The sequence below is a fragment of the Artibeus jamaicensis genome, unplaced genomic scaffold (assembly GCF_021234435.1).
Source record: "Artibeus jamaicensis isolate MK-2021 breed Jamaican fruit bat unplaced genomic scaffold, CSHL_Jam_final contig_685, whole genome shotgun sequence".
Classification (NCBI taxonomy): Eukaryota; Metazoa; Chordata; class Mammalia; order Chiroptera; family Phyllostomidae; genus Artibeus; species Artibeus jamaicensis.
In genome coordinates this window covers 34,094,240-34,233,006 of record NW_026521924.1, presented here as the reverse complement: position 1 = coordinate 34,233,006, position 138,767 = coordinate 34,094,240, and the positions used below count along the sequence as shown (strand labels likewise).

Sequence of the window (138,767 nt, the reverse complement as noted above, 5' to 3'; positions counted from 1 at the left end):
TCGGAGAGGCCTTTCCAGATCCTTCCCAGGCTGCTCCTCCTCAGGCGAATGTTCAGCAGCCACGGAGTGTCCTCCCTGAGCAGTTCCACGCAAGGGGCCCCTCGGACCCCTGAGGGTGGGTCAGTAGCGCTGAGCATCGGCTGGTGGTCCTCAAACCCTCATGGAATGAGCAGCTTCCAGCTTGGCAGATAGAACAGGAAAGCTGACGGGACCCTTCACGGTACCAGTAGTAACACCTAGACATGGAACTGAATTGTAAATACCGACAGGACCGGAAAGAGTCGCGGTCACTCTGCACAGAGAGAAAAACCGAGAGGTTCAGAATGCATCAGAAGAGCTCATTCTTTCAATAATTCTGTCCTATAGCAATGCTGTCGAGAGTCATGTGATTTCCCCATTTTGTAAGTTTGCATTTTTAGCAAGTTTTCTGAACGCATGAAAATACAGATTATTTTTTCCATTTGAGTGGCTTTCTTCTCACAGCCATCAGAAATAAGAGTGGGAAAAGACTAAATAAAACCAACTTGAAACCCTGGCTGGTGTAGCTCAGTGGGTTGAGCGCAGGCCTGCGAACCAGAATATCGCGGTTCGATTCCCAGTCAGGGCACATGCCTGGGTTGCAGGCCAGTTCCCAGCAGGGGACACAGGAGAGGCAACCATACACTGATATTTCTCTCCCTCTCTCCTTCCCTTCCCCTCTAAAGATAAATAAATAAAATCTTTTTAAAAAAACACACTTGATTTCATCCTCATTAAATGAATCACCTTTGTATATACTCTATGAATAAAAGAATGAGTTCTTATTCGTGATTTCGAGTAAGTTATATTTTATCAAAGGGGTATTTAAATGCAGCGTGTGGTTTTATTTTCGTAACGTGGTGTTTCTTGTGAGCATATTTCCTCCGAGTCCATTCAAAAGCCACGAAACTTGGTTGTGTCCCTATAACTGCCTCCATAGTATCTCAACCTAAGAGGTTTAAGTCTTTGAGCAGTTTGGAGCCGAACTCGTTTGTCCAGCCTGATATATTCGGCTTTTTGTCACGAGATGCTGTTTCGTGGGCCGTAGTTTGCTCAAGAACACAAACGAGGCCGTGTGAGAGGTTTGCCCTGGTTATGGCGGGTTCTGCGGGGGGACGGATCCTGACTTTTCATTCCTCTTTTCCTTATATCGCCTGTGCATTTTTTCATTAACACAAATTCTCTTAATACATGCTAGTTAGGAGATATTCGGAGATACAGATGAGAAAGGAATTAAGTCAGCCACAACCACGTAATCCCCCGAGATCGACCTCCCTGGTGGTCAGCGCTCTTGGCATTTTTGTCTATTGTCAGAATATACATGTAATTTTCAGCAAGTACAACAGCGTGTTCTTACAGCCACCATGTACTTGTCTGTTTTTACATTTTTTCCGCTAAATAAATGGTGCACATTTCCCCTCTGCTCATAAGATATTCTTCTCCACCAGTATTTTTTTTTTTACTGAGCGAACATTCATGTAACAAAGTGTAACCATTAACCATTGTCAGGTGAGAGATTCATGGCCTTTAGTATATTCACGATGCGTACAACCGCCACCTCTGTCTCATTCCAGAGCACCTCCCTCCCGCACACGGGCGCCCTGGGTCCTCTCAGCAGCGTCTGCTCTGTCCCCGGCTCCTCCCAGCCTCTGACTGCCTCCGCTCTGTTCCTGCCCCTGCGGAAGCCCCTGTTCCAGAGGGTTCATCTAAAGAGCATCGGACCGCATGTGACCCTCGGCTCTTTCACTCAGCGTGATATGTTTGCGGTTCGGCCATGTGGTAGTATGTCTGTGTCGGAACTCTGTTCCTTTTCACGGCTGAGTAATATTCCGCCGCGTGGGTAGACCCCAGTCCTTTACGCCTCCGTCAGCGGATGGCTGTTTGGGTCGTTTCCACCTAGTGGTCACTGTGGACTGTGCAGCTGCGAACGTCCACCAGGTCTTAGTAGCCAAGTCCCTGTTTTCGCTTCTTCGGGAGGCTTGCCTAGGAGGGGAACTATTGGGCTATGCGATACTCCTTTCTTTAATGTTTCGAAGAACCGCCAAACTCTTTTTCACACTGGCTGACCCATTTTACTCTCCCGCCAACAGTATCTGAGGATTCCAGTGTTTTCTTCCCGGTGAAACGTGTCATTTTCTGACCTTCCGACCATGGCCAGCCTGCTGTGTCTGGTGTGGCCTCTCCGTGTGGCCGTGGTCGGCGCGTCCGTGGTCCACAGTGACTGTGTGGCCATCTCTCCTCATGCTCCGACAGTGGGCTACTTACTCACAGTGCCCCGTTCTTATAGACAGTGATGTCCTGAATATCTTCCTAGCACAACCTTCACTGAATTCATCATGATGTCTTGGACGCATGCTGCAAAAAGTGAATTTGTTGGGGCAGAAAGACAGCAAAGGCTCTGGACGTGTACCGACAAATCACCTTCAAGAAATATTGATCCAGCTGATACTTCCAACCATACCTGACCTCCTTCCGGGAAGCTACTCACTCCCACCAAAATACCAAACAGGCTTTTACCCAAAACCGTGACCTGCGGCGTTACGACCTGTCAGGTACTAAGCTGATGTAAATCTTTGTCATTTGTTTTTACTTGTGGTTTTTTCTTCTTTTCTTTTCTTTCCATTGTTGTTGTTGTTGCTGCTTAAAAAGACAAAAATAGGGTGCTTTAAAAGGGTCTGAGAGATTCAGCACTTTCGAGATTGTCCTTGGCAAGCCCGTCACCGAGGCAGCTCAGCCGGCTGGAGTGACACCCCCCTGCTTTGATTAAACGTAAAACCAGGGGTGGCGTTTGCACGGTCGGATTCCCCTCCTTGAAATTGAATGGCTCATATTCTGCACAGATAACGCCTGTGGCCCCCGTGACGCCGGCTTCCTGAACCTTTCGTTGAAGGCGGACGGCTTCTGCACTTGCCATCGCGGGGCCGCGGAATCACTTCTTCGGTGGCCATCTGATTCTCCTCCGTGGGATGTAAAGTAAAATTATTCACCGAGCTGATGGTTCATCTCGCTGTTCACCAAATAAAGGTCATGTTAGGCCCCTGGCAAGTCCTATGCGTGATCAGGAATTCACAAAAAAAAATAGTTTATGGGCGAGATAAACAGCGGCTTCCATTTCATGAGTATCTGTTCTCGTCATTTCTGGGAAATTATGAATAAATTACACAGCAGGAATTTGAATGTACCCACTTCTAGAAAGACTTAATAAGGGTGAATTGGTGGCATTTCTCCTTCCCAGCGTGTTATTTTGACATAATGGCTTTCCATGTTTCCAGGGCATGCTTCGCAGTGTGTACAGCAAAAGTAACACCAGACCCAATTTTTTTTTACAGGAAAAGGTAATTACAGCTTGAGGAGGGTGCAGAGGTCTCGCGTCAGCGGGACTATTTGGGGACATTAAAATAACTAATTCGTGAAGGCTGGGAGGAAGTGGAAGGTATTAAAGAGAGGAACACCAATCCTAGATGCATGGCTCTGACCATCACTATTATCATAACGAACAAATCCTGTCTGTTCTGGAGAGAGAACTCTTGACTTAGTGCAAGAAAAACACAATAACTCATTAGTCACCCACACACACACACACACACACGCACACACACACACTCTAAGGAGCCCAGGGAACAGTCGGGGCTGACTGTTAGCTCAGAATGCCACCAGGTAGAGACACCACATTCCGCTGAAATTTGAGAAAACTGATTATACAGTTCATCACTCTCAACCACAGGGGCCTCATTAATAACCCTCCAGTTAATAACTAATTTTCTGCTTTGGATTCTAAAACACTTCTCTCTTTATTAATACAGAGATAAAGGACTCCGAGTTCTTCACACTTTGTCTCTATTAAACACTGCAAGTTTCTGGTACTGTACGTCGTTAATGTGGCATTTCTCACTTTGATTATACAGTAACCTAATGTTTCTGCTCACAAGAACCATTTAGATTTTCTTCTAGATAAATGCACTTAGAAAAGGCTCTTTAAATGTATTTAGGAAAGACTCCTAGGTTTCTGAAGAGTTTGTTCAACCTGTTTTAAAAACTAATGGTTAACAAAATCTCAATTTTTCCCCCTCTCTTGCTTCCTCCCCGGCACCCCCCCTTCTTCCTCCCCCTACTCTCTCCTTTCTGATAATACCCTTTGTATCTGGGTGAAATTCCCCACCGTGAGGTCCCTGCCTCCCAGAAGAGAGCAGGGCTGGAGGCAGAAGCACCGCCTCCCCACGTCCCGGCCGCCAGGGTGTGGACACACTGCTGGGCTCAGCCAGTGGACGTTCCTCTCTGTGACTTTGAAATTCACGGAGAGCCCCTAAAACAGGTGCACACACAGGTTATTCCGCAGGGTGGCGGCAGAGGGCGGAGCCCAGGGGTGGCCCTGCGGGGGCACAGACCACAGGTGCACCTGGGAGACCCAGCCAGACCCCCCTGAAATGTGCTCTTGCTGTCTTAGTTCTCTGCTCCGGCACGTCCCGCTCACGTCCCAAGCTTCTCATGGGTCTTTCGACCCTACTGATATCCTCCCAATAAATCCCTGTCCTCGGCAGCCCCAGAATCCAGTTCTGTTGCTGGGACTCAGAACTCTTGATCTCTTGGCTTACACTGGAAATACAAATCTTGGGCTTGTCACCGACGGAGTCTATTAATAGAGAATACATTTGAAACCAAATTCAGTCACTACTTGTTGAAGGCATCAGTCGGAGGAATGAAAACAGGCCGAAGGCATGGCCGTGCTTTTCTTCTTTGGACCCAAAGTCTGGGGAAGGCACGTCCATCTGATGACACCACAGGGCAGCTGACTCGCAGTCCTGGGAGAAAGGGGGCCACAGCCCTTCCCGATGGACCCAGAAGGGCTCCGTGGAGGAGAGGGGGCCCGCGCCGGGCCCCAGGGCCCTGGCTTTGTCAGAGAGCGTCACCGCCTGATCTTGTCGAGGGCAGTGACGGGCTGAGTGCCAGCAGAGAAGGTAGAGCAGAGACGCCAAAATCCGATGTCACCACGTGAAGAGTGAAGCCCTTCTGGTCACTGAAAGGCATCGCCAGGGGTGCGTTAGAGGTGTTTCCTGTGGGTTTAAAGGTCGCCCACCTCCGACTGGGCTGATGGCAGATTGGACCGCTGACCCCTTCTTCCCGCCTGCATGAACTTGACCCCACCACTCTCAGAAGCCCCCCACACCTGAGCATTCTGTGTTCATGAGTGACAGGCTCAATAAAGAAATCAAAAGCATAAGTGAAAGAATCAGAAAGGTAAAGCGCACAAGTTTGAGTTTATTTATGACGGCCCTATACTCTTGGACCATTAGATAGTTAAAATAGTGAAAACGAGTAAAAGAGCAAGATGAAAATGAAGCCGTTCCTTTACCTTCATTTTCTATAGAAAAATCAGGGGATATTTGCAAATTGCTACCATGGGCCACGAGGAGGTATTCAATAATCTCTTAAAATTAAATACTCTGTATTTAAAATTCATTTGCTTGGAAAAACCTGAGATTTCTTTTGTATGGATATTTTTAAAAGGAAAATTTTCGGTGTTTGCTTTAAAGAAATGCGCCCCCCACCACCACCAACTGAGAGCATTGGGTGTGCAACTCCAGACACCGAGGACATGGGCGGGGGCCGGAAGACAGGGGGCCCCTTGCCATTGTCACAGAGACCTGCGCCCCAGCCAGGGGTCTCCTCCAGCTGCCCACGTTACAAATGGCAAAGCCAGGGCTCAGAAGGTGAAGGGAACCCTGGCCAGCATGGCTCAGTGGGTCAGAGCATTGCCCCGCAAAGTAAAAGGTCAGCGGTTCGGGAATCCACCCCGTTCAGTCCCAGGTGGAGGCACATGCAAGGGGCAAACGATCACTGTTTCTCTCTCACATTGATGTCTCTCTCCTTCCCAGGAGGACAGCCCACGTGAATGGTTGGAACACAGCACGGGAATAAGAGCCAACCCGTGAACCTTCCCCGGGTAAATCCACTCCTCTCTCTGCTCTCCTATACGTGAGGACAGAGGCAAAGAGCCCTCCGTCTGTCTCTGACGCTTTCTCCTTCGAAGATGGGCTGCCGATGCGAAATCTCCATCTTGGAACAGGGACCTGAACCGGAGGGGAGCTGACTGTTCACAAAGGCTTTATAAATTACTAAGTGTGAATCACTCTTAATTACTTAGGGCTCCGCTTCTCTGTTCTGAAACCCTCTCATTGAAAAGACACCGAAGTGAAGCATCCATTGTGTGATCCTCGCCGCCAAAGGACAAATAACCCCGGTGTTTTCATTCCGAGATGTTGACATTTTTAAGAAATACAGTATTCTTAAATTATCCCAAATGTCTTGAATGTACTTGGAGAATAAATGAGGCCATTTTCAAAATTACAGGAGAATAAAGAGTCCCACTTTTTCATTAGAGCTTGACAATAGAACTGCATTTAAAAAGATGTTTAAATGTACCCTGTAGCATTCTGTCAAAGTTAGGAAGGTAGTTCCGGTGTGTGGCTTCCAGTCGGGGTTAGGTAACTTGGTGATTTATTCTGGGGCAGCGTGCTTGTTTCAGTGATTGATAACTCGATCGTCGGTGATTGGTGATGGTCAAGACAGCTCTCCACATTGAATGCATACATTGGGACAATTTTTGTCATTATGGAAACTCTATTTGAAACTCCCTTGTCAGTGCTATTATGAGTCAGCCAAGTTGGATACTTTGTTTCAACAAGTGCTGTGAGTCATTTGAAATTATGTATCATTCATAAGCAGAAAACTTTTTAAATTGTTGTAACCCACCTACCTGTGACATTTTGATTCTCTATAGAGTGGGAAAAAAACAGTATACATTGTAATTTGGTGTCTATTTTTCAGGTAATTGACTTAATAAGTTGAAATGAAATCATGTGCCACCCATTTTGCATAAGAGACGTAGAATTAAGCAGTAAGTTTCTGAGAGTGGCATCAAAGTTCAGCCTGGTAATTCTGAAAGTTGGGTGTTTTTTTTCCTCCTTGGTGTTTAAAAGCTGGGAGAATATCTGGCAAGTTTCCCTCTCTGGGAAGTGCTACTGAGTCGATCAGAATTAAGTGCATTTCGAATCCATACTGGATTTTAAGTACATATTTAGAGGATGCATCATGGAGAAGATGCGTGCAGCCTGGGGGCCGGGGGGCTACTGTGTGTCAGACAATGGAGTGGACATTTCATGGGACCCTTCATTTCAGTGCATTTCAAGCTTTTTAACAAGACAGATTGACACCCTGCTTCGCCAAAACCTCATTGGTTTGGATTCTTATCTTTTAAGGATTCACGGGCTCAAATAATGATGCCTTCTAGGCAGAGGCATGAGGGAAAGAAGAGCATTTTCTCCGCAGACTATTCCTAAACTGTTTCTGCAGGGTGGGAAGGTGCACACTATACTTGCATTCACTCTGCATCACTAAGTGCCATGTTTACAGTTAGTGTCTCTATGGTGTCGTTGTCACCAACTCGTGAGATCCGTCCCAGGCTTCTTACTGTCCATAACTTAAGGAATGAATGGCGGACCTTCATGCTTGCCCGTTTGCAAACGTGCGCTGTCTCCCTGGCCTAAGTGTTGCATTTTCGAGGCTCATCTGTCCCCGCCCCCGTGCGGGGTCCCCTTTCTCACCGACCTCCTCGAGAAAGACATTTGAACAGCGACCCCGTGCACCCCACAGCCTGCTGTGAGATTCCACTGGTGCCCTGTTTTCTTCAAGGCAGCCATGCAAAGCCACGGAGAAGACTGGGTCCTGCATGACCAAAACGTAAAAAAGTCCTCAAAGTCTGAAAACATCCTGTTTGGAAGAAGCTACTTAGTGAAATCAGAGAAAAAGACATTATTCTTCGGTTGGGTCAGGAAACACTCATGAAGCATTGTTCTGTCCTGGGACCGCTGCCAGGCCCGGCCAGACGTGAACCCGTGGGGACACCCCACACTGTCCGGGAGGAAGAGTGGGGTTGGGAGCTGGCAGACCTTGCGGTGATTAGCTGCGTGACCTTTTGCCTGCACTTTGTTGAAGTCTCTAAACTGGAAGAGCGGTGATGGTAACCGAGCTCCAGAGCCAGTAATACCTTCGTGCGGTATTGTTTAAAATAAAAACGAATGCACAGGAGAAGTCGTGGTGCACAGAAACACCACTATTTTAAATACGGGAGGGATATGGCTGGGTTTTCTTACAGCCGCAGGGTCCAGCCTGGCTCTGGCCTGCCACCCATCGACTGAACTGGCCGAGCCGGTCAGGTGTGAGCCGGAGTTGCTGGTGGCCATTTTTGCCACACTGTGAAGGCCGAGTAAGAATGAGACTAACAGTGACCAGGACAGAACTGAGCCATGCTCCAGTCCCCCGTCCTGCTTCAGCCGGCGTGGGCTGCCTTTCGGTCTCTCCTAGTCTGGAGCCAGGGACGGCTCAGCAGGGCAGCGGGGTGCCCAGGGCCTGCCGCTCCCATCTGACAAGTCGGGAGCCCTTTCTCATTGCCTTGGATGCCCCCCAAACTTTCCTGGACTTTATCAGTTTTCTCCTTTATTCTCTCTTCCTGAATCAACATGGAATGCAGCACCCTCCCAACCCACTCCACCTCCAACCTGCCCCCCGCCCATGGAGAGGACCCAAGAGGTCTTTACAGTGGCCCCCAACCGTTCTTGGGAATCGTGACCTCATTAAATGTGGCTCCTTTGTAATGACCTTGTGTCTTCTGCTTCCTCTGTGGTTGGAAATGCATATCCCCTTTACATTATGTGATAAATTAGTTCTATGGATCAGCCGTGGCAGGAAGCAGGCAGCTGTTCATCATATTTTCTGTGAGAAATGAGTTCTGAGTCCCAAAACCTCATAAATAACCTTTGAGGATATGGCCCATTTGTGTTTGGGGGACTTCCCATACATTCCGGCACTGCCGATTTTTATTTTGTCAGGCATCCATCCCACTGTCGTGAATTCACCTCATCAGCAGGATTGAGCCCAGTTGCTCAAAGCACAAGCCACTGGACACGGCTCAGCTCCCGCCCTCAGGAAACCGGGGGACCAGCCAGGAGCTTGACCCCCAGAGCCCGCTCCCAGGGCAGTGGGCTCTGGGCAGCTGCCCCCCGCACCCCCCTCCAGCAGACCACAGGCAATCCTGCAGCTGCCCCCTTCCCGTCGCCCCCACCACACCCCTCCTGAACGGTGCAGCTGAATTAACATCCCTTTCTCCCTGTGGTTTCTGGATGCTGCAAGAACTGGTTGCTGCGAGCATTGGCTGGGCGGCTACACCTTTCCGTCCATTTAGCCCTCAACTATATCATTTTCTGATCTTTGCAAGCAGGCTAAAAACAAATTCCATAAATTCACTGAGGTCAAAGTCTATGTTTCCGTGTATATTTTTCCCCCATAGCACCAGAATTAGAACTGGGCATCTAGAAGGTTCTCTGTAAATCTTCCCTGTGATTATGAATTGGAGCCTGTTGTTTTTTTTTAAACGATAGTCATGCTTTGAAGCGAAGCATGACTGAACATGTATAAATCACATCATTTACAGCAGGATCCCAAAGCCCCATTGTTGAAGTGAATAATAACCCCTGGGCTTATCTTTCATGCACATTGAGACGTTCAAATTGCCTTCCATTAACAGCTTATACCTGTGTGGAACGCATGGCTTTCATGGATGACACAGGCGGTTTATAAACTGTGAATAACTGATTGGGCCGCACAGACCAGGAGGAGCGATCGTCCGGCCACGAGGGTGATTTGTTTACATCAAATGTCCTAACTGGAACCTCTTTGGAAAGCAGGTTTGGCTCCCAAAACAAAACAGGTTTTGAAAGAGACCCCCCAACACTTATTTCCTTGTTCTATTATTTGGGTCCGAAAGGGACCAGCTGAAAGTCCCCAGTAGCCTAAGATTCTGCTCAGCACATCCACTGGGGACAAGTTGGTAGAAAGAAAATCACAGTCGTTCTTGCTCGCTCTTTGAAGAGAAAGCCTCTTTGCAAAAATGATAATTCTGAATAGGAGGCTCAGTGAAGTTGGTTCGGGTGGGAGGGTAGCTGACAGTTCTTGATTCATTTGTTATTGGGAAAAATAAGGAGCGTGTCATATGCGGGGAGCTGGGGAGTGAGCAGAGGGCAGGGGGCCATGGCTGAGCGGGGCGTCGCTGGTCACCACACTGGGGCCCGTGGCACTCCCGGGGTCACTCCCAGGGACCCAAGAGGAGAGGGAGGGAACGGCATTTGCAGAAATGAAGAAGCCAGTGATGTGAAGAGGACCCGAGCGCCTTGCAGTGGAGAACGTTTTCCACGGGTCTGTGGGTCTGCTGGGGCTCCCGTAGGCAAGCTTGAGAAGCTGAACCCCACTGACTCCCAGTTCTTGGGCTTGGACCCCAGTTCTGGGGTCCAAGGTGTGGGCAGGGCGGTGCTCCCTCTGAAGGCCTTAGGGAAGGGTCTGCCCAGCTGCCCCTGCTGGGCTGGCGGTCATTGGCATTCCTTGGCTTGTTCTAGAAGCCTCATTCCCGGCTCTGGCTTCGTCTTCATAAAGCTTCCCGTGTGTGTGTGTGTGTGTGTGTGTGTGTGTGTGTGTGTGTCCCCAAGGTTCCCCTTATTATAAGGACACACTGGCCTAGGGCTTGCCCAAATGACCTCCTCCCCACTGGGTCACCCACAAAAACCCTCTCTAACCCCTTTCTAAATCGTCCGTCCCCTCCTAATTGCCCACAATTAGGGGCATTGGTAACTTTCTCCCCAAAGGATTTCTGGGCCCTGAGACGTGCAGCTGATTGGGAATCGGGAACGGAGAACAGTGTCGGTGGAACAATTCGGAGGCGGCACTGCGGCCTCCAGCAGCCCGTCAACCGTGGAGAACGGAGACTCGGTTGGAAGAAGCTCCGAGGGCTCAGAAAATTGAAACGCTGTTGAAAACCAAGGAGGTAAATAGATACCCAGCCCCAGTCCGTACCTGCCCCTGAAATGCCATTCCCAGACCCCCGTGTCTGGGACGAGCAGGAAGCTGACACCAGTCAGGGAATGGCCACCAGAAGTCTTTCACGTGACAATTTTGCTTTGCAAGTTTGACATCCTGGCTGAGTCTCCAGTGAAAGCGATGAGTTTCCTTCCTTCTGGGGCGTCAGGGGTGAGAGATGGAGGCAGCCCCCGTCTGCGGTCCAGTCTGGGCCGAGCACGGAGAGTGAGTCAGATTGTCACGCACTGGTACCCTCAGCCTCGGCCCCGCCTCCCACTTGTGAGGACAGTTAGGAGAAGGGTGGCCGACTTGGGTGGCAGCCTGGACTGCAGGTAAGCATGTTAACACACCTGTGTGAACGGACCCACCCGGACGGCTCACTGTCTGGCATCCTGCCGAGACCGGAGATGAGCCCCCCGCAGCATCCCAGTAAAACGTCCTGATCGCGGTCATCTCACGTCAGCCTCAGGGTTTCTAGCCAACGTCCTCCTGTTCCTTTTGTAGCCGATTTCAGTACCTCCGGGAGACCATCGGGGCCCTGAACTACAATTCTCAGCAAGTGAAACGTGAGATTGAGCAATGCGGCATTTTGAAAGGAATGGATAGAGATTAGATGCTTTGGGCAGTTTCACATGCAGATAAAAATATCTCCTGAGAAATGTGTTTTCTTGGTCTTTCCTTGTTGAGGTATGACTTACAGAGAGGAGAGTGCCCAGATCCTAAAGGGACAGTCACACAAACCCTTCCTGACATCATTCCTCAGGTGGGGAGCAGGACCCGGAGGGCCACATGACCCCTGACCCCAGACCGTGCCGGGGACCACAGCCAGAGTGCTGTAAGCTTTTTGATATATTCTCGTTCGTTTTAAAAAACTACATTTTTTCCATCCACTTGGCCCACATTTGTCTCTGTTTTCTTGAGCCTGGTAATCATTATTTTTGAAGAATTCTTTGGCTCACTCCAATATCTGGACGACCTCTGTGTCTTTTTCTATGGGGTCTTGGATCTACTTGCTTAGTGGCTGTGCTTCTTGTCCCTCTTGATGTCAGGTGATCTTTAATTATGTGCCTGACATTGTAAACAGCACATTGCAGTTTCTGGATTAGCTTATCTTCTTCTAAAGTATGTCTTTTAAAACATTCCCAATTAACATTTTGTCATTGCGAAGGTGAAAGCATTGTTCTACCGTCCAATCGAGATATTTAACTCATTTATCCTGAGCCCGTCTCCTTATAACTTATCCTTTAGCAATATGAAGAGTTGAAATGTTTCATCCGATCCATAAAATTAATTGTTCAGAATAGCTGGGGGGGGAATGCAAGGCTGTTCTTACAAGTATCTCGTTTTTAAACTCTTCTAAGTCATTGCAGACTCCAAATTGGTTCAACATAATAATGGCCTATTTATTATACATCTGTGCTCCTGAATCCTTTCAGAAGGAAAGAGCTCTGACCGCCTCTTCCTCAGGGTGGCTCAGAATGTGACTTCCCTAGAAGCCACGAGATTTCACGTGAAAATGCAATTATCTCTTTCACCCCTCCCTAGACCATTACACATTAAGTTGGTGGTAATTAGAGAACTGGGGTCAGAATGTCCAGTTACATAGTCAGATTCTTTGCCACTCTTAATACCCACATAAATTTTCTTTAAAAATATTTAATGCAACCGAAAGTCTTTTGTGGTCCACACTCGTATCCTTTTGCAGTACTGGATGTATTTGAACCACTCTGTGGCTGGATTTTTTTTCTGAAACAACTTATGAGGCTTTATCGACATAAATTGTTGCCATTCTACTCGACAGCACAAAATGATACTCTGGTCAACCCTCCTTGCAACCCGTGCTAAGTGCAATGGGGAAAAAGAAACCATGGTCGTCTATGGTGTGCCTTTGCCAATGTAACACTGAAGTCTCCATTGACGCTTTGTCATGTGGATGAAATGTACATGAAACATACCAGGAAAAATGATGTGTGCGACCCTCAGCTCCCAATTTATGGCAAGGGCTTGGTGAGATATAACGACAAACAGCAGAAACTGAAATTAGCTTGTTTGTTCTTGTTACTGAGTTGCTTCAAATTACTTTTTTTTTAAAGTAGGCTCTCCAGCTTCCTGTACTATTTATCATTTTAAAAAATTAGAGCTAATTTTATAAAAAGACTAAGATTAAAGACTATACTTTGAAGAAGTGCAGTATTTAATTGTTGGCCTTGCTTGGTTCTTATAAATAGAACATTTTTATTCTGGAGGCGAATCCTATTTTTACACTTATTACCGCAAGCGTGTGAATCACCAAAAGAAAACAAAAAAAAAACCCACCAATTTCCGCAGGTGATTATTTTTATTATTAATATTACAGAATTAGTTTGAATTTAGAACTACTGATGTGATCCGAATAGTTATTTGGTATTTATTAAATGTCAGCTGTGTGTCCAGCTTTGGGAATGTTTAAATATGATTTTTGTGATTATACGCTTGCCTGGAATCAGTCACTAAAGAATTTAATCACCTCATCATAGAGATGTCACGAAGACTTTCCGGGAAGGTGACATTTGGAGCACTTAACTAATATATTTCTATTTTCCATCCAAAGAGAAAAACAATTAAATTCATTAAAGTGGGTCCTGCGTCAGGCAGGTTGTACTTGGCACATATGAATGAGGCAGCCTGGACAGTCCAGGCCAGTGTCTTATGCAACAGAAAGCACACCTCACTCAGGTCCACCTTTCTCGGCCCTTCACTCCCACAGCTCCCGCAAAGCGACAGGATCCATCATCCGGACCCAGAACTGATACCCGGCGGCCCTGAGTTACTTCCAGTGAGGACCCACCAGAGACGTGTTATGTGTCCCAAAGCAGGGAACAGGCTCCCCACAGGCCCAGGTTACTGCCCTGGGAGAGGGGCTAGTGACCAGGAACAGGGACCAGGTGCCCTGGCCAGTCACTGTCCCCAGCAATGTTCAGCAGTTGCCTTGTTCGGAAGCTGGGCAGGCCTCCCCCGACAGTTCTGATGAGTTTCTGAATCCTTAGAGCACGTGGGAGTCTCTTCTGTGAGGCCACTTTTGCTCATCCTCAGGCCGACTGTGAATTACTTTCCAGGAGGCAATATCGGCCTCCACCCTCCATTAAGCACCCCCCACCCCAATCCGTGGAATCATTCTGAGGCGCAGAGGAACCTCGCTATTTTTAAAGACTGGCTCAGGGCCTGGCGTCAGGACTCCCCGACCTGCGTACATCTGCCAGGAGCCAGGAGCCCTTCCATCCTCGCCCTCCTCCTCCTCCTCACCCCCCCTTGCCTCCGTGACTCATCCTGCTTCCTGGAGCAGCCACTCCACACCCACACGGGCCGCGCTCCGGCAGGCTTTGTGCCTGCCTCCTGTCTCAGGAGAGGTGAGGATGGGCTGAAGCAGTTTAGGAGACCGTGTCGAGGAAGGAAGATAAGATGGCCCAGCCAACACTCCAGATAAATTACCCACGGAAAAGAAAACAGTGTGAAATTGCAGAAGATGTCAGAGTCTGTGGCCTGGGAGTTAGGAGAGCTGTGAGTGAGAGGAATAGAGACATGTGGGTTCGGAGTTTGGAGGGAAGCAAAGGGAAGGAGGAAGGCAGGGAAAAAAAGACAAGCAGAGGCTCCCCGTTTGCAGATGGCTTCTTGGAGGGTCCTCTCTCTGCCCAGGCCCACTCTGGAGAGGGCGGCCTCCACAGCCCCGTTACCAGCCTGACGGTTCCACGTGGCCTTGTTTATCCTGCACTTGAGCTTGACGTGGGGCTGGCGGTGGTGTGAGATCTGTGCCTATGCATATTGCATGTAATCATTCTAAGTAATTTGCTTCCATTTGAGGCTTTTAGTGTAAAAGGAGGCAAAAGTCTCCTCCTATTGTTTGCCTTGGAAAATCTGTCAGCTTCTGAACTCCCTCTTATCAGGGGCTCGAGCTTCTCTGCTGGCTTCCTACGTTCCGACATTTTACCTTCCTGCTGGGGACCCAGGGGCGTCTTTATGCAAAATAATATCTTCTGTTAATTCTCCGTCCACCCTCACTCTTGTTCCCCTGGAAAAAAATCACTTGTTTTTAATCGTTCTACACTTTGATTGATGTGCATAGAGGTTATGCACGTGTAAATTTACTCTTCATAAGTTACAGATTAAAAAATTAAAGAAAATTGCCTGCTTTTTCTCTCTACGCAGCAGCCATTTTCTTTCTCACCGTGATTGTCCTTTTATTGCTAACACGGTATTTTCCGATCGTGAACGGGATTTTTGAAATTCACCCAGAGTCCCCCTCCCCACCTTAACAAAAAGTGTGTTTCTCACTGCCTGCTTTCCCCTCGGACGCACACGTAGTTGTCATTCTGGAGTATATGTGGTTTTGTATGGCGTGTTCGTTGCCCTTGTCCTATTACCCCAAACACTTTTCTGTCTTTCATGATCCCCCTAATTTACCATTTGAATAGCTGCAGAGTCTTCTGCTGAGTAATTACAACGCCACTTGCTCAGTCGCTCCTCCTGTGCGGGCCATTTAGGTGACTTCAGATTATTCCTTTAAGCCAATGACCCTCCTGGAAACATGTCCGCATGTGTCCTGCCAGCCCGCCAGCAGACGGGGCGTGAAGTTGAATCTTCTGTCTGTGCCGAGAGCCCAGAGAGGGCGCGCAGACGTGAAGTTTCCTGCAAGGGACACCGATTGTGCTCCCCCCCAGACAGGCAGAACCACAAATGAATGCCAGCATGTCTGTCCTCGTGGACGCATCTGGCATGAGTGCCCTAGGACGAGCTCGTCCTCAGACTCAGCTCTGGTTGGGCACAGGATGCTGGGCCGGGCTTGCCTGGCTCACACCAAGGTGGCCAGCGCCGACCTATAGTTGCAGCACCCTGGAACCACTGGACCCTGGTGGTTGAATGAACGACCGAATGAATGCATGCATGCAATATCTGATTTCGATATTGCAACATGCTTGTGAGAGAGGTGTTATAATCCCCATGTTACAGATAAGAAAACCAAAGCCCGTGAACACAGGTCCAAAGCACCTTTTCAGTTTATATGAGCAAGATTGAGTTTGAGCCTCTCTGGAACCCACTGAGGAACTCAGCCCAAGAACTCGGCAAAGGAGGCCCCTGAGGAGTGGGGGGAAATTGAACAACTTTCCTGGGGATTAAAATCAGGGCTCCAACCTACAATGCCCAGCTCAACAATCATTACCCTCTTTATGCATTCCTACTTCCGTCTGCTGTTTTCTAAGATGTGGGATGGTGGAGGAAAAAAGGAGAGACGTTGTCCTCATTCTGTTTTTAATGTTGCCGACATGGTCCTTTCGCTTCTGTTCAAAGGGAAGTTACCGCCAGTAACACACTCAGTCGCCGGTGTGACTGCAGCCATCTCAGCACCTACGCGTCATCTCACTGACCGTTTCTGCCGCTGTGAACTGTCTTCAGGGCCCCTGACACCACTTTACTTAGCGTTTCGTTGTCCTTTTCTTTCTTAGCTTTTTTGAATTCATGGGAAAGCCCAACATTTTCCCATCTGTTTGTTTAATCTCTGTTCTTTTGTACGTTGTCTACTCAGGAACTTTACCTCTTTCTTTATTGGACTTCCCATTTCATTGGTATATATTGAAGTGGCTTCTTCTTTAAATACTAACCCTTTGTCATATTTCATTCCCACCTTTTCCCCCCCAAACACTTGTGTCCTTCCTGATTTTCCTCATTTTTGTTTTTAAAAGTGGCGTACCTATAGTCAAGTGTTTGGTTCAGTCCTTAGAAAGTTGTATCGCTCTTCCAAATATCTGGTTAGAATCAAGTACCTGATGTCTGAAGAACTAATCCATCTGAAGTTCAATGTATTAGAACACGGAGATCTAACATGAGTGTCCCAATTCCCTAATTTAAGCCACAGCTGGACTATCGTCGCAGCCACCCGTCCGATGGCCCCTGGCAGGAATGACCAGCATCTGTTCTTACGCCCCAACCAGGCGGCTGTTAACATCTCAGACGGCATCATCCTGACAGTGAGCCAATGGCGGACTGTCTGTAAATTACTCATCCTTTCGTCATGGTTTTGTGACACTTTCTCACATGGTCACGCTTTTCATATCAATGGATTTATCTCCAGCTATTTTTCTGTTCTATTGATTGATTTCTCTATGCCACTTAGATAACCTTTTTTTGTTTGGATGGGTTTTTCTTTGTTTTGTTTCAGTTTGGTTTTGTCATTGTTTTCATTCTTTTTTGGTGGGGGGTCAGTTTTGTTTCTTTTTTCCTTTTTAGTTCCTCTTTATCTTTCTTTTTTTTTTGGTACCCTTTGGAATTATTGTAGGTGTACAGCATAATTTTACAACTGGCATGATAGAATTAAACCTTTGAGGGGGCAGGGCCCATAAAGAAAATTTATTTACTTTTGCAAATTTTACAAAAACACACGGTCACGAGAACACATTGCTAGAACTGCTCCCAAGACACCGGGGCGGTCCGCACGGTGAGGACAGAGAAGCTGAAGCTTTGATGGCATCACGGGAAATCGCCCTGCCCGGCTTGTTTATATTTTCCGATGGCCATTCTCTCCTAAGGGGTACTGTAACTACTCACTCGGGCTGTTCCCATGTGTTTGCTCTGCTTAACATCTGGACTGGAGGAGCCTCCTCGTCCCTAGAATATTTATTGTCTCCTAGAACGCAGCCCTGCTCCACGCTGTTTCCTCCTCCGTCGGACTTCCCAGGAGGTTTTGCGTTGTTTTTCAGGCACCGTCCCTTGTTCATTCCCCACAAACCTATCATTAATGTTCTTGCTATAATTTCTTTCTTGATATAATTAAATGAAAGGTTAACCCTAGTACCTAAGAATGCTATTGAGTTCAGACATTTCTTCTACATCTCGCACGGTTTTGTAGTACATGTACACTTTCACCTGAAATTCAGTATTTTGTCTCTATAGGCCTGGTATGCACTCTTCTTATGTCTGAATTTTGGTTCTTAGTTTATTAAACGTACATCCCAAAACAGCATTAAATTAGGGCAGCATTTAATTTCATTTGAAGAAATGTTTCTAGGTTTTTCCATTGTCTCTTGATTTAGAAAATGTTTCTCATAATATATTAATAAAGTATACTTCTAGTCTTCAAAAAAAATAATGTATAGTATAGTAATGTAATGTATAGTATAGGAATGTAATGTATAGGAACATGTGTTGAATTCTTTCAAATTAATTTTGAGTATCTATGGAAATGACCGTATAGAGATTTTTATTTAATTTATTAATGTGATATGAGACTTTGTGATTGAACCGTCCTTGCATTTCAGGGGTACATTTTATTTTGCAAGGCCATGCTCTTTGGATGGGTTTTATTTAGGATTTTCCCATCCATCTTCATGACATTGACTAGTTGTCTGGGGAGTTCATCCTTATCAGAGAGGTGTCAAGTGTTTCTCTGGGAGGAGCACACTTTGTAACATAGTGTAACCTATTTCTTTACACATTTTTAAAATTCGCTCTGATACAGAGTCTTTTTACTGAAATTGGAATAGTTCATTGATGACTTCTGATTTCTTTCTTCCATCGATCTCTAAAGATTTTCTTTGTCTTACAGCAATTTTAGGAATTTTTTATTTTTTAATGAAATTATCCATTTCTTTCAGAATTGCAAATGCAGTGGCACACTTGTAGATATTTCTTCTTATACTTTTTATTACAATAAAGTTTCTATCTCTTTTCTAATTTCTGTTTTTATATGTTTTGGAGTTTTTCTTGCATAGCTCTCAGAACTTCGTCTATGTTGTTAAAAATTCAAGAAATCAGCATTTGCTCTTTTGTATTTTAATGTATTCTTTCCAATTTATGACTTTATTATTTTATTTCTTATATTGTGCTTTTTGCTTCACTAAGATATTAGGTTAAATAATTTATTTACTTTATTTTTTAATTTTAACAATAAAACATTTAAGGCTTTCATTGATATTTTCTCTAAGTTTTATTTTGATATGTGTGTTAGTATTAGTACTTTCTAAGTTGTCTTATTGAGTTCTTGATTTTCGTCACTGTCCCAGTTGTTCTTTAGAAGATTATTTTAAAATATCAGAGTAAATTGAAATTTTGTTTGCTTATTCTTAAGCCTTTTAATGTCAACTTTTAATCGTATTTTGGTTAGAATGGAGCCTATGAAAGCTCTGATGAAGTTTATTTATTTAATGTTATGGAAACTAGCCAGTGACAAAAGTTTGTAAGCTCCCTTAAGTAATTCTAAAGAAACTACATCTCATTTATAAACTACAGGATTTTGTCTGTTTTACTTGCCATGGTTTGGATGATAAGGAATTTAATAGTCCTGTGTAACTGAATTTTTTGTTAGTTTTTACTTGAAGCTATTCCATTCTTTGCTTTGTGTGTTTTATCGCTGTGTTATTTGGTGCATATAAGTTCACAATTGTGATATCTTAAGTATGTATTGTTCACCTCTGTGTAACTACCCCCTTATTTCACTTACTATGTTCTGTCTGGAGTTAATTGATGTGATTATTGCAACCTTTCTTTTCCTACACTTATCGCCACTGCTATATCCTTGTAGAAACATCATCGTAGGCTGTCTCTGTGGCTTTTATAAGTATGTGATTCTCAGACAGCACAATGCTGAAATGCCTTTTATAATCCCTTTCGAACCTCATAGTCTTTCAGTTCCACGTGGTGTTTTTCTTATCTGAGCGTCATTCTCTTTTCCTTTGACGAAAGGTTTAACACTATTCACTGAATTCAATTTGCCTCCCTGATCATGTTTGGAGCTGAAGCCTTCCTTTGCCTTGAGCCACTTTGTGGACGTTTCACAGAAACCGAGAGGGAGAAGACCCTGCTGCTGCCTGTGCCGTCACCCCCAAAAGGACACAGCGTCGCCTGATGAGGTTTAGACACCCCCAAGTTGCCAGACTCCCCCCTGTGCGCACACAGATTGCTCTCTGTTCCTGTTCAGCATGTGCTCTCTCGAATTCCGTAACTGTTCATTGGTCTTCTAGCAAATGCCGATTCCCATTTCTCCGGTGTCTTCATCTCAAGGCTTTACCACTCCAGGACCGTATTGTTGCTATCGTCTTCCATTTTTAAACACACCTTTCAAGTTTCTTTTTATACCGAAACTACTGTATACAAACCTCATTTTACTTTTCCCTCAACTCTTCTATACGGCTCTAATTTGGGGTGCTTTTTTGGGGGAAATTTCAATAAATCATAGCATCATATTAGTTCTGTTTCGTGGGGTAACTTGAGATAATAATATCCCAATAGCAAATTCTTTCTTTCTAATGAATGCTTTATGAGGTGTCCCTCCTCTTAAGATTACTATTATTCTGGTTCTAGTTATAGTATTAGTGCCCACATGGACGATTGAAATATCACCACCATTTTTTAGTACTTTCTCCCCTATTCTGATGGGAAATTTGTCCCGTGTAAGTAATAAGCACAATTTAAACTCTTCTTTATATAACACATTTTTTTAAATGGTGCACTTACTTTTAACAACTAAAAATAAGTAGCCATATTAAATTAACACTTGTTAAAACTCAAGTGTGTAACTCATGGATTTGAGGCATTGTTCACCTACTAGTGGTGTGTGTGGAAGTAAGAAGTGAAAAATTATTGTGGTTTTTGAGCAAAAAGAGGGACACCGAGGAACTAGTAAACAGGATTTTAAAACCATAGATTAATAAATACGCGTTATTCTTCATTATTATCAGAATTTCCAGCATTGGTGCACCCCCTGCTGACTGAAGCCCAGATAAGTCTGTTTTAAAATATCATTTAATGCATGCCATAAAAATAAATCGATCACATTACTTAGGAAGAGTCTTGATTAATTTTCTCCCTCAGAAACTTCGCTGGGTCTTCATTTGGCTATGGCGTAACACGACCCAACGACATGGAGCTCAAAGCCACTCAACCTCTGAAAGAAATCTGTGTGCTTCTTAACTAACACGTTTACTAAGCACCTACTAGGAATTTGGGCAGATGTAAAGAGGACCAACACCGAATTCCCACACCTTCCATTCTCACGAGGAAAATGGACAATGACACTAGAGCTTCTGGAACTCTCCCCCTCCCTCCACATGACTCACGTCACCCTTGACAGAGCAAACTACAGTGTCCAAATGGGCCACACTGAACTTTCACAGACCCCTCACATCCCCCAGGGGCTCCCCAACCTCCCTTAGCTCTCCCTCCTTCCCCTTTCCTCTCCTTCAAAGACTACTTCTGTCCCTTCCTGACGTGACCCAACCAGTAAACCGCCTTTGGGACCTTGAAGTTTTTCCAGTGTTACTTTGTTGCAAACAATTCTGCCATGTGGATCTTAGCCCCAAGTTGTGACCCCTTTGTTACATCAGATACCCAAATCGAATCACACAGACTGAGAGGGATGTGCAAGGCCCCCAACAGATGCTGCTAAATTGCTCTCCAGAAAGATTGTATCAATGTATACTTTCAGCAGAAGTGTCTGAAAGTGCCTCGTGCACCAACTCTGAATACGATCTATGTTTTAATCATTGCTAATTGAACAGACCAAAGTGGTGTGCTGTTTTCATTTGAATTTGTTGGCTCACCAGTACAGCTGAGTGTGTTTTTTGTCTCATGTCCATTAACCATTTACCCTTTTCCTACAGATTGTCTGTTAATGATATTTTTATTTTCTAAAGTGGTTTAGTGGGGTTTTAATTGTTTAAATGTCTTCTTATATATAAAGAAAATTAACTCAATCCATCATATTTGTGGCAAATGGCTTCATATATTTTCTTTTTAATCTTGTTTTGGTGTTTTCTACATTTATGAGTCAGTGCAATTTATGAAGCTGAACCTGTATAAGTAATTAGATTTTTAATATTTATCTCTCTAGTTAATCTAGAATGGATTTGGGAATACAGCCTGAGATAATACAATTTTCCATTTTTTTCCAAATGCTTAATGAACTGCCCCAGAACCATTTATATCCTAACCTACCCTTTCCCCTTGATTTGAAATGCCGGTTTAAATCAAATGCTAAACTATCATACACGCTAAGGTGAATTCGAAGGCTATTTATTTCTTTCCACCCATGTTTGCTCAGTATCATACTATGCTAGCTACTATCGCTGGATAAGGTGGTAATACCAAGTTTTCTCTTTGCCTTTTCAAAATTTCCTTGGTTATTCTCACCTCTTTATTCTTCACAATAAATATTAGAATCTCTTTGTGAAGTTCCAAGAGCATCCAATTGAGATTTTGGTTGGAATTTCATTAAACTAATTTGGGAAGCAATGACGGCGTTAAGCATTCGATTGCCCTACCCAGGAGCATCTTCCTGTGGTCCAGTCCCCTGTTACATTCATCTGAAAAATGTTATGGTTCTCTTCACATAGATCCTACACACCTCTTGTTAAGGTTTCTTCCCAGGTATTTATATTTGGGATTATTTTTTATGAAATTTGTCCATGATTGCTTATCAGGGATCATTGTTGATCCGAAAGAAAGCCATTGACTTTTGTATTTTCCAGTTTATTTTAAAGAACACTTAAAAGATTTTATATTAGCATTTTAAATAAATCACAATTACCCAAAGTGTGTTTTTAATAGATGCACCACCAATATTCCATGCTGGTTGATCCTGTTAAGCACGTCAATATATAGCTGAATGTATTTGTGCCAAGACACCAGTTGGCTGATATAAGTATTTGCTAAAGCTATTTGAGGGTCCGTGGTCTTATTTGGAGATCCAGTTGATGCCCTATGAAGAAATGAAAAGCCACAGAAATGACCTCGTACCACAGCCTTTCTCTATATTATTATTCTCCAGGGACAGACCAGTCACAGGAGGAAGAAGCCTGGATTTGTAGACTGCACAGCATTCAAAAGATCATCAACCCACCTTGGCTGGTGTGGCTCAGTGGATTGAGCGCTGGCCTGAAAACCGGAAGGTCGCTGGTTCGATTCCCAATCAGGGCACATTCCTGGGTTGGGCCAGGTCCCCCCCCAGTAGAGGGCTTGAAAGAGGCAACTGATTGACATTTCTCTCATACATCAATAATCCCAGATTCCTCTGGCCCCCAGGCTCCACCCACGCTGAGTGGGGGGGTTGGTTTGCTTCCCAGTCTCACGTGGCTGCGTTGACTGTGGGCCTCATGGAAACACCTTGTGGCCAATTTCTGACACCATGGGGGGCATCCAGACGTGTGCGGAGCCATTTCTCAGTTGGGGAGCAGCTGTGGAGATGGAGAGGGCACGCTCCTTGGTTTGGTTTGGTTTTGTTCATTTTGCCTGGTTCTCTTCGGCAGGAGGCCTGAGAGCCCTTGGGGGGAGCGCTCTCCTGTCCACACCCCTGGGTCGTCTTTTCCTGCCCACCGCGACACTCAGGTATGTAAAGGTGTCTCCACAGAGCAGCGGGGCCGGCCACCCAGGGTCCTCTCTCCCATGAACTGACCGAATCAGCCAGTTAGGGAAACAGGCTCCCAGGTAAGCGGAGGAAGGGTTCCCCGCCGGGCGCACAGGCGCCGGTGGTCCACTACTGTGGGCTCCCCAGGCCACGGGGAAGGACCCCTGGACGTTCCCCGCGGCGCCACACTCAAGAGCCTCCTGCCTGCGTGCTAAGCTGCTCTGTGTGCCCCACGGTATCACGCCGTTCTCTGTACGTGGGGCTGGATGACAGAATCGTGTATTTTTTTAAAGGGCCACGTGAGTCTCTCCATGATGGTCCATGACCAGCAACCGACTTTCCATTTACCCTTCCGACCGTTTGTGCTTGTCTGTGACATAATTTCTTAAACGTCCATAACGCATGTCAGGCTTCTGCCGAATGGCCTTCTTCAGAAGACCGTGCTAAGGCAAAGAGCTGACCCTCCCCAAATCCTAGGACTAGAGCCCAGCAAGCATTCCCGCGCCCCCACCGCCACACGCAGCGGCGCGGCCCGTCCACCTCCTTACGGGAGGGGTCAGGGAGGCCTGGCAGGTCTCCCGCCGAGATGCTGAGCATCTGGGTCCTGCTGGGGCCGGCCAGGCCCCCTAGAACCTGGGGAACCAGCAAACACGCCACATGACCCAAGTTCCAGGTGGTGGCCGCACACCCACCCCGCCCCCTGGGCCCACACCACGTCGGGTGGGGAGAGGTGCTGCAGGCCCGGCTGCCACTCTGCTTCCACGTTTTTGCCGTGAACAGAAGCGATCGTCCCTCCTTCCTCTTGTCCCAAGATGTTGCCCTGGCAAATGAGAGAACATATGTGCAAGGAGCAGCTTTGGGAAGGACCAGGTATCCATGGATCCCAGGATCCTCCGCGCACCGCTCACTGAATGGGGCGCACCCCAGGGCCTTGAAAGAGGGGACAGCTGGGCCTCTGAAACGTCAGGCAGCTGAATGCTCTCGGGAAGTGGACGCGGCTCGCAACCACCCTCTCCCTCGGTGTTCACCGCTGCTGGCCACCGAGGTGTTACATCCAAAAGGTCACCGAGATAAAGTCGTGCCAGAGTTGACCACCCAAAAAGGAGCTGTCTGAACAGGTCCCAGGCAACTAACTAGGCAGCTGCATTTGTCATCCCCTGTCCCCAAAGTCCCCCGTGGATGAGGGTCGAGGAAAGGGAGCCCTTCCGAGGCCTGCTCTGTTCCTGGTTTGGTCTGTTGGCCTCCAGCCAGGAGAGAGCTCATTCTTCTCCAGCAAAATGGAAGAGACTGCCAAGCCTCACAGAGAGCAGAGAGCCAGGCCCTGTTTCCCTCTTATAAACTTCATGATGCGTCTCAGAAAAGGGGTGAAGCTCGGGGCAGAGTGTCACCTTCCCCTCTCAGTGTCCGGTGTGGTCATAGAGACCAAAAAAACACATGAACAAATGTGAACCGGGGGATTACAGAACTGTTCATCTTGGGGCACGTGGGCAAGGATGACATTTTTATTGTCCTGGTGAGAATCTGCGGCCAGCTTTTATACCTCTGTGCCCGAGAGTGTGTGCGAGGGAGCCGTTCACAGCAAAAGCTTTTAGCATGGAGAGAAAGTGGAGCTAATTTCGATATGGACTGCCTCTTATAGGAAGGCTGCTAATAAGACAAATTGATTTAGCTTTAAGAAATTACCCTTAATTTCTCAGGATAAGGAATTACTGGAATAGCCAAAGTCCTCTCCCCAGAGAAGAGATTCATTTCTGATGCCAGGAATTCAGGGATAACTGGGTTAGATACTTAGGTAAACAGAAAAACGAGACGGGGGAGATCAAGTAAATTGGAAATTCTGGACAATTACTCGAAATCTTCCATCACTAATGGGAACAAAATTGAATTTGACTAGAGGTACTTGTTAAATTAGAAGTAACATGAGATTCCTGCAACGGGAGGTCCCCTCTGCAGAAAGGAGCAGGAGGGCTCTGAGCAACCCCGGCTTCCTGGTCCCTCCTTCCCCGGCTGGTACAGCAGCCCAGAGAGGAGAATCCGTGGGGTGTTTCCGTCCGGGTCAGGTCCCTCCTCTCTGGCTCATCCTGCGGCCACGCAGACTCTGGCTCTCCACTTGGTGAGGGTTACCTGGTTCTCCCCTGGTGCACAGAGTCACCAGGGGCTCCCTGACATGCTTCAGATCTCCTCCTCTCCTTCTGCCTCAGCCCTGGCTGCTTCTCACCCGAAGTCCTTATGAATCTTTCTCCTAGCCGATCTTCCTATGTAGTCCCAGCTCTTGCGGTCTAAAAAAAAAAAACCTCTCATTTTTGCTGCAATCGGTGGCCAATAGGCCCACTGAATCTACTTAAAATGAACACCAAAATTTCATAGTAAACAATGAAAAACAAAAATTGTGGCTGAGACTTCATCCTGATCAATAAAATACAAAATGATGATAGTAAGTATATTCACACACACACACACATATATAATATATACATATGCATGTTTGTAGTGATGCATATATATTGACATGTTTATATAGTATGAGAGAGAGATATGCAATATATATATACTCACACACAAAACTCAGGTTACACTGTAACTCGGTGCAACTTCTGATTACCTCAAATGAACCAAGTGCTTGGTTTTTGCCATCATTTTCCCCACCAAACTGTCAAAAGCATTACACAATATGTTTGGATTTTGCAGTCCAAAGGTCTTTGACAGAGAACTGGGCAGAAACATTCAAGGACCTGATGGGTCTGGCAGGGGGTCTCTCCCATGCTTAGATATTCAGTCTCTGACTCCGGACGACCCCCTGAGGAAATCGCCCTGTTTGAGAACTGCTGGTGCAGCGTCAGTTGCTTGGGGGTAGGGATGGCCTGGAATAGGTGATCGTGGCTGTTTGCTGAATGAAAAAAAATGAAGAGAACAGAGGCAAAAAGGTCAGAAAGGAGAAAGAATACGTTCTCTGAATCCAGAAGAAGTACAGGGAGTGTCAGTGAGAATACAAGACTCTTTAAGGAGCCGAGGAAGAAAGTTGAATTCCGCAGTGAATTCAGAGATAAAGGTCACTGCTGAGAGGTTCGGAGGAAAGGCTGGGTTTGGAGTTTGAAGACGGTGGGTGAGAGTCAAAAGCAGCCACAAAGCTGGGGAATAGAGCCCACAGTCAGACATGTCCGCTACTAGAATCCAAAAGGTGGCAGGCATCTTACTGTTTTCCATTCACAGTCCTTAGCATATATCAGGAAAAAAATACTGATTTTCTGTGGACAGAAAAAGTTTTATTTAAAGTGTATTTGTAAGAAACTGATCTAAAAAGGTTAAGTAATAATAGAACGGGCAGTAGCAAGTTGCATGTCGATTTTGGACCAAATGCCGAAAAAAAAGGGGGAGGCGGGGCCCCGGCTGACGCAGGAGCTCAGGGCTTGCTGCGCTTCTCCTGCGAGGCCTGATCCTGGTCGCACTCACTGGGGCCCTCTGCCCCTGGTGCTGCCGAGTGTGACCTCACTTGCCAACCCCTGGTCTCCCCACTTCCGCCAAAGGTTTCCCTGTGGTTCAGGGAGATGCTCCGCCCACTGTCCCGCACACAAGGGCCGCAGGTCAGTCTACACACCTAGACTCATTCTAAATATCTTCTAGCTACTCCTTGATTGGATTTTGGCTCCTCAGCCAGATGCAAAGGTCCTCGCAGGTAGGAGCCACCCCTGCATTCTTCCCTCTGTGTCCCCAGGAAAGGGCGTGGAGATCTGGGGAACGTGAGTCATCCCAAGAACAAGGGCCACCAGAGCCAGTCACCTACTCAATTCCCAGTTAATGACCTGATAATGACTTCCCCCTTCCTGTGGGAGGGATTTCAGTGATACGGATGTGTTGGCATCTAAAAACCATTCATTCGATTCCTTTGGGTGTTTCCAAATGAGTCTCTAGGAGATAATGTAGGTAAAGGTCTTGCTCTCCAAGTTCAAGTACCAGGTGATAGTGTATCCACTTGGGGACACCCGGAAAAGATGCTCAGGGCCTAGATCTCCACCGCTCGGTGCCCCCACCTCCATTCCCCCGGATCCAGGAAGTAAAATGGACTGATAGAGTATGGATGGAAGAGAGATGTCATTTAATTTCCGTGACTTAAAAACAAAAAAACAAATCTTGAAGTGGGGTGGGGGCGTGAGGGAGGAGGAACAGGCAGAATAACATTCTTCACAATAAACAGAAGGGGATTCCCGGGTGGTGCAGGCTTCTGGGAGGCCCAGGAATAGCAGGTACAGGCTGTTCTGTGCTCGTGGTTTCTGAACCGGGGTTTTAACACCCAGCAATATGAACTTCGAGTCTTACTCAAGGCTGAAGCGTGATCAGCAAGCCTTAAAGCATCACCTCACCCATCACCACCAAGAATTCACTCTAAATACTGTAGGGTTTAGTGGACAGACCTCCTGGCCCTGGTCACAGGATAAGCCCTCCCTCCCCTGGGCCCCCTCCAGCCCCACCACAGCCCACAACCTTGCACCCTCAACAGAAAACCCGACCTTTTAAAAGATGGCTATGGAGGAAAATCTTTACATCTGGTTACTTAGAAGCTAGTGAGAGGCACTGCCTCATTTTCTTAGCTCATTTGTTAAAAACAAAAGGCAGGTAAATTTGGGAAGGAGGATACTTTTGAAAAAGTGGTGGAAGTTCTTTATATAGAAAGAAACAGGAAAAAATACATTAGGAAGGAAATAATATGGTTGGGTAGTTGCTAAGTGCCATTTGTGGTGCCTAGGACTTAAAAAACAAAACTCGTCTGTGGATGTAAACCCACGCCACCCATTCCCTCCTGCCCCCTCACGTTTTAGTCATTCACTCATTTATGCAACAAATTAGTATTATGTAGGTACATTATTATGTAGGGATCATCGAACAAGTCTGACGAGAGCCTCACCCTCCAAGGCTGACAGTCTTGTCGAAGTTGAACAGATAAACTAGATGCTTTGAGTAATTCACTCATCCCACAAATAATGATTGATTATTCTGTTTTTCAATAAGTAATCATTGAGCCTTTATTATAGGCAAGGTACTGAGAATCATTTCTCAGCAAGACAGACAAGATCCTTGCCCTCAAGGGCTTAAATTGAGTGGCACTTAAACAGATAAACAAGATGACCTCTGAGAGTGCTAAGTGCTAAGAAAAAGACAAGTGGATGTTGTGATGGAGGAACTAGGTGTTGGGGGATCTGCTGGGGAAGGGTGACAGAGGGAGGCCTCCCTGTGGGCGACATCTGACTTAAACCCAGGCCTGTGAAGCTCTCCCAGCCGTCCATCCGGCTTCCTTGCTTCCTACCTACACCCCTCATTCGGGCATAAATCATACTGTCTGATGTTAGCTTCTCTTTGTCTGTCTCTCATCCAGGGGTCGTCATCTCTGGGAGGGAAGGTGGATCAAGCACAGAGCTGAACGACTAGCGAGCTGGATGACTTTGGAGCCCCTAAAGCCCGGGATGAGAGGAGGTAGGAGCAGTTTTTACTGGGGCACCACGAACATCTGCCCGAGTGAACACTGCAGGCACTGTCCCTGTAATCGCACTGACTGCAGCTGTCAGCAGGCCTAGCAACGCAAAGTGCGCTTGGACGGGGCGGGCATGCACCGAGCAGGGAGGCGAGGCAGGGGCAACCGGGTACACGCTGGGCCTGGCCCAACTCCGCACAGAGGTCAGCTCTCCCCGCGACGCCCGCGAGGGGGCGGGCCAGCGGCCGCGTGCCGCGCCTGCGCAGCACAACGCCCGAGCCGGCAGCGCCAGACGCTGCCCCCGGAACTGCGCCGACGCGGTGCGCCCGGCGCTAAGGGGCGGGGTTTTGTTGCGCCGCGCGCAAGTCTGGGGCCAAATCCGGGCTGGGATAGGGCGCAGGCTAGTGCGTCGGGACGTCCCCGGCGTCGGGCCCGACGGCGCGTGCGTGCTTCGGGGTGGGCCGGGTGCCTAGGGGGCGGGGCGGGGGCCTGTGTGGCCTCTTTGCCTTTTTGCGCCGCCCGGACACCGCGCAGGCCGCCGGCACCATGAAAATCTGGACTTCGGAGCACGTCTTTGAGTACGTTTGGAGCGTGAGGCTGGCTGGTGGGCGCCGCGGGGCAACTGTGGTGCGAAGGAGGGCGGGTGGGACCTGGAGTGGTGGCGAGGTCGAGGTGCCCCTCAGGAAGCTTCCAGACGTCGGGCCTAGTTGGGGAGCTGAGCCTGGGCCCCACGAGGTTCTGGGGCTTTGGCGCCGTCCTGCGCTCCGGGAATGGGTCCCCAGGGGACAGGGCCCCGACCTCCAAGCCCAGCCAACGCCCCGGCCGGTAGGGGGCCAGAGGCGGGGAGTTTGTGGCCTGTCCCCTGGGGTAGTGGGAGTGTCGTGGAGCACGAGGTCCTGGACGACATTCGTGGTGGGAGCGGCCCCTCGTTGGCTCCCCGGGACTTCCGGGACCCGCGGGGTGCGGACCTGAGCATCCCAGAGTAAGTGTGGGCGTTGTCGAGCGCCCCGCCACCTTTTGGGTGGAGGCCCTTACCTCGGAATGTGACTGGTGAGGGCAGGCGACCAGGAAGCGAAACTCCGGCAGCTCTTTGCCTTGAGGAACAGAGAGCCTTGGAAGGGGAGTTCAAGGTTCACCACTGGCTCCAACGGACCGTGTGTCCTCGGGTCACCCGTTTCCACCTGCGACGTGGAGGGCCATGGCCTCAGAAGCCATGCTCAGTGACATCTCTGGCTTAGCACAAATGTGTAGTGGTTGAAGTGAGTGGGCCGCGAGCCAATTGGATGTTGGGAATTGAATTCCCTTCTGGGTCTGTGATGCCATGTGCAGAAGAACTACCCCTGTGATGGGGTCTGTCGTTGCCTAAATAGTTCATCAGTCGCCTTGGTGCTCCTGACTAATTCCTGTTCCTCCCGGATGTGGAATGCCACCCTCTTCCTAGGTGGACCTGATTTATTTATACGTGCATCCATTTCTGAGCTGTCTGTCCTCTTCCCCTGATCTTGTTCTGGCGACCACACCGGTTTAACTTCCATAGCTTTGTCATGTGTTTTAGTCTAACCACTCGATTTTAAAAGAAGTCGTAAGCTTTTTACCAACATGGTGATCTGGACACATTCAAGAGTCCACTGGGTCCCGGAAAGTGCAGGAGATTAGAATCACAGGGAGGCTTTCTTCCTAGTCTATTGTGGCCCTGGGGGAGGGGATCCTAAATTTGTGAGGTGGTCTGCAGCTGGGTCCCATGTCAGCTGTTGGGTTCCAGGTGGTTTCTTCCTTGTGATCCACTCTCATTGCTGGCACTGCTGTCCTGTGGACATTCTCCTCTGTCTTCCCTAACACTGTGCCCTGGCTCGGCCCCAGCCCCTGCCCCATCTCCGCTCTCTCTGCCCTTTTTTCTTCAACCTTTGGCCCTCCTCTTCCCCTTCAGTGCAAGCGTTCAGTGAGGTTCTGTTGCTGGCCTTGTCTAGCATTTTGTCAGTGGTTCGTGATCTTTTCCTTTTTCTCTTTTTGTCACAGACTTCCCTGAGATTTGAGGAAAGCTCTGGGACCCCTGTCCCAGAGGTAGACATTTTCAGATAAAAGCTGTCCATGTCCTGGCGAAGAAGTCCCAGTCCCAACGCTCCCCAGATAACCGGGGTCCCAGCTGATATGTACACACTTAGGGCACTGGGATCTGTACCTCGGGCTCCAACCTGTCTCTGAACTTCAAATCCTTACTACCCGGTCCTATCAGATCTCTACTCAATGTCCCGGGGCTCTTCGGCCTCAGCGTAGCCGAAGTGGAGGTCTCTGCCTCCCCTCAGAAGTCTTAAACACCTCCCTCTCTGCCCCATCTTAAAGCCGTTACTGCCCGACAGAGACATCTAAGTCATTCTGGGGCTTTCTCGTGCTGGTCTGCACACGTCCTCCCGAGGCCTGGTGTGTGGTTAGCATCCAGTCGAAGCCACATGGTGACTCCTTCGGCGGCTCTGCGTGCCCGGGGCCTTGCTCCAGGCTCTGCCACGTGGGTTGGCAGGGAGTCGCTGCCTCGGCGGGGTTAACAGTGTCTCCCGCCTCATGTCCTAGTGCGCTGGCCGGCGCGGTCAGTCGGCCACCAGCAGGCTCTCCAGGCTGCCCTTCGTCCCTGTCTCGGTGTCGTCCAGTGTAAGGTCCTGTCACCGAATTGCACCGATACAGTTCAGGTTAACTGCAGGGAGACCGTCCGTCCTACTAGGCCTCCTGTGTAACGTTTGAGCTCGTTTCATTTCACGAAGAGTCTTAGTTGAAGCCAAGTCGTCTTAGTTGAAGCCAAGTCGACAGCAGCTCTGAGAGAAGGACGCGATCACAAATGTGGCATAATTTCACTTTTTGAGGGGAGGGGGCAGCGCTAGGTGCCAGGAAGCCCGCTGACCATGGAGAGCAACCCCATGGAAATGGAAAAGGGCCCGTTCGCTTCTCTCTCGGATAGTTTCCCTGGGAACATCCAGTGCCCAGTGGGACACTCCTGTTCGGAGGGACTGTTCAGGGTAGTGAAGCCATTTCGCTTGTGTGCCTGCGTTGACTGCTGGAGAAAAGCCTGAGATTAAAACCAGAATGAGGCTTGTTTGTATAACATTGTAGCAAAAATGGAGGCATTACCCCTGCAAAAATGGAGGCATTACCCCTGCGATCACTGTTGTCCAGGGCTCTGGGATGTGAATGGCGTTGAGATTTCCTTCTGTCGACACGCGGCAGTTGTCAAGCTCTGTTCTCTGAACAGTTGTCTCCTGCCCTATGCCGTGTGGTTAACAGGAGCGCTTTTGAGAAGGACGCCTTTGCGCAGCGTCTCATTCGCAGGAGTGCAGGTGAACCAACTCGCGGTGCGCGTTGGAGTGACCCCGGCACGTGTGCCGTTCGGGAGAGCGCGCTGCTGCAAGTTTCGTTTCCGTCCTAGAAAATAAGCAAATGCTCATTATATGAAGGAAGGATATTAGAAAATAGTGTATCGGGAGCATCTTAAAGACATTTTATTTTACTGAGTGATCTTTTCAAAACAAATCGACATCATTCCTTAGAGCAAAGCAATGGGTAAAGAATGGAGGGGGTCCCTGTTACTACCTTGATACAGAGAAAAATAAATTTTCAATGCGATATTTAATGTTTGAATCTCTAATCATTGTACGAATTTACAGTGCATATAAGTTACTGTACTTGTGTTACTTTATAGCTTCACAGAATTAGGATCAGACGAAAGAATGAGTGGTATAATAACATGTTTGCTTTAAGTACATTTGTATGAATTGGGGCCTCAGAAGAGAGTTACGTGTGGATGTGGGTGATGGGGAAGGTTGTTTAGGAAACCGTCCTGTGGCGCTCCGTGGCTCTTTCCGTTTTTATAGAAATTCATTGTACATGTGACCTGTACGCGGAAACACACAGATGTGTGAATGTAGACGGAGCCCTCGAAATCATCGTTCACTCAGTGCGTCAGAAAGTAGTTCTCCCTAGGTAAACTGGGTTGTGAAGAATCATTTGACCGGTTGTAAAGCTGGCCTCGTTTGTACGTCCGTGGCTGAGTGTGTGTTCGTGCTCTCTGTGGCAGCCACCCCTGGGAGACCGTGACAACGGCTGCCATGCAGAAGTACCCGAACCCCATGAACCCGAGCGTGGTTGGAGTGGACGTGTTGGACAGACACGTGGATCCTTCTGGAAAGCTGCACAGCCACAGGCTTCTCAGCACAGAGTGGGGCCTGCCTTCCATTGTGAAATCTGTAAGTGCGCTTTATTCCTGCAGAAATGTGACTGCTGGAGAGAAGTTTCTAAGCTGAATTATAATTTCAAATAGGTGGTGGGAGCAGACTCTGAATGTCATTTTTGCATCAGTTCAAATTGTATTATAATAAACTCGAGTTATGAGTGTATAATGAGTTGGAAATATTATTACAGTCTTCATGAAGGCACCTGTAAAACTTCTGAGGAAGCCAGCTAATGCTCGGTAATCTGGAAGGAGCTGGCTTCTACCTTCCCTGCTCTCGCCAGCACCTTATACCAGCAGTGGGATTTGGAACCAGGGGCCTGGGGGGTTGTCAGCGGACAGTCTTGTGGCCAGCAGGGGTGTGTGCCCGTGAAGGGATTGGCGTGCTCTTGGACTTGGCTGTTGCCACATCTGTTCTGAGGCCTGGTACTCCTCCCCCTACGTTTAAAAACATAACTCTCTTCAGTACAATTAAACGGGCTTTAGTGATTCAGTTTTTAACCAGCAGGAAACTGGAATGCCAGTTTAGAGTGGGGGAGAACTCTGGTGTGGTGAGTGGACCCAGTTGGCAGTAGAGGCTCTCTTTCTAGAAGGTTGGTCCACTCAGAAAACTGAAGTGCACAGTTTCCAACAGGAGGGCCCCGTGCACTTCCTTTGGACGGGCCACGGCATCAGGCAGTGAGAGCGCAGCGTGGGCAGGACGGGGGGCTGGCTTGGGGGTGGAGCACAGAGGCACTGGTACTCTTGACCTCCTCGTTCCAGATGCCCTGGTTCCCCAGACTCCCCACATCCCACATTTCAGACACAGTGCTTCCTGGCCACAATGTGGGCTCAGCGTCCTGCCTTTGCCGCAGCCGGCTCTGGTGGGCTGCCTGGGTGGGGGCACGGGGGAGGCGTTGTGTGGGGTCCCAGCTCTCCCTGGAGTGTGAGCTCTTACTGCTCTCACATGGGCCTCCTTTCTGCCCTCCATCTGATGGCTCATGTTTCTTGATTTTCACAAAACAGACTTTTTATTCAAGGCTTTAACACTTTTACTTTCAAGTAAAATATTGATATGCTTGTTAAGAAATCCTTTCTCCTCTTCTGGTTACTAATTGTGGATGTTTTTATAGCTTATTGGTGCGGCGAGAACCAAAACATATGTGCAAGAACATTCTGTAGTTGATCCTGTAGAGAAAACAATGGAGCTTCAGTCCACTAATGTAAGTCTCGGCTTCCTTTTGTTTCTGCTGTGCACTGTTTGGCTCACGTTTTTGTGTAGCTCTGCGGTGGGGTTAGGAAATCGGCGTCTGATGCGGGTTGGCCTCACCCCTACTCCTTCTGGGGACAGCAGCTACCATGACAGGCTTGGATGCTGTGCGTGTCATTGCTCTCGTGACACTTGTTCAAGTTTATTATTTCTTAATGAAAGTAAGCAGTGAATAGTGAAATTTAAATGCTTATTTACACAGTAGTATCAAAGTGGTTTATTTGTCGTTTTGTATATTTAGCTAGCAAGATTTAGGATTGTAAATTAATTTTGAAAATGTTTTTCATCTTGGTTCCCAAAATGATTTGTTGTTTTCTCTTTAATTTCTATAGATTTCATTTACAAATATGGTTTCAGTAGATGAGAGACTTATATATAAACCACATCCTCAGAACCCAGAAAAGTAAGTAAAAAAAGTTTTAACAAACTTATTTTACAGATGTTTTCATTCTCTTCCCAAATATTTCTTCAGAACATGAAAGTGAGGTCATTCTGAAGCTGTGTGAATGTGCTTTGTTCCAGGACTGTCTTGACTCAAGAAGCCATCATCTCTGTGAAGGGAGTCAGCCTCAGCAGCTACCTGGAAGGGCTGATGGCAAATACGATCTCTTCAAATGCTAACAAGGTACGTGGGACTGCCTCGGCCTGGTGCTGTTATTCCCGGGCTCCGTTCTCGGGAGAGCTTAGCGCTGAACCTGTGTTTGTCCTCACCCGCTGGCCGTCTGGGATGCAGTGAGAACCCACAGGTGGCCGCCTGGTGGGCTCTGGGGCCCGGCGTGCCCTGGTGTTCGTGCCCAAGCTCTAACTCTTACAGCCTTTCGACCTTGGGCCATTAAGTTAACCCTTCTGTGCCTCAGCTTACCACCCGTGAAGTGGAGACCGACTGCCCATCCTGCAGGGTCAGGCTCAAGAGCAGTGAGATAGCAGAAGGTATGAAGCCCAGGGCCCAGCGCGTGGGACGAGCTCGGTGATGTGCCGCCACGTGTCATTATTTAAAGCCTTGGCTTTGGCCATCATCGTCCCCTGTCCCAGGTCCATTGTTGACATTTTTTTCCTAGTTTCCCTGCCCCATGTAGCGGTGTAACACAACAGATAGATAGACAGACAGACAGATAGACATGCTGTATACATAAAAAAGAGTTGTTCCCCACTACCACCTAGCTAATTTCTGCCCCACTGAGAACATACGATTTACAACTAAGTTTAGACAAAAGGATACCTAGCGCACTGTTTTCTGACACATTTAGTGTAATCATTCTGCAGTCAGAAGATACTCACAGACGCCTTCTCTGTGCCAGGTAGAGTGCTAGGCTAGACTGGAGACTCAGCGGGAAGGACAGACATGTGGCCCTGCCCTTGTGGAGCTAAGGAAGGCACCACTAATCGCACAGCATATCGTTAGGAAGGAAAGGTACAGAAAGGTACGAGAGTGCTTCCGAGTGTCCACGGAGTGGCGTGTCTGCCGAGTGTGGAGTGAGGGTGGGTGGGGTGTGAGGGAAGTGCAAGAAGCGTTTCAGACAGGACCTGAGTGTGCAAGGCCCCAAGACAGGGACAGTGAAATGCTGCCTTTTCTTTTCTCCCAGGAACTGCACCGAGTGCCAGGAGAGGGTGGTCCAAGGGGCCAGGGCCAGAGCTTTCCGGGTGTGGGCTAAGTCTTTAGTTCAGACCTTGTATAGGATTTCGGTTTAAAATATGGACATAACAGAAAAAAGGGGCTTGTCCTCACCTCCAAAAGGGGGACTGCTCTAATCACTGTCATTTCATTAGAGACTCTTGGAAACATCTTTTGCACACAATATAAAAATCAGTTTGTAGATCAAGCCATTTATTTGTTCAAGGCATTTGATACTCAGTGAATAACATTAGGAAGAAGAGGCAAAGACAAAAACCACCGACCCTGGGGAGACTTAGTTGTACTTGGCAATGCTCCTGGCTGCTTCCTGATGTGCTGCTCATTCGATGCCTGCCTCTGCTCTCATTCGGTGACAGTAAGTGTGTTGGATTTTTTTTAAGGGCCGAGAAGCAATGGAGTGGGTGATACACAAACTAAATGCCGAGATTGAGGAACTGGCGGCTTCGGCCAGAGGCAGCATGAGGACCCCGATGGTGGCGGCAGCGTTGGCAGAGAAATGACGAAAGTTGGTGGGCAACACCCAGTTCTCCGGATCTCAACTAGCTGGCATTATATTTATTCATTATTTAAAAAATACAACTAAAGGAAAAAATATAGCTATATTTTAGGTAGAATTTTTTTAATAAGCTGAAGAAAGCCTGTGTGACTCCATAAAAACAGAGACACAGGATTTCTGAATAAAAGGGGACATCTGAAATTGTTAGTGTTCTGTGGGATGACTGGTCTTGAAGATTCCGGTATTTACATGAAAATTTAAGTTCTTGTAAAGTGCTTGGAAATTGGTGTTAGCTTATTAAGTCTCCTCCTTGTGGATTCAGAGCTTTGCACGCGCCGGAGCTCTACCGGGCTCTGCACCAGCCCCAGAACAAAGCAGAGCCGCCTCGAAACAGACCCAGTTATGCCTCTGTGGTCACCTCCAGGAGGGGTCTTGTGTTCAAGGGGAAAGTGGGATAGTTTTAAAAGAGATACTAAATCTGTATAAAATAACTTGCTCTGCTATAAACCACCATTAAACATCAGTGTTTTAATTTGGCACTTAAATGACATTTTCAGAGTGAAAATTACCACTCAAGTAAAACCCCAACAAAAGTAGGGTTTTGTTCTATTAAAGAGTACTGCATTGATTTGTCAAAGTTTTGTGACTTCGTGAAGTCATTCCCTTCCTTGGATTTGCACTTCATGAGTTAGTGTCTGTGTCGTGGGCTGGTTATGTTAACTGAAAAAATAAAGTCATTACCAGAATTTTGCAGCACTCCAAACTTAAACAGAAGAACAGCTGTTCACATCTTTTAGCATTTCACATTTGCCTAACTTATAAATTGCCATGTGTCAAAATCAAGGTTCTGTAATTGCTAAAGCATGGTATGTCAGGTTATTTGAATATAATTACTTTTTGAAGTAATTGTGACCGCAAAACATCTTTTTTACAGGAGGAGCTGTACATCATTTGAAATTACTCAAATGGTGTCTTGATCTGAGGCATAAATCCCAGTCTTAATGTTTAGAATGACACCTGACACCGTGCCACTGCAGGGGCTGCGGGCGGTGGGGGGAAGAAGAGCACAGTGGGGGGGGTGGCATTGACCTCGCGAACCGCAGCATGGCCTGCCTTGCGGCTTCGCTTCTTGAGGAATCCTCATTCAGGTGCCAAAGGCCAGCCGCACTCTGAAAACCATCAGTGAATGTATTTCATTCGGTGTTTTGTAGCAGTTAATTATCAACCAGTAAAAATATCTTTCATATTTGCAATTGTTGCTTAGAGAGTATTTTTGTTAAAAGGTGATTAGCTCTTGCCTTTATTTTACAATGCTTAATGTGATAAACTTCTAGTCAGGTTCCCTATAAAAAGAAACCAAGTAACATGTACATAAACCACAGAAATAGTATACCAAACTATGGAAAAGTTAGTGATTCTCTACTTAAAATATTAGCTTAGGACTTCTTAGGGCATTTGTAAAAACAAGTGAAATTCAATAACATATTTTATTATTTTTTTGTAACCAGAGATGGTTTTTACAGTTGAAATAACTTTTCAGCTAAACAGAACATTGCTAAATACTGATACTTAATTAAAAAGTTGCCTTGTTTAATTTCTGTAAATTATACTTGTTCTTAGAAAAGTGTAACGAATGCCCAGATGATAAAAAGATTTAACAAACTTTATTTTGTTTGATTTTTTGACTCTGATCGAATGATAACATTCTCTAAAGGTTTTTTGTTTTCTGCGTAGTCAGTTACTCCTTTTAGTTAATACCTGGTGGTTTGTGGCTTTGCCAGGTACATGCACAGTAAGCATGTACCTGTGAGAGGGCTTGGGCCGGAGTGTCTTCATCTGCTAGATACTAAAATTGGATCTTACACAAATTAAGAACCTTTCTGATTAATAAAAACTTCCTTTTAACTATGTTTTTTTAAATTACCATCTTATAAGATTTTACTTATTTTTAGAGAGAGGGGAAGGGAGGGAAAAAGAGAGAAACACTACCTCTCATATGGCCCCAATCAGGGACCTCATTTGCAACCCAGGTATTGTTACAGGGTACAGCCGGGGGGTGGGGCAAAAAGGGATTTGGAATGGGGTCTGGCACTCAGGGTGTCTAGGAAATCTTGGAGAGACATATAAGATGTCCTCACCCTTTCCCCCCACAGGTGTGAGTTGGGGGAAGGGACACATGGAACAAGAACATGCAGGGCTGTTTTGTACAGCCACAGCCTTGCAGCTAATCCATGGCCTGGTCATTTAACATACCTATAGGCTTTGCTGGGTCACTTGGATATGTTAAATAGCTGTGGCCATGCTTGGAGCTAGGGGGATGGAAGTCACTCCCACCCCCACGATGTAACTGGGGGTGCAGGTCCCCCGAGTTACAGCACCTGCATGGGAGCTTGGAAAGCATTGGCTCCAGGACATGGGGTCATATCTGCCCAGACTCATGATGGCAGCCCAGTAAACTTGGAATAATACAGGAATGCTGGCAGGTATAACTGATTGTAGGAGGGGGTACAGAGGAAGATTGGCATGGGGATTTAAACCCAGCCATTGTGGAGAGAGCCATGTGCTTTGGGCAGAGTGCAGACCCCCTCTTGGCTTTCCAAGAAGAGAGAGAACTACAAGGCTTAGCCAGAGTAGGGAACCCCCGCAGCCATGTAAGGAGAAAGAGAGTGCCACTCGACTTGGCCAGAGTGAGGATCCCCTCTTGGCTTGGCCAGGGTTTGAGCTGAGTGCAGACTCCCGCAGCTTTGGTAGAAGAGAACCATGAGGCTTTGGGCATTCCCTTTGGCCACCTGGCCTGGGAAGCAGGAGAGGCTCTGCCTGGAAAACAGGTACAAAGAACTCGTGCCAGTAGACTATGAGAAGGTGCCACATGGCTTTGGGTTAATTAGAGATCCTGCCTGGAAGGTGACACAGCGGACAGTGGTGGGAGCCTGGATCCTAGACTTTTGCCTGAGTTAAGGTACCCTCAAATTAGGGCAGGAGGAGAAGGGTGCATCTGCGGATATCCTAAAGGACTTTGATAATTTTAATGAAGACGTTAGGTTACTACTTTGTATAGCATTAAGTAAACATATCCTTTCCTTTTCACAAATTTCAGGCATTGAGAGATGTCTTTCCAAGAGGGCTGTGGACATAACGAACCTTGGCCCCTACTAATTCTATAATAGTTTCTTTCCTAACCAGGAATTGAACCCTTTGGTTTGACCTTTTGGTTTGAAGGCTAATTATTATCTTTTTTAATGTGAAAAGCAAAGTGAACACTTTCCCCCCACTAAGAACACACTTAATTGCCCTGGGCTCTAACCCAGCTCTGTTGCTGAGTTGAGGAACCTTCCCAAAACTTGATGCGCCTACGCAAAAGTTCCCATGTCCCCTGGAGGTCTCCCAACCCCAGGCTGATTCCCTGTGTTTGTATCCCCAGCCTCCCCGGCCCTTCAAAGGGCCACGGGCCCTGGCACGCAGCACATGGTTCTAAGGCCTTGGAAGATGTTAAGCCCGTTCCCTAGTTAACTGCAACTCTGGTGTCCTCAACGCCACATCAGGACCCCATTGGGTGCTCCGCGACACCAGCTTCAATTGTGGCTTCGCGACTCGGGGACCTAAAGCCACGCGGACTCAAGTTCCCTCCAGTACCTCTCTCTCTCTTGCCCCTCTCGCGGTGTCCCAGCACTATATGGGTACACACTTGCCCGGCCGGCACCCCGGGATTGGCACGTGCGGTCCGAGCTGCGCGCCCCCATTGGCTCTCGGCGTTGTCGGGGGAGTTCCGCGATGGGGCAGTAGGGGCTGTCCGATTGGGCCGGGCGGGGCCGAGGCGACAGGATTGGCAGGTCCGAAGTCCCGCCTCTTCCGCTTCTCAAGCCTGACCTTCCGGCAGCTGGGTCAAGCGTTGAGCCGACATTGACTCGTCCTCGCGATTCGGTCCGACAAGCCCACTCTCGAGACATCATGGTGGCCTACTGGCGACAGGCTGGACTCAGGTAGGCCCAGGCCTCGGGAGGGGCGCAGGAGGGAGAACGCAGGGCGGCCCGGGGTCGGAGGTCACGAGGGCGCGGCGGGGGTCGGCAAGCGAGCGCGCCAAGATGGCGGCCGTGCGGGTGGGGAGGCAGAGCTGAGCCAGGGGTGCAGGCGCGCTCGTGGGTGCTGTGCGCGCGAGACCCTGCCTGCCTGCCTGCCTCGGGGTGCAGATTTGCACCTGGCGCGACGCCGCTGAAGCCGTGAGAGTACACCCGCGACACTGTCCCAGAGAGAGCGTTTCTTAGGCCCAGGGCCTTTGCCCTTTTCCTGACACTCCATTGTAAAAGTGACAAGTGATGTAACACTTGGGAATTACAAGGACTGGGGAGAGTTCTCCCGAGGTGACCACTGTCAGCGTCGTCCGATATTTTCAGCGTCACAATGGGGCCATTCGTAAGGGTGCACAGTTTTGATTTCATTTTGCACTAACTCCTGTTGCTCTTACCTGCAGAGAGCCCTGCACACAGGTGGTCGTGGCTCATGGAAGCACAAATGCGGCACCCACTAGAGGACATAGCATCTAGTGTAACAGAAAAGACATCAGTTTAGGTTTCTCTGTTCCCTGTCACACCTTTTACCCAGTCGAGAGGGTATAGTGTCTTGCTCCAGGTGCCACGCCTTCTTACCTGCCTGAGCAAAGGGGCACCTTCTAGTGGAGGCCTGGAAGACACCTGAGCAACCCAGTGTTCCCAGCTTGTGAGGTCACGCAACGCTTTGCAGCATTGGGAGGAGAATAGTTCCAGGAGCGGGTTCCATTTATTAAGCACCTGCTGTGTGAGGGACGCGGTGACGCATGATCTTCACCCTTTGTCTCTCCTCCCACCCACTTGGTGGGGCAAGTATAATTATCCATCTATTTATTCTGTTGTTTCTCTGGGTAAATAAACAAGCTGAAAAGATTGAACAGTCTGAAGGTCACCCAAACAGTAAAAGTGGAAGCATTGGAACACCTACTTTTGGCCAAAAAAAACCCCCAAACCTGAAACATGAAAAAATAGACTGCAGCCCCCTTCCTGTTTTCAAAAAGTATAAAAAGTGAGTTGCCATCTTCTGGAAAATAAGATGTTGATGGGAGTCCATCCACCAAAGAGGAAGCAGGCTGTTAGGTATTTTGCTAGAATTGATGATGTTCTCAGAGGATGTTCCAGTTTAGTTTGGAAACATTGATGAGGAGGTATTTTTAATGGCAGAATCCAGTGTTCTTGGGAAAACCTTTAAATACTTAATCAGAGAAAGAACTCTCCATTCAAAATACTTTTTTTTCTTTTTAAATTATATATACTTATAAGGATAATACAAGAAGTTTTAAGTAGAGAAACGAGAGAATCCCTCCTGTTACAGGCCCCAATAACACTTTGGTCTATTTTCTTCCTGTCCTGCAGGGTTTTTTAAAACTATCTATGTGGGTTTTTTTAGTTTAAATTAATATGCATTAAAGAGGAAAAGTAGTATAAAGTAGAAAAACCAAAGACCACCCACCCTAACACCAAGATTCTGGTACATTTCTTCCTATTCGTCTTTTTCTTTGTGCAGATTCTTTTGGCATTAAGTCATTTCTAAATCCAGTTCTACAATAATGTACCATCAAACCAGAATTTAAAATATAGGGATTATCCCTGGCTGGTGTGTCTCAGTGGACTGAGGCCTGACCTGTGAAGCAAAGTGCCACTAGTTGGATTCCCAGTCAGGGCACTGGCCTGGGTTGTAGGTGGGCCAGGTCCCCATTTTGGGGTGCATGACAGGCAACCACACATTGAGGTTTCTCCCTCTTCCTCCCTTTCACTTTCTCTAGAGAAATTAATAAATAAAATCTAAAATATATTATTTAAAAACCAGTTGCACAACCAGTCTGGCTGGATCATTGTAATGAAATGCACATCGTCTCTTGTTTTCTCCCAGTTACATCCGATACTCCCAGATCTGTGCGAAGGCAGTGAGGGATGCGCTGAAAACGGAATTCAGGGCGAGTGCTGAGAAGACTTCCGGCAGCAGCGTTAAAATTGTGAAAGTGAAGAAGGAATAATGTGTAAGTTCTGACTGATTTGGAGGAGTTGCATCTTAATTATTTAAAGTACAGAAAAAAATCTGAAGTACTTTTAGTGTTGGGTTTGGGGCACTATGTGGTCAGTCGGTCCACGGAGCAGTGAGTGGGGTAATCACCTGAAGCACGCGGGGTATGCAAGCCCTGGGGCATGATCAGAGGGCGCCGTTTGGGGCCCTGACAAGCAGAAGTAATCGGCGCATTGATTTTCAGCTCATTTAGCAGTGCCTGATTAGAGAGCCATCTTACTTTAATGAAACTGGTTTCACTTGCACAAAGTCAGATAATTGGGAGGATAAACTCTCATTTTCGTAATTGCTGTTGGAGTTACATAACAGTTCGGGAGCATGAAAAATGACAGTTCTTTGTGGTTTTGTTTCCCCCACACCTGCCAGTGTTCTCACAAATCACCCCCTGAATGGAAGGGCTGCAGGTACGGGCCAGGGTCCTGCCGTGTGTCATGCAGCAGCATCCACGGGACCCTGCAGTGAGAGCCGCCGGGCTGAGTGCACCAGGCTCCCTGAGCACACGGCCCTCTCTCACTTGCAAGGGTGCCGGCAACCTAGAGTGACCTTCTGTACTGTGTGAGACCGTCACCGAGACTACAGTGCTCCAAACTGCTGAAGTGATTTGATCTCCAAATCACCTTTTGACAGTTATTTCAAAGATAAGGCAAATTACCAGAGAGATGTTTTTCAGATTTACTTTTCTTGCTTTGCTTTTTAACAAGCTTCAGACCTGCAGTAGCAGAGAAACGTAATAAATATTAATCCTTTGGCAGCTTGTGCTTATGAGCAATTTTACTTATTGGAACTGTCTCCCCTAAGCACTTTTCATTTTCATTTTGAATTAGTAAATATTTTATTATGAGTCTGGAAATGCGGTGTTTTGAATTCAGTCCTATTTCTAGGGGCTCTGTCTAATCTCTTAACTCTGAGTGATGGGGCCCGCTTCCGGGGCGGGTTGTTTGGTCTGCAGCGAGGGGCTGACGGAGACCAGCCCAGCCCTTCTCTGCAGCACCGGCTCCTGTGCCCTGTGATCGCCCCAGGCCCTGTGATCGCCGCTGGCTCCGTCAGCGAAGTGCTGAGCACTCTCCACGTGCCTCTGCTTGGCCCCTACCCTGGCAGCACAGGGGGATTTTAGTGTCTTTAAAGGCTGAGAAGTTGCTTTATTGCTAGGCGAGTGTTTGGTTTCATTTAGCGGGGAAACAAGGGCCTGTTCAGCTGAGGCCCTGCTGGGAGCCCATGTTCTTCACCGGCTGACTGAGTGAAAGCCACTTAGATAATTCATTGTAGAGACGTTCTCTTCCCCATTCACGTTGGGTTTTTGAGAAAACAGCGGACTAGCAACTTTTGCATTTTCTTTTTTCCTCCTAGACCCTGGTTAAAGCTTGAACACTGCTCTGTTTTCGAGGTGAAGATGTGTGGGCACGAGCTGTGGCAGACGGAAGGCAGCCTTGCTCCGTGGGGGGGACACCTGTCCCTGGATAGGTGGACGGTGCCAATAAACTGAAGTGCGGTCACTCGTGCTGGCGGTGGTGGCTTCCTTCGCGCCTCCTCCTTTCTGATGGGGGCTCTGGCGGCTGTGGGTGGTGAACCGGGGTCCTTAGGTGAGAGACGTGGCTTCAGTGTCTAGTGACCAAAGAGACCCAGGAAACCGTTTGAAATGTCTCAACCAGAAAGTTCTCTTTTCCACCACGTGAGCTGGCTAAGTCAGGCTCGTCATTGGGCCCTCGTTGCCCCTTATCTTTGAGTTGCAGAAGCCGAGTGAGAGCCGCTTGTCCCCTGGTGTGGCCCTGCGCAGGCGGCGGTCCCCGAGGCGGCGCTGCTTGGCCAGTAGGCTAAGTGAGAGTGATTACTAAACCCTTGATCAGAGGGGAAATACTGAATTGGGTATTCCTTTCTTCCTGCACACTTAAAACCCGTGGAGAAAAACTGTTATCGTTGGGATTGAAGCCCTGGAAGCCGCTCGTGGTATTGGGTAGATGAGTCTTCATCACCCTGGGCGTCGCTCACAGGGAGCGAGGCAGAGCCGTCCCATAACTGCTGCTCGAGTTGACGGCCGAGCTGCGGTTAAAATCCGAGGATCCTGACTGCCGTCCGGGGCCTGGGTTGCACGGAGACGTGGCGTTTGCGAGGTGATGCGTTCGGTCATTAAGCATTCGAGGGTGAGGGGTTGTTGCAAGTGTTTCGTTTTATCTTTGAAACTTGGAAGCACTTGGCTGAGTAGAGCCCCACTGCAAAGTAAGCTACTTGATTTTAACTCTTTTCAGAGAGTAGAGAAATAAATTTGAACAGGAAATTTTGAAACACTGTTCAGCCTGTGCACCAGGCCCAGTCCCAGTTCTCACCATGGTACTTAAGCTAATAGTCATTTGTCACGACCACTTAGCAGTGCTAAGGAGCCCAGAAAATGTCTTTGTTCTGTGCTCACAGAGACGACTTCCTGCCCCTGGGACACTTGACCTGTGGGTTTTATTGAATTCTCCCACAGGGCCTGCCAGGAGAAGCGGCAGAGTGATGGGGAGGGGCCGGCGCCAGACAGCCAGCTTCAGTGGCACTTGGCCTGGGGGTGTCGCCCGCCGTTCTGAAGTCCAGGCCCCGGGATGGTCAGGAGTTCCACAGTCACAGAAGTCGGAGAATCACCGGGCCGAGGGGCCTTTTTGAGAACCTGAGTGACCAAATGGCAAAGGGCTGAATAGTAATTAGAAATCATTTAGTAAGGGGCCAGATGTGAGACTTAGGGACCAGGCTTGTGACCTGGCAAGGATGACAGGAACCGAATAAGAAAGACATTCATTGCCAGCAAAAAGTTCCCGAGGCTCTTTCTCTAATTAAAAAGTGCCCTGAAATGACACCCGATGAGAAAACCTCTGCACCCTGCTCCGCTGGCAGGACTGTCCCGACCACCTGGACCCTGGTCAGGCCTGCTCGGGGTGCTCAGTCACTCGTCTGGGTGGCCAGGGGCTGTCGCGAACCCTTGGTTCTTGCAGAGTGCTCGGCCTGACTTGAAGGCACCGAGCAGGCTCTACAAGTCTGACTTCGCTGCGTCCATCTCTGAGAGACCAGTGTCCCCGTAGTAACCACACCACTAAAGAAATCGGCCCCTCAGACCCAGAGTTGATGGGTTCTTTTTGGTGTCTAGATTTGGGGTTTTGTTTTTTTTCTTAACTATTTCTACCATACGAAAGAGGAGGCTGGTGAGATGCACTTCGAAATCTTTCAACTAAATCAGTCTGGCTGATTAGACTCCGAGAAAAGGAATATTATTTAGTCTGAAATAAAGCAATTGGGCCATTTAAAATTGAGTTTCTTTGTAGTTTAATGATTACTACGGAGCAAACAAAAATCTTTATAGTAATGTAAGTCAGAACTTTCTTCCTTTTTTTTTCTGGCGACTCTCCCCCTGCACTTCCTTCCTTGCCCAGAGAACTGTACGTGAACGTATAAGCGTACAACTATATAGGGATCTGGGGTTAATTGTTCCCTTTATTAACTGGCACTGTAGCACGGACGCTTCTGTTCCTTAATCTTCTTGGTCAACAAACCTCACAGCGGAAGCAGTCCGACCAGGGCGGCCCTAGCTCATCCCGTCACAGCCCCACAGTGTCCCGTAGCCTGGGCCCCTCGGGACGCACTCAGCCGTTACCTACTCTGAACACTCCTTTCTCAGCGGAAGGAGTAGCGGTGCAGTAAACACACGTGCGCACCGGTTCTTGTGAACTTTCGTATTTTAAGAACCTGTTGTAGTCGGACTCTCACCAAAGTCTGTTTTTGAAGTAGATGTTAGCAGGCTGCATCCAAAGTCCCTGGAACAGTTCACGCCGCCACCAGCGGTCGATGCGAGTTTCCTGGACATTTCTGTTGACGACAAGTGTTAAGCTTCTTGATCATCTTTCCTGGTCGGAAGGAAAGCGTGAGTTCACATTGTTTTCTACATATTTGGTCTCTCGGATCTTGACTTTTCTGCAAGTTGCCTATTTATATCTTTTTGCACGTTTTCCTATTAGATTATTTTTAATTTTTGTATAAATTTGTAAGAGGTCTCTCTATATTCTTTTAAATACATTCTATTGATTATGCTGTTACACTTGTCCCATTCCCCCCCCCCGCCCTGCACACCCCCTCCCACCAGCATTCCCCCCTTTAGTTCACATCCATGGGTTGTACATATAAGTTCTTCTTACATGTACGGGCTTCTACATACATATAAGTGACTTCTGCATTTCCTGCACTACTCTTGCCCTCCCCCTGTCTATCTACTACCCATCATCTATGCTGCTTATTCCCTGTACCTTTTCTCCATCACTCCCCTGTTGCTAACCCTCCACGTGATCTCCATTTCTGTGATTCTGTTCCTGTTCTAGTTGTTCGCTTAGTTTGTTTTTGTTTCCATTTTAGGTTTGGTTATTAATAACTGTGAGTTTGTTGTCATTTTACTGTTCATATGTTTTATCTTTTTCTTAGATAAGCCCCTTTAACATTTCATGTAAGAAGGGCTTGGTGATGATGAACTCCTTGAATTTGATTTTATCTGAGAAGCACTTTATTTGCCCTTCCATTCTAAATGAAAGCTTTGCTGGATAGAGCAATCTTGGATGCAGGTTCTTGCCTTTCATGACTTGGAATACTTCTTTCCAGCCCCTTCTTGCCTGTAAGGTCTCTTTTGAGAAATCAGTTGACAGTCTGATGGGGACTCCTTTGTAGGTGACTGTCCCCTTATCTCTTGCTGCTTCTAGGATTCTCTCCTTCATTTTAATCTTGGCTAATGTAATGATGATGTGCCTTGGTGTGTTCCTTCTTGCGTCTACCTTCTTTGGGACTCTGAGCTTCCTGGATTTCCTGGAAGTCTACTGCCTTTGCCAGATTGGGGAAGTTCTCCTTTATTATTTTTTCAGATGAGTTTTCAATTTCTCGCTCCTCCTCCTCTCTTTCTGGCAACCCTATAATTCAGATGTTGGAAAGTTTAAAGATGTCCTAGAGATTCCTAAGCCTCTCCTCATTTTTTAAAAATTTATTCTGTTCAGGTTGGATGTTTCTTTCTTCCTTCTGCTCCACACCATTGGTTTGAGTCCCAGTTTCCTTCCCATCACTGTTACCTCCCTGTACACTTTTCTTTATTTCACTTTTCATAGCCTTCACTTTTTTCTCTATTTTGTGACCATACTCAACCAATTCTGTGAGCATCCTGATGACCAGTGTTTTGAACTGTGCATCCCATAGGTTGACTAACTCTTTGTCACTTAGTTGTATTTTTTTCTGGAGCTTTGATCTGTTCTTTCATTTGGGCCATTTTTTAAGGTTTTTATTTATTTTAGAGAGGGGAAGGGAGAGGAACATCAGTGTGTGGCTGCCTCTTGCACACCTGCTACCCAGTACCTGGCCTGCAGTCCAGGCATGTGCCTGGGCTGAGGATTGAACTGGTGACCCTTTGGTTCACAAGCTGGCACTCAAGCCAGTGAACCACACCAGCCAGGGCTGTTTGCCTTTTTAGATTTGAGAAGGAAAATACTAGAGGAAGTGTGTGTATACATTCTTATATAATCACAGGGCGTAAGTCTTCTCAGCATCTAAGGAAGTTAGGGACTTCAAAGTAAGAATGTACAGGTGCAGTTTCTTATTAACTTACTCTTTTTAGTGATTCTTGAAGCACAAGTAGAAAGTGTTTAAAACTTTTTTGTTTCATTCTGTAAATAGAGGCCACGATGCCCACAGCAACACGTGACTGTTCTGGCAGTTTTAGTCCTTTCCCCCGATGCATGCAGGAAAAGGGAAGTTTCTCAGAATGCGCTCCTTCATCCACCTGCCCGCTGCCTTATTATTGCAGATCAGGGAAGCTGGTCGGAGACAAGGCCCTGGGTGCCCAGCTAGTCAGTGTTCCCTGCAGTCAGTGTTCCCTGCAGTGAGTACTCCTTGCAGTGAGGGTCGCAGCACCCTCCCCTTCCGCCGTCCCTGGGCAAAGCAGGGCGGAGCCCAGCGGTAACTGCGAGGGCCCCGGCCGCCTGTCGGGATAGGTGAGCTGTAAGGAAGGGCTGTGGGCGGCTTCACTGCCCTGTGTTGCACTGTGTCCCATGGTGCTGGGAACAGATTAAAACCTCGTGGTGGTTTAAAGCTGTGTCATCGCGCCGACACGTGTGGCAGTGTCTGCAAACTCAGTACAGCGAAAGCTCCCTAATGAGTGGCATCCTCCGTGATGCACAAGGACACTGCAGTGGCCGCCACTCACTTGCTCTCTGTGAGTGGGAGGCAGTGACCCCGTGGGAGGGGCCAACCAAGAGGTGGGTAGGTGAGGTTCCAGGGCCCGCACGAGTGAGACACTGAGCACGCCAAATGGGCCACTCGGAACTCAGAGGGGACGACTGGACGGCTGGGCTTCACCTGTCCGTTTGGTCTCGGGTTGGGGCCTTGTCAGTGAGGGGAGGGCGGCACTTCCCCTCCCCCGCCCTCGTGGGCACTGCCTCACCTCGCTGGTGGCTACCCCCATGCCAGCCAGTCGCCTGGCTTTTCTAGAAGCCAGCGAGCACCAGAAAGGTCTGATGCTGAGCAGTCCCGGTGGTCCAGGCCCTGATCAGGAGTCCAGGCAGTCTCAGCGCTGCCGCCCACGAGGCGACGCCCTCCCCCGCAGGCACTACCCTCCGCCTGCCCAGCCCCACACTCCGCAAACACCCGGTACACATCTGCAAGCCAGGGGGTGCTTTGCCACAAATTCTCTTTACTGTTAGAAGGCGTGCGTACATTGTGCACCAGACGCAAGCGCCCGCAGAGGGCCCTCGTGCCTACCAGCGGGTCCCACCCGTGGCCCCACGTCCCAGGGGAGCAGGAGCGGCCAGGCGGGTTGGGGGGCTGAGCCGTGAGCAGAGCGGGCGTGGGGCAGCCGCTGGACACAGCTGCGTGCGGAGAGACTGTGTCTGTGCCTGCGCCCCGGTTAACCATCCGTGTTTCCTGCTCCCAAGTCGGCCTCGCCCACGACCTCCTCATCTTCCTCCCGAGCCCCTTCGGCATCTTGAAACTGCTGGTACTCGGACACCAGGTCGTGGACGTTGCCCTCGGCCTCCACGAACTCGCCGACGTCCATGCCCTCGCCGGTGTACCAGTGCACGAAGGCCTTCCTGCGGAACATGGCCGAGAAGTGCTCCGACACCCGCGTGAACAGCTCCTGGATGGCCGTGTTGTTGCCGATGAACGTGGCCGCCATGTTCAGCCCCCGGGGCGGGATGTCGCAGACGGCCACCTTGACGTTGTTGGGGATCCACTCCACAAAGCTGCTGCTGTCCCTGGTCTGCACGGTGAGCAGCTGCTCGTCCACCTCCTTGGTGGACATCTTGCCCCGGAAGATGCAGGCCACCGTCAGGTAGCGGCCGCGCCGGGGGTCGCAGGCGGCCATGGTGTTGCGGGCGTCGAACATCTGCTGGGTGAGCTCGGCCACCGAGAGGGCCCGGTACTGCTGGCTGCCCTGCGCCGTGAGCGGCGCGAAGCCGGGCATGAAGAAGTGCAGGCGCGGGAAGGGCACCATGTTCACGGCCAGCTTGCGCAGGTCGGCGTTGAGCTGGCCCGGGAACCGCAGGGAGGTGGTGATGCCGCTCATGGTCAGCGACACCAGGTGGTTGAGGTCGCCGTAGGCGGGCGTGGGCAGCCGCAGCGTGCGGAGGCAGATGTCGTAGAGTGCCTCGTTGTCGATGCAGAAGCAGGCGTCGGCGTTCTGGATCAGCTGGTGGGCCGAGAGCACGGCGTTGTAGGGCTCCACCACCGTGTCCGACACCTTGGGCGAGGGCATGACGCTGAAGGAGTTGAGGATGCGGTCGGGGTACTCCTCCCGGATCTTGTTCAGCAGCAGTGTGCCCAGGCCCGAGCCCGTGCCCCCGCCCAGCGAGTGCACCAGCTGGAAGCCCTGCAGGCAGTCGCAGGCCTCGCTCTCCGCCCGCACCACGTCCAGCACGCTCTCCAGCAGCTCCGCGCCCTCCGTGTAGTGGCCCTTGGCCCAGTTGTTGCCGGCCCCGGAGTTACCTGCGGCAGACGGGCCGCGGTCACGGTGCGCCCCTGGGGGTGGAGGGAGCGGGACATCCCCGGGAGGCGGGAAGACCTACCGTGGACGAAGCTGTCGGGCTGGAAGAGGGCTCCCAGCCTGCTGGACCGGATGCTGTCCATCGTCCCCGGTTCCAGGTCCACCAAGACGGCTCGGGGCACGTACTTCCTCCCTGCGTGGAAAAACAGGGAGTCAGCAAGCCGTTGTTTTGCTGCAAGTTAATGTTCCATCAAGATAGAACCTTGTGGCCTGGGGCCTAAAAGAAAAGGGGCAAAAGGTGTCTTCGGTAGAAAGAGACTGAGATTACATCCTGACCCTGCAAATTTGTAAGACGCCCTAGAAATTCTTTCTTCGTTACTCGGCGGTGCTGTGTGGCGAGTGACAGTCTGTTCCGGTTGGAAACGCTTCTGGTTTTCATTTAAAAACCAAAAAAGGGCGGTCGGTGCTTACTGCTCGCGTTGAGACGCGCGCCCCCTTTCGGCGGCTTCTTTGAACAGGGCCTGGGGTCCCATCACTCGGGATTCTGCCGCCCCGCCTGCACATCGCTCCCGTGACCGATTGTGGTCCCCCCACCCCCACCCCCCACCCCCAGGGACTGGTGGCCGCTGTCCGCCCGGGCGCGGCCTCCTACCGTGGGCCTCGTTGTAGTACACGCTGATCCTCTCCAGCTGCAAGGCGCAGTCCCCGCCGTAGCTGCCCACCGCGTCGATCCCGTGCTCCTCGCCAATCACCTCCCAGAACTGAAAGCAGACGAGGGTGCTCCGTGTGCAGACAGACCCCCGAGAAAGGCCGCTTGGGCTCCAGCGAGCCCCCAGGTGGAGCAGGAAGGTGGGCGGAGGCCTGTTTTCCGGGGTCTGCGAGATCTTCCCTCCCCCGACGCGCCGTCCGTGCTTTTCATCCGTGTTCTCCCCAAGGCGCCACTCCCTTGCTGCCCCTGCCGCCCACTGCTCTGAGGACAGTGGTCTGCACCCCCACCGACACCCCGAGCTCCTAAAGGGCACTGGCCACGCACGCCGATACGCGGGACTTGGCTCCTGTTAAACCCAGACTTGCGCACACCGAGCGGTTGGTTCAGATTAGAACTTCCCGTCAGACGACGTATCTGTCACCCCTCCCTGCGGTGCCTCAAGCAGGTCGAGTCTGGGCTCCGGCGTGGAGACAGGCCGGACCCTTAGCTTCACCGCGCTATCTCATTTCACTGTGGACGTGGTTTCCTGCAGCTCACCCAGACCGCGGGACCGGGACCCCCACGCCCAGGGCAGGCCGCGTGCATTTGGGGGATCCGCTGTGCGCGCAATTCAGAACCACACGCAGCTTGTTCTCTGGTAGCTGTTTCGGACACACCACCCTTCCAGCCACGTGCACAGTGTTTATTGTCAATAACAGAGCTACGTGCCAGGCTCTGGGGCCGGAAACAATTACTCAGCTGCTTTTCACCGCCCTGGAAGCACATAGGCCCGTGCAATGAAAATACGTTCATTTACGTTAAAGTCCTCCAGGGCTTTTTCCTGTGACGGTTTGTAAATGCTGGTTCTGCTCCAGCCGTGGTCTTATTTACAGTAAATTGTCAGCCCTGTTTGAGAGTGTGAAAGAATACGTGAATATAAGTTTTGCAGCACCACAAATTAAATGTAACTAGTTCAAGTTCTTAGGGCCCTGAACAGGAAGTAGCTCCCGGGGCCTAACCATTAGCCCACACCGCTCTGCAGTGAAAGCTGAGACCCAGTCAACCTGGAGCCCTGCCCCTCCCCGCTGTCCGCGTTATCTCCCAACTTCAGAGCTGGGGAGCTCAGGCCTCCCACCTCCCTGTGCGTCTTAGTTCGGGAGGCCATCACTGGCATGGAGGGGGCGGCCTCCCTCCCAGCGGCACTGTGCTCTGCCCCAGGAGTCCCCCTGCATGGAAGGACCGGGTTTTGCATCCTTCAGGAGGACAGCCAGAAGTGGGAAAAGACCCCAGTGCCAGTGGGTGGAGCCGCGGGCACACTGGTCCGTCTGCCCCTTGGGATGTCATTACTCAGCCTCAAGACAGGACGGAAACTCTGACACCTGTTACGGCTGGAGGAGCCTGGAGAACATCGAGCGCAGTGACATGAGCCAGGCACCGAAGGACAAATTCTGTAGATGCCACTTACGTGAGGGGCCCAGAGGGGTCGCATGGATAGAGACAGAGTAGGAAGGGGGTGCCAGGCGCCAAGGGAAGAAGAATGGGGAGCAGGTTTAGGGGGGCAGTTTCAGTTCCGCCGGGTACCCCGAGTGATAAACTCTGAAATGGTTAAGATGGTAAATCTCATGCTTTGTTTTGCCACAGTTTTTTTTTAAATTAAAAGATAGTTTTAATACACTTCATACTTGTAAAATTCATTTTAAAATAGCAATGAGAACAATGAGATACCGTAGCATTGGTCGTCTTAAAATGAGGGTTGGAGCCCCAACGCGGCGAAGTCGTGGGTTCGATCCCCAGTCAGAGCACATACAATGAACGCATAAGTAAGTGGGACAACAAATGGATGTTTCTCTCCTCTGCTCTCTTCTCCTCTCTCTCTTTTTCTCTCTCCCTCTCTCTCTCTAAAATCAAGAACTAAAACTCCTTAAAGATTAGGCTTGGAGGCATTGAGTCCTATTCATCAGTTTTCTTAGCGTTAGCCAAACTAACTGGGTCCTTTGTGGAGAAAGTTAAGGGGGCAGGAGAAAACGCGTGTATATTCCAGAGGGAGTATTTTAATTCTCTTTGCTGCCATGCACAAAACTTCTGGGTTCACCTCTTTTCTTTTGTATTGCACATTCAATGGAATAGTACGCACTTGATCTTTTCTAGCCTTATAACATAAATTTTGGAGAAAAGGGAAAAGATAGCTTACTGATAGGGCATCAAAAGTTACCTGACAAACTTGGGAAAAGCTGGAGACAAGTTACTGTTTGAAGTTATGAAATGTTTTCATTGCTGCAGACGATGAAGTAAAAATGGTCAATGTGTGGATCATACACCTGGGACTCCATGGATTAAACTAACCCTGTAAGTCTTTGCTATTTCCTGTGTCTTTTTAATTAAAGGCATTAGTAATCAAATACCCAATAACCACACGAAGTCAGCTCAGCTCACGGAGGCAGTGTCTTGGTCGGTGGCGCCTGGGGGCCACCGCGGAGCTGGCGTGGGAAAGGCAAGTCTCCTTACCTTGGCTCCGATCTGGTTGCCGCACTGGCCGATCTGAATGTGCACGATTTCTCGCATCTTGCTTGCGCCCAAGTGCAAGGTCTTCACGGAACCCGCAGACTCAGGGACAGCCTCCTTCACCGCGTGAGCCCAGCACCACTCTGGCCCGGGCAGCGGTGGGGTGGCTGACCCAGCCGCCCTGCCAGGGGGCCCAAGGGCGTGTCCAGCCCCGAGGCCCAGCCCCCAGCCTTCTGCGCTCTTCCTAGTGAAGGCCGTGGTTTCTCTCTCCCGACACTGAAGATTGCCTGGTCATTTCCTAGAGTTCAGGGCCAAAGGCTGCCTTTGTGCTGTGTCTGGAGATCCAGCCCAAGGTATGGGCCTGCGGTGAGAGTTAGGCGCCTGTAGTGACAACTGAGCCGAGGCTCCCAGCTTCCTGGGGTGACTGGAACCACCTCCCCAGAGCCGCCCCGTCCACGCCAGTTGTACTACTGGAAATCCTTTTGTCGAAACTTGACAAATGAGACCACACGTGATGTCCCAGAGCCTGAAGTGACTTCACAACAGCCACACAACCAGCACGGCATCTTCCCCGCACCCTCAATAAGAACCCACCGTGGCTCCCATGGTCTCTGCCACACCTCCGAAGGAGTGGTCCTGAAGCCACCGGTGGCACAGGGTGACTTCGCAGGGCCTTCCTGGATGGGAGGGCGTGTCCACCAGGACCATGGGCCCATGGCCTGCACCCTGTTCGCTCCCTTCTTCCAGCCTCCTCCCTGCACACTGCTCGGTCCCTGTCCCGAGCAGCCTTCTGTCCAGGCCCGGGCCTGCCCGTCCCCCCAGCGCCCTCCCTGGCCCCGTTCTCTGTTGTCCCCTTCGCTCTTGTTCCCCTGTCCGGTGGACTCAGGGCTCGCCATCTGTTTCCTGGGGTCTCCGAGAGCCACATGGACTCGCAACCGCGTGTCCCTAAGGCCCAGCCCGAGGGCTCCGCCCAGGGGGACACAGAGGCGGAAACCCACTTGGCCAGGTCCTTGGCTTGCTTCCCTGGACTCCCAGCAAACCCCCTGCAAAACCAGGCCCAGGCCCCGCCACCCGCTCCCCACGGCCAGCCCCGCCCAGCAGCACCGAGCTCCAGAGGCTCAGAGCCCCGACACGTGGGCAGCCACCCTCAGCAAGCACCCCCTCCCTGACGCCTCTGCAGCATCTGCCCGGCACCCCAAGGCCAAGGTGGACCCCCATTCACTGAGCAGCCACCGACAGGGACCTGCCGTATGTCGGGCACGCCCATTGGGAGCTGGGGTTCCGGAACGGAGCAGACAGCTGGGGTCAGTCTGCCCTCCCTGCCTCTGACCAGATGGGTGACATCAGCGGCGGGGTCTGTCCTGCCTCCCAAGCCCCATCCTGACCCTCAGCTCCTAAACCCGGTGCCCTTTCTCTGAGCCTGGGGAGGCTCAAGACGTGAGGTCAGTGGTGCGGGCAGGAAGGTCACTAACGGCGGACTTCTGGGGGGAATAGTGTCTACTCGCTCCCAGAGGCATCCGTCCACAGGATGGAGGAGCCCGGCTGGGTCTGAAGGGAAAGGACTTTGTCCCCAGGGCCCACGCCAGCACTGCCAAGGTCCACCGCTGTCCGGCAGAGCACTGTGGGACCCTGGGTGGGGTCCCGGCTGGGGAGAACGTGCTGTGAAGGGCAGGGCTAGGACAGCGACACATCCGGGACACACCTGGGTTGCGTGATAACACTGTATCGACCTTAGAGTTCCCTCCCTCGCTGCACAGGATCTGGCCGGCTTCTGCGAATGCAAATCCTCTTTTCAGGAGATACTGTGGCGCCACCAGGGCTGCAACTTAGTGGCCAACGTTTAGGCAACCCAGTAGCAATGTGGTTCAAGGGAAGAGGTAAGCCGGTGTGGCCGAGCGTTGACAACCGGTAACAACTGGGCGTCCCCACCACCGTGGCACAGGGTTAGTGCTCTGCTAACACTTCTCAAGCTTGGAATTTCTACCCAAATCGGCAGGACACAGGCCTCGCAGACAAGGCCTCACCGCTGCTTCTGGTTCAAACCCTGCCACCCCCAACGGTGAAGAGTATAAATTCAAGACGAAAAAATTCACAGGTGCCTAGCAGTACTTTTCACAAAGTAGAAGCCCCCCCCCCACCCTTCCCTCCATTCCCCATCCTGGCCTCCCTAGCTCACCCCCCCCCACTACTCATCTAACTCCCACATAGCCCCGGGGCAGCTCCCCAGTCGCCTGCCCTCCTGGGGCTCTGTGACCTTCCCTGTGACCTTCCTCAAAGCCCATGGGTCACAGACGCCCCTTCCCTCGCCCCCGCACCTCACATCTAGTGTTTGCTAATTACTTCTAGGCCTGCCTTATCTCCCCCGGCCCGGGAGCTACCGCTCTTGTCCCCTCTGAGTGCCCCAACGGGCAGGTTGGGGACAGGGCCTCAGCAAATGTTTGCCCAGCAGGCACACACCTGGCAGGTGTGGGGGCCATGCTGAGCACGGCAGGTGTTCCTCACAGGCGGTGATGTATGTATTCCACGTGTGTCCTCGTGGAGGGCGGGGCCTTTCCACCATCCCGAAGAGGTGGTCTCCGCCAAAAGTGCACACTGTTCTCAGAGGCAGGCACGTCGGCAGAGGTCTGTCGTTGCAGTAGCCACAGCTGTCCCTGGGGAGGGGGGGAGGGCGTTAGATCCTCCTGGGCTCAGAGCAGGGCTCTGTGGCCGCCCGCCCCGCAGCGCATCCCCATTTGCTCAGGGAGCGGAAGCCAGGTCTCCAGACGAGGGCTTCACAGGTTTTCCTGTCAATGGGGCAGTTGGCAAAAGGGCAAAGAGAGGCCCCCGTTTGCACTGATTCGCAGCCCCACGGGCAGTGTTTGTCCAGCTGAGTCGCTGCCGCTGTGGGGGCGGGGCAGCGGGTGAGGGCAGATGCCACCTCCTCCCTGAACCTGCGTTTTCTCGGTGGCGGCTCAGGGTGACAGGCCCAGGTTTGCTGCGAGGACTGCGCGCCTTCGCAGGCCACATTTCCAAGGCTGCTTCGCGAGGACTAGAAGTTGTGGTTCACTGTACCTAGATGGTACCCTCCTTTTCCAGGGAGTGAGCGCCTACCATGCGCCACACTGAGCTCGTCATGGGCACAGGGGGCTGGCTATCTGAGTTGGAGGGTCTGGGTAGAGGGCCGTGGGCGGCCACGCACAGGTCTGAGAGGTGCCCACTGTCTGCGTCCCTTTGTCCTGGTGGAGGCGGCTGTGTCCCCGAGGAGAAGGCTGCCCTCGGACGGCCTGGTCAGTAAAGCCAGTGCAGTGGTGAGTACACAGTACCTTCTCGGACCGACAGTAGTGGCCCTTTCCTGGGACACAGGTGAGCCATGCAGCTCTGTGATGGAGGACAGTCCTTTTGTCCCCTGCAGAAGGGCCATGGCAACAGCCAGTGTGCAGTGACTGAGCTGGAGCTCAGAGCTTCAGAGTGTCAGAGGCCAGGGGGCAGGGCGCAGGAGCAAAAGCATCCCTGAGCACACACGGTAGGTGACACCACCACACAACGACCGTGCCCACTGCCTGAGACACTGACAGAACCAAGGAGGCCCTCAGCTGAAACACACTCTCCTCCGGCCTCCAACAGGGTTCAGGAGGAGACGCCATGGCAGCCGGCCTTTTCCTGGATGTCACTTGGGTCTATTATGGGAACAGAAGTAAGATGATAAGAAAAGCCAAGTGTCATCCAGAATCCCCAAATCGCCTGCGTCCAGACTTCCCCCGGGAGCTGTCCCCCAGGACGCAGAAGGGGCGCCCCCACCTCCATTTGACAAATGAAATGTAATTAGGAAAAAACCAGCACCCAGAGAATCCACGGATTCGTCCGCCCCGATCTCCCCCTTTGCGTACATGGAAGGTCCTTGGATAACTCAGAGAAGGCTGTTGAGTTACAGTGTTTGCCTGTGGTTCAGAAGCAGAAGTTTTTCCAAACGTCTTAGCAAGAAAGTGACATCCGAGGAGGAGCCATTATGAGTGACTCAGCGGGTGTGGGCACATCACCAGATGAACCGAGCTCCACTTTCCGTCCTCTGCTGCGGCGTGCTCTCCTACTTGTGGAAGAAAGTTCTGGGAAGAAGAAGGAGTTGTGAGAGAAGAGGAGCCAGGAGAGCATGGCTGTGTCTCCCTAAGTCCGGTTGCCTGGCTCTGTGGAGTTTGAGACCTTGTTCCCGAGCCGAAATGCCCCTTCCTACCTGCGTCACGGTGCCCCTCCGGCCCCCCAGCCCAGGCAGTGGAAGCCCTCAGCTGTCCCCTCCGCACAGTGAGAATGGGAGGGCTGGGCCGGGGCGTCTCTGATGTGCAGGAGGAGACACGCACTTGCCCCCACCGACCCCCGAGACTCTGAAGAGCCATTAACCCCCCCCTCCTGGGGCTCCCACCTCCCCCCGAGCTGCAGTGGTTCTGAGGAGAGACATCCTGTGGCAGAAACAGATACGCACAATAGGGTCAGCCCCCTGAAGCCGACGTCAGACAAAAGTAGGTGTATTCTTCAAGCCTGTGTTTGTCTAAGAAACCTGCGCTGTGCGCGTCTCAGAAATCCATTCGCTTATCCAAGAAACATCGGCCAGGGGCTCTCTGGGGGCTCGAGGGGCCTCGGGGAAGTGACGAGTGTGGGCCTACACTCCGGGGACTCAGAGACAGCTCTGGTCCCCTTTCTACAGGACTCCACCAAGTTCTCTGCCACCTGGTTCAGGAACCCGAGGCTCAGAGAGCAAGTCGGCTCCCTTGAGCGCCGGGGTGGGGCGCGGCCAGAGACGGGCCAGGTCCCCGGGTCCTGCATGAGGTGTTGAGGGGCAGCGGCTGCTCGCCTCACCTTTCTCCTGACCCCTGGCCGGTGCCCGAGTCCTGCCCCTGGGACTCAGCATCCATTGCTGTCACCGCCACCATCTCTCCAGAGGCATCACCACCAGCTGTCCCATCTGTGACCACAGTAGCTCCCACCTGACCTCACTCTTGCCTCCTTCCATTTTACCTCTCCGTGGCCACCAAAGGGATTTTTTTAAATTTTATTTATTGACTTTAGAGAGAGAGGAATGGGGTGAGGGATTGGGGGGGCGGGGCAGGGCGGGGAGAGACAGAGAAACATTGATTTTGTTGCTCCTCTCATTTACTGGTTCGTTGGTTGATTCTTGCCCGTGCCCTGACCGGAGATCAACTCTCAACCTCAGAGTGACAGGACGACACCCCAACCAACCAAGCCACCGGCCAGGGCCCCCTCTCCACCCCCGCCCGAGGCATCTTAAGGGCATAAATCAGATCTCGCCTGCCGCCCTTTGGGAAACTAGCTGCCACCAGGGTAAAACCACCCCCTCTCACCACAGCTGATGTGTGGTTCAGATCCCCGACAGAAAGTGCCAGTGAGGGGCAGGGAGAGGGAGCGGACAGTGTCTGGGGCGCACGCGGCAGCAGAGGCCTGCGCCAGGAGGTCCCGCCAGCCTGCAGACGCCGCCGCAGCCATGCTCCTGGCTCCCGGAGCTCCTGCTGGTCGAGCCCCACCTGCTTGCGGCCACCTGGCTGGCCACCTGGCTCCCCACTGGGCTCCCCCAGCTGAGCACGCCTACCTGGCACTTCTGCACCTTGAGAACTCGGCACGGTCTCTGCCTTCTGCCCGGTCCAGCCCTTTCCATGGCTCCGTCCTCATTATTCAACCCCCACTCCCCGGGGAGCAAGGAGAAGACTCCAGAGCCAACCCCCCAGGCCCGGGCTCTGGCTCCCCCGTGTTCTCTGCGTGCGGGCACTTTCTACTTCCTTTGGAGTGCTTGCTTCCCTGCACCACCGTTCCCTGCTGTGAGCTCCTCACAGACTCATTTCCACTGTTACCCCCAGGGCTGACCTTGCAGTTCGGGGGGGGGGGGGGCAGGGAGGGGGCCACCACTCTCTGCTGACTGTCCAACTTCAGAAAGGCCCTGCATTCGAGCAAGTGAATGACCCTCGGAAGGAGTCCGTGGGGCAGCTCCCGGGTGGGCTGTGTGTTGCGGGCCAGGCTGTGACCAGCACATTCTGAACAGATGCTGACGGGACCCCCAGGAGGCACGTTGCTTCCGGAGCCAGGGTGTGTAGCCAGGAGAGGGTGTGCCGACCAGGGCCTTTGGGGACGGCGGCAGGATTGATCTCACCTCTGACCCCTCCAAATCAGGAGGCCTCCGCTGCAAAGGCTCTGGGATTCAGGCTGAGCGTAGACCTCACGGACACGTGGACACGGGGGATCCCCGCAGGGAGCGAGAAAGCCAAGGTGCCCTGCGGAGCCAGGCCTGCCCACACTGCCAGCCTCCCTCCCGACAAGGGCAGTGTCCAGGAAGTGGCCAAGCTCAGGAATGTGGAATTATGGGAAGAGCCCGCAGCCAGTGGGGGCCAGACGACAGGCCATGAAGGAAGAGGGAAGGGGGCTTCCGGGGCAATTCCACAGAGACAAAGCCTCACGCTGTTCGTGTTCTTCTTCAGGTTGGGAGGAGATGGGCCAGCCCTTGCCCATCCAGAAAGTCTGTGTTTTCTTTACTGGGATGAGGGGAGAATCAACCTTATCTTTAGAAATAATTGGTTTTTGTGTTGTGGCCTTGGAACACATGTGCCAGACTTTATGGGGAGAAGGGGGCAGGGACTAGATGCCAACCCGTCACCAGGAGCCTCATGCTAAGTACAGGTCTCCTGACCACTCCGGAGCCTCAGCCTTCCCACCTGTAAAATGGGGAGATAGCATGCAACCCACTTCATAGGGTTGTGGTAACATCCAAAGAAGACAGATGCTCCCCAATCTGGAGAATGCTCAAGAATGTCATCATCTCTGCCCTTAAGTGTTATGGGGGACCAGGTGTGACTCAGGTACATCAGGAGGAAAAACTCAGGGCACAAGTTTGGCTTCCAGAGAGAGGACTTTGTAGTGGTTTCAGGAGACTCCAGGTCTCAAGCCGTGATGGGACCGGGGGCGGGGGGGGCGCCCACAGTGTAGGAGGAGCGGCTGGAGCCCAGCCCAGGCAGGAGGGCCTTGGAGGGCGGTGGGGGGGCCCTGCCGGAGTCCCCCTGATCTGGGCTGGGGGGAACATGCGTCAGAACCAGGCGTCCTCACAGGACCAGCTCCCAGGTTCCCAAGGGCCTGAGGCTGCTGTTCAGGCGCATTTATTTGCTTTAAGGAGAGACAGACAGGCCACCGGGGCGGCCAGTCCAGCAGGTTCTTCGGCCCCCTTTCTCTTCCTGAGGCCCAGTGGCCCTTTCTTCGAGTGTATCTGCGTGCTGTGGTCCCAGAGCTCCTGGACCCGAGGCCACCCCAGATTGTGCCTGGGCTCTGGCTGCCAGCTGCAGGCTCCAGGGTGGCTTGACCTGGCCCGAGGCCACACCCTGTCAGAGAGCTCAGCAGCCACTGATCACAGCTAAGCTCACGTGTGAAGGAAGGGCCCTGGGTCCGAGTGTCTGACCCACTGCGAGGGCTAAAGAGGCAGGACATGTCACCCGGACCTCAGTCGCTCACTGACTTGAAAGCTGTGGTTTCAGGTACCTGGACCCAACCCGCTCCGGGTCCTCCTGCCCGATTTCCCATCACCTTCTGAGTCTGACCCGCTCCTGACCCAGGGAAGGCCAGGTGGGCTGCAGCTCCTGGACTCTGGGTGCTCTGGAAGTCCTATATGCATAGGACTTCCTATAGCAGCCTGAATCTGTCCCCACCCCTCCCTCTGGGTAACCTGCCTTCCCTGGGGCTGCAGGACCCTCCGTCTGACCCTTGCCTGCCACCCAGGTCTCTGCAGGAGGCCGTGTGATCGGCCAGGCCTGCCACAGAATTCGTAAGGCCACAGCGAGACGCCAAGCTGGGGCCCTCAGGGCCCAGGGCCCTGTGTGGGGGCAGGTCACCTGCTAATCACCACGGAGTGACAGAGTGATGTAAGGGTTACCAGGAACTGACTTTCCAAGAAGAGGAAGAGCAGGTCGAGGATGGAGCTCATGTCTCTGCTTTAGCTGAGCCGCGGCTTTTCAGGAGCAGGGAGGGAAACTTCTGGATGGACCAAGCATTGGCCGGGCTTTCTCTGAGGCCCCCTGCTGCCCAACAGGGGTCCCGCCCTGCTGGGGGTCCAGGGTCACCCCAGCACTTCCAAGGGTGGCCATGGAAATCACGGGAAGCCCAGGAGACAGAATCGTTCTGATTTCTGATCTGCTGGGCAGGGCCCAGGGACAGGGGCTAGTGCCCACCCAGAAGCGGGAGAGCAGCGCTGCTTCAGTGAGGACCCCGGCCACCCGCCAAGGCCTGCGGAGGCCCCTTTCCTGCAGCCGTCCTCCCCAGCTGTGCCTTAAAGGCCAGGGGCCCTCACTCCTCCTTTCAGTTCCCTATTTCGCAGCGAGGCGCTGTGTTGGCAGGAGCCCACCCAGCCTCTCTGGGGGCCAGATCGCAGAACTGAAGGCGCTGTGCCCCGTGACTTCCCCTGGGGGCCTGGCCTTCCGCCTCTGCGGCCTGACCAGCTCTCCCCAGAAGGCCTGGGCCTTTGGGAAGTGGGGTTCAGAAAGGCCTCTGAAAACCTGACAATGATGTATGTGCTCAGTGAAGACACCGAGCCACATGACTGGTGGCCAGTGGCCGGGTACGACCCGGGGTCTGGCTCTGAGCCCAGTGCGTGACCCCAGCTCAGGCCCCGCCCCCAACCCGGGGTGCGCGAGCTTTTGGCCCGGGGCAGACTCTGCTGAGGCTGCAGGGCGGGGCGGAGCCGGGGTCAAAGGGGGCAGAAGAGGGCGCCCCGCCCCCGGGGTGTGTCCGGGCACCCGCGCCACCACCTCAAGGGCCGGGCGGGGCCAGGGCCAGAGCGCGAGGCCGGGCGAGGCGCGGGCAGAGGGTCCGGGAGTGGGACTGGAATCGGGACCCAGAGCAGGACAGGAGTGGAAGCCATGGTGTCGTCTGGGTCGGCGAGGCCGCCGCAGCCGCTGCTGCTGCTGCTGCTGCTGGTGCTGCTGGCGGGTGCGGCGCGGGCCGCCCTCCACTTCCGCCCGGGCCAGAGCTGCTACCGGCCCCTGCGCGGGGACCAGCTGTCCAACCTGGGGCGCAGGTCGGCGCCGGCTTGGGGGGCTGGCCCATCCCCGGGGCCTCCCGTGCACCCCTGCCTCTTGGGGACCCTGCCACCTCCTTGGGCCGCCCTGCCTCCCTTGACCTTTGAGGGCCAGATCCAGTTTTGGGGCTTTCTCTTTCCTTTCACATCCAAGGGAGCCTGGTATTTGGGGGGCTGGACACGTGTGAAATGGGCTCACGTGGATGGAGCACCCACTTGCCCTCCCTCTCATTTGGGGGATGAGGCGGGGGCCCTCAGGAGTCCTGTCTGTGCCCCAGGCCCAGAAGCCCCCCGCACTGACTCTGTTGGTGGTGGCCTCTCCACAGGACGTACCCACGACCTCACGAGTACCTGTCCCCGCTGGATCTGCCCAAGAGCTGGGACTGGCGCAACGTGAATGGGGTCAACTACGCCAGTATCACCAGGAACCAGCACATCCCCCAGTACTGCGGCTCCTGCTGGGCCCACGGCAGCACCAGCGCCATGGCGGGTAGGTGGGGTCCCGCGGCCCCTCCACTGTGGGCCAGGGAGGCCTCTCCAGGCTGCCCCCTTGTCCACAAAGGGTGGCCACAGCCCAGGGTCCGGGACCTGTCCATGCTAGGACTCAGCCTGCGCCGGAGGTCTGAGCCCTCAGACCCAGGAGAGCTGGCCTGTGCCTGCTGCTGCCCCACCCCCCACCCCGCCTGTGAGGGGCCAAGGTGACGCTGGCAGGGGGCTGTCTGCACTGGGCAGGGTGGGCCTGCCTGGGACCTGCGGGTGGCGGGCATCACCAGGACAGGAAGCCAGTGACAAGTGGGTCGCAGGTGCCTTCTCCATCCCCAAGCTTGTGGCCCCAGCCTTTTGGGATGGAGCCAAAATGCAAACTCAGGGGTGGCAGTGAAGCCACTTTCAGCCCCAGTTAACAGTGGGGGTGACCTCCTGGCCTGGGCTTGGGGCATCAAGCGAGGCTGGTCCCCTGTTCTCATCCGGGCTGTAGCTGTCGACCAGGGTGGAAGGCTGCCGACCAGGGTGGGAGGTCAACCATTTGAGGAGGCAGCAGAGACACCAGCCTGCAGCTTTACTCAGGCCCAGGCCGCCCACCTGGTGGCACGTGAGAGGGGCTCCTCGTCCTCAGAGGCAGTCCGGGGTTCCAGGGACCTGCCTCGCACTGGAAGTCCCTTGGAGGAGGGACTCTCCCACTGGGAAGCTGCCCGAGGGGGCTGGGGACACTGTCTCCTCCCTGACTTGGGGAGCTGACCAGGCAGGCCAGGTTCCAGAGTGGCATCTGGTGGGGTCTCCCTGGTGGCCATGCCCCATCTTTTTTGGGGGACTGGTGAGAAGACCCCTGGGTGCTTCAGTGGACACCCGAGCCCTCAGGAAGGAGGAGGAAGGGGGCAAGGAGGCTGAGACTCCCGGTGAAGGTGCGGGAATCCCCAGGGGAGCAGGGGAGGCCAGGAGATCGGTGGACAGCAGGCGGTTTGGCCCAGGCAGGCGCCTTGAGTGAGTGGCCTCAAGGCAGAGGGTCCGGCCAGGCAGGATGGAACCTCGCCCTTCCTCCTGGCCCTCTGGCCCTGGGCGGAGGAAGTGAAAGGGCCTGTGTAGGGGAGGGGAGGGGGCCCTGCCCCCAGGGAAGGGGCCTGGTGAAGCCTGGAAGGAGCTCAGATAGGGAGTCACATGCCCAGATTTGCATTTGTGAAAGGCTGGTGGTGCAGGGGAGCTCTCTGGGCCCCTGTCACTTCTCAGCTGGGTCAAGCAGGGAATTTCTCTCCTGGGCAGAGGACCACTTCTCCCGCTTTCTCCTCGAATCTCTAACACCCCCCCCAGCGGGGTTCTTCTTCCTCTTTCACTGACAAAAGGGGACTTCCAGGGGCACCAGGCCCAGCTGCCACCCCACGCAGCTGGCCATAGTTTCTGCCTTCCCTCCACTTCCTGGCACATGAGTCCTTAGCACATGGGTCCCTGGGCTTGGACTCAGCCAACCCTGGAATCAGATGAGCAGGGGTGTGACCCCAGACCACCTCCAGCCACCACCCACTTGTCCAAGGAGAGATGTCTGCAGTCCCAGCTCCCTCTTCTCCAGTCTCGGGTCCACTGCAGCCTCGCTCTACAAACACCAACCCTGCCCAAGTCCCCAGCAAGAGTCTGCCATGCAGCACGTCCCGTGGGCAGCCCGGGCCCCGCCTCCTGGGCTGGGGCTTCATCGCCTCTCCTTGTAACCCTCGCAGCACTCGCTCACCCCCTTCTGCGCTCCCAGGGCTCCTTATTCTGCAAGGTCACTAGTGAAGGTCAGGTTCCCCAGGACTGAGCCTTGGCTCCACTCGACCCTCCACCTGAACTCCAGCTTTACACCCAGCTGCCCACTCCACTCTCCCTCCCGCTTGGCCACCTCAAACCTCACACATTCAGACCTGAGTGACCCCCTCACCCCTGTGCACGAAAGAAGGCCCTGACCTCTAGAGAGCGTTACTGGCTTTATTTGAGCCCAAACTGCAGTTCCTGGGAAGCGAGATCTCCAATGCCCTGAGGACAGTTAGTTTTACAGCTTCTTTCAGGTGTTTGGAATTTGGGAGGGCCCTGCAGAGGATTCCAGGGAGGTGAGACTGCAGGTCAGGATTCTGTTACCTGAGGGTTAAAGGGTCTGAAGAGGGCATTGCAAAGGTCCCTTAATAAGGGACATGGCCCTTATTGAGGCAAAGAGCAAGACTTAACTCAAAACCTGTTACATCCCTGGGGCTGTGTGCCCGCCATGACCTGCCCAGCTGGGACTTTATGATGAGCTCACCCCGTGAGGCTGTTTTCCACAGAACCCCTTTTTTATCCACACCCCCAAACCCTGTCTTCTTGGTGCTCCCCAGCTGAGCTCGCTCAGTGAAAACATCACCCTTCCCCTCACTCACCTCCCCAAAGGCTGAGGTTGCGCCCCAATCTCTCTGTTCCATTCCCCTCTTCGATCCTTCAGCAAACCTGGTCGATCCAAAATACCTTGCAGACTCATCTGCTTCTTTTTATTTTTTAATTTTTATTTATTGCATTTAGGGAAAGAGTAAAGGAGAGAGAGAGACAGAGATGCCAATTTGGTGTTCCCCCCGCTTACGCGTTCACTGGTTCATTTCTTGTATGTACCTTGACCAGGGATCGAACTTGCATCTTGGTGTGTGAGGATGACGCTCTAACCAGCTGAGCCACCCGGCCGGGGCATTTGCTCTGCTTCTTTCCACCCCCCAGCCTGAAGCACCCTTTCCCCGCACCCTCGAGCGGTACCTGGCCTGGTCCCAGAGCTGCTGGACTGGTCTCCCCGCTGTCTGGTCACAGACAGCAGACTGAGCCTGGTCAGAGCCAGGTCGGGTCATGTTTCTGTTCTGCTTGAAACCCTCTAAGATTTCATACAGAGAAAAGACAAACTCCTTCCTGCACCTGCCGGAGCTCCCTATTCTGTGCAGAGACCCCAGGTGGAGGTTGGGGGGTGCTTCTCAGGCCAGGACCCTGCTCCCCAGACCCTCTCTCCCAGGGGTGGCGCCCCTGGGAGGTCCTCGGCCACCCTCTGTACATGTAGCCGCCCCTGCCCAGGACTCTGCCGCCTGTTTTCCTGGAATCTGCACCCTTCGTGCTTGCACACTGATTGTCCTTTGTCCCCCACCCCACAGACCTCATTGGCCAGAAGCTTTTGTCTGGAGGAGGGGCAGGGCTGCCCAGGGGGTCTCCAAGCCCAGCTGCTCGCTGCAGTGGCTTCTGGGGGGTGGGTATAGTAGACTGAAAGGAGGCCCCGAGGGAGTACCTGGCGAGTGTGGCTGTGAAGTCCCCCTTGGGACACAGAAAGCCAGCCCTGGGGATTGGGGCAGGATGGCTGGCTGCGGGGCCTGGACCTGGGGCGGGAAGGAAGCAGGTCTGTGGGCCCCAGGTGGCCACGGTGACCACCTGTAGTGGTCCCTGGCTGCCTGCTGTGGACTGTGGGCCCGCCCCAGGTGGTAAGGGTGTCCACGCTGACTGGGTCCTGAGCGGCCAGCCAGGATCCTCCCTCTGCACCCCCAGCCCCACGACCCAGGCCCCGCCAGCAGTGGGCACAGTTCCCTCGGGGGCAGGGTCCCCGCCAGCCTCCCCGAGGGAGCTGGTGGGCCTGCTGGCGCCCTGCCGGGGCGTCCTGGGCTGCACACGATCGAGGAGGTGCCCGCCTGTCTGTGCCCCTCAGCAGGCACCTGCACCCACAGCTCACAGCCAGGCTTGGCCCTTCCATGGGGGGGATGAGCAAATGGGGCAGTGGCAGGGGCGACCGCCCTGCAGAGTGGGCGGGCTGGGTGCTGACTCCCCTGGGTGCCGCCTGGCAGATCGGATCAACATCAAGAGGAAGGGGGCGTGGCCCTCCACCGTCCTGTCGGTGCAGCACGTCCTGGACTGCGCGGAGGCCGGCTCCTGCGAGGGCGGCAACGACATGGAGGTCTGGGCCTACGCGCACAAGCACGGCATCCCCGACGAGACCTGCAACAACTACCAGGCCAAGGACCAGGGTAGGCCCCGCCGCCCCCTTCCAGGGAGAGGGCCGCCCGGGCCCGGTGCTGGGGGAGGTCTGGACCCTGTAGGTTTGGGGGAGCAGGGAGCTGGAGCCCTGAGTTCTTGTTAAGGCCACCTGTGGAGGTGTCCTTGTGGCCAGGGCTGGCCATGGTCTGGGGTTCTGATATGTTGGCTTCTTGGTGGTTTCATGGGCCTTTGTAAGAGGGGCACAGATGGCAGTTACCCAGTCAGTTTTCTGGGATCGGGGTGCCCGGCCGGAAGGACATGAGTGGGGGTCCTGGTTCCCGCCTCTCGGCCCTGGCCAGAGTACACTCAGGTGAGTCTGGAGCCCAGGGGCCCCGCATGGACTGCAGCCCTACGCTGGCCCGGAATCCCTGAGGTTGGCACATTCCTTTCAGGCTGCTGCCCTTGGAAATTAAAGAAAAGGTCCAAAGCCCAAGCCCGTAATTGGCAGTTTTAAGCCACCTGCCTCTGGGGCTCCCTCGAGGTTGGCGCAGAGAGCAGGGGGCCTATTCCAGGCTCTGCGAGACCGGCCGGAGGTGGGGGGGGGGGCAGGGGCTTTCCCTCCCCGCCCTCTCCTCCGCAAGGGAACGCCAGCCCCTGGGCCCTCTGGAATACACAACGGGCCCAGCCTCGAAGAATTCCCACAGACTGCTGGCGCGAGTCTGGTTCAAGTGAATGCAGCAGGGGTCAGAGAGCCCAAGAGAGGGGCAGGTGGAGGGAGGAGGAATGACCGCTAGGAACCAGGAATCAGGCCAGTCCTGGGGCCTTACCCTGCCCCGCTCAGCCCTGAGCTGGTCTCCTCTGGCCTCAGCGGCCCCTCGAACCCACCAGCGGGCGGGACGGGTCCATGGAGCTCAGAAGGAACCTGTTTGCATTGAACAGGCTGGCCTATGTATCAGCGAGTGTGGCCACACGTCTCGGCACTTTCCAGTTGTGCTGGGCATTTGGTGACAGTGGTGTCATTTTAACCTTCCAGGGGTCAGTGCCCTGGCGAAGGATCCGGGTTGCACCAGCAGGCCAGGGTCTGGGGGAGTGCAGGGAATGGGGGTCTGGGGTCTTCCGGAGCTGAGGGCTGCATTTTATTAAAAAGCCTAACTCTTGATATCACCTCAAAGCAGAAATAGTCAGAAAATGCTATTTTTTTCCAAATGATTGGCCTGTTCACTAGCCAGCAATGGAGTCGTCTTAAGAGCTAATCATTTCATTACACTCTATCTTCCTCAGCTGTGGAGGGCTGGGAAAGGGTCCTTCTGGGCCCTCTTTCTCCCCTCTCTGGGCCTTTAGAAGAAAAACAGCTGCCTTTTGAGTGCCTACTATGCTCTAATTAACCACCTCTCTGCACCAAGGCCCAGGGAAGGGCTTTTCCCGGCTCCTTTGCAGCTGCAGGAGCAGGCGATTAAACAGCAAACTGCATCTGACAGAGGGGTGGTGCCTGGTACCAGCGCTAGTCCGGGAGCCGGGCAGAGGGGGTCTGCGTGCTCGGCTCCATGCGGGGGCGGGGCTCACGCAGACTCAGCACCCCCTGCCCTCGTCCCGCAGAGTGCAACAAGTTCAACCAGTGCGGCACGTGCACAGAGTTCAAGGAGTGCCAGCCCATCCAGAACTACACCCTCTGGAGGGTGGGCGACCATGGCTCCGTCTCCGGGCGGGAGAAGATGATGGCGGAGATCTACGCCAACGGCCCCATCAGGTGGGCCTCCGGGCCATGTCCACCCTGCGCCCGGCCCACTTATCCCCACGCTCGACACACAGCTTTCCCTGGAGGTTTCTCCCCATGGGAAGGTGGCCGGACCCGTGGGCCCCTGAGTGGGGGGTGGGGGGTGGAAAGGCCCCCGGGCCATGGCAGGGGCGCAGGGGCAGGACCCCCGGCAGACTCCCCCAGCCTGTGTCTCCTGGGTTGGATTTACTCTCCGATTGGCGCTGAAAGTGCGGGCTCTTTGCGTGCCCCCAGCTGCGGCATCATGGCGACGGAGCAGATGGTCCGGTACACGGGGGGCATCTATGCGGAGTACCAGGAGCAGAGCTACATCAACCACGTCGTTTCCGTGGCGGGGTGGGGTGTCAGCGACGGGACCGAGTACTGGATCGTGCGGAACTCGTGGGGTGAACCCTGGGTAAGGCGATCCCAGCCCCCGCGCACGCCGATGGGTCTGTGGGTTCTGTGGCTAGAAGTGGGGCCAGGGCAAGCACCGGGGACACGGGGTCAGAGCACCGAGCAGAGTGGGGCCGTCGCTGCCCTGCGCTGGCAGGGTGTTCGGGGGCATGCTCTCAGCCAGGTGCCAGGACAGCCGCCTGCTCCTCCCTGACCCCCAGGGTGACAACCAAACCTTTCCTGGAGGGAAACAGCCTCGAGGGGACTCGCCTTGGAAATTTCAGTTTAGCAACTTTATTCCTGCACGGCCGTCCCGGTCTTCCTCCTGCCAGGCTCAGCTCTGCTCAGGAACCCCGGCCGTGTGTTCAAAAACACTTTGGATTTGGGTCACGGATCCGGGGAGGTGAATGAGGGCCAGAATTTTAATTTCTAAGACATAGTAGGGCTCATTAATGGTTTACAACATCATGTTCATTATTATGAACTGGGGGGGTGATTAATGTCGAGGTAGTGAAAGGCCAGTATTTGGTGTTAAATGACTGCAAATGGGGATGTTAATGGGCAGTTAAGTCATCTGGTCCAAAGCAGCCACATTCTGGTCACAAGGATGGGCTTCTGGCGTGCTGGGCATGTTCACCAAGAGAAATAGTTCACACAGGGTGTTTGCAGGCGGGGGTCCTGTGCAGGAAAGGGAGGGGCAGCGGGTGGTGGAGCCTGCGCTGGTGCCCAGGTGAGGGGGGGTCTGCATGCTGGGAGGCAGGGAGGGGCAGGGTGCTGACCAGCTGACGGAGCTCCCCTCCCGCAGGGCGAGCGGGGCTGGATGAGGATCGTGACCAGCACCTACAAGGACGGGAAGGGGGCGGACTACAACCTCGCCATCGAGGACGCCTGCACGTTCGGGGACCCCATCGTCTAAGGCAGGCGTCTGGGACGCGCAGGTCTCCTGGGAATGTCGTGAACGGAGACCAGAGGACCCTCGGCCCTGGGTTGTTCCCAGCCCTGGGCTGGCGCTGCTGTGACCTGGAGGGACTGAGGGCGGGGACGCCAGGAACCCGCCCAGAGGCGCGTCTTGGACTGCGCGGAGGACCGTCTGCCCGCCCGAGATGTGATCGAGACACATTGAATGCGAGTTCTCCATTCTCTTCAATGGATGCACTTTCTTTGGTATTTTCGCTTTGGCAACTGTGGTCTATAAAGTGTCATTTATCGCCAGTTCTTTTGTCACCTTGCATGTAATAGGAGTGGGGAGGCAGGGGGGCGGGGCAGTTTCAAGTCGCCCCAGTGATGAACACACACGGGACTTGAGGGAGATCGGCGCCCGGGCCTCCTTCCCACACAGAACAACACGGCACCGGACTAGGGTCAACCCAGCGTAAGGGCTTTATTTGTTCTTGGAAAATTAAAACAATTACATAAAACCTCCACCAGTCAGGTTCTCCTGAGAAAACTTGAGTCCTCTTTGCACGCGGTTTGCTGGCCTGTCTCAGCCCCCTCCGAGCAGGGGTACGAGCCCACCCATGTGGGGGACGAGTCCTGCGAATGGGCTTGACGAGGAGAGGGGCCGCTCAGAGCAGCAGAGCTCACGTGTCTCGCTGCTGTGTCCCTTTTCAAACGCCACCGACTCCACCCAGGCCGCAGTCCCAGGGGCCGATGGAGCCCCTCTGGTCTGGGAAGGGCTCGCCCGCCCCTGGTCTGGAATGTTCCACTTCAGCTCTGGAGGATGCTGCGGGTCAGTTCACCAGGATGAAGTTGGACTTGCAGTGAGCTTTGACAGACGGGAGAAAGGCAGTCACGGTTAGCCACAGGCAGTCACACAGCAACATTCGTCCCTGCAGCAGAGGCACGCACGCCCACCCTACCTATGAACTCCGCCACGGGGTCGTGTTCACCCTCGGTTTTAATGGTGCCTGCGATGCTGTCGTTTTCCAAGATGGGGAGGAAGAGCTGCACGAAGTCAGAGGTGTACGGAGGGGCTATGACGTCCAGCACCTGTGCGGGGAGAACAGCGGGCCACTCCTCCGGCACGCCTGTGAGCGGCGTCCGGCCGCGGGCGGATGAAATGCCAGTGGGTCTGGAGAAAACTGCCGTCCCTCCCCACCCCCGCGTCTTGCCCCCTGGTGACAAGGGCCGTCTCCCACATTCAACGCCCACCCAGATGGCCCCGCAGGCAGGAGGTGCCGGGTGAACCAGCATCTGCCCCCTCAACCAGCACGGTTGTCAGAGCGCGCCGTTCTCGGGGTGCGGTACGGACCCTGCGGACGAACCAAAACGGGCACTACCGGTGTCAACAGCATGAGGCGTGAAACAGGCGGTGGGCTGCTGACCTCAGTCACGAAGTAGCGGATGAGGGAAATGTCCGTGTCCAGCTTCTCCAGACACTTCCGGATGTAACTGACCACAGGAAGCACGTAGCCCCGACTCAGCAGGTGGACCATCCTGTCCAGCAGGGTCTTCTTCAACTCAAGCTACGAGGGTGGACATGGAGGTCAGGCGGGCCCCCCACGTGGCGGCACGCAGCCCCGCCCTGCTCACCTGCTCCATCACGTCCAGCTGGGAGTGCTCGGTCTCGAAGAGCTTCACGAGCAGCTGTAGGACCTGGGGGTGCAGCAGCTGGTGGCAGGTGCTGATCTGCAAACAGGCGGGAGGCAGCCCCGCTGAGCGCCAGGCCCAGGTCCCGGCTCCTCCTCCGCACACCGACTGACAGTCATGGTCACCACCCCCCACAGCTTCTCCCAGCAGTCCCAACAGTGGTGGCCCTCCCATGCAGCCCACGACCGGCGGCTTCTGAGCCGTCTCTTGTCCTTTAGGGGCCACCTGATTAAAAACAGACATCTACACAGTGATGAAATGAGTTCCCTAAAAGGAAAACCCATGTTTAGGCTAAAGTAACCAGCCCCAAGGAGAACATCTTCTGAACGCACTGAACTGGAGTGCCAGCAACTCAGACACGGGCAGGACAAGGCGGGGGCCCGGTGTGGCAGGTCCCCAAGCGACGCTGCGCTCAGCGCCATTTCCCTGTGACATGAATGGGAGCTGCAGGCACTCAGCCCTGGTCCGGTCCATGTGCATGGACCCATGGTTGGCCCCGCTCCGCTCCGGTAACGTCACAGCACCTGCAGGTGGCGGGTGTGGAGCGGGGACCCACTGCCCGCCATGTGCGGCCCTCCAGCCCCTACCTCGTCCAGCAGTGCCAGGTGCACCGGGGTGTGGTCCGTCTGCAGCTGGAAGTACCGCGGCTCTGACACGGTCCAGTCCACCCACTTCAGCACACCCATCGCCACCACCGGGAACCTGCCGGTGATAAGGCACAATGCCGCCTTTCAGCGATGTTGTCCAAAAACAATCACCAAAACCAAACAAAGGTTTAAAAGACGGACAAGCTCAATCCACCCCATCCATTCTCTTCGACACACTCGGAAAGGCTCATGCGGCCACCAGTGGCTCTCAGGTTCCCAGCCCCGGCTCCTAGTGGCACAGCGTGACCACCACCTGCGGGCAGCCGGGGCCGGACAGCGCTCAAGCTACGTGCTGTTCAGCAAAGCCTCTCCTTGTCCCAACATAGCAGGTTATCGGGGAGGGTCAGGTGCCCAGAGAACCCCTCTGACAGCTTCCCTGGTGAGCTCTTACTGACGTGGCTGGCATAACTGTTGGTCTAGCTTTTACTGGAAACATCAACAGACCCAGCTCTCCGAGTCACTTTCGAAGTTCCGGCTGGTGTTCCAGCCACTGGTCTGATCTGCAAACAGACCTGTCTGTCCGTCCAGCTGCCCCTGACATCACTCGGGCTGCTCTCGCAGTCTGAGGTTCCCTGTCTGTGCTCCAATAAGGAAACTTAGTGAGCCGCGTGAGTATTTCCGGAGGGCCAGACTCCGATGGGTCAGAGCCGCCGCGCCCCGCCCACCTGATGCACTGGTAGAGCGTGCTCAGCTCTGCCACCAGCTCCGAGGCGCCCTTGTTCTCGTTGCAGCACAGGTTGTGCACGGTCTCCACTGCCTTCGACGTGGACTTCAGCTCGTCCTTGTTGATGCTCACTCGCTTGTTCTGCAAGCACACGCCCCGGCAGTGAGCCCGCCTGCCTGGTGGCTCGGGGGGCCTCGTGTGGGCCACGCTCTGTGCAGACCCCTCCCTGCTCTGAAGTCAGCAGTCCGCCTACTGGTCCCCCTCCCCAGTCACACCACAGAGACAGACCCTGGTGACCAAGGAGGCCAGGGTTTGTCTCAGAGCACTGGTCTGTCTCAGGCGTCACAGGGCTAGGGAACAGATCCCATCCTTCGGTCCCACAAGCTGAGAGGGTGGGTGGCTTGTGCCCCAGAGTGGCCCTGCACCCTCAGGAGCGACAGCACCTTCTTCCAGGCCTCCACCACGCTGGCGGCGTAGGCCAGGATGTGGATGTACTTGTGCTTGTGGTCCTGGTTGATCCTGGCCCCGGGCTTGAACAGCGACTGCATGAACAGGTCCAGGAAAGCGGGCACCCGGATCTGCAGACATGCAACTCGTTGAGAAGGGACTCGGGAGAGGGAAGGCAGGTAAGTCCGCACGTGCTCATGGCGAAGGGGGCACCATGCTGTGCTCCGCAGGTGCCTGGGGCCCGCAGGCTCCCTGTGGGAGGGAGCAGCCCCGGAGAGGCCCGGGCGTGTTTTGACAGGATTCGCACTCACTGACTTGGGAGAATTAAGAGACGCACAGGCTCTCCACAGTCACCCTTCCCGTGGGGTGTCCGCTTCACCACCAACGTGCAAAGCAACTTACCAGTTCCACGGGGGGCGGGTCCATGCTGGTGAACATCTTGAACAGGACCGTGATGTCGGCCGGGTTCAGGGCCCCTTTGGACAGCATCGCCCCCAGGGCCTGGCAGGCCCGCGGGTAGGAGGCGGCCGTGCCAAGTGCCAGCGTGATCTGACTGGCGTCGTGGCCTCTGCGTGAGAACCAGCACAGGCCTGCCGTCGGGCGGCTGGGGCCCATCGTCGGCACCCTCCCTCCCCCCTCCCCCCTCTTCCCTCGTCGGCCGCTCAGACTTGCTGGGACGCCTGGTTTCCCACTGCTGCCTCTCAGGGGTGCGCTGACCCGCCGACCCAGGAACACGGCACTGGGAGCCCCGAGAGCAGGTCCCAGTGCAGAGCCCTTCTCTTTCTAGAGGGGGCCACGCCTTTGAACTACCTTGTTGGACTCCACTGGTAGAAAATAACGACAGTAAGAGCCGATTTTGTTCTACAGTATGGACTACAATTTAACGATTACCAAATAACTATTTCAAAACTATCGTTAACTGTGATCGATAAATCCCGGGTTATGAAAACAGAGGTCCGTGAGCCCAGGAGGTTGGGCGACCGTGGAGCACTTCACAAACACTTCAGGAAGCAAGTTCTGTACGTGCTTCCAGCTCGCTATGCAAAGGGCCGTCTGCCTACATGTCCCAATAAGGGGCCCAGGGTCCCGTAGGGACCCAGCGGGATGGGGTGAGCCCGGACGCCGCCTCACTTCTCTTGGGCGAAGCGCTGCACCTCCTGGGCGACCCTGCGCACGGCGGATCCCCCCTGCTCCTCCTGGGCCAGCACGGACATCATGGCCTGGGCGAACAGGTAGGTGTGCTCCCCGTGGCACGCCATCTTCTGGAACACGGCAAGGGTGAGGGTCACGAGCAGCAAGGACAGTGCCGAGGAGCGAGCCAGACCCGCTCCGCACTCCTGCAGGAAGCTGGGGCCCGGGCAGGGCAGCAGGGCCGGCACCCTCGGAAGGGAAGGAGCGCCTCGTATCTGACGACACATGACCCGACCACCTCCTTCCGACCGGAGACAGACGAAGAGCTTACAGCAAACTCCGGAAGGTTCTTCTCCAGGTTCTCCTCGCCCCCGTCCAGGATGGTGGCCAGAGAGGTACGGAGCACTCGGGAGAACACCTCCAGCTGCTGGCAGGCGGTGGACACGCTGGTGATCTCCCCTTGGTAGCCGGCGTCAGAAATGAGCTGCGACGGGGAAACAGGAGCCAGACGGTGTCAGTGAGGAGTGACCACGCCTGTCCTAGAAAGCCGGCTGCCGCCGGGGTCCTTGGTCACACACAGCGAGCAAGCACTGGTCTCTCTCAGGCGTCACGCCTGCCCTCTCTCTGATCCCAGCTTCGCCTCTCAGAGGTTTGTGGCCCCACTAACTCCCAGCTCCGTGTGTCTGTGTGGGTGACAAAGGAGACAGGCCAGACACCCCTAACACAATGGACTCCAGAAACCTGTTCTGCCAGACCCTGGCAGCAGCGGACACGGTGATCGGAAAACACGGACACCCCCTACACGCTCTCCTTTCTCCACGTGAGACTCACTAACGTAAGGAGGTGAAGGCCTTTCCCAGAAAAGCAAATACGACCTCCCGAAGGACAAAGACCACCCACGCCGACAGAGCAAAACAGCCCTTGCTTGTCAACGCCTTTGTCCTTCCTCCAACTCTCGCCCTCTCCCCACCTTGACAGTGAAGTTGAGCATCAGACAGTCCGGGTGGGCTTCAGCCAGCTTGTAGAAGAGGTCTCGCCAGGTGGTGTGCGCGATCATCTGCTCCAGCCAGGCCGGGGTCTGCCAATGACAAAGCAACGGCCAGGGAAGAAGCCCCGCTCCAGCAGAAGTGAAGGTCACATCCAAACAATGACAGGGCACCCCAGCTGAGGAGCAGGGCCCTGGGAGTGCCCGGATGTGGCCCCTCGGTCCCAGAGCTGCTGATGCCACCAGGCAGCTGAGGGGCAGGCCCCTGGGAGACCCGACTCCAAGCAGGACATGCCGAGGCACTTCCCGGAGACTTCCGAGAGGCTCATGGAAGCATACGCACAGTGGGGCAGCATCCCACGCACTGTGACCCTGTGCTAAACCAGCTGCGTGTGTGCACCCAGAGGGAAAGACACCTTAAACGGCATGGGTGTTGTGTCCCTCACCCCGTGGGGCCTCCCCACTCTCCCACCAAGCGGCTGCCAGAGCTGGGGCTGTGCTCTGACTCCCCTCAACCAGCCTCGCGCCACGGCTGGGCTCCCCTCCAGCTGCTCCGGCCCGACTGAGGGGCCAGCTCAGAGGGAACGTGGGCTCCAATGGCAGGTGACCACGGCTTGTGAAGACATCGCGGTGACATCACCAACACTTTCTGACCACTGCAGTACTGTCTGGGACTCCGGCTGCCCACCGTCCTTCTCTCCTTCTTGTCTTCCAGGGCCAGACCCATGTCACGGCCCTGCGAGCCCCCTCCGGCCGCCAACCCCCCCACTGGTCCGTCCTCCAGAGTCCCCTGCACCAACCCAGGCCCGGCACCCGTTTCTCTGAGGCCGTGGAGATGCACGAAGAGGCCGCACCTGATTTCGGGTGGGACGGGCGGTGTGAGTCCGCTGTCCCTTCCCTGGAGCGCAGCACCCGGTGCCTCTCCTCTGGAGACCGAGTGCGGCGCTGACTCAGTGCGCCTTCCGCCTCACACCCTGGTTCCCTCCCCGCTCTCACATTTCCTGTGGGACACGCGGTGCCCCACCGCACACGTGCAGTCGGCAGAAGGCCCCAGGAGCCGGTATTATTAGGGAAAGAAGAGCCCTCACCTCTCCTTCTTCAGTGAAGATGGAATCCGCTTTGCGGGGGTCGAAATGTTTGATCAGCAAACTCTTCAGGTGATTTTCCACCGTCTCCTGCACCTGCACGGGCTCAACGCCTGAAAGACAGCGGCCGCCCCTCAGTGCGCCGCCCCGCCTGGGAAGCAGCGTGGGGTCCGAAGTCTGCAGGGAGCCACCATCACCTGAGGAGTCTGCGCCCTTACAAATGTCTGTGTTAATCAGAGCCAACAGTAAGGACCGAAGGAGCGCAGAGCAGAATACACAGGGACGCTGTGCCCTTGTCTATATGGGCAGGAGAACATCTTCAAAACCTCACTAAGGATGAGGACAAGCGACCCAAGCAGACAGGACAGAAAGGCACACCCTCCACAGGACAGAGGGCAGGTGCCAGCCAGGAGAAGCGTGTGTGTCCACTCACGGTGGCGGCAATGAATGGACGTACTCAGTGATGTCACCTGCACCCAGCTCAGTGACTTACGATCAGGCTCTGCTGTGACGTTAGCTAAAGGCCACAGTCACGCTCAGACCTCCAGGGGCCACCCTTCGCTGCTTGCTGCAGTGCCCCTCTCGGAAATGGCACTCGGAGCACGGCCACCCTCCCTGTGCCCCAGCAGCTCCAGGAGCAGCCGTCTGCAGCCCTGCGTCCGCGGTCAGAGACAAGGACAGAGTGGATGGAGATAGCTAAGAAGTGCGGTTTGACTACTGGAGTCTTCAGACAAAGCCGCTTTCCAATTTATCAGCATTACAACGACCCCAAGAGCTTTAAGGATGGGGGGAGGTGATCAGCCAGGACAGGGCCCCCCTCGAAAAAGCACCTGTCTGAATGAGCCACTCGGCCAACAGGTTGACGGTCTGGGCCACAGCGGTGTAGTTCTCCGACAGGAGCTGGATGACGTTCTCCGGAGACCCTCCTGCCTGGAAATACCTGGACCAGGTAACAGACACGCTCTTACACCCACTGCACAGAGACAGGCAGGGGGACGGGTGACCACGGGGAGGTCGGTGAGGAGGAGGACAGGCCACTGAGATGTCTGCAGTGTGGGGGGACCCAAGACGCCGTCTGCTCTCACGCCACACCTCCCTTACTCGTCCTTGTCCCTCTGCGGGCCCGCCGCCCCCTCCCCCACTCGGGAGCCCAGACCCACCTCTTCAGCGTGTTGAAGATGGAGGGCTCCATGATGTAGTCCCGCGTGGAGAACGTGCGCAGGCACTCCTGCTGGACCTCCGCATCGTCCTCGCCCTCCGCGTACTCGTCCTCCTGCTGCTGGGGACACCGCGGGCTGGGTCATTGTCTGCAGCCGCAAACATCCTGCAATCTCGCTTCGTAAATCTCTGTGACACTGTCCTTTCAAAAGTGCCCCACCTGCGTCATCAGTGGGACTCCCGAGAACCTCAGGCAGCCGCTGGACAGTGACACATGGCTCAGAAAGTGGAACCTGTGGCCACACCAAGTGGGCTGCCCTGTGCTTCCACAGGGGACCTTGCCCCGAAGTCACACGGACTACCTCGTTTGCGGGAACCCCTCCCTGTGAACCCCCTGTGGCTGTGTGGAAGATCCATGGGCTCATTTTTGGAAGAGCCAGGCACAGTAAGAGTGTGCCTTACATTCAGTAAGAGTTCAGTAGTCGTTAGCTATCATTGCTTTACTATTATTACTACTACTATGATTATTTTGTATGTGCCATTTCACGCTTTCCAAGTGAGGCCATGCAGTGATTCTCGAGGGCACGCGCCGCCCATCTGCTGTCAGAAAGGGAAGGCACTGACCTGCCTTCCAACAGGCAGGCCTGCTGCACCCCAGCCCCGCCCTGCACGGAGCCCTCCGTGGGCCGTCAGGGACCCGTGAAGGGGGGGTGGCAGGGCCAACAGCCCACGGTCGGTCCAGCTCCCCTGCTTCTGAACACTCACGATGCCCTGAGCACTGTGCGCATCATCAGGGACAGGGAAGTAGAAGACAGGGTATGTCTCTCCCCCTGGGGGTTCATGAACTATTAGCAAAGACCAGCCTTCCTGCACCCAACCCAGCAGCTGTGGCCCAGGGCCATATCTAGCTATCTAGCCAGTCCTCCTCCTGTTTTTGTAAATAAAATTTGACTGGAACAACACTCCCTTTCTTTTTTAATCCTCGCCTGAGGATATGTTTATTGATGTGAGACAAACATTGGTTGGTTGCACCCTGTACACACCTGGACTAAGGACTGAACCCACAACCCAGCTATGTGCCCTGACTAGGGACCAAACCTGCAAACTTTTGGTGTATGGGATGACACTCCAACCAAGCTACCTGGCCAGGGCAACACCCCCATTTTCTAAAAACAGTCACTGTGGCTGCTTTCCCCCTACAACAGCAGAGCCTAAAATATTTACCCTCAGGCCTTTAGAGACATTTGCCTGCCTTTGAGGCCCGGGACCCTCTCTGAGACGGTACTGGACGGGGGCCTGAACAAGGCTGTGAAGGGGGCCGGGTTCGCCTGGAGGCCCCTGTGCATGCCTTAGCCTTGGGCTTCTACCTAGCACTCCTGCCCTCTTCATCTGTCTTCTCTTGGGCAGTGCCATCTCCCTGCCCATCAATCTCGAATTAAGTCTGGGTCCACTGATGGATGGATGGACAACCACCTCACTCCCTCTCCAGACTCAAGTAAACTACTCATGCTCATTTCCATTCAGACTGTGCCCCCCACCCAATACTCCCAACTCATTCCATCCAAAACCTACCTTGACTTTTCCCTCTAACCAGGGTTGTCCAACTCACGGCCCTGGGGCCACATGTGGCCCAGAATGGCGGTAAATGTGGCCCAACCCAAAATCATAAATTTACTTAAAACATCATGAGATTTCTTGTGATTACACGTTGCAATGTATTTAATGGTGGCCCAGAGACGCGGAAAGGTTGGGTACCCCTGCAAACATCTTCTCCCTGCAGCCCGTATTTCAGTAGAAGATTGCACATCCACCGGCTACCCCAAACCCACGAGCTCTGGCACCCCACTCCATTTCTCCTCCCTCACTGCGCCTTCCCATTGTGGGTCCCTGGGGCCCCTCTCACCATCTCTCCCTCCTTCGCTGATGTAAGCCTGGCTCAGCCTCCTCTGGCTTTCCATTGGGATGTCACCACAGTCCTCTGCATAAGCCACCAACCTGACATCTCCCTCTTGCTCAGAAGAAACACCTAAGCCCTTGCGTGTCCATGACCTCCCAGGTGCTCACCTGGCCAACCTCACCTCTCGCCACACCCATGGCCACACGGAGCTGTTGGCATTTCAGATGCTTTCAGCTCCTACCATGTGACACCCGTGGATGTGGGCCCCAGTGAACAAGATGTGGGTCACCCAAAATGGTCCTACCACAAACTTCCAAATCCCGGCTCGTGTCAAACCCCGGTCCCCTTTCTTGATGTTCGGTCCCTGCTCCAGGCAGTCACAGTTAAGGTGACCGTGGAGGGGGCATCTGGTCCACGCCAACCATCATGGGTGCCCCAGGAGCATCGTGAGTAAAGCTCTCAGGGCCTGGGTGTTGACCAGCTCCGCCAGGCCTCTCGCAAAGGTGCGGGCCCACCGCGGGGAGCTCAGTCTACCCATACAGTCCCGGCCTAGTCGTTCCTGGGCATGCCCCCGTCTATTGGTCTTGGACTCAAAAGCGCCCTGGGGCACACACGCGCTGCGGCACTCTGGGGAGCGTGCTCCCACACCACCTGGTCACCAACTTCGTGTTATCTGGACTACATGGCTGACCGTCGGTTGGGTACACTGACAATAGAGACAAGGGGCCTGGGGTCACTGTGCCTAGCAGCGAGCCCAGCCCCAGGCGAGGCCAGCGGGTCGCCCCGCGCCGCAGCTGGGTGCCGCCCCTCGTCGCCACGCCCGCACGTCGCCAGTGCCGAGCGGGGCCCCGACGCCGAGTGCGTGACCCCGGCAGGCAGGGGGCGAGGGGCGGGCCCCACCGGCTGGGGCTGGCAGATGACGGGCTGCGGGGTGCGTTGTACTAGCATCACATGGTGACCGCGGGGCCGCGGCGGCGGGGGCGGGTCCACCTGGTGCCTCTCACCTGGCCGCCGTCAGCTTCGTCGCCCCATTCTGCCGCGCTCCCAAAGTAGTCCTCGTCCATGATGGCGCCCGGCGCGGCGCCCGCCATTCCGTCCGGCGAGCAAGCGCGCGAGCAAGGCGCATGCGCACGGCCTAGCGGGAGCGCGCGCGCGTCCCCGCGGCTCGATTCCCGCGGCCGCGCGCCTCAGCAGGAGGCTGGGACAAGGCAGGGCCAGAAGGAAGGGGCGGGACCAGGAGGAAGGGCGGGGCAAAGGGAACTGCCCGAGGCAAGTTGATCCAGGTGCCCAGGGCCTTGTCGGAGTTGGGCGGGGTGCGGGCCGCGGGAACTTCCTGTATTGACCCAGGAGCACAGCCTGGCCAGAAGTTTTGAACTAGACTTGTGTGTGTCCTGGGTTCCCGTCCTTTCTCCTGCTTCCCTGCGACCTCCAGCCCTGAGAGCATCAGTTTCCTCATCAGACAGCTGGCCACCTACCAGGTCTGACTTACCATTGTCTAGCGCCCATGAATGTGTTTTACTTTTTTTTAATCAGAAGAAACATAACTTACAACAATGAGTGCAGCCTGGATCGTATTAGTATATGTATAACTGATATAAAGAACTAATGGAGAATAATGTATAGTTTAACTATTCCTTCATGAAGGGAAGGGCCCAGGGCCCACCTGGTGCAGTAGCTGCTGAGTATAACTGAGGTGTTGCTTTTTAAGCCTGTAGCACAGCGGCGCCCCCTGCCCTGGGGGGAAACTACATTTTGCTGAGGGAACAGGATGGGGGGAATAAATACAATAGTGAGGAAGGCTAGTGTTCTGAGATAACAGGAGAGCGACTTCGGGCAATCAGAGAAGGCTTCTCTGGGGCACACGACAAAGGGAGTCCAGCAAGCTGTGACCCACAGAGAACATTTTAGGAGAACAGAGCTGCTTGCCACTTGTCCTTGGAAGCCAAAGACCATCGAGACTGGTCCCTGGCTGGCCAGGGAGAAGCCCAGATGAAGTGGATGAGGCAGACAAGTCCAGAACCTGGTGGGGAGGTAGGTTTTAACTGAGGGCTTTTAGAAAGGAGTTAGAGCCCTGAGCATGAGTGTGCTCGGTAAGTATTGATTACTGTGACAGAGGAGAAACGATTGGGGGTTTGGTTTTGCTTGCTTTGAGAGAGTGGCAGGACCCTATCTGAGTGTGTGATGCCGTGTCCCATAGCTGGTGGAAGCCTTACGTCCAGGAGCCTGGAGACGGGAAAGGACGTTAGGCCTTCGTGAAAGTTAACTAACTGTTCTGAGCAGGGCAGCTGAGATGGAGGTTCAGTCCAGAGAATGAGGCAGTCTTAGTGGGGGCGGGGCCCACAGCGACCCAGGAGGATGCTGAGAGTTGCAGCCTGCGTCCGGGGACAGTACACCACAGAGCTGGGAAGCCCAGGAGGAGGGCAGGTTTCTGCAGGGGACCATCATGAGTTCAGACAGGGACGCACAGAGCTGCAGGTGCCGTCGGGACCCCCCTTTGGAGATGTCTTGCAGCGAGCTGGAGGTGGAAGTCTGAGACCCCAGATTTGATGCCTGAGTTCCAGCTTCCATTCACGGAATGAAAGTGTGTTAAGTTAATGAATGCCTCTGCTGAAGGCTCGTTTCAGGGTTCGTTTTCACGTACGTTCTGAAATGTTGCAAAGAATGGATGCCTGTTAAACTCCTACCTCCTCTCCTCTTGGATTTTCTTTTTTAAAATAGTGCCTGAATTGAAGGCAAATTAATATATGTATAACTAATTGCTTCTATTGAGGCAGGGATTATGTAACTCACCTCTCCCTCGATGAAAAGGTTACTCATTAAATGAATTAACAAACAACCCCTAATGAAAACATTACCTTGGGTAAGTCGAAATGATTTAGTATAAATGTGTCCATAGGTCTCATCTCCTGAGCTATTGTTGACTTGGTTTTGAAAAGCCTATCTAAAATGTCCAAATTACCTTGTGTTACTTTAACATAAATACTCTAAAATCATTTTAAAATGCTTCCCTGTTTAAGGCAAATTTTGGTGGAAAATTTCCATAGAAGCGAGAAGTTGGTTTCACCCCTGCCCCCCCAATTTGAGGAGCATTTCCACAGTGTGCCTTCTGGGGGGCCTGTGCTGGGCGGAGCTAGAAATCACGGACATGGGTTAGTGACAACGTCAGAAAGGAGAAAAGCCGTCACTTGGGATAGGAAGAGTGCAGAGGGGACGGGCCTGCACACCTGGAGCGTGAAGGGGTACCTTTCTAGGGAAATGACATTTAGGCTGAGACTTTGGGCTTGAACCTGGAGTACAAGGAGAACAGGCACAGGAGAGCAAATACAGGTGACAGAGAGACAAAGTGGCCCGAGTGCGGACCTGAAAAGGAGGGAGAGAGAACGGCCAGAGCCGATGACCTCATCACGTGCAGGAGGCTTGGCCTTCGTCCCTGTGGTCCCGGTAGCCACTGAGAGCCTTTAAACACTAGAGGGGCAGGGTTTTGAGGAGGGCATCCTGGCCACCCCGGAGCGAGGATCCAAAGGGAGCAAAGCAGAGGGTGTCAGGCCAGTGGGGACGCTGGTGACCAGATGTCCAGGTGAGACTGGCTGGTGACCGAGATGAAGGCAGGCCTGAGGATGAAGCGAGCACACTCGGGAAAGGCTCAGGAGGCCGGAAGACCGGGTCCGAAGGGTCTCACCTGCTGAGTGCGTAACAAACCCCGAGGGTATTTAAGTCTTCATCTTCTTTCCCCATGTCCACGCACCCCCCTCCCCTGAGCTCTTCATGCCACTGAACAGTGCCCGCCAAGGCCAGCCTTTTTGCCACATTCAAAGAGCACCTCTGACTTCATTCTAACTGATCTCTCACATTGGCACGGACAGCCCTGACCCTCCCCAAACACGCTCCCCTCTCCGCCTCGGCAGCACCGCACCCTCCTGATCTGTCTCCTTCTCTGGCGTCTTCCCCTGTCACCTCTGTGCACGTTCTCCAAGTATTTCCATTCCCCAGAACCTGGGCTGGGAGTCTTCGCCACGTCCCCTCTTTTCCTAACGGGTCTCATCCTTCTTGCATCTGCAAAGCCGCCGCTAGGCCGAGAACTCTCAACTCTCTCTAACCCTTGTGCCTTCTCTCATCTCTGGACGTGTGTATCTAAGTGACCTAGTTTCCCCTTGACCTCACCACTGGGTTTCCCTGTGGACATCTCAGCATCTCTGTGAGGGCCCAACGAGGTCTTTCTGCAGGGAACGGGGCCGCCAGCTCCGCAGTTCCCAGTCCCCAAAGGCACTGCCTGGGTCAGTTCTGCGTTAAAACTGTGCCTCCAGCCCTGTCTGGTGTTGCTCAGTGGATTGAGCGAGGGCCTGCGAACCAGACAATCGTGGTTCGATTCCCAGTCAGGGCACATGCCTGGGTTGCACACCAGTTCCCTGCAGGCCAGTTCCCAGCAGGGGAGGCACAAAAGGCAACCATACATTGATGTTCCTCTCCCTCTCTCCTTCCCTTCCCCTCTAAAGATAAATAAATAAAATATTAAAAAAAAACAAAACAAAACGGTGCCTCTGTCTCTCCATGTCTCTCACCTCCGTTGGGTTTCTCTGCCCAGGTGTCCACTAGGTCTCACCTGGTCAACTGCGAGAGCCTCGAGCTAACCTGACCGCACCCATCCTTGCTCTCCAAACATCCACAAAGTTTTGCCTTTTTAAATTTTCCTAATTCACTTTATCAGAAAGAAAACCACCAAAGATTGCAAAACTCCCCCTGGTTTTTGCTATAATTTTGTCCCTATGATACAAGTAAACTGGACAGACATTTATGGAACTTCTAGATGGAAGGGGAAACGAGGGACCGAGGCGAGTCTGGCCTGTGCTGCAGATCCAGCCAACCATCTAAATCCCTGAAACGTGTAGAGAAGGATGGTGTGCTGTCAGACGTTACTGAGAACGCTCTGGAAACCCAGGGGAGGGCGATTTGATTTCCCGCCGAGACAGTGAGGGACTGTGTCTGGGAAAAAATGGCTTTTTGAGTAAACACCCAGAAGGGAGGCAGCGTTCGAGCAGGTTGAAATCCGAGAAAAGGGCATTTAGGGAGAAGGAACGAGAAGCAAGGACATTTGGGGAACACGAAATGGCTCGGTTCAGTCGACCCCGAGGAAAGGGTCAAGGGCCATAAGAGAGAAACCTGAAAAGCAGCGTGAAATCTTGGGGTGTCTGGGATGGCGGGCTGACGATGGTGTTAGCCTCCTGCTCTGTAGGGACAGGCAATGGGGAACTTTGAAAAGTCCGAGCAGGAGACACCCACGGACAGTTTTACTGTGATGAGAATAACCCAGCAGCTGTGCATAGGGCGATTTAGAGGCTGTGCAGTTCCCATCCCGAAATTTCTGTTCTGCTGCTCCCAAGGGTTTTACTACCTGCCTTGACAAGAGTAGGGTTTACGCGTGAGACATCACAGGCCTGGCCATAAAAATAGGCTGTGACTTCCATTGTGTCCCACTGTCTCCTGGATCACTTGCTTCGGAGGAAGACAGACGCCAAGACATTGGCGACCCTACCGAAGAAAGCACGCGGTGGGAGCTGAGTCCCAGGGCGGCCGAGGAAGTGCGGCCGGACTCCCGGTGAAGCCCGGCTGACATCACACAGGCGACCTCATGCAAGACCGGGAAGCAGAACCTCTCAGCCAAGATGCTTTCAAATTTCTGCCCAACAGAAGCCAGGAGATAATAGATATGTGTTATTTTAAGCCGATAAGTTTGGAGTAATTTTTTTTTTTCAGCAATAATTAACTTACACAAGTTTCAAGACTGTTCTTTCAAAACGTTAATCGGATTAGGTCCCTCCGCTGTCTGATACCCTCAGGGGCTTCCCCATTTCAACTGGGAAAAAAAATCCAACATTTACTTCTATGGAGCCTGGTGACTGAGTGAGCTCCACAAATCCGGCCCCCAAAAGCTGGACAAAACTCAAAAATAGCCGCTGCAGCCCCCTGGAAATAAAGACACACAATGAGCTGAGAGGTGTTTGTCAATGGCAGTCACTAAACTTCCGGTGGGAACATTGTGGGTCTGGGACACTGTCCCTTGTGTGGCTCCTGTTCTTAAAAGTGACTGGGGAGATGCCCTTAACGTCTGACTTCTTGCAGGAGACCAGGGAGACCAAAGGCAGGAGAGTGACCTGCTCAGAGCGGGGGAACCAAACAAATTGTCCTGCAAGACTGTACCCAGCAGATACAAGACACGAAGGGAAATAAGCACACGTTCAGGTAAACTGAGTTAGACCGAAAGGATCTGTTGCTAGCGCACCTGCCTCACAAGAGATACTCAAGGAAGTTCCTGAAGTTGAAATTAACACTAGACAGTAACATGAATGCACGAGAAGAAATGAAGATGACCAGAAATGGTAAATACAGAAATTCTATAGATAAGTTCTATCTCTTCCTTGCCTTTTAAAAATATATAACTTGGGTGAGGGTGAAGGAGGGTATAAGGGGGGATAAATGGTGATGGATGGAGACCATCTATAGTTATGTAATTATAATTACCAATTATATATATAATTGGACAAAATAATTGCACCACTGCATGATTGGGTGTTATAGCCAAAAGTATGGGGGAGAAAAAAATGAGACATATCGGAGCAAAGTTTCTATATTTTGTTGAAATTAAATTAGTATTATTCTGAAGCAGATTGTGCTAAATTAAGGTGCATTTTATGATCCTGAGAGCTATTGCTGATAAAATAACTAAAAAAAAAAATAGTAAAAAGACCAATAGATAAAGTCAAAGGGGCCCATGAAAACATATTTAACATAAAATAAGGCAGTAAAGGAGAACAAGAGAGATGTAAACAAACAGAAAACATACCGAAGGGGACAGGCACAAATCCCGACATGTCAGGAATGTCATGAAATGTGACTTCCTCCAAGACAGATTGTCAGACTGGATGACAAGGCGAGACTCGCTGGGGCTCACTGCAGGCCGCCTGAAGAGACGCATCACGGCTGCGAATACACACGGGGTGGAAGCAAAGGGGCAGGAAGAAGTTCTCCGTGCAAACAGTAACCATAAGAGCTGGGGTTTCTATACGAGCGTCAGACAAATAGACTGGGAGGCGTGAAAGCCAATCATAATGGTAAACGGGCCAAACGTGAGGCAGACGACAGCAAGGGCAAGTGTACGGGCGCGTATCGACCTCTGTCGGCTAACCCACAGTCGGTGAAGGAGAGGGAGAGGCTGACCGACGCCAGAGGAGAAATGGACAAATCCTCAGTAAGGGCTGGTAGCTCACATCAACCGTTACTAAGTAGCAGGGCCAAAAAGTCAGCAAGGGTAGGATTGCAAAATGGTGCAACAGTTATGGGAGACAGTGTAATGGGTCCTTGAAAATTAAAAACATGGTTACTACAGGATTCCACTTCTGTGTATAGACCCGAGAGAACCGCAAACAGGGTTTCAGGCTGTTTGTACACCAACGCTCATCACAGCCCTGGTCACTCACCGTAGTCAACGGGCAGAAGGAGCCCAAATGCCCATCGCTGGACCAGTGGATGAACAGGTGGTCCGTCCATACGGTGGAATGTTCCTCGGCCTTCAAAACGAAGGGAATCCTGTCCCCTGCTACAACCCAGAGGGGCGCTGAAGACATCACGTTAAGTGAAACAAGCCAGTCACCAAAAGACACACGCTGTGTGGGAGTATTCCACTCACAGGAGGTGTCCAGGTAACGAAATCTATGGCAACCAAAAGGAGAATCATGGTTGCCAGGAGCTAAGGAGAGGGGAGGACGGGGATTATAGTTTCATAGTGTGAGGCTTCGGTTTTGCAACGTGAAAAAGTCCCGGGGCTCTGTATCGTAACATACTTACTGCATACTTAACACTACTGAACTACACACTTAAACACACGGTTAAGGTGGGAATTTTGTGTCATGTGTTTTAACCACAATAAAAAAAACCAACGAGGATTTGGAAAAGTTGCACGACACTACCAACCGACCTGACCCGACACTTACCCAAAACACCCAGAGGCTGGAGGAGACACACTCTTTCCGAGAGCACGGGAAGAAACGTTTTTCATAAATGAGATTCAGAACTTTACCGATGAAAATGATACAAAATACATTCTCTGGTCACATCTGTATTAAAGTGGACCTCACGGCAGAAAGAGATCTAGGAAATTTTCGAAAGTAAGCAGCACCTCTTTTTTTTAATTAATTTATTTTAATTGTTGTTCAAGTACAGTTTTCTTGGCTCCCATTGCAGCCCACCCCCCCAGTGTTCCCCACCTCCCTCCCATTTCCACCCCCCTTAGTTTTTGTCCGTGTGTCCTTTATGCTGGTCCCTTGAACCTTTCTTCCCCTTTTCCCCCTGAACTTCCGGGTCAAAGAAGAAAGCCATGACAAGAGCAGAAACACTTCAAAGAGAATTAAAACAAAAATGACAACATAAGGCAGGGCGTGAGTTGTCACTGAGGCTGGGCTTAAAGAGAAGTTTATAGCTGCACGGGCCTGTATTGGAAAAGAAAAGGTCTCAAATCAATAACCTAAGCTCCCGGTTCAAGACATTAGAAAAAGAACAGACTAAACCAAATCCAGCAACAGATAGAAAGGACTGTAGCCCTTTGTTGACCAAATGGAATGGTGATATACAGCCTGCATGTCAGTAAGCGTGACCGTCAAAAGCTCCTAAATTTACATCTCCACCATTCAAAAAATTGTCCAGCTGAAAATCGCAATGTCATGGTGTTAAGTCCAATTCTCTGAGTTGGAGACTTTGATAACTGCCTGGATGAAGTGTGTGCATCCCCAAATCAAGGAGATGTGGCTTGGCCGTGGCCAGGGAGCTCAGCTGGCTAGAGCATCTTCCAGATATGCCAAGGTTGTGGGTTCGATCGCCGGTGAGGGCACGTACAAGAATCAACCAGTGAATGCATAGATGAATGGAACAACAAATCAGTCTCTCTCTCTCTCACACACGCACACACACACACACAAATCAATCAATAAATAATTTTTTTAAATGTGGCCTGGAGCAAGAGGGCTATCACATCATGCAAAATGGCTGCCAGAGGTTTTGTCATGAATGGGTACCAGATCTTGCTAGACTTGTTCCTGCCTCTATTGCTGAGGTCCTGTGATCCTTCTTTTCATAGCCTGTCGATGGGATGGATCACATTAGTTGATTTTTGAATGCGAACCAGCTTCGCACACCCGCGTTGAATCTCACTTGGTGGCGGCACACAGTTCATTTTGAATTTCAATGGGCTGATGTTTTGTTGGATCTCTGTTCCTGGGAGATATCCGCCTGCAGTTTTCTAACATCTTCTGGTTTGGTCTTAGGGCAACCCTGGCCTCGCAGAATGAGTTTTAGGAAGTATTTCGTCTGCTCTGTCCTCTGAAATAGGCGGTAGAGATTTGGTATCATTTCTCTCTTAAAGATGTAGTAGAACTCACCAGTGCACTCCCTTGGATTGTCGCTTTCTGTCAGGGAAGGTTATTCTTGTTGATTCAATTTTTCAAATAGATACAGGGCCACTCAGGCTGTCTCTTCTCTCGGAGTTTCGGCAGACCGTGTTGCTCAAGGCGTTGGTACGTTTCCTCCAGGTTATTACGAGTGTGTAGGCAGAGCTGTTCACGGTATTCCTTTACCACGTTTTTTACTTCCTTTATCATAGTATTAGTTCTCATGGCATCCTAGTGATGTCTTCTCTTTTTTTCCTGATACTAGTCATTTGCATTTTCTCTTTTTTTTCCTACTTAGGCCGGCTAAAGGCCTGTCCCTCTTATTAATCTTTTCCAATGATCAACTTTTGGTTTTGTTGGGTTTTCTCTGTTTATTTCCTGTTTTCAATTTCACTGACTTCCGCACTGATTTTTGCAATGTTTCTTCTTCCTCTGGATTGAATTTCTCCTTCTTTATCTGGTTCCCGAAGTTGACGCTCAGACGATGGATATTGGATCTTTCTTCTCTTCAAAGAAACGTATCTGATGTTAGAAACCTTCCTGGAAGCTCTGCCTTGACCACATCCCACAAACTCGGAAAACTCGTATTTTCATTCCATTCAAAATATTTTAAAACTTCTCTTGCAAGTTTTTTGTCCCACGTATTCTTTAGAAGTTTGTTTTCTAATCTCCACATGTTTGGGGATTTTCCAGCTCTCTTTCTGTTAATAATTTCTATTTTAATTCCGTTGTGGCCTGAGAGAAGACATTGTATGATTTTTTATTTTATTTTTTAACGTCCACTGCACGGCCCAGAATGTGGCTTGTTTTGCAGCTGGCGCATTGCTTTTTATCTTTTTCCTGCACGACACCAAAGATGTCCTTCCGGGCGCTTCTCGCTTGCGTGACTTCTGAGAAGCTGACCGTGTCCTTGTCTTTGCTTCTCCGGAGGGAAGGTGGTTTCGCCCCTGGCTTCTCTCAACATTGCTCTTTACCTTTGGTTTTCTCAGGTTCAAGTACGACGTGCCCGGGTTCATGTTTTCGGCATTCATCCTGTCTGGCGTGGTCCGACCTTCCTGTGCCTGCGACCTGGTGTCTCCCATTAATCTGAGGAAATGCTTCGTTATGATGGTTCCCAGTGTGTTTTGGGTTCCTTTTGCCCCTCGCTTGTCCTCCTGGCGTTCCCATCACAGGTACGTCACAGCTTGCGTGGCTGTCTCTCAGTGCGTGGCTGTTGTGTTTCATTTTGGTTTGGTTTTCCCTGCTGTTTTCTTTGTCTCTGCTTTTCCATTTGGGGAGTTTCTGTTGCCACGTGTCCGAGCTCGGAGACCCTTTCCTGCGTCACCACGGCCAGGCCAGCATCTGGGCCTCGGAGATACCGAGGCTTGGCTTCCGAAGCAAGTGGGAGTGATCTTGCTGGTGGGGGGTGTGGCCTCCAATTTGTAAATAAAGAAGTAAATAAATAACAAAACAAAAAACCCCACCATGTTTGAAATGTAACAACATGAGGTCTGCCTGTACTCATGAGTCCATCGAAGGCATTCTTCATTTTAGTGTTTTTTTTTAATCTCCACCATTTTTCTGTTCTTTCTGAGAATTCCCGTCTCGCTCTACATTGCCCCGTGTTCTTGCGTGCGTGTGCTTTTTCCATTCAGTCTGTGAGCTGGTCCGTCCTGGTTTTCAAAGCCCGGGTCTGGTCAGTCCGGCCTCCCTGCCATCTCTGCGTCTGGTCCTGGAGCTCACCGTCTCTTTAACTTGTATTTTTTGCCTTTTAGTATGCCTTTCAGGGCTTTGTTTTGTTTTTTTAAGATTTTATTTATTTTTAAAGAGAGGGGAAGGGAGGAAGGAGAGAAACATGGGTGTGAGAGAGAAGCATCCATGGGCTGCCTCTTGCCTGAAACCCAGGCTTGTGCCTGGACTGGGAATCCAACCTGGGACCATTCTGTTCGCAGGACGATGCCCAGCCCACTGAGCCACGCCAGCAGGGCCCTGCCTTTGAGTGTTTTGTTAGGAGATGGACATGCTGTACTGGTCACGGAACTGCAGTCGATGTGCCTTGGGTAACACTGCAGAGTGTGGGGAGGGCGAGGCTTCCCCTGTCCTGATTTACTCTCAGTCCTTCGGTGAGCCTGGGCCAGGGACCACCCCGTGGGTGGGATGGGGTGGCCAGGGGCCTGGAGTTGGGTGTCTCTCCCCTCCCAGTGGGAAGCTTGGAGCCCCGTGGAGCTGGGTGTTTTCCTCCCCACCCCCAGGTTGTGCCTGATTAGACCCTGGCAGGGGAGGCCGTGTGGCTCAGCGGTTTCTCCGGAGGGCGGGCCTTGAGTCCAGGGCGTCAGCCTGTGGAAAACCAGGACCTGCCTCTCTCCTGCCTGGAAGCCAGAGGGCACTTTGCTCAGATGCTCCTGGGGAGGCCCTGGTGACGCTCCCGGAGGCCAAAGTACAGAGGCGAGGGGTCCTCCTACCCCTGGTCTCCTCCCGAGTTTTTACCCCTCAGAAGCGTCTACACTGAGGCTGCAGCAGCAGCCCCGGTGGGAGGGTTGGCGTTGGATGGCCCTGCCCCACGCTGGCCCCTGGGGCGGTGTCCGTGCCAGGAGTTTGTCCTGTATCAGCCTGTGTGTCTGTCTAACGCTACCTCGGGGGGTGGGTGCAGCCATCTAAGAATCGTCGATACTTCAGTTCAGTTTTTTCCCTGCTTGATGGGGTGGTGACTTCTAAGGACCTCCCATGCTAGACTGGACACCCATTTTTATTTGCAAACTGTATTTTGTACTTTTCATGTGCATTTTATTATTTTTTTTTACTTATTAATTTAGGGCACGAGAAACAGCAATTTTGTTGTCCCATGTATTGGTGCAGGCATTGGTTGATGTACGTGCCCTGACCGGGGATCGAACTCACAACCTAGGTGCAGTGGGACGATGCTCTCACTGACTGAGCTGTCCGGCCAGGGCCTCACATACACTTTAGAATCAGCTTGTCTAATTTTACAAAAGTCCTCCTAGGATTTGGTAGATATTTCACTGAACTTATAGGTAGAATTTACCTCTGGATAACACTGAGTACCACCCCCCCCCCCCCAAAAAAAAAAAAACAGGCTCCTTCCCCAGTTCCTTAGGCCCAGCGGCTCCCTTCCGTGGCTCTTTGGTATTTTTCCGCACGCAGGTCTGGTAGTGTTTTGCTAGATGTTAGCCTACGAGTTTCAGGATCTTTAGTGCCCTTTTCAGTGGCACTTGAACATTCTGATTTTGTGAAGGTTCGTGGCCGGTGTCTAGAAATTTAATTGATTGACTTGGCCCTGTTGTGCTGAGATCTGGCCTAGTGCATCTGTTAGTTCCGGAAGCTTTGAAAGCAGAATCGCTTGCGTTTTCTATGTAGATGATCGTGTCAGGCACAGATCGAGAATTTCATTGTTTATCCCAAGTCTGTTGGACTTTTATTTCTTGTTCCTACACTGGCGAGGGCCCCCGGTCCATGGAAGCGGTGAGAGTGGACGTCCTTGCATTGTTCTTTCTCTTCTCTGTAACATGAGTGTCTTTGATATTTTAAGAGAAATGACACATTTGAAAGTAAACTTTTAACAAATACAGAAATATATTTTTGTGTTTCATTCTTGATTTTAGAGAAAGCCTTCAGTTTTTCAGTTAAATATAATGTGAGTTGACAGGTTTTTGTTAATTGCCCTTGATACCGTATTTTGCCATGTATAACATGCACGTTCTTGCCCAAATTTTGAGGATAAAATAAGCATGTGCATTATACACGGGTAGTACTAATTCCATATTTATATAAATATTTTTAATTCTTTTTTTATGCTTATGCATTAAAAGTATAACTCTAGAAAGCAGTAACAATATCCATATGCAAAATAATACCCTTTATAATATAAAAGACAAGTATCAGAATATAAATAAATAAACAGTTAATTAAATTTAAAAGTTAAAACAAAAGATTTTTTTCCTGAAAGTTTGGGCCCAAACACAGGTGAGCATTCCACACAGTACAATACCATTCCTAGTGTGGGGGACGTTTTCATCTGGCTCAATGTCCGATTGTGTCAGATGCTTTTAAATTTTTCTTTTTTGCTTGTATGGAGAGGTTCATAAGAGTTTTGGGGTGTTCTTTGCTCTATTAATTTGTATTCATTGATTCTGGAATATTGAACCAATTTTGCATTCCTCAGTTAATCTGCACTTTCTGGGGATGTGTTATTTTTTTCTGCATTGCAGAACTCAGTTTGCTACTATGTTATCTCTCATTTTTGTGTCTGTGTTCGTGAGGGATGGGGGTCTGAGGGTTCTCTTTTCTTGTCATGTTTATTTGAGGTTTTGGTATGGGGCAGTTACCTCAAAAATGAGTTCGGAAATGATTCCTTTCCTTCTATGTTCTGGGAGATTTTGTGAGAATTTGTATTATTTCTTCCATCCGTGTTTGGCGGAACTCACCTACCCCTGAAGTGTGGAATTTTGAAGTTTTTGTTTTTGTTTCAAATGAATGCAGTTTCTGTGTTAGATTAGACGCGGGTGTAGCTGATCACCTCGTTCCTCTTTACGGAGCTTAGGAAGTGTGTGTCTTCCAAAGGATGTGTCCATTTCATTTGCTTTGTCGAATGTCTAGCTATATGTTTAAAATATTGGTTTATCCTTCTAATGCCTCGGATCTACAGTGTGAGCGCGCTCAGTCTTGCTCAGCCTGCCAGCCGATATCCTCAGTTTGGGGATTTTTCCTAATCAGGCTAGAGGTTCCCAACTTCCACTGATCTCTCTGAGGACCCGCCCTCTGGTTTATCTGTTTCTCTCGTGTCCTTTCTGTTTTCGGTGTCCCCATCCCGCCTTTATCTCCAGTATTTGCTTCTTTCTGCTTACTTTGGGTTAAGTTACTCTCTTCTTCAAGGTGGTAGCTAGGTCACTGGTTGGAGACCTTTCTTCTGTCCCGAGGTAAGTTTTTCATGCTATCATCTTTTCTCTAAGTGAGTTTTTAGCTTTACCCTACAGCTTTGATGAGTTGAGTTGAAACATTGTCATTCAATTCGAAGTATCTTTAATCGCCCTCTGTGACTTTCCCTTGACCCATGGGCTACGTAGAAGGGTGTAATTTAATTTCCGAACGTTTGAGGGTATTCCGGATGGCTTTTGTTCCTGGTTTCCAGTTTAATTCCTTTGTGGTCAGAAAACATGCTGCATCTTGTTCCAGTTCTTTCAGATTGGCGGAGGCGTGCTCTGATCCCAGAATGCGGCCTCGTCCCGGGAGCAGGCCACGAGGACCTGAAACAGAGTGCGTTCTGCCCTGTGAAGCTCTCAGTCAGGGCCACTTGGCTTTCTTCATTCAAACTCCATTTCAGTCCGCTTTTCTGCGTCTTGCCCCTGAATGTCCCTGCCCTTAAGGAAGTATAACTGGCCCGGTCATTTGCCCAGTCCCGTGGCCACAGGGGCAAGGTCCTCTGACTGGCCCCGCTTGAGCGTCACATGACTGGTGTCGGGGATGACTGCTCCCCAGAGGCATTGGGGGTGCTGGCCAGGCACCGCTCGGCTGTCGTGCGTCTGTGCACACTCGTAATTCCCATCTGTTCAGCGTTTAAAACTCCCCCATGTGTAGCTCCTAAACGACTCCGAAATCTGACTTCTTTCGCAGGTGAAGATAATGCAAAAGCCACATCCAGCCAGGTCACCGTTGGTGGCAGGTTGTCCGGGTGGGCCACCTCCGGTGTCGCAGCGTGCCTGAGTGTTATTCCTCCTGCTTCCGGAACCAGTGCGCTAGATGAACAAACGCACTCCTACCCACCAGGGACACCTGGGTGCAGAACCGCCTCAGACTAATCCTCAGGGCAGCTGTTCGTCCTGGTGGCTCCTGACACGTCACGGCTGCTGAGCAGGGAGCTGTGCATACCAGGCAGGTGATGGGACCAACCCGGGCCTCCCGTGAGCAAGGACTTTGAGGAAAGGCTGTAAAGGAAGGAAAGAAGAAAACACGCAGGCCTGTGCCAAGTCACAAGCGCGCACCAGTCTGGAGGCACTGGGCCGGTTCCCTCCCACGGGGAGAAGGCGCTGCTGAAGTTTGCACTGAACTGATGCCACCCGGGCCACACGGGGGCTGTGGCACCGGCGAGAGTGCCCTAGGAACCCCCAGTGGACCTCCTTGGTGCCTTGGTGGGGGTGAGTCGGGTGCCGGCTGCTGCTGAGAAACTCTGTTGTGACCCTGAGAAGGGTCGCAATGGCCGTCACTCCACTCATCTCCTGTCCGCAGTCCTGCCTCCGGTGGCACATGAAGCCATGCTGAGACCCCAGTAAGGAGCATTGGCTCGGAAGGAGTATCCCCCAGACCAAAGGGCCGGGCGGGGGCGGTGTCCCGGGCATGCTTCTCCTTGGGGAAGATGAGGAAGAAGAGTTATAATGCGCCTTGGGCTGAGATAGTCTGGAGGCCATCTGACATCACCTTAGTCTAGTCCATGACCTGGGGCCAAGGGAGTGACCCAGCACGAAGAGTTAGAGAAAAGGGTTGACGTTCTTGGGTCTTGACTTTGTGGACTTTCTTCCAGGGTGCCCATTGTCATGAGACCTGGACTGACTTTACTAAGAAAAGATGGGGGTGGGGGGCGGGGCCTGGCCGGGTAGCTCAGTGGGTTAGAAAGTGGTTCTCATACACCACCGTTGCCAGTTTGATCTCCAGTCAAGGCACAGACGAGAATCATGAATGGCCAGCTGGTGCGGCTCAGGGGATGGAGCCCTGGCCTGTGAATCCAAAGGCCGCCGGTTTGATCCCCAGTCAGGGCACATGCCTGGGTTGTGGGCCCAGTACCTGGTTGGGAACATGCGAGAGGCAACCAATCGACATCTCTTGCATGATGTTCCTCTCCCTGTCTTTCTCCCTCCCTTCCCCTCTCTCTAAAAATAAATAAGTAAAAGCTTTTTAAAAAATCAATGAATGAATGTATTAATAAGTGGAACAGCAAATGGATATTTCTCTCTCCCTTCCTGTGTCTCTCTAAAAAAATTCAGTAAAAATCAGTACAAATGAAAACAGGAGGGGCATCATTTGTCACTTTCACTCTGTCCCCTTCTCCGATGAAATGCTGTTGTGTGGGTGGACCGCGTCCGGTTTGTCCGGTCACCGGCTGGTGGACATCCGAGTCGTCTCCACTTTTTGGCCGTGATGACTAACGCCGCTGCTGTGAGCGTCCGTGTACAAATTTGTGCGTGAACACGTTTCTGTTCCCGTCGGGCATGGCCCTGGGAGCGGAACTGCTGAGTCGCCAGGCAGTAACTGTCTTTAGGCTTTTTCAGGAACACTAGTCTGACCCCAACACGGCCGCACCAGCTTCTGTTGCCATGAGCGATGCGTGAGGTTGCAGCCCTGCCCACCTGGCCAACACTTGCTACTGTCCACTTTTGATGAGAGCCGTGCTAGTTGGTACAAAGTGGGGTGTACTACCTTCTAGGTCAACATGAACGGGAGGCGTGTCTGCGAGCGTTTGCTTATTGTACAGAGCAGCCCTGGGACACTGCAGGAGAATCTAGCAGCCCCGGCTGCCCCTGGGGCGGGGGGCTGGGGGCTGCTGGCCGGCGTAGAGGGAGACTTCCTAGTCTCTGTACGGCACTACTACACTTTAGAGCATGTGGAAGTATCAGCTGTAAAGTCGTCTGAACTGAAACACAAGTTAAAAACCATACGTGCTGACTCATAGCCAGAGCTGGCACCTGTGGACAGAATCTGGCCTGCCACCCGCTCTGGTGTGGCCTGTGAGCTAAGTCATTCTTGCGTTTTTAAACATTTGAGGGGGGAAAAAACAATAAAATGAGTCTTTCATAGCACATGAAAATTATCTGAAACTCAAATTTCAGAGCCCCCAGTAGACGTTTGTGGGGACACAGGCAATGCTTATGCTTATTTTCAGTGGGTGTCGTCCTGCTCCTGTGGCAAAGGGGAGTGTGGAGGGACGCTCTCGTCACTGTCCCTGCCTCTGGAAGCATGGCAGAGTGCACTTAGTCATAACTCAGTGCTATTTGGGGTGTCACAGAATAGTGCCATAGTGTGAATTTAGAAAAAATGACCAGCGATGCCCTTGATGTCAAAACAAGAAAAGAAGAGGAAGGTGGAGTGCAGATGCCGCATTCACAGTGTGCAGGGCAGGGCGTTGTTGAACCACGTGGCGGGTGGCATGTTTGTTAGGCAGCGGCGTTGCGGCTGCCGCAGAGTGCCTGGGGCGCCCACAGTACCAGACCGAGCTGTCCTTGAAAGAGCCCCAAATTGCAGGAAAGTGATAATCAGAAAAATGAGAAAATTTCAAACCATATCTCATGACAGACATCTTCACATGAATAAAAAATGAGAAAGTATTGGTTACCAAGTCCTGGCTGGTGTGGCTCAGTGGATTGAGCACCGGCCTATAAAGCAAAGGGTCCCCGGCTCGATTCCCAGCCAGGGCACATGCCTGGGTTGCAGGCCAGGTCTGCAGCTGGGGCATGCGAGAGGCAACCAATCGGTTTCTCTCCATCTCCTTCTCCTTTCTCTAAAAAATAAATAAAAATAAAATATATTTTTAAAAAAAAAAGAATTGGCTACCAAAATAAGTAATCAAGTGGCTGTCGGGTTACCCAAGAAAGAAAGGCATGTGTAAGCGCCAACTTAATTAAATGGTGTTTGATTGCAGAAGCAGAGTACATGTGTCCAGGAAAAAAAAATATTGAAGAACACTAGCCTCGCATTGAGAATTGTTGCTTGAAGAATTTCGGGCTTTGAGAGCAATAACAATTTATAACCAGGGCAGCCGTGACCACTCAGCCCTTGCTTATTCTTGTAAGTTAGCAGTGACCGAAGATTGGTCTCTACGACCCGTCCGCACTGAACAACTACGGGTGAGAGTATTTCCGAAGAAGGTGATACCTTTTTGCAGAATAAAGTCTTTAATTCCTTTGCAAAATGGTAATAGGATGCTAATGAGATTAGAATGGGGGTACGGATGGTAATAATAAGAGGAACGGGACCCTAACTGGCCACGGTTGGGGGTACTTGAGGATGAACACAGGACTTTGAAGACGGGGCAGGAAAGAGGAAGGAACGTGCCTGGCCTGCCCACCCGGGCGTTCGGGAGCCGGCAGCTGGGAGAGGAAGTTTCCGGGAAGCATTCCCTCTCACGGGGGATCCCGGGCCCCTCTTCACCCCTGATGAGTTCACGAGTGCAGACAGTGGACTTCAGTTGTGCTTTTAACAAAAAGAAAGCAAGACACCAGGTTCTTCCTGAGGGAAGTAAGGCGGCAACGCCCACGAGGCCATCTGGCCATGGGCGCCCAACCTGGGTCTGAGGGGGCCTCCAGGCCCAGCGCCAAGTTCACGAGAAATAGGACGGAGGACCGTGTTAGACGGCAGCAAAATCCAAGCGGGAGGAAATAATCGTCTCAGGGAACTAAAAAGGGAGATGGATGAGGGACCCACGTGCTCAAAAGAACTTGGGAGTCACATCCAGGGATCTTGGTTTTGGGCCTTTAGTTGTTGTTTTTCGAGCAGTTTTAGGTGAGCAGCCAACTGAGTGGAAGCTTCGCAGGTTTCCTCTCCCCCTCGACCCCCCGCACACGTGTGGTGATCTGTCATCCACGCCTCTCGCCAGGTGGTACCTTCGTTACCACCGATGAACCTACGAGGCATGTCACTATCACCCAGAGTCCAGACTTGACACTGCCGTTCACCCTCGGTGTGGCACGTCATACTCACAACGGCATCACCACATCCAAGGTCTCCTTGGTTTTCTCCTACGTCACCTCCTAGGAGTTTCATTCTTCTGAGTTTTCCACTGTGGTCTGCGATCCCTTTTGAGTTCGTTTTTGTGAAGGAGGCCGTGTCTGTATCTGGGTTCCTTTTCTGCAGGGGGGTGTCCAGGTGTTTCTGAACCATTGGTTGAACAGGCTGAATTCTCGCGACTGAATCACCTTCACTCATTGTTAGAGATCAGTTTGCTCTGTGGACGTGGGCCTGGTTCAGTGCCGTTCCGTGGGCCCGGCAGTCGGTCTTTTGCCGATACCCCCCCATCTCGATCGCAGGAGCTTTATGTAAGTCTTGAAGTAGGGCAGCGCCGGTCCCTCAACTTTGTTCTTCTCTTTCAATACTGTGTTGGCCATTCTGGGTCTTTTGCCTCTCTGTGCAAATTTTAGAATAGGTCCGTTGATAACACCAAGACAATTTGGGGGGCTTTGACTGGGATAGCAGTAAATCTGTAGATCCATTTGGGGGGAACTGGCAACCTGACGGTATCGAGTCCTCCGCCTCAGGAATGCGAACTCTCTGCATTTATGTAGTTCTTCGTTGGGTCCGATCACCAGACTATTGTCCTCGGGTCGACCTCCTATGTCGATTTATGCCTAAGCATTTCACTGCTGGGGAATTAATGTAAACGGTGCTGTGCTTTTAAAAAATCCGATTCCACTCGTCACTGGGTCATTGCTGGTGTCCAGAAGAGCAATTTAATTTTGTATTTTAAATTGGTAGCTTGTAAACTGGCTATAACTGCTCATGAGCTCTGGTGGGATTTTTTTTTTTGTCAATTTTTGGATTTCGTACATAGATGGCCTTGTTATCTGCGAACAAAGACAATTTTGTGTCTGTCTTCCTTAATCTGCATACCTTTTTACTTCCTTTTCTTGCCTTACTGCATTTGCTAGAAATTCCAGTACATGTCAGGAAGCAGAGGCAAGAGGGGACGCCCTTCTCTCACACTTGACCTTCCAGAGAAAGCTTTGAGTTTCTCCCCATTAAGTAAGAGGTCAGCTGTGGGCTTTTTGTAGATATTATTTCATTTTTTAAATTAATTTTGTTATTGCATTTTTTCCACTACCGTTTATCCCCCATACCCTCTTCCACCACCTCCTGCTAATGTTCTTTACCAGTTGAGGGAGTCCCTCTCCATTTCTAGTTTACTAAGATTTCTATCATTTACCAGTGTTGGATTTTGACAAATACTTTTTCTGCGTCTGTTGATTGGTCATGTGGCTTTTTTTTTTTTTCATTTTTAGCCTGTGGATGTGACGGGTCGCACCGATCTTCAGATGAGGGGCCAGCTTCCCTTGTGCACCTGGGACGCATCCCACTGGCTCACGGTATATAATTCCTTTCATACATCGTTGGATTCAGTGGGCTAATGTTTTGTCATAGATTTTTGCCTCTGTGTTTATGAGAGAGACTGATCTGTAGTTTTTGTAACGTCTTTGATTTGTTGTACAGTAATGCTGGCATCGTGGGATGAATGTGGACGTATTTCCTCTACTTCTGTCCTCTGAGAGACCGCAGGGAATCGGTGTCATTTGTTCTGTAAAGGGTTTGGTGGAATTTCCCAGCGAACCTATCTCAGACTGCTGCCTTCTGATTTGGAAAGTTGTTAATTATTGATTCAGTAGCTTTAATATATGGGGCAAAGGTAGGTTTACAGTTGTCGTATGGAAAATAATACAATAGCTAATAATAACACAAGAATAAACTCTGTGCTTCACGTACTCACAACTACAAGCCCACTTTGGCCCCCCCATGTGTAGGCCCATTTAGGTGGTCTCTGTGTGTTCTTGTGTGAGTTTTGGTCGATTGTATCTTTCTGGGAAATGATCCATTTCATGTAGATTATCACATTTCTGGGCCAAGAGTTCGTACTATGCCTTTAATATCCTTTTAATCCCTTTACAGTCTGTAGTGATGGCCCTTCTTTTATTTCTGACATTAGTAATGTATATCCTCTCTCTCTTTTTCTCAGCGTAGCTAAGGCTTATCAATTTTATTCATGTTTCCAAAGAATCAGCATTGGGTTCATAATTTTCTCTAATGATTTCCTGTTTTCAATGTTATTGATATCTGCTCAGATTTCTATTGTTTATTTTCTTTCGCTCCCCTTAATTTTTTCTTTTTCCATTTTCCTCAGGTGGAAGCTAAGATGAGGGGCGTTAGATCTCCCCTCTTTTCTAATATATGGATTCAGTGCTGTGAATTTCAGTGCTGTTGCTATTGGTTGAAATATTCCTGAAATTCACAGCTTTGGCTGCATCCCAGCAATTTTGACAAGTTATTTTCATTTTCATGTATTACTCAAAGTGTTATCAGTTTTCCTGCGATTTCTTCTTAGACCCATGTGTCATTAGAATGGTGTGGTTTAATCTCTATGCATTTGGGGATCTTCCCATTCATCTTTCTGCTTTTGATTTCTGGTCTAATTCCTTTGGGTTCCGAGAGGAGACATTGTACGGCTTCTATTCTTTTACATTTGCGAAGGTGTGTTTCTGTGGCCCAGAAAGTGTTCCATGTGAGCGAATGTTTCTTGCGAGCTTGGGGAGAATGTGTGCTCTTCTGAGGCTGGGTGATGCAGTCTGCAGATGTCAACGGTATCCAGGCAACCGACGGCGCCCTCGAGTTTGACTCCGCCCTTTCTGATTCTCCTTCTGCCTGCCCAGGTGACCCCTTCTCAGAGAGAGGCACCGAATTCTCCAATGGGATAGTAAACACAAGTTTCTCCTTGCACGTCTACCAGTGTTTGCCCCAAGTGGCCTGACACTCCGTCATCCAGCGCATGCACACGACGGGTCGTCTGCTCCTCTGGGAGGACTGACCCCTTTGTCATTGTGACCCCTGGTGACATGTCTTAGCTTTTCGAAGCCGGCGCCATCTGGAATTAGTATAGCGCCTCCTGCTTCCTTTTCATGAGCGTCAGGATGGTATATTTTTCTCCATCCATTTCCTTTTGAACTATGCGCGTCTTGTAAATGGGTTTCTTGTAGACAGTGTACAGCTGGGCCTTCCCGCACCCTCTGACAGTGTCTGCTTTCCGTGACACGGGTGTTCAAAGGGAAGGTTCACGGGGCTGAAGCGATGCTCAGTGTATTTCTTACTTTTTTTACTTACTGCCCCTTGTTCTTGGTTCCTCTTTTCGTCTTTCACTCTTTCTGCCCCTGGTGGACTGAACTGAGTATTTCATAGGATTCATGTTCTTTTTCCTCGGCGTTATCACTTGCTCTTTTTTGGACTGTTTTCAGTCGATATCCCAGTCTGCCCTACACAGTGAGGACCAGTCCAAGTGCACTTTCGCATCCCCTCGCACCACTCCAGGTGGTGCCGTGGGGGACCGCTCCCAGCCCCTCCCCCGTCCCTCGCGAAGCTGCTGGCACCCACTCGTTCATGCAGAGTCACACGTAAGCGTGTGTGTACACATGGGCGTACACAATCCACACATTGCTGTCGTTGCTGCTTTGAGCAAAATATGTTAGATTTATTGAGAATGCGAAAAATAAAAGGTTTTGCTTTGTGGTCACTACCTCACCTCAGTGCTCTGTCTTCCTGCCTTTATGCAGATCTGAGTCTCCGGCCCAGGTTATTTTCCTTCCCGGTCAAGGTCTTCTTCTAACATTTCTTGCGAGGGGAGTCTCCTGGCAACAAATTCCCTCAGTTTGTATTTGTCCGAGGAGACCTTGATTTCTCCGTCACTTTTGAAAACTGACTTCACAGGCACCAAACTGTAGGTTGGTGGGGTTTTGTCTCTCAACACTTTAAGTATTTCACGCCGCTCTGTTCTCGATGAGATGGTTTTCAAGGGGCGTCGAGTGTAACTCTTACCTTCGTGCTCCTGTGGCTAAGGTGTTGTCCTCCTCTGGCTTTTCTTTCTTTTCTTCAGGATTTTATTCCTCTTTGATTTCCTGTAGTTTAAAAATGATATGCCTAGATGTAGGTGGGGTTTTGTTTTTCAATGTTTTGTTTTGCAGTTTTCCTGCTTGGCGTTAGCTTCCTAGACAAGTGGATTGAGGCCGGCCTTAACTCAGAGAGATTCTCTGTCCTTACCGTTTTAAGTATTTCCTCCGCTTCTCTCCCTCTCCCACTTCTGGGCTCCCACCTGCCGCACCTGCCGTAACTGCCCTGAGTCCTTAGCTGTTCTGGGGGGAGGGGGACTGCGGTCCTTCTTCTCTCTGCTTCTCCGTTTTTGAGGATTCCATCGGCATAGCCTGTGGCTCAGAGACTCCACCCTCAGCCGCGCCCAGCCTGCAGACAAGCCCATGGAAGGCATTCCTCGTTTCTGTGTCTGTTACAGCATTTGTTGCTGTTGTTGTTTTAGTTCGTTCTTACGAGTCCCGTCTCTGTTCACATCACCCATCTGTTCTTGCATGCTGTCTGTTTTATCCATCAGAGGCCTTAGCATATTTTCCTGGTTGTTTTAAATGCCTGGTCTGAGCGTTCTGGCGTCCTTGTCACATCCGATTCTAATGCTTGGCCCGTCTCGTCCAGTCGGTAGTTCTTCCCTTCGGCAACTCTTGTGTTTTTTCCTTGGTAGCCAGACACCGGGTGCTGGGAAAGGGAACCGCGGTCAGCGGGCCTCAGAGACGTGGTGGTGAGGTGTGCGGGAGGGAGGCAGCTGCAGTCCTGAGGTCGGGCCCAGTCCCCAGCGAGCCTGGGCCTCTGAGCTGGCAGCGTCACCCGTGTTTCTCCGTCATTTCCTCCCCCTTGGGTGGGACGGGGGTCCTAGTGGGGCTGGAGTTGGGTGTGTCCCTTCCCAGGTCACTGGGTCCGACTCCGGTAACTAGTGTCCTTGGCAGCACACTTCGTCTGACCCGAGTCCTTCTGGGGTATTTCCAGAAGGGCCTCTTTCTCCTCCCCCTCCTTTGAGGGGGGTTGGCTCAAAGGTTGACTGTGGCCCTGGCTGGTGTGGCTCAGTGGATTGAGCACCAGCCTGTGAACCAAAGTCACGGCGACCTCCCTCCTCCTCTAGCGTCACTTTCCCGCTGCATCCAGTGGTCCTTCTCTTGCCGATGCCGGGTGACCACGGCCCAGCCGTGCCCCTTCCACGCCTTTAGGGCCCCGATCTGGCTGGATCTAAGGGTGTGTCGCCCCTACGTCTGGGTGGCTCAGTCCTGCGGCATGGAAAGCCACAGCGGGAGAACCTAACTTCCTAGAAATTCCTAATCACTGGCGTCCACCAACCATCTTAGTGTGCTGCTTGTTCTTTCTGGTCAGCACACTCTTCCTCTCTCTGCAAATCTCTCTCAAACGTTCTATTTCCCTCCCGAACCCCTGGACCTCCCCGCTGCCCACCCCGGTCGCCTTCTCCTGCAGCAAGAGTGTGGAGCCAGCTCCCACCACTGAAGGAGGGTCCTTGTCGGCCTGCGGTCCCTCCACACCCCCGCCTCCCCTTCCGAGGCATTAGAACAGGAAGCCATCCCTGCCCACTCGCACCCGTGCTCAGACATCTCCCCACTCAGCCTCCTCGGAACTGTCCCCCGTCCCCTGTGTACTCGACACCTCTTTCTCCAATGGGTCGTTCCTTCTCCTCCCTGTTGCAACACCCACGTTGCTTCCACCTTGAAAAGTAACATGAAAGAAAGACCCCTTTCCTCAATCTAACCTCCTCTGTTCCACACCCCACTTTCCTTCTCTCCTGCACAAACCCCTCATGACTTATTATCAACCGTCCAGGGACCCCGGCTGCCTGGAAAAATCACCCCAGACTTAGTCACATTTATTGATCTAGTGGTTCCCTTGGGTCAGGAATTCGGACAGAGCAAGTGGGGATGCTCCCACCTATTCCACCACACCTGGGCTGCAGCTGGTTGTCCCCAAAGCTGGGGCTGGTGTCACGGGAAGCCTTCTTTGCTGTCGTAAGTGGGGGATCCCTGTCAGCTGGCAGGGGGCAGGGGGGGGTGGCGGGGGACTCTCCAGGTGGTCTCTTTGTGGACCACAGCGGGCCTCTTCCCGGCATGGCTGCTGCTGGGTGCCGAGGCACTAAAACACAGCAGCAGGGGGGGTCCATTTCTTAGAGGCACAAAGTAGGGGGGTAGTCACCAGGGCCTGAGGAGAGGGGACAGTGGGGGCTGGTGTTTGATGGGGACAGAGTTTTGCAAGTTGAAAATAATCCTGGAGGTTAGTAATGTGAAAGCACTTAACATTATTGGAATAGACACTCAGAAATGGTTGAAGGGTAAATTTGTGTGTGTGTTTTACCACAGCGGGGGCGGGGGGAGCTGTGTGTTTCTGGGCCCTTTTTTACAACCCGTCTCACAAGCAACAGACCGTCCATCCTGCAGTTCTCTGTCAATCAGAGGAGTGACAAGAGCACCCAGGTTCAAGAGTTTGGGAACAGACACCCCCCAAAGTGAGAGACAAGGTTCTGGAAGAGGGTGTGGACCCGAAACGATGCCCATCTGTAAAAATGTCGTCTTTCACGCAAACTCCCCACTTCCTGCGTCCTCAGAAGCCACACCCCCCTGCTCTCTCCTGGCTTTCTTTTCTCTCTCTCTCTTTCTTTCTTTTTCTTTTTGGCTTTTGTTTCTTAACTGCTCTCGTGAAAGGTGCAAGCATTTTCCATGTTGACGAAGCAAATATGTTTTTGTTTTACTTTGCTCTGATATATATGGACATGTTCAAACACATTCAAAAGTTGAGAGAACAGCAACACAAACCACCCATCTCCATCAATTACCAATCTTTGCAAATCTTGTCGCACTGATCCCCCCTTTTGATAATTTGGTCAAAAATCCCAAATTGAGCCCCAGTGGCCCTGGACAGAAGTGACCACTCCGCCTGGCTTGCTCAGTTTCCTCAAGGGCCCCGAGCGGCATCTTCAGTAGCCACCGAGTGCCCAGTTACTGTTGGCCAAGTGAACAAACGAAGATCACTTTGGACACCCAGGGCCAAGAGTCTTCTCAAAAGGTGAGACTGATTTACACTCCAAACAACCACACCTGAAGCCGCAGTCTTCCTACTGGGGACAGGCGATCTTTTAAATATTTTATTATTCACATGTCTCGTACTGTTATTGTCCGTCCTCGGCCGTTCTTTCCTGAATGGTTCGTGCACGCCATCTCGGACTCCGCTGAAACGCACCCCCCCACCCCGCTCTTCATCTCTAAGGGCCCTTTGGCACATGTGGGGGGCGCCAGCTCGTTGTCTGCCCACTGGGGTTACGGAATCTTTCCCCACAATATCTTGTTAGTTTCCCGCTCTTTCTTCTGGAGATTCTGCTTGTTTGCTGTGTTTTTGTGCTATAGAAGTTTAATACGCATACGCCTTTTTCTGTAAGTGCCCGGTTTTACTGCCCTGGTTAAAAAGGCACTTACCAGCCCCTAGTTTCTTCAGTCACCAGTATTTAATCTCAGCTCTTTTGTGGTCTTCCCCGCCGCCCCCAAGTCCTTGTCCATATAGGGTACATATTGAGGTAAGGAAGGAGGCGGAGTTCTGGCCCGTGCCTGGCATCGCTGGGTTCTACCTGGCCAGCAGGTCTCTGGCCTGCTGGTAAGAGCCTCTCTTTCCTATGGGGCATCCTCTTACTGGGATCCCAAATGGGGTGAGCCCATCCATCGCCCATACCAGTCCATGTCTGGCCAATCAGACTACTCCATTTCTCTGACTACAGTGATTGGGTCAGAAAGGAGCATGTGATCTCAGTTGGACCAATCAGAATTCTTCCAAGAATTTTTTTCTCTCACGGGATGAGGAAAGCAGCCCTTTTTCCAGCTGGAGTTGCTGAGGTGCGATGTGTGTGCTTGCGGTGGGAGCCCCGGTGCCCACGTTGGAGAGAGCGGGCTGGAGACATGGGGAGAGAACCGGAGACCTGATGACGCTGCCCGAGATCCAGCTCTCCCTCCTACCGGACTTCTGAATTACTGTAACCAACACGTTTCCTTTTTAAAAATCAGTGTCACTTGCGAGGACATAATCCTGATGGATGCATGACCTTATTTTTTTACATTAAACACTAAGCCAGGGGCCATCTATTACTTTGTCTGCTGAACAAAAACAAAACCAAAAACCTCTGCCCCTCCCTGCAAACCCTGCTCCCCAGTAATTCGGGGAAAGCTTTTTCTTCTGCCCCAGACCTGAGGTGTGAACAGGGGCTGGCCTTCCCCAGGCCCCACCTTCCCGGGCACCTTTGGTTGGCCCAGGAATGGCTCCCCATTCGAGTCTGGCCTGTCTTCCTTTCTTGAGATTCCCCCACCCCCACCCCCTGCCAAGAACTGAGAGATAAGACAGAATCCATTTAAATAATACATCACTTTTCTGAGAGAGCAGGAACATATTCATATTGTTTAATATCCTGTGAAAATCTCTAACAGGAAACTCTTGAAAATCAAGTAGAAAATTATAAGAACTCTATTAGCAAAAAAAAAAAAGGGAAAAGATATGAACACGCGCTTTCTAGTGGAGGGAAGCTGAAAGGCCAAGGAGCGGTGAAGAGACCCTTAAACTTCTCAGAAATCAGAGCACTGCCGTCTAGAACGGGAGCCGCGCTCATTCGGCACCTACTTGACTGGCAACACTTAAAACACTGGCGATTGCCAACCATTGGGAGACAAGGGGGTCGCCGCGCCCTCCTGCCTGCGCAGCCCCCGAGCGCCCTTCCGGAGAGACATCTGGAAGGGCTTGATGTGTGGAACTAAAAAACGGGCCCTGCAGCCCCGATATCGCACTGCTGGGTGTGCGGCCAGAGGGGTGGTCACGCGTGCAGGTACCGCCCTCTCACCAGGTGTGGGGTGGCCCGGAGGGGCGGGCTGGCCCACGGACGTCCCAGTGCTTTCCCTCCCCGCAGGCCCACGGTGACCCCGACCTCCCCCGACACTTAAAGCTAGGTGGGACCGTGTGGCACACACCTCGCCCCGAAAGGGTTTGAACCATTGTGATCTGGGCGGAGTTTCTTACTGCAGCGGAATCCACCCCCTCTGAGTGACACAGCGGCCACCTGTAGGCACCGGGAGGCACAAATGGGCACCTGCGCAGCCTCATGAATAGACCTTAAAATCAGTGCTGGGCAGCGGAAAATGTCCATTGCGGTCCACAGCATGATATCATGTATGTCCATTAAAAAGCAATGTGCCCCACACCTTTTTCATGGTTTTCCAAGGACACACACACCCCACAGAGGGTACTCGAGCACACGGGAGCTGCAGCCGAGCGCGGAAATGCAGCGGAAGGGGAGACAGTCCACCGGATGGGAGGCACCTGGCCCAGGCCAGTGCCGGTCTGGCCGCAGCTAGGGACCCTCTCCGACTCAGCGCTCTTCTCCTGAGTCCAAGTAGGGGAAAGAAGAGGCCCCCCAGCCCCCATCTCTTCCCTGGAGGCATCCAGAGATGGGGGCCTGCTGCAGGCCTAGGCATTGGTAAACAAGTCTGTATTCCTGCTCTCCCCACACGCGGCCCCCCAAAGCCCACGCAGATTGTTTGCTGCCTGTTTCGCGGGCCGATCCGGACGGCCAGGTTGGGAGGTCTGCGGCTTGGGCAGCGGTCCCGTGTCTTCCCCACTTTCGTAAGACGTTTCACATTGGGTGTCAGTTACACACACCAAATGAATGCTGACCAAACATTCAAATGCCTCTTCCATCGCAGGTTGCATTTCCATATCCTTGGACTCCTCTCTGGCCTTCCTGTTGGGTTTCAATGCTCGGTTCACACTGTGTTGTCAACATGTCGGGTACGGTTTCGGTCTGGTAGGGCGCGTGCCCAGTCAGCAGCCTTTGTTTCCAGAATCTCATTTGCTAGTCTTCTGGATGGCCGTCTGTCTTTGTGGGTGAACTGTAATACAACTTTGCCACATGAAAGACATCGGGACGGTCTGAGGCCATGTTAAACTTGGAGGTCACCTTACCGAGAACCAACATTGTTGACACGGAGCCCTCCAGACCAAGAACAAGGGGTGACCACTCGTTTATTCAAGTTGCCTTCCAGTCAAGTTGCTATCTCAGTCAAGTTACAGTTCTATGTGTAATAAAACTCTGTGTTCTATGTTCTGTCTGTTTGTAGGTATAATCTTCCTTTTTTAAACAAAGATTTTTATTTGTTTATTTTGAGAGAGAAGGGAAGGGGAGGAGAAAGAGAGGGAGAGACACATTGATGTGAGAGAGGCATCAACCTGGCCCACAACCCAGGCCTGTGCCCTGGCCAGGAATTGAACCAGCGACCCTTAACTTTGTAGGAAGACACTCAACCCACTGAGCCGCACAGGCCGGGGCTGTAGGTGTGCATTTAGCCACTGGGTGACTTCTATTGCTGGGTCTGTCATTTTCCTGGGTGCAAGTGTAACCAAGTGGCGGCCAGGGAACCCAGTATAGAGACTCAGCAGTCTGCAAAGGGACCCCACCCGGGGAAGCGGGTGGGACCGAGGACCCTGCCTGCCCTCCCTGGCCTGTGGGTGCCCCTGCTCTGTCCTCGGGGCTCCCTGCTCACCTGCTCACCGGCCCCACCTCCCGTCCTGGCGCCCGCGCCCTGGCTCCACTCTGTGGGTCCTCCGTGCCCACCACCCCCTGGCCGCTCCCCAGGTGGCCCTCCTCGCCTGCCCAGGGGGAGACATCCGAGGCTTCGCCACCCCTGTCTGGGACCAGCCTGCAGCTACTCGGCGTCTGCACCACCTGCTCCTCCCGCCTTCAGGCACCTGTCCTTTGGATTTTTCAATTATAGACGGACAGACACGCACACGCACATATGCCCATATAACTCTGGGCCCTCAGCAGAGCAGTGTCTGTCCCCTGTCCAGGGGGTCAGGCCGAGCGGGTCTCTGAGGCCCCGCAGAGCAGAGGGCGCAGGGGTAGGGCCGGGGTGGGGGTTCTGCACCGGAGCAGGGCTGGGCGACTCCGCCCTGCCCGCTGCCCCCCATCTCAGGCACAGGGCTCCCTGGACTGGGTTTCAGCCTGGATGAAGGGTGGGATTTAAAAATAGTGTAAGAAAGCCCTGGCTGATGTAGCTCAGTGGATTGAGCACGGGCCTGCGAACCAAAAGATTGCGGTTCGATTCCCAGTCAGGGCACATGCCTGGGTTGCAGGCCAGTTCCCAGCAGGGGATGCATGAGAGGCAACTATACATTGATATTTCTCTCCCTCTCTCCTTCCCTTCCCCTCTAAAGATAAATAAATAAAATCTTAAAAACTGGAAAGGTATCCTTACTTTAAAAAAAATAGTGTAAGATAATAGAAATTGTACATTATCTAATGTGAAATAGCATTTCCCATTATGCACATGTAATTATAATAGGATGCAAATGTAGTAATAATGCAACAGTAACCTATATTAATCTATCATAAAACGCAATGTGGTGGAGTGTGATAAAGTAGATCTAATTTAGTGTGTAATGTATCACCTTATACACATATAATTACAATATAAAATATGTTATAAATGGGGTAATATAAACTACAACACAGTATTAATCTTGAAAATAAAATTTATAATGTACCACAGTACAGTATTAGTTGTATATAATTGAACATGTAATATTTCACATGCATGTAATTACAAACTGTACTGTAACAGTATATGCAATACAGTAATTATTATTAAAATCTAGAATGTCGTCCAACCTGACACCAACGGATTTAAAGCCTCTTTGGATTATGAAGAGAAAGGACATGTGTTGCCCTGGCCCCGAGCTCGGTGGGTGTGAGTTTTACGCCAGAGTTTGTGGGGCAGCGAGGGGCTGTCCCGTTCGGGGCTCGGGTGGGCACCCCGCCGGGCCACCGCTGTTTCTGTGGTTACATGGCATGTGAGCAGCAGATGCTGGGAGGGCGCCTGGCGCTCTGAGGTCCAGCTGACGCGACAGTGCTCCGGGTGGCTGTCCTCTGGGGCTTTCCTGAGTCTCGGAGCCCATTGCCCACCAGTCATGACGTCATCACCTGCTTGCTCATGATGTGAATTCCAATGATTTTTCTTCTTCTTTTTTTTTTGTGCAAAACTGCACTGGAAGTGTAACATGAACTTCAGAGGGAAGTTAATTAGTTGTGAGGACAGTGGGCCCCGTTTTTGTCGTTTCTGGCTCAAGAATGGTAAGAACACTGCTGGCCGTGGGACCTGCGCACACAGACAGGCACCTTGAGGAAGGGCCCAGGGCTTAGAAAACCACCCGGAGGGGGCCCTGTGTGTCAGGGGCCTTTTCTGTCCCCACGGAGCTGCTGAGGGTGCCGCACCTGTACCCCATTAACGTGGGAACTGTGCTGGCGCCTTCTGGGTGTTCCTGCTCCGGGCCCGGCTCACTCCCTCTTAGCACGGTCGGGATGCTGTTTGCTGCGGTGCAGGTCCTCACTAACTTCGCGGAGAAGTCTCTCAAGAACCAGGGCCAGGATGAAAAGCATCAACATCACGTTAGGAAGAACCAGATAAGCAAGAGGCACTGATCTGTGTTAATCTATCAGCAAATCTACTAGCTCACGAGATAGACCTGCCTGTAGCTAAGCAGGCCTGACACGGCAGTGTAGCAATAGGGCCATAAACTCTTTGTAATTCAGTGTGGTTGCTCGCCTTACACCTGTGTCATTGGAATGCACGAAATGTGTCACAAATATCAGTATGCAGTGATATAAAATGTAATACCATTTTAATAACCTATAAAATAAATGGATGTATAATGTATGCTCTTTTTAACATATATAAAATGCCCAACATGCCGACATTCTTTTAAATGTTACCACGTTGCTGAACCAGCTTTGACAAGCCCGAAGCTGCAGTGAAATGCAGAAGAAAGTTTGTCAGAATTGCTCGCTTTGAGAGCATGGACAGGAACGGCTCTCCGACCTCCTTTGAACTTGGACCCCGACCATGTGGGTGTGGGGGTGGGAAGATGCTCTGAAGTGCACCTGCAGGAGCCGTTGTCTGCCTCCGATGTGTGAGCTCATTCCACGTCCCAGTTTAAAATAAAACTGCTGATAGGTAGAGATGCCGTGCTTCCTCACACAACCAAGTTTAGAGACAACTAAATATTAGCAACAGAAAACACAGCCAGAACACAGAAAATTGAACTTTTCAGAAGTCTGATAACAATAAATTCTTCAGCCTGACCGGTAAGAGGGGGGAAACCAGCAGCTGGAGGAGCGGGGTTGCACAGGAAACCTCAGTCAGATGGACTCAGGCGCGGAATCCAGGCGCAGGGTTGGACCTGGTGGGCAACTCAGCGAGCGACCGCGGGGAAACAGCGAGGGAGCAGGGCTGCGGGTTGACTGTGGTCGCGCATCCGTGTGTGGATAGACAAGCGAGGGAGGGGCGATTGGACGGGAGCCAGCAGGCCCCAGTGGTGAGCAGCAGCAGAAGGCGCCGCCATTTCCCCGCTCTGACCCCGCCTCCACATACAGCGTCATAACCCAGCGACCTAAGTGGCCCTGCCCTGGTGAACCACCTGAGGTTCTGCTCCTCACCCAGTGGCGCAAAACAGCAGAGGGGGCCGCCATTTCCCTGCTCTGACCACGCCCCCACATACAGTGTCACAACCCAGCGACCGGGGAGTCCAAGGCTCCCCTCCTCGTACTTAACAGGCGTGAACAGACCAAAAATGGCTCAAGAAGATCTCAAAGCCCCAAAGCCTATAAATCTAAGTGATGAAGAAATAGCAAAACTCTCAGATGCACAGTTTAAAACACTGGTGATCAGGATCCTCACAGAACTGGTTGATTATAGCCACAAATTAGACAAACATATGAAGGTGAAACTAATTGAAATGAATGGAATTACACAGGAAATCAATAGCAATGAAAAGAAAACTGGGTCTCAAATCAATGGAGTGGACCAGAAGAAAGCAAATGGCCAAACAGAAAAGAGTGAAGAAGCAAGAATTCAAAAAAATGAGGAGAGTCTTAGGAACCTCCAGGACATCTTTAAACACTCCAACATCCGAATTATAGGGGTACCAGAAGGGGGAAAGGAACAGCCACCAGTGGAAAACTTATTTGAACAAATAATAAAGGAGAATGTCCCCAATCTGGCAAAGGAAATAGACTTCCAGGAAATCCAGGAAGCTCAGAGAGTCCCAAAGAAGTTGGACCCAAGAAGGAACACACCAAGGAACATCATCATTACATTAGCCAAGATTAAAATGAAGGAGAGAATCCTAGAAGCAGCAAGAGCTAAGGGGACAGTCACCTACAAAGGAGTCCCCATCAGACTGTCAGCGGATTTCTCAAAAGAGACCTTACAGGCAAGAAGGGGCTGGAAAGAGGTATTCCAAGTCATGAAACCCAAAGACCTACAACCAAGATTGCTCTACCCAGCAAAGCTTTCATTTAGAATGGAAGGGCAGAGAAAGTGCTTCTCAGATAAGATCAAATTCAAGGAGTTCATCATCACCAAGTCCTTATTATATGAAATGGTAAAGGGACTTATCTAAGAAAAAGAAGTTAAAAAAAACATGAACAGTGAAAAGAAAGCAAACTCACAGTTATTAACAACCACACTTTTTGTTTTAACAAAAGCAAACTAAAAGGACAGCTAGAGCAGAAGTGGAAACATAGAAATGAAGATCTCAAGGAGGGTTAGCAACAGGGGAGTGGGAGGAGGAGAAGGGGGGAGAAGGTACAGAAAATAAGTAGCATAGATAGTAGATAGAAAATAGATGGGGGGGCAAGAATAGTATGGGAAATACAGAATCTAAAGAACTTGAGACACATGGTCATAAACTAAAGGGGGGTAATGGTGGGGATGGGGGGTAGGGTGGAGGGGAATGAAGGGGGGGAATAGAACAACTGTAATGGCATAATCAATAAAAATAAATAATTAATTTAAAAAATAATAAAATACCTGGCTGGTGTAGCTCAGTGGATTGAGCGCAGGCCTGCGAACCAGACAATTGTGGTTCGATTCCCAGTCAGGGCACATGCCTGGGTTGCAGGCCGGTTCCCTGCAGGCCAGTTCCCAGCAGGGGACCCACGAAAGGCAACCATACATTGATGTTTCTCTCCCTCTCTCCTTCCCTTCCCCTCTAAAGATAAATAAATAAAATCTTAAAAAATAATAAAAAAACCAGTTTTTAAAATAAAATAAAACTGCTAATGAAAAGAGAAAAGTAAGTGCCTTGCTTTGAAAGTTCAGTTTTTATTGGACACACGTCCGTGCGAGACAAATCCTTTCCTTTTTTTGTAGCAAAAGAAAATACACGACCGAGTTTGTACTTTACACCCTGGGAAGGTTTGTGGAGGGGACCTTCATGGCGCGGACGCAGGCTGTCCCCGACACGCACCAGGGCCCTACCTGCTTTCTCCACTCCTGTTCTGCTTGAGAAAGCGAAAGCCTCACCAGGTGTCCCACCTTTTGGCGTCTCGGCGCCACACCGGAAGAAGCAGAGTTGTCTTGGGTCCCGGAGTTAAATACATTGCGACATGTAATCACAAAGAAAATCTCATAACGTTTTAAGTAAGTTTACCAGTTGGTGTCAGGCCGAATTCAGAGCCACCCTGAGCCATAGGTGGCCCGTGGGCCGAGGGCCGGGCGCCCCCGCTGGGCAAAGGATAAGCTACTCCTACAACTTCAATTTACCACCGAAACCATCATGCGAATATTCACATCTCTCTATGGTAATGGAAGGGCTTATTTTACAGTTGTGGAGGGAGACCATTACGGAATTCTATTTGGGGTAATTTCTCAACCGGCTGCACAGTGAGCTATAATTTTGGGGTTAAAGGTTTAATGCTGTCGTTTTTTGATTTAACCTGTTACCTACTCAGCTTTCGATTTCCAGTTACGGACTAAGGAAAGGCCCCTTCTCATTTGTGAAATGCGTCCTCCCCACATTGCACTCTTGTTCCCAGAGACAAATGACAGTTTTTCTAGCTGTTCAAGTGAAATAATTCTCTCCTGGGGAAAGGCAAGAAAACTGGAGTTTTTCCTTGAGACCGTCCACCCCGGCATTCCGGCGTCGCTCCCCGCTTTGCCCGGTTTTGGGCAGGAGCCTTTGTTTCTTTGATCCACAGCGTTTTATGGCCGATCTGTGTGGGATCTGACGCTAAAGGTGTGTTTGGTCTGAGGTCGAGGGGAGCCTCGCGGCACCCGACCGCCCCCGCGGAACTGCACTGAGACTCCTCCAACCCCAGGGCGCTGCGGGGCGGAGAGGCCTTGTGCACAGGTCGCGGGGCCACTGGGTCGGGAAGACAGAGCAGAGGGAGAAATACCGCACCCCCGCAGACCCACCCAATGCAGTGGGATTCGCAGCAGACACGTGGTGAGCACTGTGAAATCCCAGAGCCCTGGCCCGCTGTCACGCATTGATGGGTCCTCACTTCGCAGCCGTCTGTGAAATTCCGAAGCAGGGACCGGAGACCTGGGAGTCGGCGATGGGAAGGTGCAGGCGCAGGCTTTGCTCCCGGCACCTCTGCCACCCCAGCCCTGTGGGCCCTGTTCCGTTTCCCCAAGTCCCTGTTCACTGAAACCCAGCGGAAGGGGACTCCTTCCTCTGAGGGGCCCTGGCTTTGAGTTCCGGGACCACGGTACTTTTCTCTTCCATTATTTCTCCCCTCTTAGAAAAGGAAAAGAACCAGTTCTCATCTCTAGCTCATGGATCCCTATTTCCAGTGGCTGATCTCGATTATCCCCAACCTTCCACTTCATCTTTCTTTTCAAAAGATTTTATTTATTTTTAGAAAGGGGAAGGGAAGGAGAAAGAGAGAAATATCAATGTGTGGTTGACCTCTCCAGGGCCCCCTACTGGGGACCTGGCCTGCAACCCAGGCATGTGCCCTGACTGGGAATTGAACTTGCGACCCTTTGGTTCACAGACTGGCACTCAATCCACTGAGACACACCAGCCAGGGCTCAGCTTCATCCTTGAAGCAGCAAAGTGCGTGTGTATATGTCTAGAAACACATTAATGGTCTTGGTAGGAAGAGGCCAGGAGTATCCAACTTTCACCCATTATCAAAAGAGCGCACCTGACACGTTCATTAATTTCAAGAGGAAGCAGATTTCCACGCCCTCGTATTTCTCCAGTCAGTTCGTTACCACTTTCTGGGCTCTCTGTTCGACGCTCCTTATTCTAGGTTCCAAAACATAAACCTTTTCTTCACTTACTCTCTTCCTAACCCCACCCCAAGCCCCACCTCCTCCGGATCAAAATCTCGGCTCTCCGTTTGCCTTTCAGTAGCACATACCACATACCGTGGGAAAGGGAAGGATCTTCGGTGCAGGGTGTGAGGTCCTGGGCAGCCAGTCAGAGACGCCCTTCCCCGCAGAAGCCCTCTGGTGTCTGGCACGGTGGGCTGGGAGGCGGGGGGACCCCTGGAACTGACCTTGGGTGCTGCCCACACCCCACCAGCTCCGTCCTCAGACCCCCACTGTCTCTGCACTCTCCACATGTCACTTTCTTTTTTTTATACTTCCTCTTTTTTTAATTTATTTTTTTAATGATTATGCTGTCACAGTTGTTCTATTCCCCCCTTCATTCCCCTCCACCCTGCCCCCCCATCCCCACCATTACCCCCCTTTAGTTTATGACCATGTGTCTCAAGATTCTATATTTCCCATACTATTCTTGCCCCCCCATCTATTTTCTGCCTACCGTCTATGCTACTTATTTTCTGTACCTTCTCCCCCCTTCTCCGTCTCCCAATCCCCTGTTGCTAACCCTCCTTGAGATCTTCATTTCTATGTTTCCACTCCTGATCTAGCTGTCTTTTTAGTTTGCTTTTGTTTTAGGTGTGGCTGTTAATAACTGTGAGTTTGCTGTCCTTTCACTGTTCATATTTTTTTATCTTCTTTTTCTTAGATAAGTCCCTTTAACATTTCATATAATAAGGGCTTGGTGATGATGAACTCCTTGAATTTGATCTTATCTGAGAAGCACTTTATCTGCCCTTCCATTCTAAATGGAAGTTTTGCTGGATAGAGTAATCTTGGTTGTAGGTCTTTAGATTTCATGACTTGGAATACCTCTTTCCAGCCCCTTCTTGCCTGTAAGGTCTCTTTTGAGAAATCCGCTGACAGTCTGATGGGGACTCCTTTGTAGGTGACTGTCCCCTTAGCTCTTGCTGCTTCTAGGATTCTCTCCTTCATTTGAATCTTGGCTAATGTAATGATGATGTTCCTTGGTGTGTTCCTTCTTGGGTCCAACTTCTTTGGGACTGTCTGAGCTTCCTGGATTTCCTGGAAGTCTATTTCCTTTGCCAGATTGGGGACATTCTCCTTTATTATTTGTTCAAATAAGTTTTCCACTGGTGGCTGTTCCTTTCCCCCTTCTGGTACCCCTATAATTCGGATGTTGGAGTGTTTAAAGATGTCCTGGAGGTTCCTAAGACTCTCCTCATTTTTTTGAATTCTTGCTTCTTCACTCTTTTCTGTTTGGCCATTTGCTTTCTTCTGGTCCACTCCATTGATTTGAGTCCCAGTTTCCTTTTCATTGCTATTGATTTCCTGTGTAATTCCATTCATTTCAATTAGTTTCGCCTTCATATGTTTGTCTAATTTGTGGCTATAATCAACCAGTTCTGTGAGGATCCTGATCACCAGTGTTTCAAACTGTGCGTCTGAGAGTTTTGCTATTTCTTCATCACTTAGATTTATAGGCTCTGGGGCTTTGAGTTCTTCTTGAGCCATTTTTGGTCTGTTCGTGCCCTTTAAATGTGAGGAGCGGAGCCTTGGACTCCCAGGTCGCTGGGTTGTGACGCTGTGTGTGGAGGCGGGGTCAGAGCAGGGAAATGGCGGCCCCCTCTGCTGTTTCTCGCAGCTGGGTGAAGAGCAGAGCCTTAGGTTGTTCACCAGGGCGGGGCCACTCAGGTCGCTGGATTATGACGCTGTATGTGGAGGCAGGGTCAGAGCAGGAAATGGCGGCGCCCTCCGCTGCCGCTTGCCATGGGGACCTGCTGGGTCCCGGTCCAATCGCCCACTCCTTCGCTTGTCTATCCACACACGGATGCGCGACCACAGTCAACCCGCAGCCCTGCTCCTTTGCTGTTTTCCCGCGGTCGCTCAGTGAGTTGCCCACCAGGTCCAACCCTGCGCCTGGATTCCGCGCCTGAGTCCGTCTGACCGAGTTTTCCTGTGTGACCCCGCTCCTCCAGCTGCTGGTTTTGCCCCTCTTACTGGTCAGGCTGAAGAATTTGTTGTTATCAGACTTCCGAAAAGTTCAATTTTCTGTGTTCTGGCTGTGTTTTCTGTTGCTAATATTTAGTTGTCTCTAAACTCGGTTGTGTGAGGAAGCACGGCATCTCCACCTATTCCTCCATCTTTCCATGTGTCACTTTCATGTCACCTCTTCCAAGAGGCCCTCCCTGAGCCCCATCCTCTGAAGTGACAGCAGCACCCACACATCGCGCTGGTGAACATCCACAGCAGCCCTCGGGACTCCCTGAATTTCCCAGATGAGGGATTCGGTAGCACATTACAGTAACTACGGTCGCACCGTGGTACACCAGATCTCCGGGACTTACTGGTGTGCCAAACTGGAACTTGACCTCTTAAACGACATCTCCCCTCCCCCTCCCCCTCCCCCTCCAGCCCTGGCAACCTCATGGGAATCTTTGCTTTGGTGAGGATGACTACAAAAGATTCCACAGGCAGGATCTGCCTTCCTCTGTCTGGCTTACTCCACTGAGCAAAATGCCCCCGTGTTTGCCTGTACCGCCATGCTGGGCAGGATTTCCTTGCTTTTAAAGGCTCAGTGGTATCCGCTGTGTGTGCAGGCAACAGTTCCAAAGTCCATGGCCAGGTGGACGGCTGGAGGGTGTTTTCATACCTGAGCTGTCGTGACCAGTGCCGATACCTGTTCAGAACACCCACCACCTTTCCTCTGGGTGTGTAAGCAGAAGTGGGGTTCCGGGTCACGTGCCCCTCGCACAGCTTTTCCGTGGGGGCCCCACCACATTACACTCCCCCCAGCCGCGCACAGGGCTCTCCCACTCTCCGCGTCCTTCCCAGCACTCACCTTTCTGACTTTCTGGTCACAGCCATGCAATGGGTGTGAGCAGCCGTCTCCTGGCTCGGACTTTCACTTCCCTGATGATTGGTGACGCAGAGCATCTTTTCATGGACCTGTCGGCCACTGGTAATGTCTTCTTTTGTAAATTTTTAAAAACCTGCTGATGCTTAGAGAGAGAGAAAGCTCTGATTTGCCGGTCTACTTCTTCACACCTTCACTGGTTGATTCTTGTGTGAGCTCTGACTGGGGACCGAACCTGGAACCTTCCCCTGTGTGGCTGGTGCTGTAACCGGCCCAGCTATTTCTTTTGAGAAATATCTATCCAGGTCCTTTGCACATTTAATAAGTAGGTTTTTAGGGGGTTTTGGCTCTTGAGTTGTGTGTATTCCTTACACGGACACACCTCGTGTTACTGTCTGGCTTTATTGCCCTTCACAGATATTTTGTTTTTTATGAATTGGGAGTTGGCAGCAACTCTATGTTGAGCAAGCATGTTAGCGCTATTTTTTCAACAGTATTTGCTCCATTTGTGTCTTTCTGTCGTATTGTGGTAATTCTCGCAGTATTTCCAATTTTTTATTACTGTTACGGCTGTTCTGGTGATCTGTGATCAGTGATCTTTGAGAAATCATTTGCGAAAGGAAGAATCCATCGATGTGGCAAACTTCATTGCTGTCTTTTTTTAAAGTCCTCACCCAAAGGCATTTTTCTTTCTCATTGCTTTTAAAGAGGAGGCAGAGGGAGAGAGGAACATCGCTGGGTCACCTTCTCATACACACCTGGACCAGGGAGCGAACCTGCTCCCTTTCAGTCCGTGAGACAATGCTCCAGCTGACTAAGCCATGTCAGCCAGGGCTCACGTTGTCTTATTTTAAGAAGCGGCCACCGCAGCCTTCTGCCCCCACGCACCCCCATCAACCATCATCAACATCGAAACAAGACACTCCGTCAGCAAAAAGGTTACAACAGGCTCAAGGTTCAGATGTTGGTTAGCATTTTTAGCAAGAACGTTTTTTAAAATTAAGGTATGTATGTATTCTTAGGTATAATGGCTTTGCTCCCTTAATAGACTATCGTGTAATGTAACATAGCTTTTATATGCTCGAGGAACACACACAATCCGTGTGACTCACTTTATTGCGATCACTTTATCACCGTGATCTGGAGCCACGCCGGGAACATCTCTGAGGTCCGCCTGTGAGTTTTGGGTGGTAAGTCCTTATCAGCTGTGTATGGTTTGTATGTATAGTCTCCCATGCCACAGTTTGCCTGGTCAGGCTCTTGATTGTTTCTGTTGTTGAGCAGAAGCTTTTTCGTTGGATGCAATCCCACTTGTCAGTGTTTGGTTTTGTTGCCTGTCTTAGCAGTGTTACATCCAAAAAAAAAAGTCATCACTCAGACTAATGTCAAGAAGTGTTTTTTAACCTGTCTGCTTCTATTAGTTTTATAATTTCAGATCTTACATTTAAGTCTTAATCCATTTTTAGTTGATTTTTATATACAGTTTGAGATAAGAGTCTGATCTAATTCTTCTGTGTGTGGATATACAATTTCCACTATACCATTTAATGAAGAAACTGTCCTTTCCTCCTTGATACTTTTATTGAAGATAAATCAACTATATATGTGTGGACTCATTTTTGGGCTCTCTATTCTGCTCCATTGGCCTATATGTCCATTTTTATGCCAGTACTGTACTGTTTTGATTACTGTAACTTTGTAATATACTTTGAAATCAGAAAATGTGATGCCTCCAACTTTGTTCTTCTTGTTCAAGATTGCTTTGGCTCTGTGGAGTCGTTTGTCATTCTATATTAATTTTAGGGTTTTTTTCTATTTCTGTAAAGAATACCTTTGGGATTTTGATAAAGGTTGCATTGAATCTATAGATCATTTTGGGGAGCATCGACATTTTAATAATGTAAATTATTCCAGTCTGTGAACAGGGAATGTCTTTCCATTTACCTGAATCACCTTGAACTTCCTTTATCAATGTTTTATAATGTTCATTGTACCAGTCTTTAATCTCTTTGGTTTAGTTTATTCCTGAGTATTTCATTGTTATTGTTGCTATATGAATGGGATTGTTTTCTTAACTTCTTTTTTTGGGGGTAGTTTGTTGTTTGTTTATAGAAATGTGACTGACTTTTGTATCCTGATGTTTTTATCCTGCAGCTTTATAGAATTCATTCATTCTAACTTTTTTGTGGTGGTTGAGTCTGAAGAGCTGTCTGCATACATGGTAATGTCATCTGCAAAGAGATCATTTTACTTCTTCCTTTCCAATTTGTATACCCTATGTATTTCTTTTTCTTGTCTAGTTGCTCTGGCTACAACTTGTAGTTCTATGTTAAATAAAAGAGGCAAGAGGGAGTATCCTTGCTTTGTACTGGGACTCAGAGGGGAAGCTTTTAGTTTTACCCCATTGATTATTGTGTTAGCCTTGCCTTTTCATATGTGACCTTTATTGTGTGAAGGAAAGTTCCTTCTATACCTATTTTGTTGAGAGGTTTGTCTTTGATCACAGTTGGGTGTTGAACTTGTTAAATGTTTTTCTCTGTATCATTTAAGATAGTCATGTGACTTTTATACTTCATTCTGTTAATGGAGTGTGCCACATTGATTGATTTGCACATGTTGAACCATCCTTGCATCCCAGGGATAAATCCCACTGGGTCATGGTGTAAGTAAGATCCGTTTTAATGTGCTGTGGAATTTGGTCTGTCAGCATCTTTATCAAGAAGTTTTGCATCTATGCTCATCAGAAATATTGGCCTACAGTTTTCTTTTTGTGTGATATTTTTATCTGGTTTTGGTATCTGGGTGATTCTAGCCTCATACAATGAGTTTGGAAGTGTTCCCTCTTCTATTATTTTGGAAGAGTTTAAGTAGAATTGGCATTAATTTATCTTTGAATTTTTGGCATGAAACCATCTGGTCCTGGGCTTCTCTTTGTTGAAAGGGTTTGGGTTACTAATTCCATCTGCTTCTTTGTCATTGGTCTGTTCAGACTTTCCATTTCTTCTTGATTCTGTTTTGGTAGGTTGTACGTTTATAGGAATTTAGCTGTTTCTTCTAGGTTATCCAATTTGTTGGCATATAATTGTTTATAATTATCTCTTAGGGTTCATTTGTTTCCTGAGTCATCTGTTGTAATATCTTCTCTCATTTCTGACTTTTAAAAGATTTTATTTAGTTATTATTAAAAAGGTGAGGATACCCTGGCTGGTGTAGCTCAGTGGATTAAGCACGGGCCTGCGAACCAGAGGATTGTGGTTCAATTCCAAGTCAGGGCACATTCCTGAGTTGCCGGCCAGTTCCCAGCAGGGGACGCACAAGAGGCAACCATACATTGATATTTCTCTCCCTTTCTCCTTCCCTTCCCCTCTAAAGATAAATAAATAAAATAAATAAAATAAAAAGGTGAGGGAAGGAGAAGAAGAAGGAGAGAAACATTGATGTGTAAGAGAAACATTAACTGGTTGCTTCTTGCATGGCCCCAACTGGAGACCTGCTCGCAACCCTGACAAGTGCCCTGACTGGGAATTGAACCAGTGACATTTTGGTTCATGGGCTGATGCTCAGTCCACTGAGTCACACCAGCCAGAGCTCATTTCTGATTTTTGAAATTTGAGTATTGCTTTCTTTCTTAGGATAGCTGAGTGTTTGTTGATACTATCTTTTCAAAAAAATCAACTCCTACTTTTTTCTTATTGCTTCTCTATTATATATTTGATTTATTTGTACTCTATCTTTATTATTATTTTTCTTTTGCTACCTTTCAGCTTGATTTGTTCTTCTTTTCCTTGAGATCTCCCCACTTTAAAAAATTTATCGATGTGTGTGTGAAAGAGAAAGAAAGAAACATCAGTTTATTGTTCCACTTATTCATGCGGACATTGGTTGAGTCTTTCACATGCCCCAGCTGGAGGGTCAAACCTGCAACCTTGGCATGGATGGGGCAATGCTCTAACCAACTGAGCTACCCAGTCAGGGCTCTTTTTTCTTTTTCAATGTGAGTGATTATCACTATAAGTTTTCCCTTAGTATTGCTTTTGCTACAACATTCTGTAAGTTTTGGTATGCTGTATTTTCTTTCTTTTTTTTTTTTTGTCTAAAGGTACAATTTAAATTTTCTTTTAATTTCCTTTTTGACCAAATAGTTATTGAAGGGTGGGTCATTTAGTTTCCACATGTTCATAAATGTTCTCATTTTCGTGTTTGTATTGATTTCTAGTTTCATTCTAGTTTGGATGGGAAAGTCGCTTGGAATAATATATTTTGAATAATATATTTATTTGGGAATGATATATTTAGTATATTTTGATATTAAATTTGTTAAGACTCATTTTGTAACCTCACGTGGTCCATCCTGGGGAATGTTTCATGTGCATTTGAGAAGAGTGTGTGTTCTACCGAGTAGAAAGTTCTGTGTGTCTGTTAGGTCTCTTTGGACTGTAGCGTCGTTCATATCAGCTGTTCACTGATTTTCTCTCTCGATGGTCTTTCCATTATTGGAAGGCTATTAATTTTGGCATGTCGATCTTATAAAGCTGTTCTTCACTAAATTGACATGTCTCAGTAATTATTTGTCTGTGAATGTTTTGGGGAAATCATGATATTTAATTATATCATTTGAAGTAAAGGATAGTTCTACTTCTTCCTTTCTAATTCTCAGTCCTATAATTGCTTTCTTTTGTCTAATTAACTTGACTTATATGTCCAATACAATGATAAATATAGTATGGTGATATGAGGTATCTCTGTCTTTTTTGTTATTTCTGACCTTATTAGAAAAGTTTTTAGAGGTTCCTCATTAACTAAAATGTTGATTTTTAAAGAAAAAAAATATGTACATATTACATGTGTATATATATATTGTACTATACAAATTATATGTAATTGTATGTTATATATAGTATACATATGTGTTATATAGTTATAGTAAAGTTTCATTAATTACTATATAATTGGATTTCTAAAACTATAAATGGGTATTAAATTTTGGCAAATATTAATGTTTTGCTAATATTGAACCAACCTTGAATTTATAGAATAAATCTAATTGTATCTAGGTATGATATACTATCTTTTAAATCTAATGTTACATACTCCTTGCTTACATTTTTTTAATTTATTTTTTTATTGATTATGCTGTTACAGTTGTTCTATTCCCCCCTTCATTCCCCTCCACCCTACCCCCCCGTCCCCACCACTGCCCCCCTTTAGTTTATGACCATGTGTCTCAAGTTCTTTAGATTCTATATTTCCCATACTATTCTTGCCCCCCATCTATTTTCTATCTACTGTCTATGCTACTTATTTTTGGTACCTTCTCCCCCCTTCTCCTCCTCCCACTCCCCTGTTGCTAACCCTCCTTGAGATCTTCATTTCTATGTTTCCACTTCTGCTCTAGCTGTCCTTTTAGTTTGCTTTTGTTAAAACAAAAAGTGTGGTTGTTAATAACTGTGAGTTTGCTGTCCTTTCACTGTTCATCTTTTTTATCTTCTTTTTCTTAGGTAAGTCCCTTTAACATTTCATATAATAAGGGCTTGGTGATGATGAACTCCTTGAATTTGATCTTATCTGAGAAGCACTTTCTCTGCCCTTCCATTCTAAATGAAAGCTTTGCTGGGTAGAGCAATCTTGGTTGTAGGTCTTTGGGTTTCATGACTTGGAATACCTCTTTCCAGCCCCTTCTTGCCTGTAAGGTCTCTTTTGAGAAATCTGCTGACAGTCTGATGGGGACTCCTTTGTAGGTGACTGTCCCCTTAGCTCTTGCTGCTTCTAGGATTCTCTCCTTCATTTTAATCTTGGCTAATGCAATGACGATGTGCCTTGGTGTGTTCCTTCTTGGGTCCAACTTCTTTGGGACTCTCTGAGCTTCCTGGATTTCCTGGAAGTCTATTTCCTTTGCCAGATTGGGGACATTCTCCTTTATTATTTGTTCAAATAAGTTTTCCACTGGTGGCTGTTCCTTTCCCCCTTCTGGTACCCCTATAATTCGGATGTTGGAGTGTTTAAAGATGTCCTGGAGGTTCCTAAGACTCTTCTCATTTTTTTGAATTCTTGCTTCTTCACTCTTTTCTGTTTGGCCATTATTTGCTTTCTTCTGGTCCACTCCATTGATTTGAGTCCCAGTTTTCTTTTCATCGCTATTGATTTCCTGTGCAATTCCATGCATTTCAATTAGTTTTGCCTTCATATGTTTGTCTAATTTGTGGCTATAATCAACCAGTTCTGTGAGGATCCTGATCACCAGTGTTTTAAACTGTGCGTCTGAGAGTTTTGCTATTTCTTCATCACTTAGATTTATAGGCTCTGGGGCTTTGAGTTCTTCTTGAGCCATTTTTGGTCTGTTCGTGCCCTTTAAATGTGAGGAGCGGAGCCTTGGACTCCCAGGTCGCTGGGTTGTGACGCTGTGTGTGGAGGCGGGGTCAGAGCGGGGAAATGGCGGCCCCTCTGCTGTTTCTCGCTGTGAAGGCAGGCTTGTTATTGGGGTGTGTGTGTGGAGGAGGAGCGGGGAAATGGCGGCCCCTCTGCTGCCGCTGCCGCTGGGGCTGCTGACTCTGGTCCAATCGCCCCTCCCTTGCTTGTCTATCCACACACGAATGCGTGACCACAGTCAACCTGCAGCCCTGCTCCTTCGCTGTTTCCCCGCGGTCGCTCGCTGAGTTGCCCACCAGGTCCAACCCTGTGCCTGGATTCTGCGCACCTGAGTCCATCTGACAGAGTTTTCCTGTGCTACCCTCCTCTGCCAGCTGCTGGTTTTGCCCCTCTTACTTGTCAGGCTGAAGAATTTGTTGTTATCAGACTTCCGAAAAGTTCAATTTTCTGTGTTCTGGCTGTGTTTTCTGTTGCTAATATTTAGTTGTCTCTAAACTTGGTCATGTGAGGAAGCACGGCGTCTCCACCTATCCTCCATCTTGGCAGAAGTCCAATCCTTGCTTACATTTGAAATTTTTCACACTGATATTTGTGAGTGAGGCTGGTCTGTAATTTTACTTTTAGATGCAATCTTTAGCATGTTTTAGAATCACTGTTACACTCGCTTCACAAAAACAGTGTTGAATTTTTCCTTTGGCTTTACTCTGGAATAATTTAAGTAGTACTGAAATTATTTGATCTTTAAAGATTTAGTAGAATCCTCTGTAAAACTATGTGGGCCTGGTGCCTTTTCCCCCCTTATTCTCATCCTTTTAAAAGTTAAAGTGTAATATACACACCGAAAACTGCACAAGTCATTGGCATCTAGTTCACTGAATGTTCTCAAATGGAATGTGTTTCATAATCTAAATACCGAGTAAGCAGGCACTAGCACTGCAGAAATTTCCCGCGAGCTTCCTTGGGGCTGTTTCATCACAATGCTGTCCAACTACATTCTGTATCTTTTTCCCTATGGTAAGTGGTCTGCTTAGATTGTTTTTACCTCCACTGGAGTTAATTTTGATAAACAGTATTTTTCTGCACAATTGTCTATTTTCTCCAGGCTTTCAAACTGATTTACATAGAATTATACAAATTAGTCTCATTATTTGAAAGGGCTTTTTTTTAAATAGCCATTATCTCCCCTAATCCTTACAAACTACAGGCACTGCACATAGTTTTCTTGATGTTCCATCAAGATCCAAATTATAAATCCTCACGTGTGTATGTGTAATGGTGCTGTTGAGTAGATGTTTTTCTGTATGTCTAGCGAGCTGTGTATCTAACCACCTACCTCTTTACCTTGCTCTCTGGGTATCTTCGTCTATTTCACAGTCGTGGAAGAGCATTAGCCTCAGGCTAAGGATGTGACACCGTCTTACAGCGGTGAGAGAGAAGCCAAGAGAATCATGGCAGCACTGGTCCTGCCTTTGACGGGCTGCTGCAATCACCCCGGGAAGCACCTGCCTCCAGAATTTTCGGTAAATGAGAGATGAGTCTGTTTTTCTGGGCCACTCCAAGTCGACATTCGGTTACTGGCAGCTAAACACATTCCTGAGACAGAGAATAAGACAGGCAAACCCAGAAAACTTAGGTGATCATAGTAGATGAATGCGTAAACACAGGGCAATCACAGTAGAGGTGCCAAATCACTCGGCTCCAAAATAGGGAGCAAAGTGGGGAGCAGTTACTCAAATTAAGTGCTTATTGCAATGGCCTTTTAGTGTAACCATTGTTAAATGACTAATATATGTGAATTATTCACAGTGTTTGAGATGTAATCTCTCCTTTTTTATTGTTGGACAGTGGGGTGCAGATTGGCTAAGTCTGGTGCAGATAATTAAGGCACATATTCGTAGGATTTGGAAGTGACCGCAGGAGACAGCCCTTATCAAGGGCCTGTGACAGTTTTTGGCACCTGGTAGATGCTCCATAAATGCTCATTCTAATGTTTTAATAACTGATACTAATCGAAAACACTGTTGGCTACCTGTACTTGGATGCCTGGCTCCTCCTCATCTTTATGCTTACATAAGAATAGTTACCTCTTCCAAGAGGCCCTCCTGGTTATTCTGTCTGAAGTGGAATCTCTCCCCCAATTGCTCCCGTTCCCTGTTGCCCCCAACTTGTCTAAGAGCTCAGAGACCTTGTCACCATCTGTATTTCTTTTGAGGATTTATTTGGTAAGCGTGTCCCCCCCCCAATAGAGTATAAACCCCATGAAAGCAGACGTCCCAGTGGCTGCCATAGGTCCTGTATTCTCTCTATAGTCATTGAATAACAGAATGACCAGAAGTGTCCAAAAAAGCCACATGCATTATGGCCAAAGACATATGGCCATTGGACATAGAAGGGGCATTTCTTCTGCTACAGTTTTGCTCACATTTAAATAAAAGGGAAGGTGGGTAAAAGTTTTGCCCAATCCAGGCCCTCCTCTTATTAGGCCTCATCAGGGGGCTTAGTGGTTTATTATTATTATTATTGTTATTATTATTATTTCTTTAAAAGGTCAGCGAATAGTTATTTATAATAACTGGCCTATGCACTTTACAAAGTGTGGCACAAATTGTTACATTTAGAATAATGTTGTTTTGTATTCAAATAGAGATAAAATTCAACTAAAAAAATGAAAACTAATGTCTTCTTGTAATCAAAGATTTAGATGTAATTCTCCATAGTTTTTTGGCTTTCTGAAGACCCTAGAGTTTAGATTTTAGAGTGAGTGGCCCAGTGAGAGTGTGGTTTGGCGCCAGGTCAAAGGGCAAATGGAAAGGAAAATGTTCAGAGAGGAGGGAGGGACTGTGAAGAAGTGAAGGGACCCTCAGACACAAAGGAGTGACTGGAGGTGGCCCCGCAGCTACCCTGGGAACTGGGGGGAAGGCCAGAGCCCCTCCCCCTTCTGCCCCGTCCCCACCACCCCATCATCACCGCCACGTGTGGGACCCCAGAAGGCCCCGCAGGATTTCCCTTCGGGGTCACAGGTCATGGATGACAGGCACCCTGGAAAAAACACCAGGACACCATCTCATCTCTTTCTCCTGTGTCTTCCTCACCCGCCGTCTGTGTTGCTGCAGTGAAGCACTGGCTGCGCCTGCCCCAGTTGGAAGGCCGTTTTCCCAGCTCACCACCAGCCTTGTCTCTTGGGCAAACAACCTTGGCCTCCCTAGGCGTCCATTTACTCTTTGGCCAGATGGCGGTAACAGCCGAACCTATCTCACTGGGCAGACTGGCACATAGTAGGTGACTTTTACTCTTTCTAGAAGTTCTCAAAGTATAGACCAGCCAGGGGGAGAAGCTCTGGGGTATCATTCTCTTGGTATAACTGCTCTGTGGCCTTGAAATTTTTCTAATTTTGGCGGATATGTGGCTAGTGCTGTGGCTACCTTCTGTGGACTACTCGGAGAAGGTTCCGGAAGTTCTATGTAACTGGCGTGCAGGTGGTCACCTGCAAAGAGGGACTATGGGACTATGGGACTAGCATTGAACCTATTTTCTGCTAACATAGCCTTTCCTTAGATGGGTGTTGGTGTTGTCGGCTGGCCTGGTGGTTATACTTCACAGCCGGTCCCAGGTTCTAATTAGTTGTGTTTTTTTGGAGTACTTCGTGGGATTATGGGATTTTATGGGCTGGTCTCCTGGCTATATTTGCATAGTAAGAAATTGTGTAGATTATATGTTAATTTAGGCTGGTTTTTAAAAAATATTTTATTTTTAATTTTTTTTGAGAGAGAAAGGGAAACATTAATTTGTTGTTCCACTTAATATGCATTTATCAGTTGATTCTTGTATGTGCCCTGACCGGGATCGAACCTGCAACCTTGGAGTATCCCCACGGCGCTGTAACTAACTGAGCTACCCGGCCAGAGCTGAGGGGGGCTTTTGAGGGTTGTTTTGTAGCCTAGTCCACAGAGCAAGCACACACTTTTTATGTGGACTGAATATTATGTAGGGAGGTTTATGGAGATGGTGTTTTGGGGACGTTTTCTGCCCTCCCGGCTCATTTTTCTGATTCATTTGTCTAGGATTCATGTGATTTGGAAAACAGGAAGTGGAATTTTGGCCTGAATTACAGAATCAACTTGGTTAACGGCCTATTGGGCCTGGTTCAGAAGGTGCAAAGGTTGACGCTGGAGGCAGGCTGGTGTCTCCCGCCCCCTGCCCACCCACCTGGAGAAGCCACACTACAGGTAGGCGCATCCTTAAAGGGCGACCCTGAAGACAAAGGGCTAGAGACCCCAGTGGACCTCAAGTCCAAGCGGCAACCCGCCATGGTTTCCCCGGGGAGGCGCAGGTTTTCCTTGTATTTCATTTATGATGCAGGTTCCACATTTCCAATGTATTTTTTTTAATTGCTTGTTCATGTGTTTTGCCCATTTTTGTGACGGGTTTGCTTATTCTTCTTGCTAATGAGGGAAACTAACCCTCTGGGACAGATTTTTATCCAGTCCCCACCCCCATTCGTATTTTATGTGATTTATAGTTTGTGTGGCCCGCCCCTCACCGCCCCCCCCTTCTCTCCTCCATGGCTTTTGGATCTTACATCACGCTTAAAGATTTATACTATGTAAGATTTTAATCATAAAAATGGCCAGTTTTAAAGTACCTTTTTGTATGTAAACATGATTGACTGATGTATGAAGTAAGGGAGGGCTTCAGCTTAAAGTTTTCCCCAAATGGCTAGCCAGTTATTCTAATTTTCTATTTATGTGGTAGTTCTTGCTACCACGGCCCATTTTGGGGAGATTCTGGGGACACGGACACCCTGGGTGTGAGTCGAGAGGACCTTCGGATAGGGCACCAAGGGCCACAGTATAGAATTCTCCAAGGGCCTAATGGTTCCCCCCCTGGGCATTGTTTGGGAGGAGGATGGGGGTGGGGGTTTTGTATTGGCTGCAAATTGTCTCCAGGAACCCAAGGGTTAGGTCAAGAAAGGGGCAAGATTTGTACACCCATTTATAGGCGTGGGCCTTGTTCTCCTCCACGTGGGGCCTCCCAACTTTGAGGCCATTGACACCGCGACCCAGGGCAGGTGCGCGCAACCCACCGCAAATAACGCAACGGAGTCGCAGCTGCTCACATTTAATTTTTTATTGATTTTTAATGCTGCACAAGACAATATTTATTTCATTTAACTCATTTAATGATTTGTTTGCTGCTGCTATTTCAATTAAAGAGAGAGGGAACCATTGTGGCCTTTTATATCTGAAGGCCGCCTTAAGCTTTCTAAATTTAGAATATTTAAGCAAGCGGAAAGGGAGGGGGGTTTGCAAAATCACTCAGGGGGGGAGGGAAGGCTGCGTTGTCAATCATGCCCTATGGTGGGTGATTAACTGCGTGTACATTTCATTGTTAAATGCGCTTAAGGCTTTAACTAACTCGGGGTTCCCTTCTCACAGCAGCTCATACTGACGGAGGTGCATGCGCTGGATGATGTCGCGGCAGTCGTTGAACACACGGCGGATGTTCTCGGTGTCCACGGCGCAGGTGAAGTGCGGGTAGCAGTAGTGGCGCCCGTCCCCGCTCGCGGTGCTGATTCTCTGCGGGGTGAACACGCAAGGCGGTGAGCGCCCCCTCGCCGGAAAGCCCTCCCCGCCAGGACCCTCCGCCAGCCACCGACGTTACTTGCAACGAATCCCAGCGAAGGGGCCCAGAAGCTCAAGTCCAAGGGGGGGGGGCTACCCATGAAAAAGAACCGAAGGGCTGATGGTTTAGTCCCCACGGGAGGGAGCACCTCGACCTCCGTCCCGGAGAGAACCAAAGACGGTCTCTACTCACCAGAAACTCATCGCGGATGAAGTACTTGGCCCGGGTCACGCGTGGGTCCTCTCCGGGCTCGGGAGTAGCTATGGAGAAGAGAAATATTTTGTCACTTAGTTAACCAGCGTAGTTGCGTGGTGGCCACCCCTTAACCTCTCGGGTCTCTCCACGTGCAAATGGCGGACAACAGAAAGGAGCCGCAGTGGCCACCAGGTCACACGCACCATCCTCAGGAGTAGTGTAGCGAGCGAACTCCGGAAAGTAGTCCTCGATCTTCGATTTCCCAGCGAGGACTTTCTCGGCCAGCAGGTCTTGCTTGTTGAGGAACAGAATCACGGAGATGGTGCGCAGCCATCTGACGGAGAGGGGGGCGGAGTTGGAGCCCAGCGAGAACCCACCCCGCAGCCGAGACCTGCCTGCAGCCCCAGGCGCCCCGCCCTGCACCCCACAGGCCGCTGGGATGGACCCCTGAGGGCTGCCACGCCCACCTGTTGTTCCAGATGCTCTTGAAGAGGTTCAGAGCCTCCTGCAGGCGGTTGGTCTGGTTGTCCTCACGAATGACCATGTTGTAGCTGCTGCTGGCCACCACGAAGATGATGGCGGTCACGTCTACGGCACAGGACAGGACAGGGATGTGTGTTGGAGGCCACAACGGACCCTCCCAACCAAGAAAGCAACGCGTCCCCGCCCAGGAGAGGCCCGCGGCGCCCATACCATTGAAGCACTGGATCCACTTGCGGCGTTCGTCGCGCTGGCCGCCCACGTCGAACATGCTGCAGGAGAGGACACCGGTCACTGCGCAGGGCCGACCCTGTTGCCCCATCCGAGGGCCAGAGGGGACAGGGCCATCTACTTACTGGAAGTTGACTTTGTCCACCTGGAACTTGGTCTCAAAGATTCCAGAAGTCAGGACACGGCAGCGAAGCAGGTCCTAGAACAAAGTCAAGGTCAGCAAGTCTCGCCCAAACCAACCGAAATGTTAAAACCCACCCATCTAGAGCCAAAGTCCTGGCGAGCTTGTCCAGGGGACTCTAAACCCTGACTGCGCACCTGGTCGCTGGGGACGTAGTCCGCCTGCTTGATGACATCGATCTTGTCCAGGAAGCTGGGAGAGAAGACAGACAGACACGCGTGCGCTCAGCCCCGCCCCTCCCGGCCAAGTCCTGCCGTGGGCCCCACCTGTGCCGGACTCTGGGGTCTTTGGGCTCGGGTTCCCCGCCAAGGGACCAACGGAAGCGTGGTGTCTGTGCTCCTCAGAGGGACAGCCCTTCCTTCTCCCTTTTAAAAACCTTACTCATCACGGAGAACAAGAGGAGGCCACGCATGGGCCCCGCCTGCGCGACCACACTGCACAGGAAACGTGCACAGCGCTCCCTTCCGGCCCGTGCGGCCCACGGACCAGGAGAGTCCAGATGTGAAATCTGGAGCGTGAAGACACCTCGGGGCCACGCGGGCGGGGTCTGGGGGCGCCCCTGGAGGACACGGGGGCCGTGGGTGGAGAGGGGCCCGCCTCCCTCCCTACGGCTGAGCTCGTTGCTTTTGTGTTGCTCCACTCAAAACACTACCAGGAAAAGTAACTTCTGAAAGACTAGACTAATGTAACTGATATGAAAAGTTGATGTTAAACCCGCGGTGGGGGTGGGAAGTGCTTTAAAATGGGTTCATCAGAAAAGAAAACCCCGGAGGGAAAAAGTCTCCTGAAAGAAGTTCTGTGAGTTTTTTTTCCCCTTCCTCTTCACCAGGCGAGAGTCGGCCCGGCTGGGAGGGCACGCCAACTTGCCCAATCAGTCTTACATTACAGCGCCAGGCCAGAAATAGCTCCCCAGCCGCCCTGGCCGCCAGCGCGTTGCCATGGCAACAGAACCACAGTTCTATAAATAGCTCATCAGTACCAAATCTTGTGAGAGAGACAGCTGGAGCCGGGCCAGCCAAACCCCAGTTCAACAAATAAAAATAGGCAGCTTAAGACACGGGCAAGGCACCAGTATCTAAACTTTAACGTGAAGGCGCTGAAGGCGGAGGCGGGCTGGGCAGGGCCCACGCAGGCCCACGCAGGCCCCGGGATCCTGGGGCCAGGGGTGCCATTTTACAAGTTGTCAGCTAAGTTCTCTCTCTCCCTGAGTTTCTTCAAAGTTGCCATACACTGTGGGCATGGTGCCACTTTCAGACAAAGTTGCAGTAGTGATTTAACGTTGCATTAAAAAATAAAGAAAACAAAGCGAAAAGAACACCCTGGCCAGCGTGCCTCAAGGGCGGGGCCTCGCCCTCCCCGAGGGCACCGCGGGCCTGACCCTCTACCTGTCCTGCTCTCTTGGATCCAGCACAGAGCGGACAATTCCAGGATTTCCATCTGTTTTGCGTTACTATAATTAGCACTTCCAGCTCTCAGCTGAAACTTTTCAGAAAATCAGGACTTGGTGGAAGAAGGGGTGGGGGTGGGGGTCCCGGGGACTGGCTGGGATGGGCCTGTTTTTCTGGCCCCGGTGGAAACGCTCACGTCTGCCGGCCAATTAAGCCCTGAGCAGCGATAGCAAAGCCTTTATCAGCTACCGGGGCGGGGGAGGGAGGCATCTTTTTGTCAGGTTTTCCTTGGTTTTAAGTGACAGCAGTGAGCTATTTCTACATTATCCAAAGTGTGCGCGCCGCCCCGCCTCCCTAATTAATCATGACTATCATCTTCTTGCTTTAGTAATTGCCAATTTGGCTACCAGGCACTAATTGTTTGTATAAAATAACATCCCCGCACTGGCAAGTGCAACGAGGGTTTTGAGCAAGGTTGACTCAGAGGGGCCGCCTAACTAACTGCAGGTGGGACAGGAGTCGGGGCGCGTGTGCGGCGCGCACCGACCGGGCAGCCACTTACTACTGGGCGCAGTCGATCAGCTGGTACTCGTTGGAGCGCTCGTAGCAGGCGCGCACCCCCTCGTCCTCCCACAGAGCCTTGGCGTGCTCGTAGAACTCCTGCGGGCGGGCGGGGCGAGAAAGGGCGTCAGGGCGGGGTCCCGCCCGCAGGTGGGCCCAGGTGCGCGGGGAGCGCCGGGCGGGGCCTGAGCCCGTGTGCCGCGGCCAGCCAGAGGGGCTCTGGGGGCCCCCAGTTAACGGGACATGAGGGTTCGTGTGCCGTATTTAACACACTGTCGTGTCACTAGATGAATACGAGGGGCAATTACAGGGGCCAGAACTCATGACTTTTTCCTCGGGTGGCAGAATTTTGCTCGTCCATCATGTGCCGAGCCATGCCTATTAGTTGGGGTTTTGTTTGTGAACAGTAAGGAACGCGCTTGCCTTCCTAGGGGTGCCATCCCTGAGGTGTGCGCTGCCGGACACAGGTGTGGCGCTCACACAGGTGTGGCTGCGATGTGGTGTGCCGGCTACCCTGGTGTGTGTGTGTGTGTGTGTGTGCGCTTGATACCCACACCGGGGCTCAGCTTACGGGAGGGAAATCAAAGTCAGGCACGTTCATCACGCTCAGAATGTAGTCCACGCGGAACTGGTTCTCGGGGTTGGCCAGCTCCACGGGGGGCACCAGGCTGCTCATGGCGGCCACGATGGTCTGAAACAGATTCAGCGGGGGTCAGAGGCGGCTCCGCCCCATGGGGCGGGGGGGGAGGTGCAGAACCAGAACCAACCCAGGCACCTACTTCAATGGCCTCCTTCAGGTTGTTTTTGATGTCCTGCACCTTGGTGGCCTTCTCACTACAGTGGGAGCGAAGAGGAGAAAAGTCATATTGCGTCCCGTGGACGGACAGGGTTGCTTTAGTCACGCTACTCCAACTAAGCATAGTATTCTGTTCTCAAAGGAGCAAGTGGTGGGCTCAGCTGGGGGGGACTGAAGGCTCCATAACCCAGGCAGTTCAAAGGACCACCGCTGGGCTCTGCCCCCGGGACCCCGGCGCGGGGCCGACTGGCAAATTGGCATCCGGACTGAGGCTGCTATACTGTACCAGAAGTTGGGCCCTGACCTGTCACCCTCAGTGGTGGTCCCGTGGGCTCTCGGCCCCCACTGCACTCCACTCCCCAGAGGTCATCAGCCTCTCTGGTGGGGGGAGGGGGTGTCACTGTGGGCAGGGGAAAGGGTCCCACTCGGGGCTTTCTGGGCCAGTGGGTTAGTGGGCTGAGCGGAGGTGCTGTGTTAGTTGGGTGGCGGGCTGTCATGGCGGGTTATTTATGTTTGTTTACTTATTTGAACAGCCACTGTCACTGCAGCCATGACTGGCGGCTCCAGCTGCCCCTGTCAGTGCACAGGGACCCTTATAGGGGCACAGGAATGAGACTCTGCACCCAAGACTTGATCTCTGACTTCTGTACCGAGGGGGGCACTCTCTGAGTAGAGGTCAGAGGTCCTGTTGCTGTAAAGTTTTGACTTTGAGTTGGATCTAGAGAATGGCCTGTGTGGAATGGGTTAGGGTTAGGGTTAGGGTTAGGGTTAGGGTTAGGCCCAGTAAAGGCCACACCCTCGGGCTCCTGACCCCGCCCCCAGGATGTCTGCACCCCATTATGTCCACTGAAATACTGCATGTCTTTCCAAAGCTGTCCTTCATTTGAGAACAGTTTTGATGGTGTGCCAGAGATGCCTCAGTTTGGGTTTTTAGGGATAAGGGACCCCTGGCCTGGGACACAAACCTTGGCCACACCCACTGCCCCCCTCCGCCTGGGACTTTTTGCAGAGGCTGCTTATGCAGTGAAAGGGCACCTACTATGTACCAGGCCCTGGGATGTGATTGAGAAGGAAACGGAAGCCCAGGGAGAACGTGGGAATCACAACCAGAGGGACAGAGTTGATCTTCCTCTCGTCATTTTTAAAAAGACCCTCTGGACATTCCCCAGTTTAGAAGCATCCACCCGGAGTCAGTGACCCCTCCCAAGAGGACAGATGATCAATAGAGGAAACGTGCGTGGGGGTGCAGAGGGTGAGGGTGTTAAGAGCAGCCACAGCCTGAGTGTTAGTGGGGGTGGGGAGGGGCCCTGGTGCCCGCCTGCCCACAGCCCCGACCCCCAAGAACCCGGTCTTTCCCATTTCCAATCTCCAATGAGAGCCCTCCCTGGGGTTTCATGAGATCAAGGCCTGTGTGTGTGAGGAGTGGGCCCTCCCCTCCTGAATGGGCCCCAGGCACCCTTGCCAGGTGCAGCCTCTTCCTGTTACACTGGCCTTGGAGACCCTGCTCCTTCACGGGGGGGTGGGGGGGGCTGCTCTCAGCAGCTGGGGGCAGGGCAGATGGGCCTTGGTATCCCCTTGTGGCCCTATTAAGTGAGACTGCTGCACCCTGGGGACTCCAGGAGCAGATGGGGCAGCAAGGGGTGGGGGCAACAGGGGGAGGGACCACCTAGCTGCTCTGCCGCTGGACCCGGACCCCTCTGGGTCGGTGCAAACTCGCGGCTCCGCCCAGTGATCGGGACAGACTTCCAGTCTGGGGACTGCAGCCCAGCATCAGTTCTGCGCATGTCAGCATTTTAAAAGCACGCGCACCTGACGGGCCCTGATGCTCACCTAGGGATTCAAACTCACTGGAGACCCCACAGGACAAGTCCACTCCCACTCACTAAAAACAGGCTCCATTTCCAGGGAGCGGAGAGCCCAGAACTTTCCTCTGGCTTCAGGGCCCCGCAGTAATTAAAACAAGCTGCAGCTGGGGGGGAAAGGATCTCCACAAACCAGGCTGCTCCATTCAGCCTGACTTTTGGGTCTAAGTAGTAGTATGGTAATTGGAAACGCTCCCGTCTTAAATGCGGATATTTTGAGAACGTGTTCAGTATTCATCTACGTATGTGAGTAGGTGTGGGAGTGTATCAAGTATAAAACCGCTAAAACAGGAAATCCGAAATCTAATTCGGGTGTGTAATACTCCCAACACGAAACCCTGCCGTTGGAGCGATCGCTGTGTATTGGAGATGGGGGTATCACCCCGGGGGCTGGGGGGGGGGGGTGCTTCTCTCATCCCCACTACCGCCCAGTGAACCCAGCGCTGGCTGTCAAGTTCAGGGCGAAGTTCCTCAGGGGTCAGGCCCAAATGTGTACCAATGGCTAGAATTCTAATGGACCAAGAAAGCTGGGGCTCAAGTACTTCCAGGGCATTGGAGTCCCGCCCCGCCCCCTTTATGTATAAAGGAGCAGAACTTGGTCGAATCCCAAAACCCCGCCCCCCAAAGTGGTTGGGGGTTTATCATTCAGTTGGCCGCCTTCGAGGTTTTATGGGGAAAGACAGACAAAAGAAGAAAGACAGAAAGACAGACAGGGACTGCTGAGACATGCAGAGAAGTTTATTAATCACACGTGTTAATACTTGGATTTACTGTGTAAGTTAGAAGAGCAGGCAGGTTAGTAGGTCAAGGGTGAGTGCAGCGTCTAGTGCACGTGGGCTGCTGGGTAAGGGCTTGCCACTCTGTCTCGATGCCAACTTTTGGTACAGTACGCGGGCCATCAGTCACTTGCTAGGTAGATGCCTACTTGGGGGTGTTACACTATATTTTGGACAATTAAGTATTCTATTTCATTTTTTTTTGTTTGAGTTTTGTGGGTTTTTTTGCTTTTTTTGGTATTTTTTTTCTTTTTTCACTTATCTCTAAAGGTTAGATAGTAGGGCCCCTCCCCCCTCCCCCTCACAGAATAGTATTCTTATTGGTAGTTCGGCATGCAAAGGGTGGGTGGTGGGCATAGCCGGGGAGGAGAGGAACGGGAAGCCACCATCTAGGAATTAAATGCTCTAAAAGAAACAGATGAACAAACACGTGTCAGTTACTTGGCCCCGCCCCAGGTCTCCTTTGCCCCGCCCCTCCCTGGCCTCGGAGGCTAGTCCTCCGCGGTGCCCAGGCCCGGGGGATGGCCCTGCATGGTCTCATGAGAAACGGCTGCCCCACGGCAGCATGCTGAATGCGCAGGCGCAGCATGAGCGGCCCCCTGGCATGCATGCGTGCGTGCGTGCGTGTTGGCGCGTGATGGGTGGTGGGGATGCGGGAGTGAAGAAAAACAATTAACTCGATAATGAATGGAAAAAAAAAAAAGGTGGATGCCATCACCCATTTCCTGAACACTAGCTAGCTACAGCGCTGTGCCCTCGAGTTAATTTGATAACTTTTAAAAGACCAGAAGCTTCTTGAGGTCATCCGGGAAGAATGAAGAATGACCTGCCTCCACCCAAGGTGCTGCGCACTTGCCGCCCCCCCCCCCCCGCCAATTTATGGGTGGCAGGGCACCACGGATTTCAGTAGAGGAAAACTTTTTCCAGAAGTTTGAAATCTTAAAATCAGGAGCACTCATTGGGTGGATGGAATTTAGTTGATAGTTTTAAAAACAAGGAGCAGATTCAAATAGAGAGCTGGGGGGGGGGGCCTGCACGGGGCAGGAACCATAAGGAAAAACAGCAATTCTCAAAATCCTAAACTGATTGTCTAACGCTGAGAGCTATAACTCCCCCCCAGCTGCATCTAATTATACTCTAAGGCTGGCCCCCCAAAAAGTTTTACACGCGTGTGCTGTGAGATGTTACGGAACTGTTTATGCGCCCCTCGCACCGTGTACCAAGATGGATGATGGCCCCTAAATGATTTTTTTCCCGGGGCTCTGCCCTCCGTTTCCCAGTGTGATCTTCATGTCTGTCTGTCTGTTTAAAAAGTTTTTCTGGTTTTGAATGTGCCTACCCTTCGCTGTTGCTCCTGGCAGCCTGCGGGTCCTCTTCGCCGCCCCTTTTAAAGAGAGATTGAAAGCTCACCTAATCTGCAAGGCACGGCAATGTCACCAAATCCCCGCCCAACCTCTCTGCATTCCTAGCAAAGGGCC

The 138,767-nt window shown here is 51.2% G+C and overlaps 6 protein-coding genes and 2 long non-coding RNA genes across 14 annotated transcripts in view; 5 read left to right on the top strand and 3 right to left on the bottom strand.

The window, feature by feature from the left end:
* Positions 1-29,211: 29,211 nt before the first annotated feature.
* Positions 29,212-38,009, top strand: PRELID3B (PRELI domain containing 3B). Of its 2 annotated transcripts, none has more exons than XM_037153558.2 (6): positions 29,212-29,329; positions 32,812-32,980; positions 34,077-34,166; positions 34,546-34,616; positions 34,736-34,838; positions 36,080-36,199. In XM_037153558.2, exons 1-6 carry the CDS (start codon positions 29,298-29,300, stop codon positions 36,122-36,124), a joined length of 510 nt encoding a protein of 169 aa, XP_037009453.1. In that variant the 5' UTR covers positions 29,212-29,297; the 3' UTR covers positions 36,125-36,199. The 2 variants fall into 2 exon arrangements, with proteins under 2 accessions (XP_037009453.1, XP_037009452.1); XM_037153557.2 differs by lacking the exon at positions 36,080-36,199 and adding an exon at positions 36,227-38,009 and having other exon boundaries at positions 29,213-29,329.
* Positions 38,010-40,188: 2,179 nt separating this feature from the next.
* On the top strand, positions 40,189-43,922 carry ATP5F1E (ATP synthase F1 subunit epsilon). The gene is made up of 3 exons (XM_037153572.2): positions 40,189-40,322; positions 42,259-42,385; positions 43,777-43,922. Exons 1-2 carry the CDS (start codon positions 40,291-40,293, stop codon positions 42,380-42,382), a joined length of 156 nt encoding a protein of 51 aa, XP_037009467.1. The 5' UTR covers positions 40,189-40,290; the 3' UTR covers positions 42,383-42,385; positions 43,777-43,922.
* A 5,176-nt stretch (positions 43,923-49,098) lies between these two features.
* Positions 49,099-53,847, bottom strand: TUBB1 (tubulin beta 1 class VI). The gene is made up of 4 exons (XM_037153566.2): positions 53,595-53,847; positions 51,054-51,162; positions 50,484-50,594; positions 49,099-50,403 (listed from the first exon to the last, which is right to left on the bottom strand). The coding sequence occupies exons 1-4, from the start codon at positions 53,649-53,651 to the stop codon at positions 49,325-49,327; spliced, it is 1,356 nt and encodes a 451-aa protein (XP_037009461.1). The 5' UTR covers positions 53,652-53,847; the 3' UTR covers positions 49,099-49,324.
* An 8,497-nt stretch (positions 53,848-62,344) lies between these two features.
* Positions 62,345-70,627, top strand: CTSZ (cathepsin Z). Its single transcript, XM_037153503.2, has 6 exons — positions 62,345-62,625; positions 62,952-63,115; positions 66,927-67,106; positions 68,653-68,803; positions 69,065-69,227; positions 70,011-70,627. The coding sequence occupies exons 1-6, from the start codon at positions 62,468-62,470 to the stop codon at positions 70,119-70,121; spliced, it is 927 nt and encodes a 308-aa protein (XP_037009398.2). The 5' UTR covers positions 62,345-62,467; the 3' UTR covers positions 70,122-70,627.
* Positions 70,563-80,931, bottom strand: NELFCD (negative elongation factor complex member C/D). 3 transcript variants are annotated; one of them, XM_037153501.2, is made up of 15 exons: positions 80,813-80,931; positions 77,914-78,032; positions 77,584-77,693; positions 76,757-76,866; positions 75,654-75,761; positions 75,015-75,167; positions 74,684-74,814; positions 73,955-74,120; positions 73,549-73,683; positions 73,107-73,246; positions 72,382-72,496; positions 71,738-71,833; positions 71,530-71,670; positions 71,065-71,194; positions 70,563-70,970 (listed from the first exon to the last, which is right to left on the bottom strand). In XM_037153501.2, the coding sequence occupies exons 1-15, from the start codon at positions 80,897-80,899 to the stop codon at positions 70,936-70,938; spliced, it is 1,776 nt and encodes a 591-aa protein (XP_037009396.1). In that variant the 5' UTR covers positions 80,900-80,931; the 3' UTR covers positions 70,563-70,935. The 3 variants fall into 3 exon arrangements, with proteins under 3 accessions (XP_037009396.1, XP_037009395.2, XP_037009397.1); XM_037153500.2 differs by having other exon boundaries at positions 74,684-74,811; XM_037153502.2 differs by having other exon boundaries at positions 77,914-78,029; positions 80,813-80,930.
* A 173-nt stretch (positions 80,932-81,104) lies between these two features.
* On the top strand, positions 81,105-100,684 carry LOC119055295 (uncharacterized). The gene is made up of 4 exons (XR_005083677.2): positions 81,105-81,286; positions 90,232-90,414; positions 100,219-100,302; positions 100,427-100,684. It is a non-coding gene; the product is annotated as an uncharacterized LOC119055295 (long non-coding RNA).
* A 25,903-nt stretch (positions 100,685-126,587) lies between these two features.
* LOC119055316 (uncharacterized) lies at positions 126,588-129,417 on the top strand. The gene is made up of 3 exons (XR_005083682.2): positions 126,588-126,717; positions 128,311-128,472; positions 129,259-129,417. It is a non-coding gene; the product is annotated as an uncharacterized LOC119055316 (long non-coding RNA).
* Positions 129,418-130,309: 892 nt separating this feature from the next.
* LOC119055313 (guanine nucleotide-binding protein G(s) subunit alpha) overlaps positions 130,310-138,767 on the bottom strand; it is a 17,575-nt gene continuing 9,117 nt past the window's right edge. For 2 of the 4 annotated variants that reach the window (XM_037153507.2, XM_053671130.1), the window contains exons 3-13: positions 138,629-138,673; positions 134,635-134,689; positions 134,427-134,546; positions 133,857-133,954; positions 132,044-132,098; positions 131,851-131,924; positions 131,708-131,766; positions 131,482-131,602; positions 131,218-131,348; positions 131,012-131,079; positions 130,310-130,773 (exon numbers count right to left, since the gene is read on the bottom strand). In XM_037153507.2, coding sequence (XP_037009402.1) covers positions 130,627-130,773; positions 131,012-131,079; positions 131,218-131,348; positions 131,482-131,602; positions 131,708-131,766; positions 131,851-131,924; positions 132,044-132,098; positions 133,857-133,954; positions 134,427-134,546; positions 134,635-134,689; positions 138,629-138,673 — 973 coding nt within the window. In that variant the 3' untranslated portion in view covers positions 130,310-130,626. The remainder of the gene's footprint in view (positions 130,774-131,011; positions 131,080-131,217; positions 131,349-131,481; positions 131,603-131,707; positions 131,767-131,850; positions 131,925-132,043; positions 132,099-133,856; positions 133,955-134,426; positions 134,547-134,634; positions 134,690-138,628; positions 138,674-138,767) is intronic. The other 2 variants (XM_037153506.2, XM_053671131.1) reach the window with 1 other exon arrangement.

Coding starts and splice junctions, on each gene's coding strand:
- TUBB1 (XM_037153566.2), bottom strand. CDS start 53,651: ATGCGAGAAATCGTGCACATTCAGATCGGCCAGTGCGGCAACCAGATC. Junction 50,595..51,053: donor GTACTACAACGAGGCCCACG/GTAGGAGGCCGC, acceptor TTTTCCACGCAG/GGAGGAAGTACGTGCCCCGA. Junction 50,404..50,483: donor GCCCGACAGCTTCGTCCACG/GTAGGTCTTCCC, acceptor CGTCTGCCGCAG/GTAACTCCGGGGCCGGCAAC.
- NELFCD (XM_037153501.2), bottom strand. CDS start 80,899: ATGGCGGGCGCCGCGCCGGGCGCCATCATGGACGAGGACTACTTTGGG. Junction 74,815..75,014: donor AGAACCTTCCGGAGTTTGCT/GTAAGCTCTTCG, acceptor GCCGTGTTCCAG/AAGATGGCGTGCCACGGGGA. Junction 70,971..71,064: donor CCCCGTGGCGGAGTTCATAG/GTAGGGTGGGCG, acceptor CGTCTGTCAAAG/CTCACTGCAAGTCCAACTTC.
- PRELID3B (XM_037153557.2), top strand. CDS start 29,298: ATGAAAATCTGGACTTCGGAGCACGTCTTTGA. Junction 32,981..34,076: donor TGCCTTCCATTGTGAAATCT/GTAAGTGCGCTT, acceptor ATGTTTTTATAG/CTTATTGGTGCGGCGAGAAC. Junction 34,167..34,545: donor TGGAGCTTCAGTCCACTAAT/GTAAGTCTCGGC, acceptor TAATTTCTATAG/ATTTCATTTACAAATATGGT.
- ATP5F1E (XM_037153572.2), top strand. CDS start 40,291: ATGGTGGCCTACTGGCGACAGGCTGGACTCAG. Junction 40,323..42,258: donor TGGCGACAGGCTGGACTCAG/GTAGGCCCAGGC, acceptor GTTTTCTCCCAG/TTACATCCGATACTCCCAGA.
- CTSZ (XM_037153503.2), top strand. CDS start 62,468: ATGGTGTCGTCTGGGTCGGCGAGGCCGCCGCAGCCGCTGCTGCTGCTG. Junction 67,107..68,652: donor CTACCAGGCCAAGGACCAGG/GTAGGCCCCGCC, acceptor CTCGTCCCGCAG/AGTGCAACAAGTTCAACCAG. Junction 69,228..70,010: donor ACTCGTGGGGTGAACCCTGG/GTAAGGCGATCC, acceptor CCCCTCCCGCAG/GGCGAGCGGGGCTGGATGAG.